General features: G+C 44.1%; 14 protein-coding genes and 1 pseudogene across 34 annotated transcripts in view; 9 read left to right on the top strand and 6 right to left on the bottom strand.

Moving 5' to 3' along the window:
• Positions 1–9,571: 9,571 nt before the first annotated feature.
• apom (apolipoprotein M) lies at positions 9,572–12,640 on the bottom strand. Of its 2 annotated transcripts, XR_008952262.1 has the most exons (7): positions 12,373–12,640; positions 11,962–12,101; positions 11,181–11,251; positions 10,741–10,875; positions 10,571–10,669; positions 10,234–10,499; positions 9,572–10,191 (listed from the first exon to the last, which is right to left on the bottom strand). XR_008952262.1 is itself a non-coding variant. In XM_057044453.1 (6 exons), the coding sequence occupies exons 1-6, from the start codon at positions 12,484–12,486 to the stop codon at positions 10,486–10,488; spliced, it is 573 nt and encodes a 190-aa protein (XP_056900433.1). In that variant the 5' UTR covers positions 12,487–12,640; the 3' UTR covers positions 9,572–10,485. The 2 variants fall into 2 exon arrangements, 1 of the variants encoding a protein (XP_056900433.1); XM_057044453.1 differs by having other exon boundaries at positions 9,572–10,499.
• A 561-nt stretch (positions 12,641–13,201) lies between these two features.
• On the bottom strand, positions 13,202–14,628 carry glrx3 (glutaredoxin 3). The gene has a single exon (XM_057044447.1). The coding sequence runs from the start codon at positions 14,563–14,565 to the stop codon at positions 13,588–13,590; it is 978 nt and encodes a 325-aa protein (XP_056900427.1). The 5' UTR covers positions 14,566–14,628; the 3' UTR covers positions 13,202–13,587.
• A 148-nt stretch (positions 14,629–14,776) lies between these two features.
• Positions 14,777–25,149, top strand: bag6 (BCL2 associated athanogene 6). 5 transcript variants are annotated; one of them, XR_008952261.1, is made up of 25 exons: positions 14,777–14,932; positions 15,498–15,591; positions 15,673–15,790; positions 16,346–16,560; positions 17,636–17,707; positions 17,782–17,904; positions 17,995–18,188; positions 18,276–18,408; positions 18,738–18,938; positions 19,062–19,275; positions 19,524–19,574; positions 19,801–20,156; positions 20,260–20,338; positions 20,664–21,019; positions 21,575–21,830; positions 22,180–22,349; positions 22,456–22,509; positions 22,677–22,785; positions 22,869–22,993; positions 23,449–23,583; positions 23,736–23,792; positions 23,866–24,075; positions 24,192–24,327; positions 24,407–24,553; positions 24,686–24,853. XR_008952261.1 is itself a non-coding variant. In XM_057044445.1 (25 exons), the coding sequence occupies exons 2-25, from the start codon at positions 15,511–15,513 to the stop codon at positions 24,779–24,781; spliced, it is 3,528 nt and encodes a 1,175-aa protein (XP_056900425.1). In that variant the 5' UTR covers positions 14,777–14,932; positions 15,498–15,510; the 3' UTR covers positions 24,782–25,149. The 5 variants fall into 5 exon arrangements, 4 of the variants coding, with proteins under 4 accessions (XP_056900425.1, XP_056900423.1, XP_056900426.1 ...); XM_057044445.1 differs by having other exon boundaries at positions 19,062–19,143; positions 24,220–24,327; positions 24,686–25,149; XM_057044443.1 differs by having other exon boundaries at positions 24,220–24,327; positions 24,686–25,149.
• Positions 25,150–25,736: 587 nt separating this feature from the next.
• tspan13a (tetraspanin 13a) lies at positions 25,737–28,071 on the bottom strand. Its single transcript, XM_057044452.1, has 6 exons — positions 27,866–28,071; positions 27,033–27,200; positions 26,758–26,838; positions 26,564–26,677; positions 26,284–26,409; positions 25,737–26,215 (listed from the first exon to the last, which is right to left on the bottom strand). The coding sequence occupies exons 1-6, from the start codon at positions 27,926–27,928 to the stop codon at positions 26,141–26,143; spliced, it is 627 nt and encodes a 208-aa protein (XP_056900432.1). The 5' UTR covers positions 27,929–28,071; the 3' UTR covers positions 25,737–26,140.
• A 435-nt stretch (positions 28,072–28,506) lies between these two features.
• On the top strand, positions 28,507–32,223 carry LOC130532117 (C-type lectin domain family 4 member M-like). Its single transcript, XM_057044451.1, has 7 exons — positions 28,507–28,683; positions 29,071–29,139; positions 29,210–29,329; positions 29,404–29,577; positions 30,149–30,309; positions 30,479–30,600; positions 31,058–32,223. The coding sequence occupies exons 1-7, from the start codon at positions 28,623–28,625 to the stop codon at positions 31,203–31,205; spliced, it is 855 nt and encodes a 284-aa protein (XP_056900431.1). The 5' UTR covers positions 28,507–28,622; the 3' UTR covers positions 31,206–32,223.
• Positions 32,224–34,304: 2,081 nt separating this feature from the next.
• Positions 34,305–38,716, top strand: LOC130532116 (regenerating islet-derived protein 4-like). 3 transcript variants are annotated; one of them, XM_057044450.1, is made up of 7 exons: positions 34,305–34,464; positions 35,578–35,646; positions 35,718–35,837; positions 35,912–36,085; positions 36,635–36,795; positions 36,965–37,086; positions 37,829–38,716. In XM_057044450.1, the coding sequence occupies exons 1-7, from the start codon at positions 34,404–34,406 to the stop codon at positions 37,875–37,877; spliced, it is 756 nt and encodes a 251-aa protein (XP_056900430.1). In that variant the 5' UTR covers positions 34,305–34,403; the 3' UTR covers positions 37,878–38,716. The 3 variants fall into 3 exon arrangements, with proteins under 3 accessions (XP_056900430.1, XP_056900428.1, XP_056900429.1); XM_057044448.1 differs by having other exon boundaries at positions 34,307–34,464; positions 37,544–38,716; XM_057044449.1 differs by lacking the exon at positions 34,305–34,464 and adding an exon at positions 35,061–35,144 and having other exon boundaries at positions 37,544–38,716.
• A 1-nt stretch (position 38,717) lies between these two features.
• LOC130532120 (pituitary tumor-transforming gene 1 protein-interacting protein-like) lies at positions 38,718–41,052 on the bottom strand. Its single transcript, XM_057044454.1, has 6 exons — positions 40,855–41,052; positions 40,631–40,677; positions 39,899–40,007; positions 39,717–39,828; positions 39,591–39,625; positions 38,718–39,488 (listed from the first exon to the last, which is right to left on the bottom strand). The coding sequence occupies exons 1-6, from the start codon at positions 40,958–40,960 to the stop codon at positions 39,439–39,441; spliced, it is 459 nt and encodes a 152-aa protein (XP_056900434.1). The 5' UTR covers positions 40,961–41,052; the 3' UTR covers positions 38,718–39,438.
• Positions 41,053–41,745: 693 nt separating this feature from the next.
• On the bottom strand, positions 41,746–48,308 carry tap1 (transporter 1, ATP-binding cassette, sub-family B (MDR/TAP)). Its single transcript, XM_057045195.1, has 13 exons — positions 48,170–48,308; positions 47,454–47,783; positions 47,008–47,236; positions 46,411–46,525; positions 46,030–46,160; positions 45,638–45,843; positions 45,350–45,547; positions 44,949–45,077; positions 43,993–44,181; positions 43,723–43,896; positions 43,173–43,332; positions 42,777–42,913; positions 41,746–42,701 (listed from the first exon to the last, which is right to left on the bottom strand). The coding sequence occupies exons 2-13, from the start codon at positions 47,778–47,780 to the stop codon at positions 42,486–42,488; spliced, it is 2,211 nt and encodes a 736-aa protein (XP_056901175.1). The 5' UTR covers positions 47,781–47,783; positions 48,170–48,308; the 3' UTR covers positions 41,746–42,485.
• A 498-nt stretch (positions 48,309–48,806) lies between these two features.
• notchl (notch receptor, like) lies at positions 48,807–56,602 on the top strand. Of its 4 annotated transcripts, none has more exons than XM_057045192.1 (11): positions 48,807–49,090; positions 49,757–49,898; positions 50,127–50,459; positions 50,566–50,786; positions 52,057–52,384; positions 52,732–52,898; positions 53,125–53,186; positions 53,907–54,110; positions 54,188–54,240; positions 54,854–54,951; positions 55,157–55,444. In XM_057045192.1, the coding sequence occupies exons 1-11, from the start codon at positions 49,039–49,041 to the stop codon at positions 55,159–55,161; spliced, it is 1,665 nt and encodes a 554-aa protein (XP_056901172.1). In that variant the 5' UTR covers positions 48,807–49,038; the 3' UTR covers positions 55,162–55,444. The 4 variants fall into 4 exon arrangements, with proteins under 4 accessions (XP_056901172.1, XP_056901173.1, XP_056901174.1 ...); XM_057045191.1 differs by lacking the exon at positions 54,188–54,240 and adding an exon at positions 55,721–56,602 and having other exon boundaries at positions 48,813–49,090; positions 53,907–54,030; positions 55,157–55,488; XM_057045193.1 differs by lacking the exons at positions 54,854–54,951; positions 55,157–55,444 and adding an exon at positions 54,562–54,834 and having other exon boundaries at positions 48,808–49,090.
• A 1,166-nt stretch (positions 56,603–57,768) lies between these two features.
• On the top strand, positions 57,769–60,288 carry LOC130532535 (transcription factor HES-2-like). Of its 2 annotated transcripts, XR_008952356.1 has the most exons (4): positions 57,769–58,888; positions 59,027–59,113; positions 59,203–59,949; positions 60,071–60,288. XR_008952356.1 is itself a non-coding variant. In XM_057045222.1 (3 exons), the coding sequence occupies exons 1-3, from the start codon at positions 58,844–58,846 to the stop codon at positions 59,704–59,706; spliced, it is 636 nt and encodes a 211-aa protein (XP_056901202.1). In that variant the 5' UTR covers positions 57,769–58,843; the 3' UTR covers positions 59,707–60,288. The 2 variants fall into 2 exon arrangements, 1 of the variants encoding a protein (XP_056901202.1); XM_057045222.1 differs by having other exon boundaries at positions 59,203–60,288.
• Positions 60,289–65,991: 5,703 nt separating this feature from the next.
• LOC130532561 (transcription factor HES-2-like) lies at positions 65,992–67,658 on the bottom strand (annotated as a pseudogene).
• A 2,422-nt stretch (positions 67,659–70,080) lies between these two features.
• On the top strand, positions 70,081–74,164 carry ankmy2a (ankyrin repeat and MYND domain containing 2a). The gene is made up of 10 exons (XM_057045407.1): positions 70,081–70,296; positions 70,593–70,657; positions 70,989–71,127; positions 71,230–71,328; positions 71,688–71,848; positions 72,069–72,283; positions 72,535–72,670; positions 72,750–72,878; positions 72,982–73,111; positions 73,847–74,164. The coding sequence occupies exons 1-10, from the start codon at positions 70,236–70,238 to the stop codon at positions 73,969–73,971; spliced, it is 1,260 nt and encodes a 419-aa protein (XP_056901387.1). The 5' UTR covers positions 70,081–70,235; the 3' UTR covers positions 73,972–74,164.
• Positions 74,165–75,019: 855 nt separating this feature from the next.
• Positions 75,020–82,291, top strand: crppa (CDP-L-ribitol pyrophosphorylase A). 2 transcript variants are annotated; one of them, XM_057045408.1, is made up of 10 exons: positions 75,020–75,261; positions 77,120–77,375; positions 78,507–78,656; positions 79,104–79,208; positions 79,756–79,801; positions 79,952–80,040; positions 80,507–80,584; positions 80,744–80,836; positions 81,574–81,705; positions 81,885–82,291. In XM_057045408.1, exons 1-10 carry the CDS (start codon positions 75,059–75,061, stop codon positions 81,987–81,989), a joined length of 1,257 nt encoding a protein of 418 aa, XP_056901388.1. In that variant the 5' UTR covers positions 75,020–75,058; the 3' UTR covers positions 81,990–82,291. The 2 variants fall into 2 exon arrangements, with proteins under 2 accessions (XP_056901388.1, XP_056901389.1); XM_057045409.1 differs by having other exon boundaries at positions 81,845–82,291.
• A 653-nt stretch (positions 82,292–82,944) lies between these two features.
• On the top strand, positions 82,945–95,331 carry agmo (alkylglycerol monooxygenase). The gene is made up of 13 exons (XM_057045750.1): positions 82,945–83,344; positions 85,088–85,218; positions 85,374–85,525; positions 87,316–87,419; positions 87,608–87,703; positions 88,125–88,191; positions 89,012–89,077; positions 91,423–91,502; positions 91,670–91,804; positions 92,091–92,207; positions 92,442–92,524; positions 92,826–92,934; positions 94,383–95,331. The coding sequence occupies exons 1-13, from the start codon at positions 83,231–83,233 to the stop codon at positions 94,461–94,463; spliced, it is 1,335 nt and encodes a 444-aa protein (XP_056901730.1). The 5' UTR covers positions 82,945–83,230; the 3' UTR covers positions 94,464–95,331.
• A 27,386-nt stretch (positions 95,332–122,717) lies between these two features.
• The window catches only part of etv1 (ETS variant transcription factor 1), a 13,162-nt gene continuing 6,892 nt past the window's right edge, over positions 122,718–128,987 (top strand). The window contains exons 1-5 of one of the 9 annotated variants that reach the window (XM_057045636.1): positions 122,720–123,180; positions 123,322–123,391; positions 123,645–123,726; positions 123,938–123,985; positions 126,992–127,045. In XM_057045636.1, coding sequence (XP_056901616.1) covers positions 123,347–123,391; positions 123,645–123,726; positions 123,938–123,985; positions 126,992–127,045 — 229 coding nt within the window. In that variant the 5' untranslated portion in view covers positions 122,720–123,180; positions 123,322–123,346. Of the gene's footprint in view, positions 123,181–123,321; positions 123,392–123,644; positions 123,727–123,937; positions 123,986–124,029; positions 124,613–126,991; positions 127,046–128,987 lie in introns of those variants that run through there. The other 8 variants (XM_057045635.1, XM_057045637.1, XM_057045640.1 and 5 more) reach the window with 8 other exon arrangements.

Here is a 128,987-nt window from a genome sequence, read left to right as displayed (position 1 = left end):
TAATAATAATAATAATAAGCCGGCGGGACTCAGTCATGATGATGATGATACTACTACTACTAATAATAATAGTAATAATAATAATAATAATGATGATGATGATGATGATACTACTACTACTAATAATAATAGTAATAATAATAATAATAATGATGATGATGATGATGATACTACTACTACTGCTACTACTACTACTAATAATAATAATAATGATAATAATAATAATAATAATAATAAGCCGACGGGACTCAGTCATGATGATGATGATAATAATAATAATGATGATGATGAGGATGATGATGATGATGTTGAAAATAATCATGATGATAATGATAAGAAGAAGAATAACTGGTTGTAGTAGTAGTAGTAGTATTAGTATTCGTAGAAGTACTGTGGTTGTTGTTAGCAGTAGTAGTATTAATATTATTAGTAGTATTAGTATTATTGTCATCATTATTATTAGTAGAAGTGTTGTTGTTGCTTTAACTTGGTTTATGTGACCGTATTTAAAGATAATTACATTACTGCAGTGGTCTTGTACCTGTTTTTTGTTCCTCTTTTATCAGCCTTACTCTTTTGTGGTAACCCTGTGTTATTTCTGTTCAATAAAAATAAATCTAAAGACAAACAAAAACTCCTGCGTGAAATCAACACATTTTGGTTTGAGCCAACAGTGGGAAGTTGTGAAGTGATGTGAATTTCCACTGGTGGCAACTGGAAGGAAGTGAAAGGTAGATATGCTCGTCCAGGGTAAGAGCATCTCTCTTTCACTCTCCCAGAGCATGTGAAGAGGTGACTGGCTCAGTTATTCCTCACTCACCTCCATTCCGACAGAAAGTGAAAGTTTCAACGGTATAAATGTTCCTTTTAATCTCTTAAAACATAAAAATCGGCATGTTTGTAAAGCCAAAGAAATGGAACCCTTGAGTCATCTGCCTTGTGTGAAACTCAAAATGAAGCTGCTGTTGTGAGTTTGAATGATCAGTCCAACAGGGCTTGTTCAGACCTGTTGTGTGTGTGTGTGTGTGTGTGTGTATTGTTGAAACTAGAAAAGCAAGTGCTACACAACCTTTGCACAGCAGAATAAAATGGGAGAAAACCATCACCCACGCTGGAAAGAGTGGAGACACGATATTAGCACGTGGCTAAACATTTGGAACGCAGTCCTGCTCTTTTATTCCGGCTGTCTCTCATCTGCTGTGGACTTTTGAGAGTGTATGAGAGTGCTGAAGGATGTGAGGAAAAGACATGTCCTTCCATGTCCTTCCATGTCCTTCCATGTCCTTCCAGACTGAGGTCATGGTCAACACCTGACTCCCACAATCCTCCTGGGTTCTCAGGCCTCCATTTATGGAGGCAGAACCTAAACCTCCTCAGATCAAACCTTCATGTCTCAGCAGCCTTCGCCTTCCTGGTACAGCCCAATCATTATCAGTCTTCTCATCTTTCCCACATGCAACTCCCCTCAGCCAGGTTTGCGTCATGAAATAAAGTGTTATCAGGCTAAGAGAGGTGATCTCATGGCAGGAAGGAAAGGAAGTTTGGCAGGAGGCCAAGATAAGAGGAAATGACAAAAGGAAGCTGCTCAGGGTACTAAATGCGTTTATGCCATGACATTAGAGAAAAGAGAGAGAGAGAGAGACGTGTCTAACGGAGGAAATTTGGACCAAAAAAAATTGGCCACTCACACAACTCTGTCATCTGATGGCTTAAAGGATTATAAATCTGCACTTGGTCAAAATCCAAAATTCATAACATCTAATTAAGAAGGATGATGTATAACATACTTTTTACGACTTAGAATGTATAACTTACTGGAATAATTGCTGGACAAAAAATTAAACTCGCATTTTGAGCATATTTTTTAGGCTGTCAAAGCAATTAACATATTCAAATAAACGGGAGAAACATGATACTATAAATTTCTAAATAATCGGGGTGGGATTTTTCTCTATCTTTCTATAGTCCCCATTTGAAAATGTGGTAGAAACTAATTTAAAGTAGTTTGAATATAAGGTGACAACGTGACGCTTGACTGGTTTTCTGTGCAGTGTTTGTGGAGTGATGATGACACAAGATGAATAATCTCCTGATCTTACACCCGAAACCAAGGAAACAAAAATGACAAACACGAAAGGGCAACAAATCATTAACGTGTTATTAATATTGCTTCCTGTTATAGACATCATCTCTTCTTAATCTCTAGCTCTAACCGAACAACCTCACACCCTTTCGTTCTTTTGTTGCTGTCAACTGCTTTCACTTTTCCAGGCAGCTAGCCACTAATGCTTCCCAAGGAAGGTTTCCCGATTTTCCCAACTTGCTTTTATGAATGATAAAACTTTTAATAACAGTGACCTCACACTCCAGGGGTCACAAAACCTTTCAAACCAGCCGTAACCTGTCAATCAGCAGCTGGAAACTCATCAGTTTTTCTGCTGATGCAACTAAAGGTAGCGTGTTAGACACAGTCATGAAGGTTTGGGTGTGGAGCTGAAACAGTCCGTCCCGGGAGCTTTAATGAAGGCTGGACGGACTCGATCAATGTCTCAGCAAATTCTCCTAAAATAACCAGAGCTTACATTTCAGAGACGCAGCTGCTCTCTGTGTTTGCAGGCAGAACAGGCTGTTTGTTTTTGTGAGCGGGACAATGAAGGTCCACTTACCTTAGCCAAGCAGAAAGTTTAACCAAACCACAATGTTTCTCTGAACCCAACAACTTGTTTTCCTGTGAATCCTAACAGATGCCAGCCGTCAACTTTATTAACAGGTCGGCACACATCTCAGAGGAAGGTTAATTATCAGCTTAGGATCATTTCTAATAATCAGGAGAGCTGTGACGTTCCCCTCTACTGGTGCTTCTGCAGCCTCCACAATTCTTCTTTCAAGGTGACAGAAGCTAAATGTCTTCATACATCTGGTAGATATGAATCAGTCCCAGATTACTTCTCTAATGGCTGCGGTGCTGGTTCCTCTTCAGCAGTTGCCTCCCACACATGTGTTGCCTTGTTTGTGTGTTGTGGTTTTACAGTTTGTTGCAGCAAAGCAACTAAAGTCACGAACTTTGCTTCTGCAAATGATGGAGCTGTTGAGACTTTATGCATCTCTCTTTTATCCCTCAACTAACTCCCGTGTCATCAGGTCTAAGCAAAACCAAGAAAGCGTCGGCTTTATGTTCCCAGGAGGCTGCGCGCCTGTGTTCTTGTATTTATATAGACGTGACAAAATCTGTAAAATGTCTAAAATGCTCTCAGCAAACATTAGAAAACGGGCCCTCGGCAGCGGCTGCTGTTCTGCTCCAACTGTAGAAGAACCACGGCTGGTTCCTTTCAGCGCCGTGGCAGATATTCATGCGGATGCTGGAGATGACGGTTTAGGGATTTCATGTTTTATTTTGGAGGGGGTCACAGTTTTAATGTCAGCCTTGTTCTGGGCTTAATATGGGCTGGAAGCTGAACCAGTCCCCTCAGGAACTCTCTTTAATCAGGATTCAGTTTACAGTTATAGATTTTTTTTGACATACAGAGAACAGTGTTATTATAGCCGCTCTCTGTCAGAAAATGCTAGATTACAGCGATTCCTTTATCATGTACAGACACTCACAGAAACCGCCATCACCGCCACTTTGCTTAATTCATAGATTAGGACCCACAAATTGAAGGTTGGAAGGAAGTGGTTTTCTTACTCAATAAAAGGTTTCCATCTATGCTGGAAGGACAGTCTGACAGCACACAGCGAATTACGTCTTTTCTGTTGAACTCTTACAAGTCTGTGAGCAGTGAATCAGGACAGACCACATGTCTCAGGCCCTCACCAGGATGCCGCCCCACCCCGCCCATCTAGATAGATAGATAGATAGATAGATAGATAGATAGATAGATAGATATAGATAGATAGATAGATAGATAGATAGGTGGGTGGGTGGAGGGAGGGAGGGAGGGATGGGTGGGTGGGTGGGTGGGTGGATGGACAGATGGACGGACGGATGAAAGGATCTACCTGGTAGGTCAGAAAACCCGGCTGGATCAGGGCCAACACTTATCTAATTTGCGGGGTCTTTCGCTCACAACAGAAGACGTTTTCTTCTTTCCATTACTTTGATCACTAAATTTCAACAGTCTGTGAAATACCTGCTGACAGAGGAGCTGACAGGAACTTCGTGGTTGGCCAACAACCTCGTCAAAGTGCAAAGGCTCAAGAGAACAAAGGCGTGAGTGTTGTGTGGGGGGAATTATCAGACTGCCATACCTGTCGGGGTTGATGTCACACTGCCTGCTTTCTCTGTATCCTCGTCCTACACAGGCCGCAAACGTTGAGGCGAGTGCAGACTTGACACAAAGGGATGTTTTTTTCTATGTCACCATTAATAAATCTGTGCTATTAATAACGTCTCCTATGAAACCTGTTTAAAACATTGACAGTCCTGTCCTGGGAATTCACTAAGGTTTGGACAAGGTTGGCCAGAGATGTTCCATGAAATGTTTTAAATAGGTAGGTTTTACTTAGCTGTTACTGCTTTATTATTTAGATGTTGGTTAAAAAAAACCATCAGGAAATGCTCTCATATTTCAATATTAAATATATTTTCGGGCAACACAAACATGCACCACATTTAACACAATACCTTGCAGTGGTCAAATCAAGTCTGATCTTTACCTTGATAACTTCCCAGTACCTGATGGATATGACATTTTATATATATAACATATAATGATGATGATGACAGCAAAGAGAAGCAGACACAAGGGGTCAGGAAACAGTTTCGCCTTGTTGGTTGAGGAAAGTCAGAATGCTGCCGAGGACTTCTTCCGAAGATCAACAGAGATCACGTGGGTGCGAACATTACGGGGGGGAAGGGGGGGGGGGGGGGGGGGGGGGGACCAGAACGACTGATCCCACCACATGTGTGGCTTCCTGTTTTTCACCTGTCACTGCAACCTGTTTCAGTTTCAGCCTGTAGAGTCACAGTGTTATTGGGGTCAGACAAACAGGCCTGCTGAATCCACCTCCGGTAACACGGAACAGACACCCAGCGACCTTTACAACATCTTTGCACAACATATTTTATAACGAGGTTGTAAACCGTGATGTCATGTGGACAACATTGGTGACATCAACGTTTGATTCTTATCCGGATGGAGGTGGCGCCACCGTGTGGCTGCAGAACACATCTCACTCTAGAAAACATCACAAGTCACTGCTGACTCCTTAAAATGAATATAATAGTAAACTGCATAAATTACACAAACCTGACTCATTTAGAAAATTGTACCATCTTTAAGAGTGATTATTATATTTGTCTGAAGTTACTAAAGTGTACACTTTAGGACATCACTATTGCTTTGGTTTTGGTCCGTAAATAGACACTTTCTGTCTGAAAATAGAATATATTAGTGTTGCCTATGTAGAAAACAACAAAAAAATAAAAAATCATTTGAACATTTTTGTCCTACATGTAATTTTGGCATAAAATTTCATCTTTTCCTGTAAAAATATGCTCAACCAAATCAGTGATAAATGGGAAATGCAACCCTCCGTACAGGCCTGCTGCTATATTAAGTCCTCCTGGAGGCTTTTCAGCATGATTGAAGTTCAAAAGCTCCCCAGAGGGTGATGTCTGACAGAACTTCACCGGTGATGTTGATGCTGATTATGTCATCCTCTTTCAGTCTCACCACATTGGCCACCCACACGGAGCCTTCTGTTGTGGGTGGGAAGGTTCCCTCAGCCAGTTTCCTCAGACTCTTGTCATCTGCAGCGTTTCTTATGAGAATAACGGATTTGCTCCGAGTTTGGCTGGCGTGCTTTGTGAAGGCGACCTGGGCGTAGAGGAAGTAGAGACTGTTCTTCCGGCAGTGAATGGAGCCTTTGAGGAGGTGGACGAAGGAACAGGAGCCACCACTGTGGAACTCCTGCCATGAGAGGTTGTCTGGAGCTGTGGGCGCATTCAAACAGCCATGAACTGATCAGTGATTCAAGCAGTTTCACCTCATCTAAAGTTAAACACAACAATTAAACACACGCAGAAACATCCCAGGTTTATTTAGGTGTCCTGTTCAGCTCTGAATTGGGTGTGTTGGATCAGGGACCTTCTTCACGGAGGAAAACAGCAGAACGGTACGAGGAAGAGTGAAAACATGCTGTCTGTCTGTCTGTCTGCCTGTCTGTCTGTCTGTCTGTCTGTCTGTCTGTCTGTTTGCCTGCCTGCCTGCCTGCCTGCCTGCCTGTCTGTCTGCCTGCCTGCCTGCCTGCCTGTCTGTCTGCCTGTCTGTCTGTCTGTCTGCCTGCCTGTCTGTCTGCCTGTCTGCCTGCTGCCTGCCTGCCTGCCTGCCTGCCTGTCTGCCTGCCTGCCTGCCTGCCTGCCTGTCTGTCTGTCTGTCTGTCTGTCTGTCTGTTTGCCTGCCTGCCTGTCTGCCTGTCTGCTGCCTGTCTGTCTGTCTGTCTGTCTGTTTGCCTGCCTGCCTGCCTGCCTGTCTGTCTGTCTGCCTGCCTGTCTGTCTGTTTGCCTGCCTGCCTGTCTGTCTGTCTGTCTGCCTGCCTGCCTGCCTGCCTGCCTGCCTGTCTGTCTGTCTGTCTGTCTGTCTGTCTGTCTGCCTGTCTGCCTGCCTTCCTGCCTGCCTGTCTGTCTGTCTGTCTGCCTGTCTGTCTGTCTGTCCTGTCTGTCTGTCTGTCTGTCTGCCTGCCTGTCTGTCTGTCTGTCTGTCTGCCTGCCTGCCTGTCTGTCTGTCTGTCTGCCTGCCTGTCTGTCTGCCTGCCTGTCTGTCTGCCTGTCTGCCTGCCTGCCTGTCTGTCTGTCTGCCTGCCTGTCTGCCTGTCTGCCTGCCTGTCTGTCTGCCTGCCTGCCTGTCTGCCTGCCTGCCTGTCTGTCTGTCTGTCTGTCTGCCTGCCTGCCTGCCTGTCTGTCTGTGCTTTCACCTGACCTAAAGAAAATACAAAGCTGTAACTTACACTTCATTAGCTGAATGTATGAAAGAGATGAGCCTGAAAACAAAGACAAATAAGTTTTAACTTTTTTTTGAATGTATAAGAAATTATTTTTTAAAAACCAACAAACCCTTACCTGTTGATTTTAATGTGGCAGTAATAGCGTTGACTGGAAGAAGAAAGTTAAGTTGTCAAATATCATGCTAAATTTTAGCTCCAGTCATGTTTGTATTGTCAGTGGCCAAGATAAATGAGTGGATTTCCTTAGTGTTCACTAAATACTGTACCTGTTGGACTGATGCTTGGTCTCAGAGAAGAGACATCCTCCTTTGTAAATAGAAAAGAAAACATTATCAGCACCATCATGGTTGTTGTTGCTGCTCAGACTTCATGTTTCCTGTTAAACCTCTGCCATCAAGAGGCAGATCGGGGGAAACAGGGCCATTGACCTATAAACCTCACTTTATGGTCACTACAATTCAATGCTACAAAGATTTTTGCATGCAACAGCTAATTTTAGACTCCTCAAGTGGGATTTTAAAACACTCAAAAGGTTCCAGGCTCAAAATTAGCATGCAGGCCTGATCAATATTAGCCCACCCCCACATTAACAGGGAGCCTGGGCAGCTCATCTGTCTGCTGGAGAGTCGTCACAATTGTGTTTGACTGTGGGCATTGACTAACCTCTGTTGACTTGGATTTGATGGAAATCAGAAGAGCAGCCATAACCAGCATGGCCACAGTCAGGAGGCCACACCACACGTGCAACAGGAGGTGCTTGTGAGAGGACGTCAAATTGCATTCCATTCTGCAAAGACAGATCACAGTAAGCCGGAGGATCAAAACACCTGAGATCCTCCAAACCCCAAAATGAAATTTCAAGCAAGATAAAATGTAATATTAGTATTCGCGTGGCAAAAAGACGGTGCTGGAGTTCAGAATCCTTTCCAACTCCATCACAGTGGGTACACGGGCCCACCATATTTCTGCTTCTTCGGAATTTCACCCCGGGGGCGTTTCTTTCCGCAAATATCAGCATCTAAGTGTATAGTTGTGTGGTTTGCTTGTTTGTTTGTGATGAGTTAAAGTGAAACCTGACTCCTAAAATAGCATTTATGGTTGACTCAATCAGTCACTAATGATGATGCCGGCCAGGTCAATGTGGGAACCGGCATCTTGAACACAATTAACTCTTTATTACATATCTTATAACACAGACTGGGTGAAACGTCCACTGATATGTGACAGAGTCTGAACACACCATTAGTGATTTCATCAATCAGTGCAACATCCAGCACGCCGCCCGTTAACTGTTGACACCATTTTGGTAATTCAAGACTATTTTTATGAGTGGACTAGTCAGTGCCCACAATAAATTCTTCATAGATAACAAGCTGAGAGCAAAGAGTTTTTATAAACATGAGGAAAAGAGTGAAAGTGTGAACTCACCCAGTGTGTGTTGTTCTCTCTGTGTCCAACCTCATCTGCTGGTCTGTCTGAGGGACCTGAAAAGGCAGGCAGGGGTTTTCCTTGCTCGTGAGCTCATAGCAAAGATGTGATTGAGTTGTTGTTTTTTTTAGGGCCGTTCTATAGAAAGAGCTGTGGTTTGACTGAGATGAGGAAGGAGCCTCTGGTGTGTGTGGTGCTACCGGTGCAGCCTGTCAATTAAAAACGTATTGATTTACTGATTTACATTTATATTCGGGGCTGATTTTAGTGTTACTCCACCAGCGTAGCATCTTTCACACTATGATTTCGTTGTGTATCTATAAAGGGTGGATAGATGGCATGGCAATGCTTCCTGTGGTTTTAAATGTAAATAATGGTGGAATTGGAGTGTTTTGGTGGTCTGGTGTGGAGTGCTGAATACGAGTGTGCCCAGCGGATCAACCGCATCAGTTCCAGGGTTTAGTTTTCAGCCATGAGGTTCTCTGTTTTTTTTATTTTAAATTAAACACACCAGTAGAGAAGCTAGCAGGAACTATCAGGAGTTGTTTGGTATGTGTTTGGTTTTTTGTGGTGCTGCGTTGTAAAAAAAAAAAAAAAGGTGGTGGTGGTGGGGGGGGGCTATTTGATGCTGATTCAATGTCTTTTCATGTTGTGGGAAAATGGCATGATTCTGCCCCAGCTGCTCTCACTCACTGGTGTAGATTCCAAAAAGGAAGAGGCACAAAAGGACCACCTAAAACCACCATATCAATGTATGAGCCAAAAACTGAAGGACAAAAAAATGTTAAAACACATGATGTGTTGAATATGGTGGTGAATAAGAGGCAGACTTTACAAATGTGGCTGAGGAAACGTGTTTTTGCAGTAACACATTTATGTTTGTAAAAGTAGACAAATGATGAGATGAGGGGCATTTTCATTTCTCTATTGTGCTCAATTTATGGCCCTTGGGACAGCCCCAACCAAACAGTTTATGTTCTCCACAATCGCATAAATGTCATAAACCTTTTCCCATTTTGTTCCTTCACACACACGCGCACACACACACACACACACCCACACACACACACCCACACACACATTAGTGGGCAGAACATGAGGTTTCAGGTGCTGCCCCTTTAAAGCAAGAGCAACCCACAACTTACATCCTCTTATCGATGTGATTTCTTAGAATATTTAAATCTTGTCTCATACCAAGTGGTTGTTGACGACAGAAGCCTTTTATTACCTTTGCTACAGAGTTCAGATAAAAAACGTCGTTTGTTTGTTAGTTTGTGTTTTAGTCCAATAACAAGTTATGACCACAGTTTAGTGAACTTTTCAGGGGATGTTGATAACCGGCCGTGGAAGAATCCATTACATTTTGGTGATGTTCTGGATTCCAGAGGGACTTTGTTCATCTTAGATCAAACCAAGGGTCTTTGATCATAAAGCAGCAAACTTGGGTTCAGTATACCAAATAGTCTCATAAGAACTGGTTCCACAAAGCGTAATATGAAAATGAAAGTGTGGATTTAAAAAAAGAAAGAAAGAAAATCAAAATTACCAGACAAATGTCAAGTCAGTAGGTGTTAAAACTGCTACACAAGCTGGTTCTGAAAAGGTTCATCTTGAGTCAACAAGTAGAGTTTCACCGCAGCAAGGAGTATGCTGGACCACATACAGCCACTTAAGAGTTTTCCAGAATGTTTATGTGGGTCTCTGTTGAAGATCGGCCATAAAGGAGCCTTTGTTATCAGAAGTTTCATAGAGGAAGTACTTTCTATCAACTTGAACTTTGCACTTTAACAGACTAAGAACAGGAATCGGCTTAAATGACTCAGTAGCAGAGATGCACTCAGCCCCCAAATACAGCCCCACAGTTTGAACGGGATTGATGAAACAGAAGGAAACACTGGCAACTATCACTATCACCCCAACGTCCCAGAAATGTCCATGGTTAAAAGCTTGCAGCTGTGGTAATTCAATTAGAATTCAACAGCAAAAGCCTGAACAGTTTTTATTCCAACCCAGGCTGCAGCAACATTCTGTAAAATGAGCACAGTCCTGTCATGACGTTGGGGTCAGTACTGAATTTATACATAATAGCTGCTCCCTCCTGGTCCTTGATCTTCAGTCACAAAATTCTGCAATTGGAAAAATAAACATTAGGCTTGTTCTTGTGCTGACAGGTAGTGTGAGCGAGCTGGCACCAAACCTTTTTCCTGAGGCAGTGTGACGCTGGCCAACATGTCGTTACAAGCTGTCCGTTTCAGAAAGGCCGCCACCACACCGGGATCCACGTCGCTGCGGCGCGCTGCAACAGTGCACGGACATTAACGGAGGATGCGGCTGATGGGCAGGCTGTCGAAAGCAGCCGTGTCTCACCGTAGAGCAGGAATCTGTTGAGGGAATCCTCCGAGTCTGATGGACTCAGAGGTGGCTCGATCTCCTGGAGGATGATGCACTCGCCGCAGTCGGCCCAGCGGCCGCTCCACAGCAGGCTCCTGCGACTCGGCTTTCCTGAAACGGGCCGACAGGCAAACATCTCAGGAGCAGCAACGTCGGATTTCACAGTTAAACGCTGCTCATAATATCCCATAATCAGGAGAGAGGTTTGAGAGTGTGCCAAATGGCAATAGCAAACAGCTGCTTGCTTATAATTGGGTTTATTAATCATGAATGTCCAACAGTAGGCTGTTATCCATTAAATTGGTAGATAGAAACCCCTTTATTTTGACCTCTACTGTGTGTGTGTGTGTGTGTGTGTGTGTGTGTGTGTGTGTGTGTGTGTGTGTGTGCTGACTGATTGCAGATTCTGTATTTACCTTCCTGTTCCAAATCATGCCTGTCCGTATGTATACGATAGGTCCAGGTCTCTTCTATACAGATTCCTTTCCTGGAAATATGTATTTCATGTCATTTTATAAAATTCAATTTCAGCTTTCAACTGTTTTGTATTCCCCTGAAAAATGACATAAGAAAAGTACGAGATGGACACTTTCATTTTTGAATCCAGACTTCCTGATGTGATTTCCTGTTCCTGATATAACTGCCTACTTGAGACCTACGGTTTCATTTGTGCTTTTGTGCACCTACACACATGAAACATGTGACGCTGCCTTTTATTTTAGCCAGAACTTGAACATGTTCTTCTCTCCTAAAGTAATCATTGACTGGGGTCTTATCTCATGACCTAAACTTGTTTATTAACCTAAATTGACATACAAGCTGACTCAGTCTTTACACATTTCTCCTTCATAGCATTGCCTCATCTGTTTTCTCTGTTTTGTTGGGCACTAGGTGGAACTTTCTGCTTACCTCCTTCCTTAGTTTTATTAAAGTAGAGTAATACAAGAGCCCATTTCCATGAATGAGCCCATTTCCATGAATGAGCCCCACATGTACTTTTAGCCTGAATTATACTATAATCCGTACTCAACTTCGACTGTTTCACTGATTGTTTTCATTAATCAAGCTATTATTGAAAAGTGGATTACTGTGCTTTCCCACTTTCACAGGAAATATTCATTGCAGATGAGTAATCACTGTATTTGAAAGTGAAGCACACTCCCAGAGATTAAATTCCCAGTAATGTGTGTGTCTCACATGTGCGCATGTCCTGTCAGCAGCAGCGTGCCATTGCCACTTCTCTCCATATTGAACCAAAGGCTGTCCAGCGGCTGGAACTTTGCAATCTGGGCCTCATAGCGACTGACGGCTGCTCTGAAGTACCATTTCCCGAGGTACTAAGAGGCAGAGACAGACGGCAGTGAGGGGAGGCTGCAGGCTCGGCCCACAAGAGTGGTTTCTTATGGAAAATACAGCGCAGTGCCATATTTCCATCTCTGTACTACTTGGCATAACAGCGACAACCACGGGTCAAACGGTACAACGTCACCTCACAAGTGTCTTCCATCTTATTTGAGAATCACATGTGACTTTTAATTATTTGGCTGGTTTATTATCCAGTATTTTTTGCATTTTGGCACCAAAAGACACCAAATTTTCATTTCTTACCTGCTGGTGATCAATAGTATTAGCAGGCAGCAACTCAGGAAATGGACAGGGAACAATGGCCTGATAGAAAAAACTAAGCAATGACAGAAGATAAGACACTACTCTGTTCCACATCGTTGCGGTCTGCCAGGAGACACTCCAACACGCACACAAAGGCTGCCTTTCTGGTGGTCAAGTGTCCAAAAAGCTGATATAAAGTAGCGGGTGAAGATTAATAAATAACCAGACCTGAAAACCAACTAAATGACCCCCTTCTTTTATGTAAACAATTCACAAGTCTCATGTTCCAAAATCGCTCTGTAGCCTTGGCCTGAAAAATGACAAGTTCACCTTTTTGAGAGGGGAAAAACCACTGAATCATAAGGGTTTTTTTAAAATTATATTTTATGCTGTTGTTACAGTTATTTTAATGAAGCTAGCAAAACACATTTCTACTCAGTGACATGCAAAAATAGACACGACACAAGAGGGAGGTTGCCCGCAGATAGTGTTTTCCCTAAGAGACTTGACAAAACTTTTGGTAAAACAACCACAGTTGAGCTGCAAGGTGCCAGGATGGGAAAGAAAGCGAGCTGGTGGCCCCCACGCAGCTTTAAAGTCAGAACACGACCTGTCAGAGACACCCACTGGAGACTGATGATTGAAGCGGGAGAGAGGTCACACACACACACACACACCCACACCCACACCCCCACACACACCCACACCCCCCTCCCCACACACAGTGTGTTTATTTAAACGTATTGCTGCTTTGTTTAGAATTTAAGGTTTGGTCTTCCTCAATGCAACAGCGTGACATATTAGACAATTAAAAGTGGCACAGAAAAGATGTTTTTTAAATCCTTTTATTTCTTTAACAAATTAGGTCCCAGACTAGGGGTTTGAAGCAGACTTGGTCACAGGCGTCGTTATATTAAGTCATTCACGAGATGAACAGGAGTGGTCGAGGGACGAGTGCTGCCCTCCCAAATAGCTGCTAAGTGTCCTCAAAAGCAAAGCAAAAATCTCAGAATGAATCTAAAAGCATTAACTGTCCTTTACACAGAAGATGAGACTTGGCTTGGTTTCTATGCTAAAGTGGTTTGTCCAAAATGACTCTGTGTCCAATTCCTGCCCATAAATGGTTCTTTTCACAACTCTGTTTTAGAATTGTAAGTGGATCTTTTCGGGAATCAGGAGCTTCTTTGTGTCTTTGGAACAGCTGAAGGAGGACACCTACGACTCTGCCTTCAGCGTCGACACCAGCTCTCCGTTCTCTTCCAGCTCCTTGATGATGTCAAGACCACCAACCAACTCTCCTTTAACGTACAGCTGGGGGTAGGTTGGCCAGTTAGAAAATGTCTTGAGCCCCTGTCGTACTTCTTCATCCTGCAGGATATCAAAAGTGTCATAAGCCACACCCGTGTTGTTGAGGATACTCAGGGTCTGCCTGCTGAAGCCACATTTGGCAGCCTCCTTATTGCCCTTCATGAACAACATCACCGGGCTCTGGTTGATCAAGGTCTTCAGGCGGTGCTCCAAGCTCTGGGCCTTTGGGCAGGTATTCGCGAGCTCTCCAGACTCCGCCAGCTCTTTAACAATGTCCAATCCTCCCACCAACTCGCCATTCACGTACAGCTGAGGGTAGGTGGGCCAGTTGGAGAAGGTCTTCAGCCCCTGTCGGACCTCCTCGTCAGATAAGATGTCAAAGCTGCTGAACTGAATGTTGTGTTGAGACAGAATGGCAATGATCTGCCGGCTAAAGCCACAGCGGGGTTCCTGAGATGACCCCTTCATGAACAGCATGCAGGGGGCCGCGTTTATCAGCTTTTTCAGTCGCTGGTTCAAGTCCACAACGGGGCTTTCTGCGCCTCCACTTGGACTCCCGCTGGCTGCCAAGCGCTTTACCTTCTTCGTAAGCTCCGGAGCATTGGCGCCGTCCAGGCGGTCCACCTGCTCCTTTCCTCTAAAGAAGAGGAAAGTCGGGACTGACGTAATCTCATGCTTCTCTGACACCTCGGGAACCGCTTCGGCCTCTAGCTTGACAAACGTTGCGTGCGTGTGCTCCTTAGCCAGCTCCGCCATTACTTCGTTCATTTGCCCGCACTGATGAGCCCATGTCGCTTGGAAATGCACTACGGTCAGATTTCTTCCAGCTTTGCTTAGGAAATCGTCAAACTGGTGTTGAGAAGTCGCTTCCACGAAATTCGCCATGTTTAAGTTGCTGCGCCGCGATTCCGCCGATAGCGAGTCGTCACATCCGCTCAAAACTACACCCCTACGAAAACTGGTTGACTTGAGGAAGTCCAAGATGGGACTGCGGAGCCTCCAAATCACGCCTCTACAGACTGCCACCCTATCACGTTCGAGAGGGAGGGCGTTAAAATAAATTTATGGGCGTGTTTTGCTGTAATCGTCGCTTGTAGGGGGCGCGGTTAACCGGCATGCATTGCGCGGTGTTCGCAGGCGATTGAACCTGCGCAGGATCGTCTGGTCTTATACACCATCTTTGCATGTTATTTGACGTAAAGCTTAAAACGCACACACTGGATATTTTGGGAAAATTAGTGTCAATTTGAAGGTAACGGACAGTCGGTAGCCTTGAGTGGATATAAAAACGATATGCTGCTTTGTCAGTGATGTAATAGCCATATTTGTAACGCTAGTTTTATTAGGACTTAGCTTAGCCTTCATAGCACATACGTTCGCTGCCTTTCAGGATTTAAGCTAAGCTAACTATAGCTAAAAGCTATTTTTCATAATGGTACCTCGTTGACTTTAGCATTGCATGTCACTTTTTTAATTGTTAAAGTAATGACAATGTACGATGGTGACTTGGCACCATGATTGAGATTATGTCAGTTATCTTAATGTAACGCTTTTAACGCGGTATAGCAACAGATATAATGCTAACGTTGCATTGCAGGTAAACAGTTCGCTTAATCTTGTAGAACGATTACGCATTTAAGTCCAAAAACAGATGATTAAATCACATTTTTTCATCATGTCATAATAGTTAAAACCAGCTCTTAAAAAATGACATTTAATTCACCTATGAGTTTGTCCCTTGTCCTCGGTTGTTTTCATATTGCCTCATATATTTCTGTTACTTCCTATGTCAATAATATTGGCCTCAACCCACACAGATACAGAAGCACAATGGAGGAACAAGCTGCAGACGTAGAGGTGACGGTTAAAACTTTAGACTCCCAAAGCAGAACCTATACTGTTGCACCTCAGGTAATTTTAACAAATACTACAAGAACATTTTCAGTCACTCCGTGATTGTTTTAAATGTATATATTCCATCTTTTTTGGCAGTTGACTGTGAAAGAGTTCAAGGAACATATTGCTCCTTCAGTGGGTATCCCTGTGGACAAACAGAGACTGATCTACCAAGGAAGAGTCTTGCAGGATGACAGGACTCTGGCTGACTACAGTACGTCGTCACACACTCTATATGCCAATATGTTTTGGCATATAATGTTTTAGCCATTTTTTCTTCTCCAGAGCTAGAAATTCAGTGTAAAACTGTAAAGGAAAGGCAAATTTAAGGGTAGAGTAGGACCTGTTTAAGTTAGAAAAACAAACATTAAAATTGCAGTGTTTACAAAATCTTGCACACAGCCTTACTGATACCTAACAATGAGGAGCACAGGTTGAGCACAACATGTTTCTTGCTGTTTACAGTTGGGTTAACTGTCAACACCAAAAGCACCATTAACCTCTCAAAGCATATTTGCTTTGTTTTGGTCACTACTGTATATAGAACGTCACCTAAAACAATCTGGGGGAAAGATGTAGCTGTTCGTACTTCTGTATTAATGAATGTAGTAACATCAAAATGATTAAAAATATGAAGATGTATAAAAAGAACCACATCTTTTAGATGCAACAGGGAGGCTTTAAACCTGCCATCAGCTGCTTTAAAATGAGAGTGAGTTATTTAAATCTGAGGTCGTTATATACTACCGTAAGTATTTTTCTGTTCAAGATGTGGGTGGCAAGGTGATTCACCTCGTAGAACGGGCACCTCCACCACCATCCCAGTCCAACTCGGGAACAGGAGGCTCTACAACAGACAGTGGGGCCGCCTCAAGCTCCCAGGGGCCATCTACAATGCCCCCACACGATCGCAATGCTAACAGCTATGTAATGCTCGGCACCTTCAATCTACCTGTTAACATCATGGACCCTCAGCAGATACAGGTATGTTACTGAGGTCACAGACACTCTGTCGAATTTAGTGCTGGAAATTGAGTTATATTATGTTACAAATGCAGGATTATGGTTATGTTAGAAATCCCTCTGGTACCGATGCGTTATTAATCAGGAAATCCGCTGATGTGAATTAGTTGGCTTGAGTTTAGGACTGCAGCTATCGAATATTTTGGTAATCGAGTATTCTATCAGATATGCCACCGATTAATCGAGTAATTGGATAAAGCATACTTTTGCTTAATTAAAGCCGATTATAAATATAAAATAGAAAACGAGACAGATTACTTAATAACAACCAATTAGTTTCCTTTTTATTTTATTTAGAGGCATAGCATGCAAAGTAGTAAACCAACACAAAATTAAATTAAAATATATAAAATGATTTCTCAATTATTTTTTTAAGTATCAAAGATAAAAAATGAGAGAACTCGAGATATTTTTTACATGGACAGAACGCAGGCTCATTCACCATGTTTTGTTCTTTTATTCCACAAATTCTGAAAATTCTGAACTATGCTGCTCTTTTCTCTTCATTGCTGAATGCAGGATGAACATCTGGAATACTGCAGTTAGCATTAGACATTAAGGTCATATTGAATATTAACACTATAAGGCTTTTTACTCTGTCAGCATCACATCCCACTCTCTTGGATTTGCTAATGGGCTCATCCATCCATCAAATCAATCAATCTTTATTTATACACCGTCTGTTACAATCAAAATTGTTTCTAGACCCTCTACAGAATCCCAGGGCCTGATCGCCAACAAACAACAGTAGCAGGAAAAACTCCCCTTTAACAGGAAGAAACCTTGAGCAGGACCAGGCTCATGTAGGGGGACCCTCCTGCTGATGGGGGGCTGGGTAGAGAGGGAGGAGAAGAGGGGGAGAAGAGAATAGGCAGAGATCATGCAAGTACATTAATTATAACAAACTGCTGGTATAAGAGTTGGTCTGCGCGGCTTGCTGTTAATCGATGAATATTTGGAAAACCAAATTGCCAATTTGCTTCCGAAATGTTGGTTGATCCATCCCGTCAGTTTTTTTTTTGTGATTTGTGTTTAGAGTGCCGTCCAGCAGATGGTATCTGGGATGGGAGAGAATGCCAGGAATCTCAGAGTCACGACAAGTGCAGGGGTAAGATTCATATCTATTAACTGCATGTAAGCATTCAAAACACAATTCACTGACTGTTGCTTTACATTATTCAGAACAACGGGTCAGTAAATGTGCACATTGACTTGGACCAACATGTGCAGAGTGAACCAAGGTTAAGGCTGGTACTGGCTGAGAACCTGCTGAGAGATATCAGTAATGTTGTCCAAAGAATGGAGGTAAAACTTCATAGAATTCCTAGAACAAAGATTTAAAGAAAACCTGCTTCATTGGGAACAAAGCTTCATGGTTCTGTGTGTCTCTTTCAGGGTCAGTCAGGTGACTCTTCCACTCAGTTAGATTCAAGTCCTGCTTCTGCTGCTGCTCCTCCTTCATCTTCATCAACCACCTCCACACCATCTCCTTCTCAGCCTATGGACACCTCCCCACCTCCAACAACCCCCCCACCTCCACCTACCTCTTCCACACAGTCAGATGCACCAACACCCCAACCTGGACCTAAGTAAGACAAGCCAATAACTTTTGTGTGGATGATCTCCCACAGCACCAGTTGTGTTACTAATACTGGCATTGGCCATTCTTTTTTTAGTCATCCCAGCCCAGCTGAACTGGCAGAGATGTTGTCTGAACTGCAGAGGATGGAGGAAAGACTTCAGCCTTTCATTCAGAGAGCTCACGCAATCCTGGAAACTGCGACCAACGCAGAATACAACAACCACGCTGTAGGATTCACATCATTCAAATCCAATTTTGTGAAATGCTTTTGGCTGTTGTCATAACTTGGTGTTATTATGTGTGAGTTCTTGTACTTAGTGTGGTCTAAAATACAACTAACCTCCAATGTTAGGACATTTTGGCTAGTCCTCACTTCAAAAGTGTTTCTATGTCCAGTGTCATGGCCTTGTGTGCTTGGCCTTAGATATCTTGATAGTCAATTTTTGCATATTTTGCAACGCCCTTGTCTCAGGCGTTCCTAGTCATTTCATCTCATTTTCATGTTGCTGCTGTTGGTTCAGATTTGCATTTGTCTGTTACTCTCTTTTTGCCACAGGAAAGGGAGGAGGACCAACGTATTCTCGTCCTAACATTCGAGGCTCTTCGCCTTCTTGGAAATGCCATTGTGGCTCTCAGTGATCTGCGGCTGAACCTTTTGGGCCCCGCGCCCCGGCACCTTCATGTGCTCAGGCCCTTCTCTCACTATGCTCCTTCAGTCGCTCTGCCTGGAGCTGTGCACCACCACATCCCAGTGCAAGTCAGTAAACGCAAGCACATATTTACGCTTGAAAATCTGAGCTATTGTTTAATGAATAACGTTGGGTCGTCTACATGGCTACTACTGTAAAACCTCTGTACCATGCCTGTGCCCGTGTTTTAGATGAACCTGGGTGCCACGATGACGAGCAACATGGAGGGACAAGCTTCAACCCCACCATCATCCAACCAGACGGAGCAGGCAGGTCAGGGACAGACCTACCCCCCACAGACTGCCCCGTCCAATCAACAGACTGGACAGGGACAGGCTGGTCCCCGGGTTATCAGGATCAGCCACCAGGCTGTCCCTGTGGTCATGATGCAGATGAACACGGACGGTGTGTTGTCCCATACCCACCACAGATGAAATGCTTTACTGTGTATGACACCCTGCAGGCCAGCAGTGCAGCCCTTCATAGAATCTGACAGCATATTCTCTGCACTGCTGCCTCACCAGTTTTTAAGTAGTGAGGTTTTGCATTCCATATCTTTGAATTAGCTTTTCCCCCTTTTTCAGCAAACACTTCTGTAGTTCAGAATTTGCTGGCTTTTAAGTCAAACTCCATGTCTGTTTTTGTATATGCAGGCCCAGGTACAAATCTTGCAGCACTTGGACTACAAATACCTGGACAACCAGGTAAATGACAGGCAAATTTACTGGCAACCTCCATTTTGCATTGCCTAGTCAATTCTTTCCCTTTTTTCCAAGACATTCAGACAATTAAACCTTTATGTAGGATTTGAATCTCTGGCCTTTAGTTGTTTTTTTTGTTTGTTTTTGTTTTTGTCCGAAAATCCTTCATATTTTCTCCTGCTAAAAAAAAAGACATTTTGTTAATTATTTCTTTTCCCCATCATTGTAGGTGCTCTTCCACCTGACTTTATGCGGAATCTTATGCAGCAAATCAGTCAGTATGCAGCTGCTGTAGCTACCAATGCCGCTACGTCTGCCACTGCTGCGACAGGCCAGCCAGTCCCACCTCAGCCCACCCCTCCTGGCCACAGCTTCACAGCCAACTCTTCCACAACCACTACAGGCCCGAACACACCCACTACGACCCCCACTGCTCCCCCGCCACCTCCTAATAGCGGTCAGCCCCACGCCAGAGTTGTATTTACTCGACCCTCATTCACACCCAACATTCCTCCTTCAGCCTTCGGCACCCGTGGCACCACAATCAATGTGAGGGCCACCATGCCAGGCCAGCAGCCGGGACAGGTGAGAATGGTTTTATGATGTTAAATCTAGCACTGGTTTTGTGGGCCGCGTGTCCCCATGATTAGCAGTTTTGACTAAGCTGACTAGTTGATGTTCTCCACAGGCATTTAACCCTGCTGCTCTCAACCAGATGATCAGTGGGTTGGTAGGACAGCTCCTGCTTCCGGGACAAATGGGGCCAAGTATGTTGGTTTTCGTACCACCTCATTAGTGTAGTTCTTGGGCTCGGTGGTAATATTGATATTGTATCATGAGACCATTTATCTCAGAGTGGCCAGTAGATGAACATAAATCAGAAAGAAAAAGAAAATTCATGTGAAAATCCTGTTATAGCATCACTCATTAATCTGTGTATAGTCGTGAAGGTCAGCATATACACAAACTGTACACAGTGTGACCTTTTAAGTTTTGTTTAGTGCAGGTGAAGTAACTGTAATTGGATATTTCACTGTAACATTTATAAATGGAGCTATTGTTGGTAATAATCACATTTTCTATATTTTTCAGCTGCTCAAACTGCCACATCCTCCCCTTCCTCCACTTCCACTTCCTCCTCATCCTTATTTTCCTCTTCATCATCGTCGTCGTCCTCCTCCTCTTCTTCTCAAGCCTCTTCCTCCTCCTTTTCTTTTTCCACCATGGGTCCGTCTCCTTCACCTGATGCAAATGCTGGCAGCAATAGTGAAGCCAACTCCGCTGAGTCCCTACCCCAGGAGATGCCCCCAGACCTCCGGCAGCTGCTGGGTTCTGTCTTCGGAGTAGCCGGTGGAGCTGGCGCAACCTCTGTGGGGGCTCCTACGATCACTGTCACCACAACAGGGGTCCCAGGATTCATTCAGGGAGTGAGTGAGTTCATGCAGCAGGTCAGTGTTGGACAGCTCTACCTAACTACTAAAACTACTGACAACAGTCCTGGAGGTGACAGTCCTGAAAAGATTGTGTGGTCTCCATCTTAAAAAGCTATTTCAGAAGGTTGTAATGTAAACATCAAGTTAAAAAGCAGCAGGACTCTGTCCGTTAAAATAACATTAGGTTAAACTAAAAATTGTTGAGTCGTTGCTCTGCTTTTGCTTGTCAGACAGTGAATAAAGCAGCACATTTTCAGTAGCTGCATTCATACTTTTCACTTCAACAGGAGTCTGTCAGTGTGGTGATGTGATGACGGTACACATGTAACACACCTGCAGTTTTATTTTGCTGCATGACATGTTGCCATTGTAATATTGACATTGAGCAGAGCGTTTGCCCTTGTAACATGTAATATCATGTCTGTGAGCTCAAGCACATGTCTATCATGTTGAACAGCTGTGTTTTTTTACTTATTGTGTTGATCTTTATAACCTGGGCTCGGGGATATTTATACCTATGTGTCTGGTGCCATTCTTAGTGTAAAGACATCCCTTGTCCTTGACTTTTAGGCCTCCCAGCCCATCTTTTCTCCGCCTCCACCTCCATCCGGTGCCAGTCGTGCTGCAGGACCAAACCCTACACCTAATCCTCCTGGTGCAGCTGAATCGCTCAACCCAGAACTCTTCACAGAAATCGTCCGTGGGGTCCTGAGTACCATGATGGGCTCTTTGGGTCAGGCTCAGAATGATACAGAAAGCATCGCCCAGTTCATGCAAAGGCTCTCCCAGGCAACTAACATCTTCATTAGTCCCGAGGACCCTACTGGTAAATCTCAACCTCACATGTGAATCATGCTGATTATGCCTCTCGTATCAATAAATCGTTACCTTCCAGTAGGGCTGGACATTTCCAGGAACCTCACACTTCAGTACATTTGGGTGAAATGGGATCTATGAAGAAGTCTGTTATCATGATTTCTCTCCTTGTGTCCATGGGTCACTATTTTTTTCCCACTATAAGCATTTAAGCAGCCCAACATGAATCCAAAACGTCCAACCATCTGTTTTTTACTGGTCTTTAAAACCTCTGAGTCTTTTTAGGAATTGATATGGAACTCCCAAGACTGCATTAACTGGTTGAATCAATGTCTGGCCTTTGCTTTTCCTGTGCTCAGGATTTTTTGGAGAGCTGCTGATGTTGGTGTGCCAGACTTTCACCATGTCAGACCTGGTGATGCTGCTTCACGGGCAGCATCAGCCGCTCGGCCGCATCCAGCCACAGCTGTTCCAGTTCTTCACCCAGAACTACCTTAATGGCAGAGAGCCGTCTGATGAGAACATCTCCGTCAGTACCTCAGATTCAGTCCTCACAAACGTGTAGATGAAGCTCACAGTTTAACTTTTCGTATTTCAAAGACATCTTCTGCTTTCTTGCTTGTGCTTCCTTCCAGGCTGCTGCCAACAGCCTGGTCAATGAGCTGGAGGAATACATCACTGAGAGCTTTGTAAGTTCTTCATCTCCACTTTCAACCGAGAGTAATCATCATTTTATGGTGGTCGATAAACGTCTGTAATCCACTTGCATAAATCACAGCGAGGAACCAGAAGCACAGGCCACCATATATGTCGATAGTTGTGTTGTAGCCTTTCAGAACCGTTGCTCTCTCCTCAGAGAGAGTCTTCAGTCACAGTTCTGGAGGGTGTTGATGCCACTCAGACCAACATGTCCTTCTTCAGACAGCAGCTGCAGCTCTTTGCCACACACATTCTGCGTTGCACTGGTACAGTTTCCAGTTTTTTTGACGCAAAAATCATTTGCCTTTATGTGTGTATGTAACATGCTCGGGACATTCTCCTCATTCAGATGAGTCCTTTGGGCCCCGGCTCCTACAGATGTGTAACCAGGCCCTCTTTGAGTGTCTGGCTCTCAATTTGCATTGTTTGAGAGGAGACCAGAGAGCTCTTACTGCCGTCATCAACCACCGAATAGTGAGTTTATGTTCCCTCACAAGCTTTTCCTCTGTCTTGTCATAATCCATTAATATTTGGATTGTTATTGTAGTGCCGCTGAGCAAGTAGCAGAGCTAGAAACTGTGCTAAATCACCCAGCATTTAAGGAGAAAGACCAGTAAACGAGGTGATGGGAAATGCTAATGAATAGAGACCCTAACGTCTAAAGTAGATGCCACACACTCACATATATAGTGAATTATCAAATAAAGAAACAAAATTACATTAATTATATTGGTAATAAAAGACTCGCAAAAGTACATTTGGAAGCAGCGAGACCAGGACTGTCTTTAAACGTAAACATTGTTGTGGGTTTCCCTCAAGGACATGACTTTCAGACAAAAAAAACCCCAAATCTACCAAAAAAATATGAGCAAAGCTGGTAAAAGCTATATTTACTGTATCTAAAGGCTTCTCTTCCTTTGTTTCCCCAGCGGAGGATGTCAAGCGACATCAGCCCCAGTCTGGTCAACTGGATGACCAGTATGATGACCATGAGGCTGCAAGTCATTCTGGAGCACATGCCCATCACGCAGGAGCAGATCCAGGCCTACATCGTCCACACGAAGGTGACGGACCTGTGGCTGCCAGCCTGGAGCTCTTTGGCTCCTGTAGACGCAATGTTGCACCTTTTCAGAGATGCTTCTGATGTCTGTTACATATCCTGTTACTTCAGGAGTCTAACATGGCTGGTAAATAATGGATGGCATTCTTTTGACAGAGAGATCAGTCGCCCGCAACTGGTGCACAAGAGCCCGACGCAGCACAAAGTGCAACAGTAAGTGTGGCGTGGCCCCAAGATCTTGGAAGTGCCGCGGCCCTTGGCTTCACTGCTGTCCTTTCTTCTAAAGAATGGTGAAGGCCTCTCCCCAGCCGCAGCCACCACAGCGGAGGAGGCCATGTCGGTGTCACCTGAGCCGAGGGCGTCGTCACGGGACGTCAGAGTGGTGCCAGGTGACCTGGGAGGAACCGCAGCGTTAGGCAGCGAAGCAGCAGGAGCGGAGGGAGGAAGTGAGGAGTCTGCTCAGGAGTCGGAGGCTTGGGCAGCAGCCGTCCCCCCTGTGAGAGCCCCACGACTCACACACACACACACACACACCCATTACAGCTACTTGGTATCCAAAATAATCGACCGGCAGCGTTTTAAATCATTCATCTCCCATTAACAAACAATGAGGTTTGCCCTGACCTGGATGTTGTCGTAGGAATGGGTTCCCATCATCAGACATGACATCATGACCCAGAGGAAGATGAAGGCTCAGCCTCCGCTGTCCGACGCCTATTTGCACGGCATGCCAGCTAAACGCAGAAAGGTAACGAGCAGCTTGGACCTGGCTTCTTCACAGGCGTGCTGTGGTCCCTCCCTCCTGTAAGACCGGTGTTTGCCTTCAGACAGGGCAGAGTGGTGAGAACCTGCTGTCCCTCTCTGACGCTGTGAGCCAGGCAGCGAGGACGGCGGGGGTGAAGCCCATTACCTCACCCGAACAACTGCAGGAAGACCTGGAAACCCAGGAGCTGAAGGAAGCATATTCAGACCAGGTAACCGAACCCTGACGGCGCCCTCACGTCCACGCTGGTCTAATCTAATCGCGCCACCTCGGCCTGAAGAGCGCGCTGATTACCATCTGTCATCAACCACCACGTGACCATGTTATTCTTTTTCCCCCTCAGGTCAAAGCAGATATTAAGAGACGAGTGCGAGAAGACTCTGACTTCAACTCTCAGCAGTTCCCCAACGCAGACAGAGCGTTCTCCTCAGACTCTTAACTCGGCTCTTCAGCGCCCCTCCTCTTCAGAAAGTACCGCGTAATCGTGTCGCCTGCAGCCTGTAGACCCCATCATAACCAGTAGCCTGTTGTTGATGCAACTTCTCCCCCCAGTGCCTATTTATTTGTTTAATACGCTCCAGTCTTTATTGCACCGGATTTTATTCTTTTTTCCCTCCCCCTCAATAGATGTCTATATCTGTTTTTCTTGGCTCTCTTCTCCCCTCGTTGCTTCTCCAGGATCAAATGTGGACTCTGATCACATCAGTAGAGTGCTTCCTTGCTTATTCAGTCTAGAGTAAACTTTTACGTGATGACCATGCTGTTTGGTAAAAATAAACTTAATAAAAGTCTTATACAATAAGAGTATCACTGATTTGATGGAATGTTTGTAGGAAGACTCCTTAGCTAATAAACCTGAGGAATTATGTTGTATCAACCTGAATATTACAAATTCCGCACATCAAAACTCCTTTTTTGAGTTATTTTGCCATGTTTAACAGGTGCTTGTCAACATCTGCTCCACAAAAAGATGGATAAATAACAAACTATTGAGACAAGGTTCTTCTTCCTTTTAAATACTTCGACTGTTTCTAGCTTGTTTTTCCCTCTGTGGCATCAGAGATGCCAGGGAAAGTGGAACGAAGTGTCCTGCCACCTTAGTGCTGACTTCAGGTTGGGGAACAGGTCAGACGGCCCGGCGGGAGCATTGTTGGCTCCTTCAGTGGAATCTGAGCTGCAGTTCCTGCTCAGCGTCCTGTTTGGCATGAGGAAGCGTTCAGTCACGTTGAAATGGACATCAGCTGACACCGTTCCCACCAACGAACACCAGCTGTGACAATCGGGAGGTGTTTTCACACTAAAAAGTTCAGGAAGTCAGACTCCTGTGTGTGTGTGTGTGTGTGTGTGTGTGTTTTCAGTCTCTAACGGTGTTGAACACACTCACCCTGCTATCATTGTGCTAACATGCTCTTTATTTGCATAAGGTGTGTGACCGGCGAGCACAGCTGGAGCTGACTTACACCAGAGGGATGAATAAGAACAATCACGTTGGTGGGCTAAATAAACAAAACTGTCCTTTACAACCAGACAAAACAAGATTAGGTCGGTTCCGACACATCGTGTTTATTCTGTTTCAGCCTTCAGGTGATCATTTCCTTCGATGTCGATAGAATAAGCGAAATATTGAACAGTTAGAATCAGGCAGGAGTCCCGACGCTCTTCTACTCCATGTTTAAATACAGATTTGAGGCACTACAACCACCACAGCACTAACGGCAGCTAAAAGGGGCAGTTAGAGGCTGCAGAAGTGGGATCTACGGTTGAGGAACATCAGTCCTTCAATGCTTTTCACAGACAGCTAGAGAAAGGCTCCGGGATTGGACCGAGGATCCTTGGTGTTCCTGTACTTGTGGGCCAGCCACACTCCAAAGATCTGCAGGGAGAACCAACCCTTTAAGATCCCACATTTGTAAAAACTTGAATCTGCATCCTTTTACGGACCTCCGTGAAACTGAAGAAGAGTCCGACGCCACCCACGAACCGCAGAACCTTGCCTGCGTGTTCCTGCATGATGCTGGAACACGTCTGACAAGACGGAGACGGAGACGGAGAGCTGCGAAAGCAGGACTTGAGAGAAGAAGACAGACGCGTCATAAAAATCCACAATAGCATCGATCAGTGGTTCAACTCATGAAGGAGTGAATCTAGCGATGAGGGAAGGACAGAGGAGACGAGATTGAACTGGTTTGGAAGGGCGAAAGAATCCCCCAAATTCACTCACAGCAGCACAGGTGCTGTTGGAGTCAAAGCTGGAGAAGCCGCAACAGTTGAGGGTTTTCTCCACGTCCCTCTGAGTGGCCTCCGATTTGTTCCACCCAACCTCCAGCAGGTGATTCTAGGGAAGGAAAAGGTCGCTGGCGTGATGTTTGGTTAAAAAACCGAATTTGAGAAAAGGGAGTAAAGGTGAAGACCCACCTGCTGCTCTTTATTCAGGGCCAAACAAGCACAGGACACAGAAAACTGGAGCACAAACACTAGGAACAGAATGATCATGTACTGGAACAGGTTTAGGAAAGAACCGCTGCAGGGCTGATTTATGGAGGACAGCAAATTCAGTTATAGTCAAGATTCTGTTACTCTTCCATCCCAAACTGGGAAATTTGACACTTCAGACCCTTTCCCTCAGAATTAAAACAAAAGAAATCATCTTTACAACCTTCAAATAGCCATTAAGCGGACGTGAAGGATACGAAGAACAGCAGAACCTGGTGATGCTTCAGGGCGCCGCAAAGACCCACCAGGGCCACCAAGAGCAGGAAGATCCCCACGCCCATGACCGCGGCCACCACTCTGATGCTGGAGACCATCCCCAGCCACTTACCCCAGGCCACCGCGCCGATCATCAGCAGGCTCACCATCTGAGCGGCAACACACACACACACACACACACACACCACACACACACACACACACACAGGTCAGCAGGTGTCACGTCCCTGCTGGGCTGGACAAAGTTTCATCACGACCATCATAGTGTCTCTCATTATAATCCAGAACACACACACACCTGTGTGTTTGGCCTAATTACACAGGTGAGGATTAATCAGCACATTTTCCAGGAGTTTAACTCCCAACATTTATGTGTTTTATCTGCGACAGTATTGTGAAAATACCCTAAATTAACTCGGGCAGTATTTCAGGAACTCGAACTTTGAGAGTTGGATTCATTCTACTGTATTTTTAAACGTCTTTTTGGATGTCGGAACAGAATCGGCCAAATAAATGGCGGCGGAGTGAAAGCAGCAGATATTTTCCATCATTTTAACGCGCGTTAGTGAACTTGGCTCTTCCGTCCCAGCGACCTTTACCTGGCAGCACAATGTTCACGGAGCACCTGCTGCTTCTCCAACAAGGAAAAACGGGAAATAAACTCCTCCTTTGCTGTCGGAGCGGGTCTAAATTCCAAAAACAACGCCCGAGTTTTTAAATATGTCCCTTTCATTTTGCTCCGTGTGTCAATTAACGCAACGCAAAAGAAAAGGGCTTTTTTTTCTTTTTTTTTTAAAAAAGATGTTTTACTCACGCAATAAAGAATATTGAGCGCGCAGAGGGTGTTCTTGGAGCAAACGTATCCCCCGCAAACCATCGTGTCCCCTGGGACGATCCTCAACCTTAATATCGGGAGCTGATCGAGAGCAGCGCAGCAGGGATCAGAATAATCGATCCGATCTGCAACAACCGGAAAAGACGTCGGCGTTTCCTGAACAGCGCCACCTGCAGGACGATCAACAAAATCGCACTTTTACGCCTTTTTTTGGGTCCATATGACTTTTTATTTTTATCGAGTCCTCTAAGAAAGAGACCTTTCTGCGGATGAAAACCAAGCGTTAATCCATTTTTTATTTTCATTTTTGCTTGACTGAGCTCTTGGTCTCTCCCTTGTGGCCACACCCGTGAAGTGCGTGGTCAGCCTGTCAGTTAACGCATTTATATTTATTTTGCTCAAAACTCCACTATTCGCAGAAAATATTAATAAATGTACTTACCTTTACTGACATGTTTAATGCCTGTAAAGTATTTGAAGGATTTTAATCAATTCTAACGTGGCTGTAGAAACCTCTGAAGAATTAACTGAAGCATGAATAAGCATGCACACACACACACACACACACACACACACCACACACACACACACCACACACACACACACACACACACACACAGGAAGCAGAAGTGAATGGTGAATTTGTGTCTTTGTCACAACCTCATTTGGGTGAAAAGGCCCCATTTTAAATCTAGTTCAGACTGTGGTCGGAGGGTTAACCAGGACTGACCAGATAATGGAGGAAGAACTGAATTATGTGACGCCAACTTTCAAGAGGGATGGTGCTCCTGCACGTGGTGAGTTTTACATTCATGGTATTGTCACAACTCTGGAAGTTTATGCTAATCCAACTAATGAGGATTTGATCCCAGCCTGAGCTGTAATGTAGCTCTAAACCACAGTAAGATAGTAAAACACAAAAATCAGGGTCTGTTCTGCTCCACATGAAGTCAAATGAGATTTCGTGAGCAGCGTTTTCATCTTTTTGGTCTTTTTAGTTGGTGGCTTTTTTGTGGTATTTTGATGTGATAATAAAAGTGAATGTTTTAGAATTAGTGCATTTTTAAAGGTTTTTGATGCACTTAATTAATAGATTTTGAACATTAGATCAGAGTCATGCTGGTGAACTAAGGGAAAGGAAAATCATACATTTAATTTCAGCTAAAATTATTTTTGTTTTGCAGAGGAAGCCTCGTCTGTAATCTACGATCAGGTGTTGGTCAATATTGGTCGTGAAAACACCATCACACCAGGTAAATATATCACTAAATGACAGGTTTTTTTTCCTTTACCTCTATTACAAAACCCCATTTGTGCACTTAGAAAATCCTTCTGAAAAGAGGGAAGGAGGTTACCTCCAACCTCTGCTCTGTGTGCTGGCAGCAGCTCTGGGAATCGTCTGTGTTATTCTGGTATCTGTCATCATTATGCTGAGCAACCGCAGTAAGTCAGCCAGCTCTGAAGGGCCCGACCATAAGGAGGAAGCGAGAAACGTAACAGCTTCTGTCTCGTTTCAGTCTCTGCAGTGAAATCTGAACAGGAAAGAGAAATCAAGAACTTTACAACACAGGTTCTGCAGCTGGGGAGGAAGACAGAGGAGATCGCCAGAGACAGAGACCAGCTCAACTGGACCCTCGGAGTCATCCTCCAGTACGACGTCTTTTCAGTCAATGTGCACTGCCCACAGAGAGGTGAGAGCACCTCACACTCATCTGCTCATCCCCCCCACCCCACCACCACCGAACCTGGTGCACATGTTAGTAGAGCAAGAGGGTGTGAAAGTGTGTGTCTGCGGCTCCCCAGACCTAGTAGATGATGACACAGGAGGCTCTGAACCTTCAGCATCACCTCAAACACCAGGAACACGTAAAAAGAAAAGGCAAAGAAAAGCTTTAAAGCTGTTATGATATATATAATCTATATATTTACATACCTGCCAAAACTGGGCTGCCAAAGAGGGAGGTGTTCTGGGGGCTGGTCGGAAACCACAAACTATTTACAAGTTGTCAACAAAATGATGTTTAATGAGCTTTAAATCCGTAACCACACTGAAATGCACCTCACTGCAGAATTAACCTCCCTAAATATGTGTGTGTGTGTGTGTGTGTGTGTGTGTGTGTGTGTGTGTGTGTGTGTGTGTCCATGATTGCAGTCTTCCTGGTTCAATAGGGAACTGTTTTAATGTTTTCCCCCACGATGGAAAATTGTAAACCTCAAACATAGTCGAGATGAAATGGATTTTAATTCTCTTGTTCTCTACAGTGTGCAAACCTTGTGAAGACGGCTGGATTCGATTTAAGTCAAACTGTTACCTGTTTCAAGAATCTTCATATTACTACCACTGGAGGAGTTGGGAAGGGAGCCGCAAGAAATGCAACGAGATGATGGCAGATCTGGTGATGATTGAAAGCCTGGAGGAGCAGGTGAGATCCCTTTCAGCTGGTTCATTCACAAAAATGGAGGAAAAATGGACAAAAATACCTCTTCACCATGTTGGAAAATGTGCCCCTTTACCGCTGTAAGGGTTTATCTTTGCTCTGGTTTCTGCTTTGCTGTATAATACCCATCATCAATGTTGTGTCACAAATGTAGGAATTCATCAATAACTACACAGAGGGATATAATGATGACGCTCACGGCTACTGGATCGGGCTGAGCAACAATAACATAAACGGAACGTGGATGTGGATCAACGGTAGCAATTTCACTGTGGAGTAAGTACAAAAAGATGCCATCAGGCTCCTGCTATCACCTCTGATGGGATCCCCTGAGATAAAATGGTATGATCAGATGAACAGATTTGATATGAGTGATCCCCGTTTTACTGTATGAGGTCAGTCAAATTGAATTTACCAGCCTCTTGGTGCAAAATGATACCTGCTGATTAGCCTCACAGACATTAGCTCAGCTTTAACAGCTCAGGAGATCCACTTTGAGATCCTGCGTCCACTTTCTAATGAAACAAGACCTGACCCGTCCAAAGTTTTTAGCTGAAAGGAAACACAATTTATTACATGGTTTTGAGATATTTATTCCACTTAAACACATGAACCAAGTTAAAGAGGGTGTTGTGTATAGTCTTTATTGAGTAATACAGGAAAAACTGAAAACTTCAGTGACAGCCGTAGCTTGTTTTCTCAGATTATTCATTCATTCATTCATTGTCTGCAGGTACTGGCAGACACAACAACCTCGCTATAAAGTTTCCTGTGCACTAACTCTGCCAAAAGCAAAGCCATTGGCCAACTGGGGGAAAGCAGCCTGTGACATGAGGAACCGCTGGATTTGTAAAAAAAAGGCCTTAATCAAATTCGACTAGGTCTAGTAGAGTAGAAATGTCTTTATTATAGTTAATAAGATCGCCATGTTTACATGCCTGCGTAGAGCGTTTTGCCTGTACACGGGAGTGGACTCTACCTGCTGTTGAAATGTTGCCTCCGCTCCGACAGGTGGCGATGTGAGCGCTTTCGGCCTGCAGGTCATTTCCGGTGGTTTGATGACGTCACACGGGAGCAGCAACAATTTAGTAATTGGAAACCACCATCGATATATACACGTATACGTGTGTATATATCGGTATGCAGGGCGATGGTCAATGCTACAAATCTGTCGATATCGCGCTTTCTGCCCCAGAAGAGATGTTTTCGCCATGTTCGCCCAGTTTCTGTCAAGAGTTGATCTGTTTACCTTTTTAGACTTCCGGGTCAGCTTTGGAGCGGCGCTTCAGCGGCCGTGTCTCAGTGTTTGCTGAAACTTTTCAGAGCAGCAAACACGTTAACATGTATTTATAAGTCCGGTTTTAGTTGGACTCAGTCAGGGATTCGGGTTTCTAGATGGCAAGTGAAGAGCCTTAAAGGTTTTTGGGTCATTTATCGTGGACCCATGACCGAGGTCGAAGTTTTTTGGTCTTATCTTTTGGTGATGAATCGCCGTTCACACACTTTCACCTCTTATCCAAGATGCTTCTTCAGTTCTGAATTAACTGGGGGAGGAGTCGTTTTCAGGACTTTCCAGGGATCCCTCTTCACACCCAACATCACACGATAACTGGGATGATCTTACCTTTAATAATGCAAATTACCGCCAATGACTGCTTTCAGTCAGCCAGCAGCATTTATTACCGGTAATGCGGGACTCTCACCATCTAATTTAAAAAGGAAACTTTTGAAGGAATTCCAGTTGCATTTTTGACCTGGATGACTGAGAACATTCATCAGCATCATCTTTGCTTTTGGAAAACGTAAACTTTCTAGTAAAGTGAGAAATCACTAAAATTTGCTCAGCACCAATGCACGTGTGTTAATTACTTGAAAAATAATTAAAACCTGACAACTGAAGTTGATGTTTACAGCTTTAATCTCATAACGATGTCCAGTGAAAGATGATAGGAATAACAAAAAAACATTAAAAACAATCACTTTATTTCAAATATCGATTGGTCACAATGCTACGTCTCATGATTAGATGATGGGATAAACAAAACCAAGAAATAAAGATTTGGGCCACTTTCATCTGCAGTGTGAACAAAGTCGGAACCAGACAGCTGCTACATGCCAGGATTTTATCCAGTAGTTGTAAAAGCTATTCTGATCTACTCTGGTACATTAACATTCCATTGTGTTCATGGACCTGTCCAGTGTCTCTTATCGTTCTGATTTTAAAAAGCCTACAGGAAGTTTCATTCATCCACTCTCAATTTCAGTTGGTCTATTAAAGAAGAAAAACACAATTAATGTGCAGGAATAGGGTACAGTCTTAAACAATGTGCATAAATCACCAAAGGACATTTATTCTGCAGGGGCTCAGAGGAAACCCAGGACGTCTCTGGGGTAACCAGTCTGCCCACTGAGCTCCAGCCCCCCCAGGCGAAGAATCATATCGTTAAAAGCGACATCTAATTCTCAAAGCACAGTTTTCAAACTTCAACTGACCGCTAACTCAAAAGAGTCCTATTTTTATTTTTTTAGAAAAAAGCATCGTTTATCAGGTCAGTGTGAAACTAAAACAGAAGGCCGACTGTGAGGAAGCACCAACGGCTGCTTCACTCATTCTCAAACCTGCTGTACAGGTGATCACCGTCACGTTTCAAACCTACACAGGAAACAGAAAAAACAGTAACCTCAATACATACATACCATACCATACCATTACACACACACACACACACACACACACAGGTCAGCAGGTGTCACATCCCTGCTGGGCTGGACAAAGTTTCATCACGACCATCATAGTGTCTCTCATTATAATCCAGAACACACACACACACACACTGTGTGTTTTGGCCTAATTACACAGGTGAGGATTAATCAGCACATTTTCCAGGAGTTTAACTCCCAACATTCATGTGTTTTATCTGCGACAGTATTGTGAAAATACCCTAAATTAACTCGGGCAGTATTTCAGGAACTCGAACTTTGAGAGTTGGATTCATTCTACTGTATTTTTCAACGTCTTTTTGGATGTCGGAACAGAATCGGCCAAATAAATGGCGGCGGAGTCAAAGCAGCAGATATTTTCCATCATTTTAACGCGCGTTAGTGAACTTGGCTCTTCCGTCCCAGCGACCTTTACCTGGCAGCACAATGTTCACGGAGCACCTGCTGCTTCTCCAACAAGGAAAAACGGGAAATAAACTCCTCCTTTGCTGTCGGAGCGGGTCTAAATTCCAAAAACAACGCCCGAGTTTTTAAATATGTCCCTTTCATTTTGCTCCGTGTGTCAATTAACGCAACGCAAAACAAGAAAAAGGCTTTTTTTTTTTTTTTTTTTTTTAAAAAAAGAAGATGTTTTACTCACACAATAAAGAATATTGAGCGCGCAGAGGGTGTTCTTGGAGCAAACGTGTCCCCCGCAAACCATCGTGTCCCCTGGGACGATCCTCAACCTTAAATATCGGGAGCTGATCGAGAGCAGCGCAGCAGGGATCAGAATAATCGATCCGATCTGCAACAACCGGAAAAGACGTCGGCGTTTCCTGAACAGCGCCACCTGCAGGACGATCAACAAAATCGCACTTTTACGCCTTTTTTGGTCCATATGACTTTTTATTTTTATCGAGTCCTCTAAGAAAGAGACCTTTCTGCGGATGAAAACCAAGCGTTAATCCATTTTTTATTTTCATTTTTGCTTGACTGAGCTCTTGGTCTCTCCCTTGTGGCCACACCCGTGAAGTGCGTGGTCAGCCTGTCAGTTAACGCATTTATATTTATTTTGCTCAAAACTCCACTATTCGCAGAAGATATTAATAAATGTACTTACCTTTACTGACATGTTTAATGCCTGTAAAGTATTTGAAGGATTTTAATAAATTCTAATGTGGCTGTAGAAACTTCTGAAGAATTAACTGAAGCATGAATAAGCGTGCGCGGGCGCACACACACACACACACACACACACAGGAAGCAGAAGTGAATGGTGAATTTGTGTCTTTGTCACAACCTCATTTGGGTGAAAAGGCCCCATTTTAAATCTAGTTCAGACTGTGGTCGGAGGGTTAACCAGGACTGACCAGATAATGGAGGAAGAACTGAATTATGTGATGCCAACTTTCAAGAGGGATGGTGCTCGTGCACGTGGTGAGTTTTACATTCATGGTATTGTCACAACTCTGGAAGTTTATGCTAATCCAACTAATGAGGATTTGATTCAAGATTCAAGATTCAAGAGTACTTTATTGATCCCTTTAGGGGGTGTCCACCAGGGAAATTAGCATCTCCAAAGATCTACAAGCATCTACAAAATTTCCCACCACCATTTCACCCCATCAAACCTATTAAAGATAATAAAAATATAATAAAATAAGAAATAAAATAGAATAAATTAAAAATAGAATATGAATATAAATATAGAACTATAATGATTCCAGCCTGAGATGTAATGTAGCTCTAAACCACAGTAAGATAGTAAAACACAAAAATCAGGGTCTGTTCTGCTCCACATGAAGTCAAATGAGATTTTGTGAGCAGCGTTTTCATCTTTTTGGTCTTTTTAGTTGGTGGCTTTTTTGTGGTATTTTGATGTGATAATAAAAGTGAATGTTTTAGAATTAGTGCATTAGTGCCTCTTAATTCCCCGCGTCCACATATGTGGACATCACATTTTGGGCTAGATTTCCCACAGTAATTAATTCTGCTTAACTGGGTCCTGATGGCCACATATGTGGACACTTACACCGAGTACTACACCATACTGTGAAAAATGGCGAAGAACACGTTCGAAAATTCTGGTAGCCACTCCAAACAAAAATATCGACCAGGTAAGAAGTCCAGTCAAATTTAATGGCTTATTCTTGTTTAGATTTGCATATAAGCATTGTAAGTTTGCTATGGCATGCAAATTTGACAAACTTTAGTAAAAGTAACGATGTAATATGCTGCTAAACACGATGTACACATATGTGTACAGTGGGACCGAACCCCTATTTTTTTCACTTGTGAAAAAAAAAAGTGAAGCCTCACGAAGCACTGAGGCTTCACCACTTCACCACTTTCCTAACAATTGTGTCGAAAAAGATTCAAAGCTTCGAGACTTCAGTGATGGGGACATCTGGTGGACAACTGGTGCATTTTTAAAGGTTTTTGATGCACTTAATTAATAGATTTTGAACATTAGATCAGAGTCATGCTGGTGAACTAAGGGAAAGGAAAATCATACATTTAATTTCAGCTAAAATTATTTTTGTTTTGCAGAGGAAGCCTCCTTTGTAATCTACGATCAGGTGTTGGTCAATATTGGTCGTGAAAACACCATCACACCAGGTAAATATATCACTAAATGACAGGTTTTTTTTTCCTTTACCTCTATTACAAAACCCCATTTGTGCACTTAGAAAATCCTTCTGAAAAGAGGGAAGGAGGTCACCTCCAACCTCTGCTCTGTGTGCTGGCAGCAGCTCTGGGAATCGTCTGTGTTATTCTGGTATCTGTCATCATTATGCTGAGCAACCGCAGTAAGTCAGCCAGCTCTGAAGGGCCCGACCATAAGGAGGAAGCGGGAAACGTAACAGCTTCTGTCTCGTCTCAGTCGGTGCAGTGAAATCTGAACAGGAAAGAGAAATCAAGAACTTTACAACACAGGTTCTGCAGCTGGGGAGGAAGACAGAGGAGATCGCCAGAGACAGAGACCTGCTCAACTGGACCCTCGGAGTCATCCTCCAGTACGACGTCTTTTCAGTCAATGTGCACTGCCCACAGAGAGGTGAGAGCACCTCACACTCATCTGCTCATCCCCCCCACCCCACCACCACCGAACCTGGTGCACATGTTAGTAGAGCAAGAGGGTGTGAAAGTGTGTGTCTGCGGCTCCCCAGACCTAGTAGATGATGACACAGGAGGCTCTGAACCTTCAGCATCACCTCAAACACCAGGAACACGTAAAAAGAAAAGGCAAAGAAAAGCTTTAAAGCTGTTATGATATATATAATCTATATATTTACATACCTGCCAAAACTGGGCTGCCAAAGAGGGAGGTGTTCTGGGGGCTGGTCGGAAACCACAAACTATTTACAAGTTGTCAACAAAATGATGTTTAATGAGCTTTAAATCCGTAACCACACTGAAATGCACCTCACTGCAGAATTAACCTCCCTAAATATGTGTGTGTGTGTGTGTGTGTGTGTGTGTGTCCATGATTGCAGTCTTCCTGGTTCAATAGGGAACTGTTTTAATGTTTTCCCCCACGATGGAAAATTGTAAACCTCAAACATAGTCGAGATAAAATGGATTTTAATTCTCTTGTTCTCTACAGTGTGCAAACCTTGTGAAGACGGCTGGATTCGATTTAAGTCAAACTGTTACCTGTTTCAAGAATCTTCATATTACTACCACTGGAGGAGTTGGGAAGGGAGCCGCAAGAAATGCAACGAGATGATGGCAGATCTGGTGATGATTGAAAGCCTGGAGGAGCAGGTGAGATCCCTTTCAGCTGGTTCATTCACAAAAATGGAGGAAAAATGGACAAAAATACCTCTTCACCATATTGGAAAATGTGCCCCTTTACCGCTGTAAGGGTTTATCTTTGCTCTGGTTTCTGCTTTGCTGTATAATACCCATCATCAATGTTGTGTCACAAATGTAGGAATTCATCAATAACTACACAAAGGGATATAATGATGACGCTCACGGCTACTGGATCGGGCTGAGCAACAATAACATAAACGGAACGTGGATGTGGATCAACGGTAGCAATTTCACTGTGGAGTAAGTACAAAAAGATGCCATCAAGCTCCTGCTATCACCTCTGATGGGATCCCCTGAGATAAAATGGTATGATCAGATGAACAGATTTGATATGAGTGATCCCCGTTTTACTGTATGAGGTCAGTCAAATTGAATTTACCAGCCTCTTGGTGCAAAATGATACCTGCTGATTAGCCTCACAGACATTAGCTCAGCTTTAACAGCTCAGGAGATCCACTTTGAGATCCTGCAGTCCACTTTCTAATGAAACAAGACCTGACCCGTCCAAAGTTTTTAGCTGAAAGGAAACACAATTTATTACATGGTTTTGAGATATTATTCCACTTAAACACATGAACCAAGTTAAAGAGGGTGTTGTGTATAGTCTTTATTGAGTAATACAGGAAAAACTGAAAACTTCAGTGACAGCCGTAGCTTGTTTTCTCAGATTATTCATTCATTCATTCATTGTCTGCAGGTACTGGCAGACACAACAACCTCGCTATAAAGTTTCCTGTGCACTAACTCTGCCAAAAGCAAAGCCATTGGCCAACTGGGGGAAAGCAGCCTGTGACATGAAGAACCGCTGGATTTGTAAAAAAAAGGCCTTAATCAAATTCGACTAGGTCTAGTAGAGTAGAAATGTCTTTATTATAGTTAATAAGATATATAATCGCCATGTTTACATGCCTGCGTAGAGCGTTTTGCCTGTACACGGGAGTGGACTCTACCTGCTGTTGAAATGTTGCCTCCGCTCCGACAGGTGGCGATGTGAGCGCTTTCGGCCTGGCAGGTCATTTCCGGTGGTCTGATGACGTCACACGGGAGCAGCAACAATTTAGTAATTGGAAACCACCATCGATATATACACGTATACGTGTGTATATATCGGTATGCAGGGCGATGGTCAATGCTACAAATCTGTCGATATCGCGCTTTCTGCCCCAGAAGAGATGTTTTCGCCATGTTCGCCCAGTTTCTGTCAAAAGTTGATCTGTTTACCTTTTTAGACTTCCGGGTCAGCTTTGGAGCGGCGCTTCAGCGGCCGTGTCTCAGTGTTTGCTGAAACTTTTCAGAGCAGCAAACACGTTAACATGTATTTATAAGTCCGGTTTTAGTTGGACTCAGTCAGGGATTCGGGTTTCTAGATGGCAAGTGAAGAGTCTTAAAGGTTTTTGGGTCATTTATCGTGGACCCATGACCGAGGTCGAAGTTTTTTGGTCTTATCTTTTGGTGATGAATCGCCGTTCACACCTTTCACCTCTTATCCAAGATGCTTCTTCAGTTCTGAATTAACTGGGGGAGGAGTCGTTTTCAGGACTTTCCTGGGATCCCTCTTCACACCCAACATCACACGATAACTGGGATGATCTTACCTTTAATAATGCAAATTACCGCCAATGACTGCTTTCAGTCAGCCAGCAGCATTTATTACCGGTAATGCGGGACTCCCACCATCTAATTTAAAAAGGAAACTTTTGAAGGAATTCCAGTTGCATTTTTGACCTGGATGACTGAGAACATTCATCAGCATCATCTTTGCTTTTGGAAAACGTAAACTTTCTAGTAAAGTGAGAAATCACTAAAATTTGCTCAGCACCAATGCACGTGTGTTAATTACTTGAAAAATAATTAAAACCTGACAACTGAAGTTGATGTTTACAGCTTTAATCTCATAACAATGTCCAGTGAAAGATGATAGGAATAACAAAAAAACATTAAAAACAATCACTTTATTTCAAATATCGATTGGTCACAATGCTACGTCTCATGATTAGATGATGGGATAAACAAAACCAAGAAATAAAGATTTGGGCCACTTTCATCTGCAGTGTGAACAAAGCCGGAACCAGACAGCTGCTACATGCCAGGATTTTATCCAGTAGTTGTAAAAGCTATTCTGATCTACTCTGGTACATTAACATTCCATTGTGTTCATGGACCTGTCCAGTGTCTCCTATCGTTCTGATTTTAAAAAGCCTACAGGAAGTTTCATTCATCCACTCTCAATCCTTGTTCATTTCAATTTCAGTTGGTCTATTAAAGAAGAAAAACACGATTTAATGTGCAGGAATAGGGTACAGTCTTAAACAATGTGCATAAATCACCAAAGGACATTTATTCTGCAGGGGCTCAGAGGAAACCCAGGACGTCTCTGGGGTAACCAGTCTGCCCACTGAGCTCCAGCCCCCCAGGCGAAGAATCATATCGTTAAAAGCGACATCTAATTCTCAAAGCACAGTTTCCAAACTTCAACTGACCGCTGACTCAAAAGAGTCCTATTTTTATTTTTTTTTAGAAAAAAGCGTCGTTTATCAGGTCAGTGTGAAACTAAAACAGAAGGCCGACTGTGAGGAAGCACCAACGGCTGCTTCACTCATTCTCAAACCTGCTGTACAGGTGATCACCGTCACGTTTCAAACCTACACAGGAAACAGAAAAAACAGAAACCTCAATACATACATACCATACCACACACACACACACACACACACACACACACACACACACACGTAGATAGATACCTTTCGTGTCATTAAATGGTATTCGGCGCAATCTCCTGCAAGAGAACATCAACAGTCGGTTTAATAGAGATGTATATACACACAGATATGGATACATGTATACGTATACGTTCTGAGGAAGCCCACCTGGAGCGCCGTCTCATGCAACAGCAGCAGCAGTAGCAACAGCATATGGTGACAGCCAGGACGATGATGCCAGCCACGACCCCCAGAGTGATGACCAGCGCTTCAAAGTTGACTGGATAATTAAAGAGTAATTAGATAGGAATCACGTTCTCAGGTGATGTTCTAAGTGAGTCAAAACTCACTCCAACACATCCCCCATCTGGCCTGGGATAGCGGGCACAGCGAGGACGGAGGTATTAACCAGCTGACTGGGTAATATGTGCAGTTGTTGGTGCTGAAGCACCAGAAACACTGTGAAGAAGAAACATTTTCAGATCGATGGGTTTTAAATTGCAGTTATTCAGATTTAAAAAAACCCAAAACAAAACAGGAAGTGAATGTTATTAAGGAAAGTTTATCAAAGAAACTAATGGTCTGTCCTGTTTGTTTTAAAAACACATTAAAAAGAGACTAATATACGTCATTTAACTGCAACAACAAAATATGTAAATTATATTTTTTTTAAAGACTTTTGTAAACAAAGAAGAGAGTCAACCATGTGCAAATAGCTACTCTACACCACAAAATACTTGTTTTACGGAGGAAAAAGTGTACAAAGTTATGCAAAAGCAGGTTTGTAGCAAAGTGTTGGGTCAGTGTTGTAGTCGAGGGATTAAATTTAACGTCCAAATCTTGTTCAAACCCGAGTCAACACCTTTTGAACTGAATCAGAGACCAAATTCCCCAAAACACTTCCCAGAATAAAACACCACCAACAATACTCTGCAGCAACCTGTCTGTCTCGACATGTTTTGCAAGACGGGGACTGTTTGCTTTCTTAGTTATTGATGGCGAAACTGAATAAAAGCTTGTGAACCCTGCAGTGTGATCAGGATCAGAGGTGGATCAGAGGTGGTTCGGAGGTGCTGCCGTACCCTGGTGTACTGCAGACAGTCGTCACAGCTTGTGAAGGCAGAACAAGCTGAAAAGCAAGAGGCAGAAATGAAACTAAGAATGGAAGCGCCCCGACTGGGCTGTCAGCTGTTTGTCAGCCAGCAAAACTGTTTTTCTGTTCAGAGATTTCAGCACATAACGCCTCAAACGAGTTGTAGCGAGAAATACGCAAACCTACTGAGAATAAACACATTTGGCAACTTACGCGTTGGTGGCGGCGAAAGAGTCTGACTTTGTCCGAGACCAACAAGCAGCACAGCGATGATAAAAACTGTCTGCAGACTCAGGCCGTCAGCTTTTAAACACCCCATGGTTGGAAATGTAGGAAAGCGGAGCAAACGCGCACAGCTGCTGTCGTTCGGCTTCCTGCTTTGCGCATGCGCAGCTGCGTCCTGCGGTCATCGGGGCGCGGAGCTGCTCTCTGAGTTAAACGGTTGCTCAGCAAATCTAATCTAATATCTTTCTTCCTTGTTCATAAACAGCCTCTTCATTTTTATTGCGTGTATCAAATTCCAAAACAAGTCCAAAACAATCCCAGAAACAGTTCTAAAAGTTGTTGCGGAGCTAATAATGGACGGTAAAAGACTGGCGTCGTTTCAGGAAAAGTCTCATTTAAAAAAGGGACTGGGAATGAGTTTTCGTAATCTACCCTTTGTTGAAAGTGAATCCATAGCAAGTTTAAACATACGATGGTGAGAAGTGTCTCTCCTGTTCCATGTTGGAATTTACTGGGCATATTTACCTGTGCAAATACTTCACTCTTACTTGGATGAAATGATTGTAAAATGAATCCAAAAATCTGTAGGCAGCCAATAAAGGGAAGCTCAAATGGGGAAATGTGTGTCCTAGTTTAAAGCCTTTGGCATCATTTTGATGATGATGCAGAAGAGGGTTTCAGCCAAGTGGTGAGACAACAAAACATTCTTACCTTAGTACAAACTCTCTATTAGTCTCTATTTGCACATGGAAATGCACCACTTTCAATTCCAAAAGCTGTGTTTCCAGTTTAAAGTAAACAAATCCCCGACAGAAGCGCTGAACCCGATATTTATTTCTTTTTGTCAGAAACATTTGAACTAAAAAAACACAAACAGCGTTTTTATTTTGCACACTTTATTTAGGCTTATCTTGGACAGGCTTCACCAGTGATTTTATACTGGAATTGACATGATAAAAAAAAAAGTTAGACTGGCAGGACACGTGTGCCACATGTAGCACAGGTCGGTATCTGCAGCACCCACAAGTTGCTCATATGACAGGATCGATTCCATATTATAATGATAGTGGGAACTGGTGGGACCACAGCTTCCATCCCAGTTAGAGTAAAAGCAGAGAGATTCACATGAGGTCAGCAAACCCCCCTCTCAAGTCTGATCAACCCCTCCAACATTAAATGGTGTCAGGTCTCTGTTCAAATATTGACTTTGTGGTTTCACACAAACTGGCATGTAGGGGCAAATCAAACAGGACCCCGCCCCCCCAAAAAATGCTCCCCGTTGGTCGTCCGCCTTTATCATGATACAGACCATTTGGGGCAGTACCCATCTTTCTGTTTATGAACTCAGAAACTGACAGAAAATAAAGCACACATACAAAAATAGGCTAGTTTTGAATTTTAAAAAAGCAAAAAATCTTATTAAAACAAACAAACAAGCAAACACAGTGTGCACTAGAATGTTTATTACAGGACTAAACATCTGATTGTAAAGACACATAAAGTTAATTTATCTTGTGTGAAACATCCAAATCTGTCCTTAAACTACTCTGCTACCAGTGCTACCAATATTCTGGAGTGGACGAAGACAGTCGGGCAACAGGCTCACGTGCACGTGCTCATCATTCTTGCTCTTCCTGGCGGTGAAAGCTCTTGTTCTCTGTTCTCACCAGTTCAGTGTAAAAGCTGCCTTTGGCCATCAGCTCAGTATGGCTTCCCTCCTCCTTCACCGTCCCATCGCCGAGGACAACGATATGATCAGCCTTCTCCACCACGCTCATATTCCTGGATATCAACAGGACGGTGCAGTGGATCTGCTGGAACAGAGCTTGGGTCACCTGTGGAGAACAGGTCTTGTGTTACACATTGGAAACAACAACTTCTGAATGTGACGCGATGACAAATAAACAAACCAGGTATTCGGTCTGTGAGTCCAGGTCACTGGTGGCGCTGTCCAGGATCAAGATTTTGGGGCGTCGGATTAAAGCTCTGGCAATGGCGATTCTCTGCTTTTGGCCCCCAGACACCTGGCCTCCACGTTCTCCAGCATCTGCCCCAGAAGGGAAACACTCTGTTTACTGGAATGTAGGTATATACTGCTGTTCTAAACACCCCACCCTGACAACATAACATCGTGCACAATTTAGCAAAGCGAAGCTCTTCTGACTGTGACCCTCAGGAGGGCATTCATCAACAGCAAGTGAGCCATCGTAAGACCGGATATGGATAAAATTACCCTTTTTTAGAGGGAAACTTCCTACATCTGATAGACTGAAACGAGGATTCATTTAAAAGAGGCTGATTGACACCTGTGTCGTATCCATTCATCAGTTTTGTGATGAACTCGTGGGCGCCGGCCAACCTGGCAGCTGCGTACATCTCTTCATCAGAGGCGTCCTCGTATCCGTATTTAATGTTTTCCCGTATGGGCCGAGCAAAGAGCACACAGTCCTGGCTCACCACAGCAATCTGGGGGAACAACGGCAGTGCGGTCAGCAATTCAAATAAATGGTTTCAACTAAAGAGCCAGTATGATCAAAAAATGACATCACATAATATATGCAACTTGAATTAGAAGCTGCGGTGCTGAAATTGCTCAAGAAATGACTTTATAGCATGGTGATTTTGAGATTTAGCCTCTTGTTTTGTTGTAACATCCACTTTAAGGACAGGACCCAGATATTCCAGCAGGACGCAGTCTGAAGCATCAGACGGCCTCAGAACCAGCTAGTGTCCGGATGTTTGCATGTGGTGATGATATATAACAATTAAAAGTATGTATTTACAACACACAAATAAACCTTTAGATGGCTTTAAGTTTGAGACACGAAAGGTGTGGAGCGTTCCGTGCCCGCTCACCTTCTCATGCAGATACTGGTCTCTGTAGTGGTGCAGCGGTTTTCCGTCCAGCAGGATCTCTCCTGCCTGAGGCTGGTAAAATCTCTCCAACAGTTTGACACAGGTGGATTTCCCAGTGCTGTTGCTGCCCACCAGGGCAGTTATTCTGCCTGGTTTTAGCTTAAATGACACGTCCTGGAAGTCAAGATGACGGGAGGAAATAAGCGTCTCTCGTGCAGCAAATGCAAAAATCACTGGAAACCTACAGGAAAAGGAAGACGCTGCCTATACCTTCAGCACCAAATTATCACTTTTTCCAGAGTAGGAAAATGTGACGTTCTTAAATTCAATGCAACCGTCCAGATGCTGCGGATTCAAATGTCCATCGGGTGGCAAATCGGGTTTACGGTCCAAATATTCAAAGCTCTTCTCAGACGCACCGATGGCCTCCCTCACCTTGGGATAAGACGTCATAACAGACTGGAAGACAAACGGCAGAGACGTGCATTTGTAAATCTGATCCACCAACACGCATCTTCACTAAAACAATCAGCCCCTGTGAGAGGAAACAGGATCGAAAACTATTTACAGTGGGACCTCTACTCCAGAAGTTGCTTCGTAACCTGAAAATTATGTAAGTAGAGACGCGTTTTCCATGTAAATGCCCTAATCCGTTCCAAGCCCCCAAAAATTCAGACATAATTTTTTTATAAATCATAAAAATGCATCAAAACATGTAACAGATACATGTTACAATTAGATTAACGCACAATAAATGTAGGAATTCAGTGCAAGGCTTCTCCAGGAACAAATGAACATTTTTTATTACAGGCTAATCTTACATTAGCCTCATTACTAGCAACGAACGTTAACACTTGTGGTAACACCGCCATCTAATGGACAAACGTACAAACACCCACAATAAATCCCAAAGATGACGAAGAAGACGCTGGGATACACACAAACTTGTACATATTGACGTCCCTCCTAGCCAATGGGATGACAGGAAAATGCTAGGCGATAGCCAATGGCAGAGCAGCTACAAGCATGTTTATGTTCGCTAAACTCCGCGAGCTGCGAGTAGCAGCGGTAGTGTATTATTGACCTTCGTATTCTGAAATTTCCTTTGTAACGAGAGGAAATATTTTCCCGTTGAGACGCTTCGTAACCTGAAAAATTCGCATGTAGAGACGTTGGTAAGTAGAGGTCCCACTGTATTCTGTTCACACCAGATCTTTGTTCCTCACCTCGACAGCAGAGGAAAACTGGAGCTCATAGAGAATGAAAGACACCAAGTCTCCACTGCTAATGCCGCCCCTGGTGACCAGAATCCCTCCATAGTACAAAACACAAACCTTCATGGCCAAAGAGGACAACTGGAGGAAGAGAGTGCACGTATATTTATACAGAAGGAAAAGGCATCGTCAAAGGCGACAAAACCAATTAAGGTACTAACAATTTGTTTGTGGGTGATAAATGACTTGTCCATAAATAGTTCTGAACGGCACTCTTAGCAATAATCCGGTTGCAATATGAATATTACCTTTATCACATGATAATCATTATCATGATTATTATTATCATGGTAATGATAATTATTATCAGAGTCAGCGTTCTTATTCTTGGTGCAAAAGGTTTGTGCACTCACGGTGCTGGACCACATGCTGAATGCGTAGGCCCCCGACTCCATTTTGTTGAGCCTGTAGATGTCATCCAGGCGGCATCGGTACTTCTCTGTCTCGCCATCTTCATTGGCGAAACTCTTCACCGTCTTGATGTGGGAGAAAGTCTCTGTGGCCACCTGGTTGGCTTCACCCAGTGCATTTTGGAGTTCTCTAGAAATGCTCTGAAGCACAGAATAGAGATAGAAATGAGTGATTCTGGTCATTTTGGGTCAGAACGAATACAGAATGGGAAATGTATGGAAAAGCGCTACCTGCTGGAAGTTTCCAGTGAACTCCGCAATAACCCAGCAGATGGGAAGCCCCATCCAAGTGAGCAGCAGCATTTTCCAGGACTGGTTTACCATGAAGAACATGAGGAAGGCGAAACGTGAGATGTACCACATCAGATAACTTAGCTCCTGACTCAGGATCTCACTCATTTTGTTGGTGCTGGTGGTGATGTGGGACACCAGCTCACCTACAGAAGGAAGAATTCTCCATTACTCCTTTCAATCTCTACAAACTAACACCATTTCTGTCAGTCGCTCACTATAGTTAAGTCTGACTGGTGTTGCTAAAGATAAGCTGTGTATCAAAAAAGTTTATCTGGAGATGATAAGAGTGGACATGTGTGGACCCTGTGGACCACATGCACATGGATTACCGGGTTTTCTGCTGTCAAAGAAAGCCAGCTCCTGTTTGAGCACAGCCTCAAAGACCAGCTCCTGGACGGTGCTGTGTATGCTGGTGGTCGTGATGTTATAGATGAGGTCGCACAGGAACTCAAACAAAGCACTGAAACCAGAGAGGACTCGTGAGTGGCAGGTAAACACAAAGCCAACACAACGTGTAAACAGCATCTGATGTGTTTGTGATGGGAAACAAAACCATGTTTTGGCGTTTGCTAGGCTGAAATGCTCCTCTCTGCTGGGTACCAACTTTTTATTTTGTCATAACCTTCAAAATGAATCCCTTGTCAATGATTACCTATTGATCTACTCACATAATAAAACGCATTTCCATTGGAAATGTGAAATAAACTAACCCGGCAATAGTCAATATTGCCATGACTGTGATGGCATTAGTGAAGGCCTCGGGTGCTTCTTCCTTCGCGATCCAGTCGGTCACACGGCCAGTGTACTGAGGCAAGGCCATCTCACCTGAGGCGCACAGCACGACACATTTTAAACAGGGCAACACAAAATGATCAATCAGATGCAGTATTAGTCCGGACCTACACAGGAAGTGATCACTGCTTCTACAAGCAACAAATTTAAAAAGTTTTTAGTAAAAACCACTGCAGAATAATATCATAACAAATCAGAGGATGCAAGAATGACTGGAAAACCTGCAGAGCTTTAGTTATTGTCGTTGCAGCCATCCATCAGGTCCATACATGTGATGATAGAGTTTATTGAGGTAAAGATGGGGTAAATAGATAAATAAATAATCAATAAAAAAAGTGTTTTCAGTTAATTGCATCAATTGTGAATTGACAAATTCAAAACATTTTTTTTTGTTTTTCAAAGCTGCACATATTTACTCATGCAGAGAACATTGAATAAAGCCAACATGACCTTTAACCCACGGCAGAAGGTCAGAATCAAACAGCTGACAAACTGTTAAGTGCGGTCCGTCTTACCGTAAGAGGAAAGAATAACCAGAAGCAGCACAGCAGCAAAGCGCCAGAGGTAAGGCCTTGTGAAGGTGTACAGTCTCCTCAGGGGGGCAATTGTGTCCACTTTGGGCTCTTCGGAGGTCGTCCTGCTCAGTAAAGTTGAGACGCACTTGCAGCAGGAGAGCAAAAGTGATGACACGTAATGACTCCAGTAGAGCCAGGCCAAGAGCGTTATGACGTAGCCATAAAGCACCTACGAGGGAACATAGGCTGTGAGTTTGAGAAGCTAGAAAAGGAAGCAACCATCATTAATAATTCAAGTGAGTTCAGCAAATTAAAAGCAATGAAACTAAAATAAAAGGCCACGCATTCATCGGGTTCTACAATAAAATACAATACAATGCTCCTCATTTATTAATTTTCTTCAAGAGTAAAGATATTTAAGGTAAAAAAAGACAAAAGCCGCCCACCCTTTCCCAGCTGTGCCACCCCCAAAGCTGCTCCAGGTTGGGCTGCCCCAGCACAGAGAGGAGAGCGGTGTAGACTGGGAAGTGGAAACAAAGAACCAGTATAGAGTGGAGCCGCTCAGAGCTGCTCATCTGTGACAGCCCGCTCGGACATTTGAGGGCGAGTGCAGCGAGGAGACACGCTCTGGCCACGCTGGCTCCCAACAGGCCCGCGAGGGAATGGGACATGTTGAAAAGCGACTCCTGAGCCAGGTGGATGACCTGCACCGCACATACGTCCAAGCAGACGAAGAAGAGGGGGAAGAGGCTCGTTGTCGTCATCTTCCACATCTCCTGAAAATACAGGAAAAATCAATCCATCATAGGAAATATATAGTATAGTTTATATACATATGTGTGGTGCTTTTATACAGAAATTGTATAACTCATTTCAAATGTTATTCCCTAGTAGTTTTGAAGCTTTCACTTTTATTTGTGTGACTTGTAGCCGACAGCAGTCTGCTTTACTTTCAATTTTGGCTACGCTCCTTAATTCTTTGAAACGACTTTGTCAAAAGAGAAAGAGCAGATAAACACGAAGAAAACAAAGTGTCAGTTATACTTGGTTACAAAAATCACCCATCGCCATCACAATTATGCGGATGGAGAAAACATTCATCACCAAATACGATCAAACCACGAAACCACAACCATTAAACCACTGTTTAAAAGATACTCACGATAACACGGGAGATGCTGGTCGAAAATGCCAAAATAACTAACTGTGTGACTGTGTGTAAAATGTTTCTTGTTTAGAAATGCTCCCCAGAACTCATAACGCGGCGAGCTCAAATAAGCAACTGAAGTGAAAGTAAAACTTACCGGTATTACCGTGCAGCAATGGACGGTGCGTAAGAACACAGCTGCATGAGGGTGAAGTGGGAGGATTCTATCCCCAATCCTACAATTATGCACAAGATTTTTAAAAAAGAGATAGAAAAATACATCAAACACATATTACAATGTTAATACAGAAGGTTTATGGCTATCTAATCAAATTTGGAATGCACGTTCGCGAATATTTACGGTAAAGTCAACTAACACGATGACGTGCTGAAATCACGCGAGACTTAAAAAAACCGCGGACAAAAAGTGTCGCAGTTTTAAAGCCTTTAAATAATCACAAGTTATCATTCTACAACAAAGTCAAGTGCAATAATTAATCAATGTGCAGATCAAGGAAAGTCAGTCAGCCAAATAATCCTCCCCTTTAAATGAAATCATCTTTGGTGATCAGACATTAAATGTATCTTTCTTTTTAATACTTGCTTTTTTGTGATTTTAACAATTCACACACACACACACACACACACACACACAATCTCTCTCCTATTCTTCTCCACACAGTCGCAGGAAATTGTCCAGATATCCGCAGGGCCTCTAAAAAAAAGGAAATGGAGAGGGTGGCTGCATTCGGAGGGTTTCAACAGCAGTATGGTGAAACTGGGAAACTTAACTCGACGTTGACCGGCGTGAGTGTGTAGTGATCACCTTTTCAGTACCGCTCAGCTGTGTTAAAAAGGGGAACCACGGCTGGAAGTGTCTGAAGATGTTGACTCTCAGGATGTGTGTGGTGCTGGGGCTGAGCTGGACTTGTGGAGGTGAGATAAGACTTTAGTTCTGTACAGATTTATAATCTCACACCTGCCCAAAGCAGCAGAATGCTCCTCCAATAGTTACAGAAAAGTAATAGTTGAATTTTAAAAAGGGGGTTTTGTGGTTTATAACAGATTTGATCTCCAAAGGAAACAGTATAGAAATTTGTCTAAATTCTTTGATCTTTCAACATTGTTTATGCATAAATGTAAGATTCCTGTTTATTTTGTTGGATATTATACACTGATTTGATATTTAACTCTCAGTTTGCTTCACTCAGTTAATCACGAGAGGAACGGGTAAACGGCATGACATAGTTGTAGCTCTATTGTTGCGGTTCCTTCGATACACACCTGCCAAGCCCCATTGTCCAACTCCATCATATTCCTGGTTGCTATGGGGATGACCTTCCACCTTCAGTCAGACCCGGCCCACTCCATTTCCTGTTGCTATTAATTTCTCCTGGAAACTTCCTGTTTGTGCCAGGACTGTTTCCTGCTCCCCTGTCGTTCCATATTTGGGCCCGTCGGTCATGACTTGAGCTCGCCTTGTTACGAATAGTGGTTAAAATTCTCCAAAGCCGTTGTAAATATATATGAGTGAGCTGCTTACAGAAAACTATCAATACAAAAAAGTTGAAGTGTAGAAAACTTTTTTTTTCTTCCACCCAGCATCTGAAAATCCATGGGGGCAGTGTCCAGGTAACAGGAAGTGTAAGGACAAGTTTGGAGATGGCTCCTGCGACAGAGAGTGCATGGCCCCCGAGTGTCTCAGAGACGGGCTCGACTGCCTGAAGGAAAGAGGACACTGCAAGTAAAGATTATTACCTTCTTCTCAATCCGAAGACTAACATATTCACCGTATCACCTTTTATTATTGAAAAATTGACCACATTGTTCGAAATAGAATTCCAAATAAACAGCATTCAGCTGTTTATTTTTAAACACTTTTCTTCAATATATACAGTGTCTTGTCTTAAAAGTTCACATGACAGCATAGATGAAGTTAAACTAATCTTCCGCACGTCATCATGGTTCACAGCCCAGGACACATCCAGTACTGCCGCGACCACTATGCCAACTATCACTGTGAGCAAGGCTGTGACAGCGCCCCCTGTGGTTGGGATGGCAGCGACTGCTTCACCAAACAAACGCCACAGTGGGCTAAAGGCACCCTGGTCCTTCACACCAAAATCCCCCATCAGCGTGGCGCCTTCTCCAACGTTTCTCTGTTCTGGGCTCTCAGCGTCCTCCTCCAAACACCAGTCAAACTGAGAGGTTCTGCTCCCATGACCACCAACAGGAACCTGTTTGATTTCGACCCTTTGCAGCTGGCCAGCATGCTGACCCAGACATCGCCAGCTGATTCCGATGGGTATCTGAACAGATAAAAATACATAACAACATTATCGGGAACCGTATGAAATGTGTTTCAGTATTAATTTGTCATGCTTCATTGTTTTTCTTCCTGTCTCTTGCAGCTCACTCCTTTTCCTCCAAGTGGACAACAGACCATGTACACGCCTGCAGACTACGTGTTTCCCCTACGCCACAGAGGCAGCCAGCTTCCTGCGGGCCATAACAATGCTCAGACGGCCCTCCTTTCCCACCCTGCCGGAGCTGACGGCCATCATCACTGTTCGAGGCGTTCGAGAAGAAATAGGAGACAGAGATGAGGAAACCGATACAAAGAAAATCAAGGGTAAGCTTGCAAACATGTTTGTAGTCAGACTGGTTTGTTCTTTCTGGCTATTGAGGCTATTAAACTCGAGGTGAAACACAGTTGCCCCACCTGATTAGTGGGGAGAATTTTCTTTCCTTTTTCAAGCGGAGCTATTTCATCTGTCCTGGCTCATTACTGTAGCGAAACTACACCCATCCGGTAGAACAATACGAGCACTGACAGGTGAAGTGAGAAACACTGATTATCTCTACATTACAACACATAAAGAAACATTTTAGTCAATGTTGATGCGTTGGTTAGAAGCAAGAAAAATCGGGGCAAAACTCTGACTGGGTCAGAGCATTTCCAAAACTGCAGCTGTTGAGGGGTGTTGCCAGTCTGCACTGGTCAGATTGGATCAGAATCCGTCCAGTGGAACAGAGGTGAAGTGGTGACATGCTCATGGACACTCTCGACTCACCGAATGGAGCTACTGTTGCTCCAATCGCTAAAGTAGTTTCTGATCCTAAGAGAAAGTTGTCAGAATCCATAATACATCACATTAGCTTGCATTTGGAGCTGCATAACCAGAGAAGAGTTGCTGCCACATCACCACTATAGCACCAGCGATGGACTTCATGTTTAATGGCTGAAACGTGTGCGTCTCTTACCTGGGGAGCACCTGGCACCAGAAGTTGCCAAGATGGTGGAGGCACAGCGATGCTTTGGAAAACCTTGGGTCCAAACATCCTCAGGACTTCTGCAGACCATGTTCAGCCTTAATGGAAACTATATTCCCGGATGGCCTCTTTGGGCAGGATGAGGGTACCCGTCACAAAGCACCAATGGTTCAGGAATCAGGTTTGAGGAGCACAACAACAGTTTGGGGTGTTGATTCTCCAGATCTCAATCCAACCAGCATCTGTGTGAGGAATGTGCTGACAGGACTGAAGATCTGCACCATGCTGGTGTCAGATACCCCAGCAGACCTTCAGGGGTCTCCAGGAGTCCATGACTCAAAGGGTCCAGGCTGTTCAGACAGCAAAAGGGGGACCAACACAATATTCGGCTGCTGGTTATAATGTTTGACCAATGTTAAGATTAATATGTGACACAATCTGAAAATGCGTAGTGATGATTATAAACGGGTACAAATACATATTCCACCAACACGCACCGATTGGAACCGTGTGCTCGGATCTGTCAGCCCCGCTGCTGCCTGGTCTCACTCTGGATTTGCACATCATTTAAAACAGGTGCAAATAGTCATTTAGACTCCAACCCCATTTGTTTCCATTGTTCTCAACAGAGCTGACCCCTTCGTGGCTGTGGGCTGTGATCACCATAGCGATTGCCTTCCTGCTGCTGTTGGCCCTGGTGGTGCTTGTGGTGATGCGGAGAGCGAGGCAGCAACAGCATGCCGGGGGAGAGGAGGGCGGCAGGACCAGGCATCGGTTCACAGCGTCAGACGGCGAGCTCCAATCGAAGGCACCGGTGTCGCTCGCAGTCCATCAGGTGCAGAGAATGAGAACCAGCAGAGAAAAAGAGAAGGTCGGCTTGAAGAAAAAGAAGAAAGCAAAGGAATCAGAAAAGAAGAGGAGGAGGGAACCACTGGGGGAGGATGCCAATCGGATGCGGTGAGAATAACTGCTGTTTAAGACCATTTTTAACATTCTTTGTTGAAAGGATATTTCAAACATGAGCACTTCCACAAGTAAGGCAACATGTCTCCCTTTGTCCATGTTTCATTGCAAACACATCTTTTTAAAATCTGTTTCTTTCATCCCTGTTATTAACACCTTGTCATGACCCCATGAAACCACTACAGAAACATGTCCAACCCTGCTATATTCAGCTGGTTCCCTGAAGAACTGCAACTAAATCTTCAACCTTGCACAGTAGCCACTAGAAAGCAGATCGGACAATGTTACAGTACTTTGATTCTCTTTCACTATAAAGGAAAAGGCTCATTCTGTTTTTTAAGCTCTCTGAAACGGGATCAGGAGATCGGAAGTGACACCGATTTTATTCAAAGTTCAATGGAAGATGTCAATGAGAGCTGCTTGAGGAACGCCGCCATCTGCAGTCAAAGGAACCAGGAGCAGAAACAGTTTTCAGCTGCAGCATCACCACAGCATCGATCTGTGCAACGTAAGAGTCAAACGCTTTGTTAGCCACACCTTTAAGCAATTCTCTTCTGGAATTTTAAATCATGAACCTACATTTTTCTTCTGTTGGAACAAAAACCCATATTTCTTTTTTTACGCTCTACACATACATTTCCATTATTTAAAGTAACCAAAACACAGATATAGTGCAACAATAATTCTATTCCTGTAGCATGTTGATGTTCAATGTTTTTCTTGTTGTCCGACAGCTCTACCAAGAGGATGGGAGAGGAACGCCATTCCTCCTCCTCTGCTGAGCCCCCTTCAGCAGGTCTGACTAGTTGTCAAATGATTTTTACTGAGGAGGGAGAGGAGGAGAGGAGGAGAGGAGAGGAGGAGAGGCGAGGAGAGGAGAGGAGAGGAGAGGAGAGGAGAGGAGAGGAGAGAGGAGGAGAGGAGAGGAGAGGAGAGGAGAGAGGAGAGGAGAGGAGAGGAGGGGAGGGGAGGGGAGGGGAGGGGAGAGGAGAGGAGAGGAGAGGAGAGAGGAGAGGAGAGGAGAGGAGAGGAGAGGAGAGGAGAGGAGAGGAGAGGAGAGGAGGAGAGGAGAGGAGGGGAGGGGAGGGGAGGGGAGGGGAGAGGAGAGGAGGAGAGGAGGAGAGGAGAGGAGAGGAGAGAGAGGAGAGGAGAGGAGAGGAGAGGAGAGGAGAGGAGAGGAGAGGAGGAGAGGAGAGGGGAGGGGAGGGGAGGGGAGGAGAGGAGAGGAGAGGAAGAGGAGAGGAGAGGAGAGGAGAGGAGAGGAGAGGAGAGGAGAGGAGAGGAGAGGAGAGGAGGAGAGGAGGAGAGGCGAGGAGAGGCGAGGAGAGGAGAGGAGAGGAGAGGAGAGGAGAGGAGAGGAGAGGAGAGGAGAACTGAAGGCTTTAGGGGTTAGACGATCTCTTTTAGTTTTTATTGTTCCTTTGTGAATTCAACCAAAAAAAATGTAATGGATAATGGAGGAAGTAAAGCACAAACATATTTATTCATATAAATTATGTGAATGTGTGTGTGTCAGTCAGCAGAGTGGTGCGGACCAGACGGCTCTGTGGTCCTGATCCGAGCTGTGCGAAGCGGGCTGGACAGAGTGGTTCTGGAGCTGCTGCGAGCAGGTGTTCCTGTCAACAACACCGACCATACAGGTGATTATTATAGAACCAACCATACAGGTGATTATTATAGAACCGACCATACAGGTGATTATTATACACCGACCATACAGGTGATTATTATACGACCATACAGGTGATTATTATTTGACCGACCATACAGGTGATTATTATAGAACCAACCATACAGGTGATTATTATAGAACCGACCATACAGGTGATTATTATACACCGACCATACAGGTGATTATTATACACCCGACCATACAGGTGATTATTATATAATACAGAGAAAAGAGGATTTCTGTGTGACGTTGTTGGTCACACATCATTAATGTTGTTGGTCATTATTAAAACAACATGTAGAAAAAAGACGTTATTTAAAGTCTTCTCATGTATAAATGATGATTATGTGAGAGTTCTAGGAAGCAAATCATGAAAGTGTCTCAGACTGCTTGAATAAATGTATTTAGTTCCATCACTAAACTTAATTTTCTCTCTCACATCCTCCTTTTGTGTCCCTCATGCTCACCGGTCTGTACTCCTCATTCCTTCCTCCTCCAGCTCCCTTGCTGCCCTCCTCTGACTCTGAATAGAGTTAACATCCTCAAAAGGGGTTGATGGACATCATGATTTTGTAGCTCATCTTCTGTCTTTGCTTTTTGGCCTCATCCTTTCTCCTGCCTGATTTCACCTCTTCCATATCTCCTGTCACTGGCGGAAAGAATTCCAGCGTCCCGTCTTGCTTTTTTCCCTCTTGTTCATCCAGGCTTGACTCTGTTGTGTAATAATTGGGCATTGGCTGACCTGCTCCCCACCCCCACCCCCTCTCCTCCATTCATACTGTCTCTCCCAGGGAAGTCCGCCCTCCACTGGGCATCCACAGTGAACAACCTCTCCCTGGCGAGGACTCTCATTTGTTATGGAGCTGCTGTGGATCTGCAAGACAACAAGGTAAGTCCAAACTGATGAGTCCGCGTTCAAGACATTTAGAAGATGATCAAATACAACTATGCTTCTTTGTATGTGTGTGTGTGTGTGTGTGTGTGTGTGTGTGTGTGTGGTGTGTGTGTGTGTGTGTGTGAGAGATAGAGAGAGAGGAGCTTTGCTGAGCCCCTGAAAGCCCTTTTGTGTTACTCTCTAATTGTCTCTTTGACAGGGTGAGACAGCTCTCTTCCTCTCAGCCGTCTACGGTTGCTATGACACTGCCAGACTCCTCCTGCTTCACGGTGCAAACCCTGAGCTGCATGATCGGAGGGGGCGGACACCGACGGACATGGCGAGAGAGGGCATGCATCACCAGGTACTGGAGCTCCTCCTGACTCACCGGATGCAGAGAGGACCGGTTCCCCTCGACTCGACCAGTGATATGCTGTGGGATGATCACGGTCTGATGTACTCACCTTGGGTGGGTTCACAAGGACTGCCTGGAAGAAGCGCCTCCTTCTCTGGGATCGTTGGGCATCGGGACATGACCCCACCTCCACAGAAGTAAGCTTCCCTCAACGTGTCTCAATTGCTTGTGACTGTGATTTTTATAGTGTATCATGAAAGCTGCAGCCTTGTGGGTCCTTTTCAGTGTGTAAACACAGGTGAAACTATTCATAGTCCCTTCATTGTTGTGTCATGTTGAAAAAGGAAATACATTTGTGTTTGCAAGTTTAAGGTAGTAGTAAAACCACCATTACCTTTAATGATTATTCTGTTTATTCTGTCTCGGCAGTGATTGGCTGATGACCAGACTGCAGCACCTCTCACACCAAAATTGGCGACCACAGCTGAATCAGTCAGCAACGGCTCTGGTGCCTCCGAGAATCATGGGTTGTTCTCCCCGGCCGATCAGCACTCTGCAGGAAGTGACCTCAGAAGACGAGGATCGTGACCGGCACCAGGAAATTCCCAGAGCAGTGACCCCTCACTGCCTGTCCCCCCAGCCTGCCCCTCGCCAGCGGTCATTCTCTTGCACCCAGCATGCTTTGCAGCGCCGCTCAAACGTCCATCAGCCAGAGCCTAATTATGTGATTGTGACAGACACAACAGCCGCCGCACCAACAGAAAGAGCGGTTATTTCATCTTCCACTCACCAGCCGGCTAATAGGGATGGTTCCAGTAGAGCTCAACAAGCCCCTGCAAGTTCGAAAATCCTGGATCAGAGATCCAGGATTGAGAGATCAAGCAACAGCGCTGACTCTACACAAACAGCTCTGTAGTGATTTTCCACAGCTGTTGAAATTTAGCCTGAGAAGGTGAACAAAATCCTGGATGTTGCTTCTTTCAGTTAATTTGTTGCTTTCCTGCTGAAGTAGTTCTTTAAATCACCATTATTATTATTATTATTATTATTATTATTATTATTATTATTGTTATTATTAATATTAATATTATTATTATTCCTGTTGTTCATGAGGATTGTTCCTTTCTAATTTGTCTGCAGAAGTTCCATTAAATGCCAGTCACTTGTTCTCATTTTGTCAATATGTATATACAATATGTAGTTTAACATATAGTTGGTTGGAAAGTCAAGAAAAGCAGTTTTTAATGTGCATTTTGCACAAAAGTGTCTCTGGTCAATAAAGTGAAACCCAACCATGGTTGGTTTTAAGGAGCCTCTCAGATGAGGTGAACTTTCTCCCAAAGAGATACCAAATGCCAGTTGCCTGGCAATAAATCATCTACATGGATGTTTGAAAACATCAACAACTCTTATGTGCAACCTTTTTAGATATTTCGCTGTATTGTAAGGAAGTCAGTGGAGACAGCGTCAGCATGCAGAACTGACATTCAAGGTCTTTAAAGCATGAAGGTCATCAGGTTAACTGGGATCAGTGGGGTTTAAACTCCAGAAAACACAGATTTCCACTGTGTTGGTGGATATTCTGTTCAGCTGATGTCAATGTTGTTTTCATTTTGAGGAATCTTGCACTCCATATCTCAATCACCTTATTTGTAAAGCAGAAATGGATGATGGTAACATGGGAAGCTCTCTGGAAAGTTCAGGAACTGCAGCAGCCAGCTTAGGAAGGACAGTATGAAGATGGTGCAGTAGAGGGCTTCTAAAGTGTTTTTTGAAGGTCAATAATGCTGCAATTTTCTCTGATTTGCTGTTAATAATTAGTGTTTTTTTTAAAAGAAAATATATAGATACATATAAAATTTTGCAATCAAAAAGATTTTCAGAAGCTGTTTTCTGTCAACGGCTTTTCCTCAAACTCAGTCTAATTTACATTTTATTTATATGTGTTGGGTTTTTTTTAGAACAGCATTCTCTTATTTATGATGTGATAAAATAGGACACTGAAAATTACTGGTGTAAAGGTTTTTGGCTCCAAATATGTCCAAATTATGTTTAATATGAATGTTCAATATAAAGGTTTAGAAACACTTTTAATACCAAAAAATATTACAAATTAAACAGAAGTATTATAATAACATGAAGAATGACAGGGCTGAAAGGAAGGATGTCTGAATATGTCATTACTGTACAATAAAAAATAAAAGTGTGGTCTCCTCATCTAAAGAAAGATAAAATGATTTAATCTAAATCAAGATCAATATTGAGTAGAAAGATGTAAATAGTATAAGACTACAGTAACCTATGGTATATTTATAAAATACACGACATGTGGACATCATTCTCTAAGCAGAACTTCTGTTGGAGTTTTTAACAATATTTTCCGATTTTCAGTCATTTTTAATTCTAAAAGAAGTATCTGTCAGGTTGGTAGTTGTATTCTGAGCTATGGGTGTGGACAGACCTGCCTCCTCCACACTCTCAAAGTGTGAAAGCACATGGAACAAGAGTCATTTCCACGGCAACAAATGTCCACGTGTTCTCGCCCCAAAGCGCCGGAAAACTCTTAAATGAACAGATGCTGGTCACCGGTAAAGGTGAGAGAGCTTCATCCTGCTGTGTCATCGTGGGAACGTGGAGCAGGAGACGCCATTCTGTCTTTTATTACCCGCGAACAGCGACACTTAATCCCGATTGCGAGCTTTCAGGGAGACCCTCCCTGGTTGTCAGGATGTGGAAAACAGGAATAATATTGGATGGTTTTGTTTTCACGACACCAGAAGCACCGTGCGTGAATGAAAGAATCGTGTTTTTCCTCAAATGATGACGGCAACTCGTTTGATTTGATTATATTCTTTGGACTAATGACAGAATCCGCGAGGATGTTGTTGCACGTCTTTATAGAAGTTCTCACATGCGTGTTCCTGTATCATGCGTGTTCCTGTATCATGCGTGTGTTCCTGTATCATGCGTGTTCCTGTATCATGCGTGTGTTTCTGTGCTCGGGGCTCCTCTTGTTCTGCCCACCAACAAATTCACATTCTTCTCTCCCACTTTTGCTGCTTTCATGTCTTCTCACATGGAAATGTTGCACGCGCTGCCTTTCTCATGCGCGTGCCGTTCACACTTGGCACGTGGCGCGTCTTTCCGTCTCCCGAGAATCTCTTCAAAGAGATTAAAAGCAAATAGGAATAAAACACGTACTTTAATTATATCACCAAAGACCCGATTTATTACACTTTACACCAAGAAAACTGTAAGCATCAAGGGAAATTTTAAAATGTAGGAAACAAACTGAGAAAATTATTTTTATATAAAAAAAAAAGATTTTGTAGGTGGCGCGATCTATAGACGTAAAGGACGCAGAGTAAAGTTTAGTTTTGCAGCTTGAACACGAACGAAGGGAAGATTTAAAAGAAAATTCTGATTGGTTGTGGGTGTGGCATGAGACCACGCCCACCGAGAATAAAAATGGTCGGTGAAGCCTGAGGGGTCACTTTCAACTCGGAGCAGCCAGGTCCTCACAGGGTTGCAGCTTGTTGGGGGATTGAAATCATGAAGCCTTTTGAAGATTCAAAGGGTTCATCATCCAGAAAGAGGGTACGTGCTTTAATCAACATGTGGCCGTCTGAGTGGGACCGCTGGGGTCCATAGTTGCTCCTGTGGGACTTTTATCTGCATTCTGTTTGATTCACAATCTCTTCATTCATCTGAATCTGTGGATATTTTACTTCACAGCCTCTCAAACATCATGTAGAGAGACGTCGAAGAGAGAGAATAAACCGCAGCTTGGACAACCTAAAGAGTCTCTTGTTGCTGCCGCAGGTAAAGGAGTCAACGTGCTGCGATCAACCCACCATCCCATAATTCAGCCGTGGGCTAAGAAGCTGTTTTTATTGTTCTTTCTCTTGTAGGAAGCCACTCAGCGCAGAGTGGAGAAAGCAGAGATCCTGGAACACACTGTTCTCTTTCTACAGAAAACAAGAGACAAGAATAGATCTGAAGCTGGTGGAGGATCCCAGAAAGACTCTTTCCAAGAGGGCTTCTCAGACTGCATGGAGAGAGCTGTTCGCTTCCTGGGACCTATGGGGAAAGGCCTGTGCCTCAGAGCAGTGCTGGATCCATCGACCTCTGCGCGGTCTTCCAGTTCAGACTTTGGTTCTGCAAACTGGAAAAACAGAAGTGAGGTCCACCCCTCCTCCAGCTCACAGCTGCTCAGGAGGTCCTGCAAGTCTCTTCTTCACCTGTGGTTACATAAGCCAGGGTCCGTGCCCGGCCCCGTGGCGTTCCGCTGCGTTCAGAACCCTGGACAGTCTCAACGTCCTCTCCCCTCACAGCAAATGAGGAACGGAGCGAACAAACAGAACCACCTCCAGAGTCACCCAGCCAGCCGTTCTCTGTGGAGGCCTTGGCCCTGAGCACCAGACAATGTCTTCAAAAACCTACTGTTCTTCACTTTTGCATGCTGGTTCCATTTGTCCACTTCAGCAGAGGTTAATTGTGATGTGTGTTGCTAATCTACCACCAAGAGCCTGTGAATAATGTAAGAAAGACATGTGAGTTGTAGATGTAGTTGTTGTGTGATCCAGCTCTCGGTTGTGAACTTTGTGCTGACGACCACAGGGACACAGACTGGGACGGCCGCTCTGACCGCCGTAAAGGTGAGTTATACCGGGATGAAGACTCTCTGTTCTGTGCCGAGGAAAACTCGGGTCCATCGTCTCCCATGATTAAGAGTTCCATATGAGTGAGATGTGCTGTGATAGAATATCCATCCATCAGATTTTCAGGTGGGGGATCAGTGAAGCTCCTACAGCACCTGTGAGTGATCTCTGATCACACCTATGATCTTCAGCGGGTGCAACCATGACAACCACAACCCACAGTCTGCTGCCATCCATATCTTTTCTATTTGCACATTTAACTTATTTAGAATGTCTCCCTATGGTGAGGAATACTTCTGTAAATAACTATTAAAACTTTTATTCAAATAAACAAAACCTGCTGTTGATTTATTCTTCTTGGTGCTGACAGTTAAAAGTGTGTAAGTCTCCTGCACAACTGAACTACCCAGACTAGAAGTCTGGTCCTGAGTCAACAGCTACATAGAAGCGTTTGTCGTTGTCATGACGATACATGAAGCCTTTATCAGTCATTGTAAATTCCTTCCGGGCAGAGAAATCCTCTGAAATCTCCTCCTTTCTAAAATAAATGAATTGGTCTGAAGACAATAGCTTGACAAACCTCCACATCTGTTGGTGGAGCTCCAGGATCCATCTGCATGAGTTCAGCTGTCTCATTATTTCAGTCTGCTCATCCAAATTACTGGAGCATCACACAAATGTTCAGCACAAGCCCACACAGTTATACAAGTGACAAGCTGGTAGTTTATAAGGTCACAGTTGGATTAATATGAACCTTTTTCTGAGCCAGTCGTCCTCTCACTGAAAATGAGGAAGGTTTCTGCATGTGAAGGTATTCATGAGGCTGCGCTGTGTCATTTGCATGTGAGTGAGTAGTGTGTGTGTGTGTGTGTGTGTGTGTGTGTGTGTGTGTGTGTGTGTGTGTGACTGCTCAGAGATCCTTCACACTTGTCCGCTAATGACCTTCAAATTCTGGCAGATCATAAAATCAAATCCAGGAGGTTTCTTCTCCCACGAGAAAGACCAAGAAACGTCTTTCCCATGTCAGACATCACGTCACTTTATTTCACAGACAAAACCATTAAACTCTTCACACATAAGACACATTGTGTCCACACATTTTCAGGTTTTAAGCTTCTGAAGAATTTTAGATAACAACATTCAGAACATCCCATCTGTGTCAGCAGGTTTTTATGCTCATAATATGTGGGATTTTAGTTCAGCGTTTAAGAGCAACAACGCCCACAACTCAAACACACAATGGGAACCTTGAGACTTGTAACCTCAGTAATAGACAGTAATGGTGATAGACTTTTATCATGATGGCCGAGAAATGTACGAACGATACGATATTTTAATCTTCAATTGTTCTTTTTGTAGTCAGATTAATTGTTGTATAAAATGTGTCTTTTAAGATTGCATTTTTTCTCACTACCCCCCCCCCCACACACACACACACACACACACACACACGCGCGCACACACACACACACTCCTTTTTAATTTTAAATAAGAACTATCTGGAAGGGTTTTGAATCAAGGGTCTGGCCAGGACCTCCTCCGCGCTCAGGGCGTGAAAGTAGTGTGAAAGCGTAGAACAGGAGTCATTTCCATGACAACAAACGACCACGTGTTCACACCCCAAAGCTCCGGAAAACAGTTAAATCCACCATCGTTTTGATTGACTAACAAATGCTGGTCATCTGTAAAGGTGAGAGAGTTTCATCCTGCTGTGTCATCGTGGGAACGTGGAGCAGGAGACGCCATTCTGTCTTTTATTACCCGCGACACTTAATTCCCCCCAAACGATATCTGTTACTGGAATCTTACTTGATTGTAATCGGTGTTTTTTCACATAATATGTGAGAATCATTGGTTATTCTTATGAATCATGGATATCAGCGAGCAACTGATGATCATTTATTCCAGATGTTCCTGTATCATGCGTGTGTTTCTGTGCTCGGGGCTCCTCTTGTTCTGCCCACCAACAAATTCACATTCTTCTCTTCCACTTTTGCTGCTTTCATGTCTTTTCACATGGAAATGTTGCACGAGCTGCCTTTCTCATGCGCGTGCCGTTCACACTTGGCACGTGGCGCGTCTTTCCGTCTCCCGAGAATCTCTTCAAAGAGATTAAGAGCAAAATAGGAATAAAATACAGTTTAGTGATTTAAAGTTGATTTCAAAATTGATATTGCTCTCACAAAATAGGAGTTTTTTCCCCTTCATAGCTATTTCAACATTTTTGACAATGATTCGCTGTTTACAAGCACGTTTAAAGCCCAGTAGGTAGGTTTAGGCCACGTACACATTCAATCAACCATCAATCTTCTTTTCTTAACTTCAAATCTAATCTGTAGATTGTAATTTTTTTCAAACTAAAAATACAGTACAATTTAAAAATGTATTTTATGCGATTTATTTCTCCTGTAAATAATAAACAACACTTCGTTTTGGTGTTGACCGAAACTGTAATAAATCGGGTCTTTGGTGATATAATTAAAGTACGTGTTTTATTCCTATTTGCTTTTAATCTCTTTGAAGAGATTCTCGGGAGACGGAAAGACGCGCCACGTGCCAAGTGTGAACGGCACGCGCATGAGAAAGGCAGCTCGTGCAACATTTCCATGTGAGAAGACATGAAAGCAACAAAAGTGGGAGAGAAGAATGTGAGGCTGAGGCTGATGAATGAGAAGGACTAGTCGGGTATTTGTTGGTGGGCAGAACAAGAGGATCCCCGAGCACAGAAACACACGCATGATACAGAAACACGCATGATACAGAAACACACGCATGATACAGAAACACGCATGATACAGGAACACACGCATGATACAGGAACACGCATGATACAGGAACACGCATGTGAGAACTTCTATAAAGACGTGCACCAACATCCTCGCGGATTCTGTCATTAGTCCAAAGAATATAATCAAATAAAACGAGTTGCCGTCATCATTTGAGGAAAAACACGATTCTTTCATTCACGCACGGTGCTTCTGGTGTCGTGAAAACAAAACCATCCAATATTATTCCTGTTTTCCACATCCTGACAACCAGGGAGGGTCTCCCTGAAAGCTCGCAATCGGGATTAAGTGTCGCTTTTGGCGGGTAATAAAAGACAGAATGGCGTCTCCTGCTCCACGTTCCCACGATGACACAGCAGGATGAAGCTCTCTCACCTTTACCGGTGACCAGCATCTGTTCATTTAAGAGTTTTCCGGCGCTTTGGGGCGAGAACACGTGGACATTTGTTGCCGTGGAAATGACTCTTGTTCCATGTGCTTTCACACTTTGAGAGTGTGGAGGAGGCAGGTCTGTCCACACCCATAGCTCAGAATACAACTACCAACCTGACAGATACTTCTTTTAGAATTAAAAATGACTGAAAATCGGAAAATATTGTTAAAAACTCCAACAGAAGTTCAGTTTAGAGAATGATGTCCACATGTAAATTTTGTAAATATACCATAGGTTACTGTAGTCTTATACTATTTACATCAGGCATGTCCAAAGTCCGGCCCGGGGGCCAATCACGGCCCGCGGTAAGATTTCATATGGCCGCAACTTCAGTCTTACAATGTATTATTTATGGCCCGCTGGCACTAACAGAATAAATAAATCACTAAAATGTAATTCCTCCTTTCTTGTAGATCTTGTAAAAGACAAGAGCAAAATTTACTTGTTTTAAACTTGAATGATAACAGACAACTTTGCATTACATTTATCAAACTCATGGAAATTTAAGGTATTCCATACAGTTCAGTGTTCAATGTTATCTGACTCTCCAGATATGAATTAAAGGCAGAATTGTGTTTTTAGAGTTGTTCACGTCTGCCTGAGTGGCTTATATTTGGTTACACTGCCATTTGAAAAATAAAGAGAATTATGACAATGAAAATTGTTTTATAATAGTGTACATTTGCATGTAACTTTTCTGGTTAAAAAAACATCAGAAGGATCTACTGGCCCCCGGGCATCTTCACGTTATCAAATCTGGCCCTCTTTGCAAAAAGTTTGGACACCCCTGATTTACATCTTTCTACTCAATATTGATCTTGATTTAGATTAAATCATTTTATCTTTCTGTAGATGAGGAGACCACACTTTTATTTTTTACTGTACAGTAATGACATATTCAGACATCCTTCCTTTCAGCCCTGTCATTCTTCATGTTCGTGTCTGGATGTAACTAGTGTTTGAATTATTTTTAATTTTTTTTGTAATAAACGTTTACCTTTTTACAGCTCACTTTCTCTGAAATTGTCCAGTTTCACAACTTCCCTACTTAACTCCACGTCCCATCACACCGAAACTCAGTGCACGATCATGCACAAACAGGTCCCAAGTCAATCTCTCTCTCTTTTTTTGTTGTACAGGGAAACGCTATGGGGCTACTTCCAATATCAGTGTCATAGTTCGTGCCACGGAGTTCATCCTGGACAGAAGAGCCGTTACAGCCTTCACAGCAAAAGCTGTTTCGAAGGGAAATAAATACAAACTCTCAACAAATAGCGAGCAAATCACATAATTTATATTTTAGTTAAAAACGAACGTTTTTTAAAAAAACTAATTTGGAAGTCATTTTAGACTAATGTAAATATTTCTGTTATAATTTAAGAAGCGTTTGTGGGGGGAAAAAACTCTTTATTTATGTTTTTTCGATTTTTTCTTTTTTGTTTTGTTTTCCCACCTTTATTTTGTTTTGTTGTTTGGTCCAGTTCTGTTTTCATCCATAGGCTATTTTTGTATTTATATTTTAAAAACAAAATAAACTATTGATAAAAACAAAATAAGGCATTTCTTGATACACTTACGGCTCTCTATTTTGTAGCTTTTATTTTGATGAATGTAAAAGCTAAGTTGAGTAATATTCACAACGAGAGTGGGGGGGATGGAATCAAAAAGTTTACAGATAATTCTTATTTTCTGAAATTATTCTTAAAATTGGCTAAATTAAATTCAGGGAAAATGTAACATCATGCAGAATAATTTATACAAGAAAAGAACAACTGCAACCAGAATGAGAATATAAGTATAGTTAATATAAGGATGACGAGACTGCAAAAACAAATTAAATTAATGAACTAAGAACATTTAGATTGCTTTGACAAGTGGAATGGGTAAACACCAAAAATGATAACAAAAGGAGAGTAGTTATTATATGCAGTTATTATGGTAGTGATTATTAAAGATATACTCAAAGAATATCATGAAAACATAGCTTAAGTTATTTTTTGAGGAAATTTTCTTGGGTTAAACATTGTTGACACAAATGGGATGTTCTGAATGTTGTTATCTAAAATTCTTCAGAAGCTTAAAACCTGAAAATGTGTGGACACAATGTGTCTTATGTGTGAAGAGTTTAATGGTTTTGTCTGTAAAATAAAAGTGACGTGATGTCTGACATGGGAAAGACGTTTCTTGGTCGTTCTCGTGGGAGAAGAAACCTCCTGGATTTGATTTTATGATCTGCCAGAATTTGAAGGTCATTAGCGGACAAGTGTGAAGTATCTCTGAGCAGTCACACACACACACACACTACTCACTCACATGCAAATGACACAGCACAGCCTCATGAATACCTTCACATGCAGAAACCTTCCTCATTTTCAGTGAGAGGACGACTGGCTCAGAAAAAGGTTCATATTAATCCAACTGTGACCTTATAAACTACCAGCTTGTCACTTGTATAACTGTGTGGGCTTGTGCTCAACATTTGTGTGATGCTCCAGTAATTTGGATGAGCAGACTGAAATAATGAGACAGCTGAACTCATGCAGATGGATCCTGGAGCTCCACCAACAGATGTGGAGGTTTGTCAAGCTATTGTCTTCAGACCAATTCATTTATTTTAGAAAGGAGGAGATTTCAGAGGATTTCTCTGCCCGGAAGGAATTTACAATGACTGATAAAGGCTTCATGTATCGTCATGACAACGACAAACGCTTCTATGTAGCTGTTGACTCAGGACCAGACTTCTAGTCTGGGTAGTTCAGTTGTGCAGGAGACTTACACACTTTTAACTGTCAGCACCAAGAAGAATGAATCAACAGCAGGTTTTGTTTATTTGAATAAAAGTTTTAATAGTTATTTACAGAAGTATTCCTCACCATAGGGAGACATTCTAAATAAGTTAAATGTGCAAATAGAAAAGATATGGATGGCAGCAGACTGTGGGTTGTGGTTGTCATGGTTGCACCCGCTGAAGATCATAGGTGTGATCAGAGATCACTCACAGGTGCTGTAGGAGCTTCACTGATCCCCCACCTGAAAATCTGATGGATGGATATTCTATCACAGCACATCTCACTCATATGGAACTCTTAATCATGGGAGACGATGGACCCGAGTTTTCCTCGGCACAGAACAGAGAGTCTTCATCCCGGTATAACTCACCTTTACGGCGGTCAGAGCGGCCGTCCCAGTCTGTGTCCCTGTGGTCGTCAGCACAAAGTTCACAACCGAGAGCTGGATCACACAACAACTACATCTACAACTCACATGTCTTTCTTACATTATTCACAGGCTCTTGGTGGTAGATTAGCAACACACATCACAATTAACCTCTGCTGAAGCGGACAAATGGAACCAGCATGCAAAAGTGAAGAACAGTAGGTTTTTGAAGACATTGTCTGGTGCTCAGGGCCAAGGCCTCCACAGAGAACGGCTGGCTGGGTGACTCTGGAGGTGGTTCTGTTTGTTCGCTCCGTTCCTCATTTGCTGTGAGGGGAGAGGACGTTGAGACTGTCCAGGGTTCTGAACGCAGCGGAACGCCACGGGGCCGGGCACGGACCTGGCTTATGTAACCACAGGTGAAGAAGAGACTTGCAGGACCTCCTGAGCAGCTGTGAGCTGGAGGAGGGGTGGACCTCACTTCTGTTTTTCCAGTTTGCAGAACCAAAGTCTGAACTGGAAGACCGCGCAGAGGCCGATGGATCCAGCACTGCTCTGAGGCACAGGCCTTTCCCCATAGGTCCCAGGAAGCGAACAGCTCTCTCCATGCAGTCTGAGAAGCCCTCTTGGAAAGAGTCTTTCTGGGATCCTCCACCAGCTTCAGATCTATTCTTGTCTCTTGTTTTCTGTAGAAAGAGAACAGTGTGTTCCAGGATCTCTGCTTTCTCCACTCTGCGCTGAGTGGCTTCCTACAAGAGAAAGAACAATAAAAACAGCTTCTTAGCCCACGGCTGAATTATGGGATGGTGGGTTGATCGCAGCACGTTGACTCCTTTACCTGCGGCAGCAACAAGAGACTCTTTAGGTTGTCCAAGCTGCGGTTTATTCTCTCTCTTCGACGTCTCTCTACATGATGTTTGAGAGGCTGTGAAGTAAAATATCCACAGATTCAGATGAATGAAGAGATTGTGAATCAAACAGAATGCAGATAAAAGTCCCACAGGAGCAACTATGGACCCCAGCGGTCCCACTCAGACGGCCACATGTTGATTAAAGCACGTACCCTCTTTCTGGATGATGAACCCTTTGAATCTTCAAAAGGCTTCATGATTTCAATCCCCCAACAAGCTGCAACCCTGTGAGGACCTGGCTGCTCCGAGTTGAAAGTGACCCCTCAGGCTTCACCGACCATTTTTATTCTCGGTGGGCGTGGTCTCATGCCACACCCACAACCAATCAGAATTTTCTTTTAAATCTTCCCTTCGTTCGTGTTCAAGCTGCAAAACTAAACTTTACTCTGCGTCCTTTACGTCTATAGATCGCGCCACCTACAAAATCTTTTTTATATATAAACAGAATTTTCTCAGTTTGTTTCCTACATTTTAAAATTTCCCTTGATGCTTACAGTTTTCTTGGTGTAAAGTGTAATAAATCGGGTCTTTGGTGATATAATTAAAGTACGTGTTTTATTCCTATTTGCTTTTAATCTCTTTGAAGAGATTCTCGGGAGACGGAAAGACGCGCCACGTGCCAAGTGTGAACGGCACGCGCATGAGAAAGCAGCGCGCGTGCAACATTTCCATGTGAGAAGACATGAAAGCAGCAAAAGTGGGAGGAAGAATGTGAATTGTGTGGTGTGGCAGAAACAGAGGAGCCCCGAGCACAGAAACACACGCATGATACAGGAACACGCATGATACAGAAACACACGCATGATACAGGAACACGCATGTGAGAACTTCTATAAAGACGTGCAACAACATCCTCGCGGATTCTGTCATTAGTCCAAAGAATATAATCAAATCAAACGAGTTGCCGTCATCATTTGAGGAAAAACACGATTCTTTCATTCACGCACGGTGCTTCTGGTGTCGTGAAAACAAAACCATCCAATATTATTCCTGTTTTCCACATCCTGACAACCAGGGAGGGTCTCCCTGAAAGCTCGCAATCGGGATTAAGTGTCGCTGTTCGCGGGTAATAAAAGACAGAATGGCGTCTCCTGCTCCACGTTCCCACGATGACACAGCAGGATGAAGCTCTCTCACCTTTACCGGTGACCAGCATCTGTTCATTTAAGAGTTTTCCGGCGCTTTGGGGCGAGAACACGTGGACATTTGTTGGAAAATATTGTCATTAGAATTACAGAGAAACTCTGATGAAAATAATAATATTGAGTTGAGTAAATCTCCCAGATAAAGAACTATACTGTGGAGATCGATGTCAACTGATTGTTTCTTTCTTTCTAATTTATATTGATCATAAGTAAGATGAGATCAAACCTTTATCTAGACAAACTGATCAAGGTTACTAAATAAGAGCAGCAGAATATTGTAGTTTTGGGTCTGTGAGGGGTTCCACATGGTGCATGATGGAAACCAGGTTCTGCGGGACAGTATGGGTCAGGAGTGAAGCTGATTCATGTGTACTACTTGACATTCTCACCATATTAAGATGTTCCATGTTTGGTACTATTCAAATCTCTTGGGAGTCGCAGCTTTTCTGTCACAAAGTGTGACAAAGGTCACAAGGTCTATGTTTCAAGTCTAAACTGTGTGCTGAAGCCTTCGACGAAACTTGAGTCTTTCTCATGCTCGACGCTTCTGATGCTGTATGTCATTACAACTTGAAGCCAACAGAGGGCACCTCTATTAAAGCTGTCTTTGCATCCCTTTACATTAAAACCAACGACAAAATATCCACAGTTTTTAAATTTGTTTATTTGGCGACATAATAATGTTGCTGTACAAACTGTAGATTAAAATGAGGTTTTGGGGAATTACTGGAGGAAGGCAAAAGAAAGGCAAAAAAAAGACCTAAAGCGTTAATCTTTTTCCTAATTTTTCAGTTTTCACTTCATTTTTTAATGAAATGAAAATAAAAACATTCAGCTTTACAGGAAGGAGAAACCTTAACATGGAGAGAATTTGCTGGCCAGACTAAAACGTTTTAAAGATAGTTGTTACCATGGGAGAAAACACTAATGGACATCTAAACAAAGCACATTTTGCTGTTAATGCTGCGAAAACAATGTTTTGCACAAGGAAACAAATGTTAAAATGATCACTAATTGTAAATCACTGAATAAAGATGTGCTCGATGGGTGTGGATAAAAATTCACTGTTATTTATGGAGTGAACGATGGGCAATGAAAACATGGTGTGTATTTAATATAATAGTTAAGCACTAAGAATATGTAGTGGAAGTTTCAAAAGTCAGATGATAAATGAAGGAGTGTCACAGGAAATCGTTGGTGTTTGTAACAGCGGTAAAAGGAGCGCAGTGGGCGGAAGAAAGGATACCACTGAAAGCAGCTTTAATCACTTTCAAATTTACTCGTTAGGAAAGCGGAACCGAACATATCAGCATCAAAGGGAAAGAAGTAGCTCACAAGAAAGCAAATGAAGCAACAAAATAGCGCAACAACACGAGTTTACAGTCGAAAACAACAGTGAAGCCTGTTCAATTTTAAAAATTAGTGCAATTGAATGCTCATGATCTATTTTGAGGGAGAATTAAAATGAGCCTGGGCAAAGTGAGAACGCCTACAATGATTTTAGGGAATAAGTATTAATCCAACGTTATTTCCATTTGATAACAGTTTAGTTTGGCTTGTTTTTCCTCTGGGAGCGGAGGTTTACGGGAACAAATCCATCCAGACGCCCTCCACGCTTGTAGGTGGCGGTAGTGCAAACAGTCCTTGTGGCGACGTGACAATCTTAACAAGAGAAGAAGAAAAGAAAAACAGGCGAAGAAGAACCAGGTGGTGACGTCATCAATACTGAATCGCATTGAATCCGCTTTCAAGTCGTAGCACGAGCCAACTACCGACAGAAGGCGAACATAAAACAAAATATATATAAACCGGTATATATTTTACTATTCTGAGGGTGGAACAAAACGGAAATATGTCTGTCAAAGGAGACTTGTCTTCAAGCGAAAAGCAGTTGTTTAATGTCATTTCTACGGGTAAGCCTCTTCCAGTAATGCCTGAGAACTTGCAGACAGGATCTGGTTCTTGATATCATCGCCCAGATTACAATCGCTGTGAAGCAGATACCTAAAATCCTAGTTAGAGGCTTGAACTAGCTCATAACTAGCTGTTATGCGGTTGGTCAGCGAGGCTGGGAAGAGCTGCCAGTCAGTGCACGAGTGGCTGAAGACAGTTCAAAACATTGATTTTCATGTCAAAGGAGGTGTGCAATGCTGAATGATCCGCGTGGTTGTGTTTTCTTTTGCAATAACCTTGAATTTGATTCACCCAGGAAATGTCCAAGAAGCCTCTCGGCTGCTGGGCTGTAAAGATGTTCGGGTCAACTGTTTGGATGAGGTAAGGAAGCCATAATGTTTAACGTTTGCCCATCTAAACACTGATAATAATGCTTTTATACTGTGTACAGTTTGTGCCCCGTATTTGTATTTTTCATCTAATAATGAATGCAGCGTGGACACAGTTAGAAATAATGAAAGTCGTTTGGCTATTCTGTGACATCTGTTCATGATAGGTCGAGAAGGACCTTCTCTAAGGTCCTCTTGGTTTTGTAGTGGATTTTGTCAGAATCAGGGGTAGCTTTAAATGGATGTTGTGTGCAGTATAATCTAAACACAATGCTGAGACCTTTTCTGATGTATATGTGTGTATGTATATGTGTCCTCTGCAGTATGGAATGACCCCCCTTATGCACGCTGCTTACAAAGGAAAAACAGACATGTGCAAATTGTTGCTACAGCATGGAGCAGATGTCAATTGCAATGAACATGAGCACGGATACACGGCACTCATGTTTGCTGGCCTGTCAGGTATGCCGTCAGTTCCACCATCTCAAGTTTTCAGCCCCATCAGGACACATCTGACCCTGTTATTTTAGAAAGCTTCTCCCTGTATCTGTTATTCCTCTGCAGGTAAGACTGAAATCACCTGGTTGATGCTGGACGCCGGTGCAGAAACAGATGTGGTCAACTCGGTGGGAAGGACCGCTGCACAGATGGCTGCCTTTGTGGGTATGTCTGAGTGTGACATGTGCTCTTTCACATGAGAGTCAAGTGTTTTAAGGACTCACAAGGACAAAGAGCCACACACATTTTTGGCAGTGGAGAACATTCAGCCTGTAAATGGGATCCTCAACAGATGGTCCCATCACTTGCATTATCCACGGAAGACGAGTGTAGGAAATATTAGGATAAATGTCACTGTCAGTATTTGGTGTAGCCAATGTACACATGTATGTATGTAGAATACTGCTTATATTTCCGTCTTTTCCTGAAACTTTTCTGTCACGTATTTGTAGAAAATACCTATCAAGTTGACTTGAACTCTGTCCTACAGCTTGGGAATGACTCTTCCTCTCTGTCTTATTCAGGCCAACACGACTGTGTCACCGTTATCAACAACTACTTCTCTCGTGCAAGACTGGATTATTATACCAAGCCACAGGGTCTGGAGAAGGAGCCCAAGCTGCCACCCAAACTAGCTGGACCCCTCCACAAGATCATCATGGGCACCAACCTGAACCCAGTAAAAGTAGGAGACAACCTCACTGATTTTATATCCATCCTGCAGGACCGTTGTACCTTTAAAGTGCTTAGAGATTGATGTGGATGATCTCTGCCACAATTTACTCCCCCAGTTTCAACATTTACAACATCCTGGTGGAAGGACATGTTTTGTTTTTGAAAAATTAAAGCATCCATTCATGCTGAGGATGATGAGCAGTTCAGGAAAGCTGTGTGCTCTTTCCTAGATGGTGATGCTGGTCGAGGAGAACCCTCTGCTGCTGGAGGCAGAGGCTCTCGATAAATGTCGGCGGGTGATGGAGCTGATCTGTGAGAAATGCATCAAGCAGCAGGAAATGAACGAGGTTCTGGCCATGAAGATGCACTACATCAGCTGCGTCCTGGGAAAGTGCGCCTCCTTCCTGAAAGACCGTGACGACAAGTTGGATGGCCTCACCAAGAGGTGAGCTTGACAAGATACATGAGGAAACACCTGACTGCATCCGTCTTCCTATTTCTCTATTTTTAACCCTTTTATGTTGATTTGGTTCTATTTAAATTACTTTTACTCCTTAACTGACGGCCCCTTGTTTACTTTGTAATGTCCCTGATTGATTATAAGAAGATATTCACAGGTTTCATAATAAGTTGTGATTTTTCACTCTGAACACTGAAACCGGAACTGTTTGGTTCTCCTTGTTCGGCGTCTTGCAGTTTGCTGAAGGGTCGCGACAGCGACGGCTTCCCGGTGTATCAGGAGAAGTTTATTAGGGAGTGCATCCGCAAGTTTCCCTACTGTGACGTTACCTTGCTGCAACAGCTGGTGCGAAGTATCGCCCCTGTCGAGATTGTGAGTCAAACCCACCTTATAGATGCTGTAGCGCCAGTTGTGCTGGAGGTTTTGTGCAAATCTTTGTTTATGATTCCAGGGCAACGATCCCACAGCTCTTTCTGTGCTGACTCAAGCCATCACTGGGCAGGTGGGCTTCATAGATGCAGAGTTCTGTACGTCATGTGGAGAGAAGGGAGCCCAGAAGAGATGCTCAGCGTGTAAGATGGTAATAACCTGACTGTAGGCTTCTCAGCCACAAAATCCTGTTTCATTTCTAGTTTTCTATAATCAGTTACGCAATCAACTAAAGTGTCTTTCTTTGGCACCAGGTGGTCTACTGTGACAAAGCCTGCCAGAAACTGCACTGGTTCACCCACAAGAAAGTCTGCAAGAAGCTCCAGGAGCAGCGAGAGAAACAAGAGGCGGAAGCAGCCAAACTCAGGATGCAGCAGAGCAATGGTACCTTTACATCAGAACCTCGCATGTACACAAGCACTGTGTCAGCATTGTTTTGAAAAGTTGAGGTCTGAATGGACTCTGCTGCCTGTCTGAGCCTGAGCCTGAGCCTGTGAATGCACAGTTCTGGATAGTCTTGTGGCAGAACTTGTGGTGCCCAGTGGGACTGTAGGGAAGAGAACAACAAGACATCACTCTCAGCAGGACAGAGTCCAGGACCCGCTCTACCAGCGTATGGTCTGTCACTCTAAGGGTTTCCTTACCAAGGAATTTTCTTTGCTGTTGATGCATTAAAATGAAAAACCAGCAGAATAATAAGAGCAAGTCACACAATATCCTCAGTTATCCAGGTCAAAGAACTCTTGTCTTCAGCTGAACGTCTCTGTGGTTCCTGGACGATGTCTCTCCTCTCATCTGAGGTTTCTTCAGTTCCATTACCTCTTAATATTTTTTGCTTTGTCACCTGGACGACAGCGTTACTTCCTGCATGGGCTGATGATCGATGCGCTCTGCTGCTTAGTAAATGACTGCTTGTGTAATCTGCAGCTGTGAGTCCAATCAGAACAAGTTGTGGTTAACAGAACACACTTGCTTGGATTGTTGTATGGGGGAGATGGGGGTCTGATGTTTTGAGTGTGAAGCACACTTCATTTCTTTTTCTCCAGACTCTTGAAGTTTAGCTGCCTGAACATCTTTTGCCAGTTGGTCCCGATCGTGACAACTTTGTCTTCGTTTCAGAGGAGGATAAAGAGGCGAATGAGGCTGCAGACGCCACACAGAAGCTCAAACTGGAGACCAACAGCAACGGAAACTCTGCAGCAGAAACAGCAAAACCAGTTTCCAGCGAAGACGCTGACAACTGAGGGGGATAAAGTCTTTCTGGCTATGTTCATCCCAAAGCATCTGCTGACCAACGACGGAGAAAGGAATTGCGCCCAGTTTGCAAGGACTGATCCAGGAGGAGGACAATGACCGTCTTTGAACATTTATTTTTCTGTTGTCAGATGTCTTTGTCATAGGGGACAGATGTGTTAATAAATTATCGAAAGCTTTTAATCAGTGATGGAAAGATATTTTTCCTGAGAACGGGTGATTTTCCACCCACCTTGTGCTGGTGGCGAGCGGGTTAATTAGGCCTTTATTTGCTCTGGGAGGTTCACGTTGTTTCATCTGTAGAGCAACATAAACATTTAAAAGATGCTGAGAAGCATAAGTGCATTCTAACTTATATCACAGTATCATACAGTTCAGCTTCATTCAATGTGTTTTGCACCAGTGAACAAAACTAATGTTGCTAGAGTCAATGTGAAGAATTTTAGCAGGCAGACTCCATCTCGAGGCCAACAGGGGGCGAGGAGACGGGTACAGCACCTGGATGGCACTGTAAATAAAAAAACAAAGCTTTAACATTTGTTCTGTAGGTGGGCTTTAATGGAGAGAACTTAGGTCTGAGCCGTCTCTGTCGCTGGCTAGTTAGGTTAGATATTTGCTGAAGGCATCCATCCCAGAGACAGAAGGTTCAAAAGTGAAATAATAATAATGAAAATTATTCAGGAGTGAGAAACCTCCATGAGTATTGGAGGAAGGACACTGCCTGTCTACATACATCAAAGGTTGTAAAACCTACATTTCCACATTATCAGGAAATTTGTTGTAAGATTAGACATTAATTAAAACATGCAAATATATATCAAATAGTGATGATTTAAAAAGTGAAAGATGAATTTGTTTAGGTACAACAGATGAGATGGGGTTGAGCTAATTTTCATCACTATACTTATAAAACAATCATATTTTAAAAAAGGAAAAAAAATATACATAAGATTCGTGCACTGATATATTTTATTGGGCTTTTATAAGGTAAGCAGCTCATTGGAAGCTGTGTTTAAAAACCCTGACCGGACGTACGTCACGACTTTAGCCGAGTGTCAACATCCGGTAGAGAGCAGCATGCTCGACGGTGAGTGTAACCCGGACAGGCCCCCTCTACCCCGGGACGCCGGGACCCACCGAGCGACCAGCGTCGACTTCCCGGTGTGTGTGGTTCTGCCTGCCGGGGGAACCGGAGAGAGAACCGGGTTACAGACCCCGAAGCAGTTCTGGTCGTTTTTGGAGCGACCCCTCATTAGCTACACTATCGATGCTTTCGAAAGGTAAACGGGCTGATACTAAAGCTCTGCGGGACCCCAGCTTAAGACCCCCAGCACCAGTTATTTAAAGTTCCACATTATTACCAAGGAAATTAGCCTGTGTGTGTGAGACCTTTTGTGTTTTATGCTGTGTTTTAGGTATAGACTTAACTCAGACCCACCAGTTAGTCCCCCTAGTTCTGTTTCCGTGAAGGTTTTGCCCTAGTCTGGAGGCAGAACTTCTGACCTGTCACAGACAGGTTAGCTGTTAGCTTCAGCCTCCTCACACACCTCCTTCTCCCCCTCGTTTAGCTGCAGTTTAATGATGCAGTTGAATGAGTTTGCAAAGATCTCCCAGAAGAAGCATTTCTTTCTTCTGATGCTGTGGGGCAGTTCCTCCTCTGTATTTGGTTTAAATCCACCAGGTCCTCTGTTCTGGTGTCCAAGTGATCCAATTTTAGACTAATCTAACTAAAAAGAACGTGGCTGCCTCCTTAATTCCTGGACTGATGCAACTGTCTGGTGGAGGAACATCTTGACTGTGGCCAGTTTCTGGATGAGGGGGATCAAGCAGCTACTGACGTGTCCCAACAGGATGTTTTGTGTGTTACTATTTGAGGACATTATACTTTTCAATACTCTTGACTTGGATAAAGAACAGATCACATTTTATCACAAATGAATGCAGAAAAGCATGAATACCCAAAAGGCTCACCTACTTTTCCCTTCCCTTTATGGTGATTCGATATGGCTAGTTTGACTTTAACATCCTCCTGAGGGTAAACACGTCCATCCAGTAGATCCCAGTAGATGTCATGAGCCAGAATCCACTTGATGAGGGTAGTTTTGTTTCACAAGTGTCTCCATTCACCGATGTTCCCTCCCGGATCGATAGTGATCAGTTAGGCTCCCCACTTAGCTGCAGTTAAGACTGCTAGCATTGTAGGAAGTGGAGAGGTGGGAGGGACACGAGTCGTCTGAAGGTTCTGGTCCACCTGCTCCTCGGGTATTGATGGCAGTTATGTGAACCCGATAAGAGCTGGGAGGTTCCCACCCATCAACTAACAACTGAACAGCACGATAAAAAAAACTGATCGCTCCCTGTTTTAGTGTAACAGTTGTCGATAGTTTGGATTTAAAATGTGGAGGTTGTTTCAGCAGCGATCAGGGAACCCGGTTGTTTTTTGGGACACGCCACACATGCGCCTCTCATGTGACCCGATTTCCAGAGTCCAAAACAAATATTTGTTTGTGTCACTTGATACTATCTCAGAATGTTCTGGAAATTCATTTTCTGTAGCCGGGAAGCTTGTTTCCGGAGTTTGGATGCAAACCACTGGGGTTGGAAAGAACGATGGTTCTAATGAACCTAATGAATTTGTGCTCTAGAGAGCTGCTTTCTCTTGGCTCATAGTTGCTCTAGTGCATTTTTACTCGTACTTGCAGCCTGCTCTTGGCTCTGGAAGGGAATTTAAATTGGTTTAAATAGACCAAGTCAGGCTAACGGGAAGATTCCTCAGTCATCTTTTCATTATTTGGGAGCTTTTCATGCGTATTCATGACGTCAGCATGCTTAGATTTAAGGGAATCATATTATTGAGTGTAGCTTTTGTTCATTTTGACCACGCCTGTGCCAATAGGCCTCGGAGCTAAGGACGTTCATGCTTCTCGCAGCCTCCTCCACCAACCATCGGCCCTCTCCTCAGGCTCTTGGGCTCTGTCCAATGAGGAGTTTGTCCTCCAGCTTTTGCTGAAGCAGCTCCAGTTTGATCCATGAGAGGGTGGTTTTGACAGGAACTGGGTCTAAACTGCTAATATTTCTGTGTTTTCCAATTGTCTGATATTTGTGAAACCATTCATGTTGCTTGGTGTCTCCTGGCAGGGTGTCATGGATCCAGGACGTCGTGGTTGTGGTTGCAAAAGAAAACCTGGACCAGATGAGCGGCATCGTCCAGCGTTTTGGACACAGGAAGGTGCGAGTGGTGACGGGGGGCTCCACCCGCCACAGGTCCATATATAACGGCGTCCAGGCTCTGGCAGAGGACAGACCAGAGGTCGTCATCATTCACGATGCCGTGCGACCTTTTGTGGAAGAGGACTTTCTGTCCAAAATCACCCTCGCTGCTAAGGAACACGGGGTCGGTATACCGAGAGACGCACCTGTCCACACTTTTACTGTAGAGTTTTAGTATCTCGGCATCTAACCTGACCTCAGGTAGATAAATTCCAGCCCAGTTTTCTCTGCAACAACCCTGTTTTTAAAATATACTTTATAAATGTCCCTTTTTCAATGTGTCAAGCAGCCTCAAGTCATTAGTTTAGTCGTGACCCAGGAGATATTTTCTACTCTTCTAAAGAGTTAACAAAGAAATGATTGTTCTTTTTCATCTTTCTTCCTTCTCCACAGAACATTGGAGGCCACAGAAACATCTGCGGCTGCGCTCATTCATTAATGTTCCAGTCTCAGTCGGGTCGTCTTTGACCCGGTTGGGTTCTGTGTAGCGACATAAGGTCATCCAGTGCTCCCTTCTGATCAATTCCTAAAACTTAAAGGGTTTGTTTCCGCATCCAATGATACCAGGAAGACCAGTGGTGTTTGCTGCTTTCCACTGAAACCGATTTTAGCCTGATCAGACTTGATCAAAACCAAAGTGCTCAACATACAAACTAAATGAACACGTAGAGGACAAACAGCAACAATCAAAGGCTAATGGGTATTAAAAGATGTTCCACATAAATGAGTCTTGAGATGTGATTTAAAATGTGATGCTGAAATTTGATGATAAAATCACAACAACTGTGGCACGCAGCTGTTATCAGAGGCTCCCGATCCAAGTGGAGGGAAGAGATAATGTCTTGATGGGTCAGACCTCATGTGGCAGCAGTTATATCAGGCGTGACGGAATAGAACGATTAAGCCTGATTAAAGTGTTGCAGCACACAGAAGCATTAAGGGCTGAAGCTGCAGCAGCTTGGACGACAGAGTCAATCCGCTCCTCAAACATCGTGAACATGACTGCAGGTTGGAAAACGGAGCAAAAACACTCAAACGTGTGAAAACCTCCCTCCCAGAGAAGCCAGTTTTAGGCTTTAAGCCTCTTTCAATGCAGAAAGAAAATGACATAGTTCCATCTTTTAGAGTTCAATGCACACGAGTTATTTTGTGTAAGAGAATATCTGCTTTAACAATGGCTGACTGTTATTCACGTTGTCATGACAACAACATAACTGCAGCCTTTTTCTTCTTTGTGTTTGTGTTGTTGATGCAGGCAGCAGGAGCCATCCGGCCTCTTGTTTCCACGGTGATCGCCACCACGTCCGAGGGCTTCCTGGATCATTCTCTTGAACGGGCCAAGTACAGAGCCAGTGAAACGCCTCAGGGGTTCACGTATGAGGTCATCTCTCAGGCCTATCAGAGGGTACATTTAGAGCTGTTCAATCCCAGCTTGGTGCTTTTTTAAAAATGGCTATAAATGTATTCAACCACAAGTAAAACCAACTTATCCTGATGATGAGCAGGTCTCCAGAGCTAGACCAAGTCCTCATTTGATCTAGACCAGGGATGGGAAAATCCACTACTCCAGAGCCGGATTCAAACCGGGTTTTCTATCCTACAGGTGGACAAGGGTTGCTCCTGGGGTTCCAGCACTTTCTACCTGATAGGACACAAAACCCAGCTTGAATCTGACCCAGGAGGACTGGATTTGCACAATCTAGACCGTAGAGTTGCTTCAGCTAGGAGGACTCTTAAAACTTGCCTCTGAAGCAAGAATGGCTTAACGTGCTGACACAGCCTCGTGTACGGAACCATCGCTCGCTCCCTTAAACGCTGTTGCTGTCTGACTTTTTCTGACTTGTTTTTGCAGAGCAGCGAGTCAGATCTGGAGTTTGGCACCGAGTGTCTTCACCTGGCTCTGCAGCACTGCCACATCAATGCCAAACTCATCCCGGGGCCACCAACACTGTGGAAGGTCAGCCTTATTGATCTAATGTCTAGTATAGAGAGAAATACTCCTCAACAGAGTCCCAGTTAGCAAAGCTAACTGAAGGATGCTGGGTTTGGGCACCAGTGTGGTCATTTACATACAATCTGCTGTGATGTCACAGCCTGGAGTGGAAAGGCTGAGACCCATTACCCATAAATCAAAGGGAACTGAGTAGTAGAGATTTTCCCCACTGAAGGGAGGGAGTATAAAAGCAAAATGTCAGATATTCAGAATTAAATTTAAATCTGAGAGGTAAACACACACGTAACCTCCAACACCCGACCACCGAGCCAACGTCACCACAGCAGGTCTGAAGCTGGGGTGCCCCTGAGCAAGGCACCTGACCCCCATTGAACTATAACCTTTGGTCCTATCAGCCAGCTGATGTGGCCTGCGAATATTAATAAATGGCTCCATCATCTGAAAAGGTTGGAGCCCTGTCGATACAATGGAAGATTATTCTATTTTGAAGCTATTTTTCTTTGGTATTCAGGCACCTCTGTAGATTAAAGCTTTTGCTTTTCTTCTCCAGGTAACTTACAGATGGGATTTGGCCGCTGCAGGTTCGATTATCAAAGGTGGGTCACTGTTTTGTACGTTTGTACAATAGTATGTGTGTGATGGGACTATTTTGGCACATTCAAAGCAGAGGTAAGGACAAAAAGGGGACATCAGGTCAAATCCTGGTGACCCCGGCAGGAATCAGACGGTTGCTCTTTGTTTTTCAGAGCCGATGTTGCAGTCGGCCTGTGTGGTCTCAGGTGACTCTGTGCACGCCGCCACACTCATCACTGCCCTTCAGAAGGCTCTGCACATGGTAAGAAGGACCCACCTCTGCTCTGTGGACCACTTCTGATGCCCTTGTCCTCATTAGGGCTTATTGGTGATGGACAAACTTTGTATTCTGACACATTTCTATCAGAACCAGCTTTAATTTAGCTGGTAGTTGGAGCTACAGTGAGCTGCAAAAGTACCTAGTAGAACTTTAGATGGGTTCAAACAAGAGAAGAGAGCTTAAGACATGTGGACACACTGGTGGGACTAAATGTAGAGCACCAAATGTGAAGAAGCAAGCTGCAGTCGGTCTGACTGTTACGCCGCCACCACCTGTCGTCATCAGCCTGGTTTTCAGCAAACACCCAGTTTACTAGATATTATTTTAACCGGCTAAATACATACCTGGTAATAATTGTTCCTGGCCATGTTGGTGGAAAAGGGACTAAGATCCTCAACCCATCCGTCCCCTTCTGAGCAAACTGCTCTGGATCACCTTTGTCTTACAGAAGCTGCATGTCGTCACAGATTTATCGGCAGAAAAACACACGTTTCTGTTGAAAGAGTGGAACTACATTCAAGTTTCTGTGAGTCACTGTCCTAGATCCTTCATTGTATTCTAGAATGAGATCACATGATTACATATTTTAGTCCGCTGCCTCATGATTAGTTATGTTCCATTGGCTGTTTGAGTTACAGGTCTGAACACACAGTGACTCTTTCACTGGTCTTTTGATCGTTTTCAGGTCGATGTTTGCTGTCGGTCTGATATTGAGGCCCTGGTGACACAGTTGGAGGTGGAAAAGCGAGTGCTTCAATACCCTCTGGTCATCATTTGGGTGAGTTCCTGCTGCCGAAGTACAAAGTTACCATGTCGCTCAGAGGTGCTGTATGCTAACTGTCATGTTAACCTGAACACGTTAGCATCATTGGTTGTTATCCAGAACACAGTAGGCTGATAGGAATGAAGTCAGAGTTTGTTCTGACAACATACTGCCGTCCTTATTTTGCTTCTATTCAAATGGACTAAAATGTTGTTGATCTCACTGCTGTTTATTTAATGCAACCCTTTTCCTCTGTCGCCTGTAAAACATCATCTTTATGTCCAACAGACCATTAAAACTCACTTAAATGCTCCAATGTCTTCACATAGACTAAATTTGAGTCATAGTCAGACAACTTGAGACTCGGCTGTTGATTTCAATCTGGTCAGCTGATATCGTCCATGCCGTGGAGGCCTGAGGAGCACGTTACATCCTGCTCCAGGACTGGAACATGGCTCTTCATAGGTGCTACATAATAATCAATAATTATCACTCAATAAGCACAGAAACAACACGAGGAAGCAGATCCATAATTACCAGTGTCAGATGGTCTGTAAGTTAGTTAGTTAGTTACCACAGTTAGTTACTTCTTCTTCAGTCCTAAGTGGTGAGTTATACCCAGTTCCTCCACACATCCATGTCACCAAATGAGCTGCAGCCTCTCCAACAAACACCGATGGTGTCTCTGGTCATCCTGAAGATCTCTGCAGTTGCCCAACGTGCGCTGAGGTGAAGCGTTTTTGTTTTGACAGCTGTGCTTGAACACTTCCAATGGAAAATCCTGCAGTACAACAGAGGGGAAGAAACCAGCCATCACGGACTTGGCCTCATCTTTAGAGCATAAAAAGATTCTCCTCTATGGTATCCAGCTACCAACACCGCAGGTAAGGATCTTCTCTGTGCCACTTTCATGCCTTCGACAGAGGTGTGCCACTCGAGGGCTTCTCTTTAGTCAGGGAATCTGAGGAGATTTAGTTCTCCTTAGCAGCAACAGAAGATTTAATATTTGACTTTTACCATCAGAGTTGGGAGCTCAAACGCATCATTTCCGTCCCTCCTGCAGGACTCAGATTGCTGGGAGACGTCGGTGTTGAAGGTATCTGATCTCATATCCGTCCTGGTCAAAGAGAGGAGCCCAGCTCTTGTGGGTCAGCTTCTACAGGCCTGAAGGGACGTTTCCCCTCACAGTTTTATTCTTCCTCGCTGTGTCCCTCTGTTACGGAGTCACAGGACGGCCTCCCATCTGCATAACAATGATACTAAAGCATTATTTTCTTGCTCGGCACAACCCGTTCCGAGCTTTGAGAAAATCACGGAAATACGGAATTGTTGTTGTTTTGATATATTAAAGGCCAGCAGTGGTATTTTTAACACAACATTTTTGTACTCTGTAAGATATGTAACATTCTGACTGATAATAAACAACTGCTACTGTAATACACGACCAATAAAGAGTAACTAAAAGCTCAATGTGTGTGAAATTCCTCCTTCAGAAACTCAATAAAATCAGTGCGTTTTTACCACATTTAGAGTCTCTGAAGATCTTAAAGGTCCTAAAACTGTACAAAATGTGCAGTGGAAGACTGGAGGACTCTTCTGAGAGGTTGGACACAAAAGACAAGTGTTGTGTCAGGTGCTCCATGGTGAAACCCAGGAAAGATGCAGGTCCTGTCGGTAGCCATGAAAAGGTGCTGCAGGGATGCACTGACTGGCTGAGTCTTAACAAACTAAATGCAATTAAGGGAAAATATTTCCTGGCTTTCACTTCCATATTTTGCTTGATCTCACATCTGCAGCAGGAAAACTGCTAAACTGAACAAGTAACTATGCAAATACTGATGCTTCTTCTCTGGTTAACTGCCTATATTCAGTACAATCCTCAAAGGTTTCATATATTTAAAAGATGACCGAGCTTCATGATAACGAAGGGTCTTAAGACTTTAAAAACAAAATCAAACTTTAAGTCTTAGTGAAAACTGTCAAGTAGAAAATCCATCTAGTTTGTGGGACTATCAGGACCTTTGCCGGGTGTTTCAAGGTGAAAAGCCTCCGCAATGACGGCGCCACCTAGCGGCCAGTTACCGTCACTGGAAGTTAACCAGCACGGAGGGCGTGCACGGGCTGCGTTTGGTCATTATCTCAACCCGGAGCAAAGCATTCGATGGCTGAACTGAGTTGGGCGCAGTTTGCATTTATCAGGGTTTTATCTTAAAAGCGTGCGCGTCAGCTGACTGTGCACGTTGCTCTTTCGTAAGTGACCCAGTTAAACGGACCAAGTGTCAAACAGATCAACTGACTGAAGTTCAGCAGTCGGATCCTAGTGCAGTTAGGACGAGTCCGCCGTCCTGTCCTGTCCTGTCCTGTCCTGTCCTGTCGTGTCCTGTCCTGTCCTGGCAGAGGAACCAGCTCATGGCTGAGGTTGCTTCTGAGGAGTCCGGGGGGTTCCACAACATGTCCTCTCTGTTCTCACTGAAGTTGTCATATTTTGAGAGGGTCGAGGATGTTCCTGAGTATGTGCAACAGGTGAGTTTCTGCACTTCTCCACACTGTCTGTAGACGCACAATCGTGTCACTAATGTAGAAACGCGTCCTCCTGCTGAGATCTGATGTTGACGGAGTTGCTGTTTTATCATCAGCATTCAGAGTTGTGGTTATTAACAGCACCAAACATTAGCAGCTAAACACATTCCACTTATTCCTGCATTCATCATTTTAAGAACATTTTCCCAGAATGACCTTCGGAGGAAATCGCTCCTTCTTTCTGTTCCTCTGAGTCTTAATATTTGTCTCCCGCCTGGTTTCTTTCCTCTGTGGAGATTCAGCGATCCGCTCTGATGAAGCATCCAAACTCACTATTATGCATCACATCATAATAAAAGCCCTGTAACACACTATCCATCACAAAAACCCCGTCAGGCCATAGTGTTTGCCCTCTTTCATTAATCCTCTGGATGTTCTGGACTTTAGCTGCTCTCAGGTTCTGGTCTGCTCTGACCTCTCAGGATAGTTCATCAGGTCAGTGGGAGAATCCTGATTTCTCTTTCTTGCGCAAAAGCCAAACAATGAATGAGTTACAACATCCATCACTGTTACACAGCAGCAACTTTGATGAAGCCGTCAGTGCCAGAGAGTCCCGGGCCTCCTCCTCAGTCCACTCCTCCTTGTTTTCAGTGTCCACAGTACTTTTCTTTTCAGAGGAGGCGACCTGCTGGTTGTAGTTTTAAAAATGGTGTCTCCAAGCTTTCGCGGTTCCTGTTTTGGCATGTAACCCCCCCCCCCCCCCCCCCCCCCCCCCCCCCACCCACATAATCGTTCCTCTGGCTCTGGCTCTGGCTCCGAACCAGACCTGGAACCTCTTTGGTGAAACAGGTCTAGTTGTGTTACTTTTCCTGAGCTTCACACTGTTTCCAGGTTCCCCATTGTTCCGAGTGCTGTTCTGTGCTCTAGTGTTCCGTCCGCTTCCTATTTCTGGTTTGCTGCTGCGCAAAAAAGGAAATAAGTGATGGAAATGTTTTCATTTGCATGGTGGTTTAATCTAATTGAAGATTTCTGTATGTGTTTAATCTTTACCATTAAATCATTTCATTGATTTGAAATGAGTTAAACGACAACTATGCTAATGCAAATCTTGCTTCAAAATAGCTCTTTAGTTGTTTCAGATTTTAATATTTGGTTTTGAATGTCTGCTGGAATATGGTGACAAAGTTCAGTGTCCACTTTTCCTAATATAGATTTTAGTTGGTTTCTGTCACAGACATAAAAATAAATCACATTTCAGTTGCTAAATTTATGCAAAATAGACGGTTCATTATTTCGGCTCTCATCCAAATGTCTTTATATTTTTACACAAGTTATTTATTTACTCTTCGGTATCCCGGTGAATAACATTTGCGCTATGGGTCCTAATTATTTCTTGTAGAAAAACTGTTTTTACATTGCTCTTCTTTTTGCTGCTTTCATATATTACATTTACAGATTATTTTCACATATTCCTAATTCCGGAAGTATGAATTGGCCGAGGCCACGCCTACAAGCCACGCCCCCTAACCCTAACCCTCCATGTATTAATAGGCTGAAAATTGTCACTGTTATTCTAATCGCTGCTTATACTCTATGAGTTTGAAAACATCAAACACACATATAATTGTGTGCCAAGACAAATATTGAAACATCAGAGCAATGCTGCAAGCAAAACAGGGCTTGGAATGGACATATCTGAAGAGCTTGAACGAAGCGACCTGAGGATGACGTATTGTGTGGCTCCAGGCCACTCCTTTTTTTATAGGACTGATGGTGCTGGAGCTGCTGGTTGGTGTGCTGAAAACTGGAGCCACACTTGTGACCATTAGTGATGGTATTACCTCCATATCAGCTGGAATGATCTCCAGACTCCCAATGTGAGTGTGTGGGCACAGCATATTAGAAGGCATGAATATTCTAGTCTGTCTTTCTGTGGGTTGGTGTGGGTTTTAGGGATTTGTGTGTTTCATTATAAACAACACAAATTATTAACACATTGTATAACAGTCTGTGTGTGTGTGTGTGTCCTCAGGTTGGTAATGAGAAGCTGTGAACTGAGCGCTTACATTTACGTCTGGGAGCATTACCGGCAGATAGAGCTGCCCTGGGACTCTGCATGGACTTGGTGGTTTTCCTTCCTTGGGGTGGACTTCTGCTACTATTGGGTCCACAGATTCTCTCATGGTATCAAGAACAACACCCATGTGCACACGCTTTACCTGTTGTTTGCAAGGGTTATGACACCTTACTGTCAAATCTTGAGGGTTGGTTTGCGTAGAACTTGCTCTCTAGGTCAGGGGTGCCAGACATTGATTGGGTGATACCTTATGATGACTCTGGTTGGGCTTTCACTCTTCCATCATCTCCAGCCTCTCTGTTGCCATCATGTTTTACCAGATGACCTAAGAAAAGACTATGGTTCAAATGATCTAGCATCTCTCTGACCCCAATGCTCTCAGTGCTTCTTGTTCTCTTGTGACTTGAGTTACTCCTGGGCCATCCACCTATCGGCCTTGAAGGGCTCTGTGCTCCAGCCACTGGCCATTAGGCCAAGGGCCTTGGATTTTTCTGTGGTCATCCCCTGGGGATGCCGACCTAGGACCTTTGCTCTCTTCTGCCATTTGTTTGAAGGCTTTGGACTCCCATTTCTTCTGAAAATTCTGTTGTACATTCAAATTTAAATTGTCTTTATTTGTCGTACATAGTACAATGGCCAGTAAAATGGTTTGTGCGCTTGCTGCAGAAAAATAAATACAGTCTGTATAAATATAAATATTTACAAATGGTGTATGTGCAACAGTTCGGTGGACATTGAGAATGGGATGGCCTGTGAAAAGCAGCTCCTCCTCATCTAACATCTCCTTAAAGGCAGCAGTGTAGGCAGTGTAAGGGTGGGTGGGTTGGAGCTGCTCACCATCCAGGTGAGGATGCTCCCCTTGAGGAGCCTCTTTCCCATGGAGGCATAGAAGTTCCTGGAGTCTGAAGTCCCTCAGTCATCGCAGGTGGTAAAGACGCTGAAAGAGTCTTCTTCGCCATGGCGTTGATGTGAGTGGTCCATGTCAGATCCTCCGAGATGTTGTCCGCAAAGTGTCTGAAGTCGACCCTTTCTACATGTAGCCTGCTAATGGGGAGCGGTGGTGTATCTCTGCTGCTTCCAGCCTAAGTCCACAGTCAGCTTTTTGGTTTGGTGAACATTCAGCGGGATGTTGTTGTTAGCGCCAGTTATCCAGGGGGTGGATCTCTCTCATGTGCACCATCGTTGGAGATGAGACACACTACAGCTGTGTCCTCAGCAAACATGTCCTCTGATGTGATCATGCAGGCATGGGTATAGAGTGTGTTCAGCAGGGGGCTGAGCACAGACCCTTGAGGAGCACTTGTGTTCTGCCAGCCAGGAAACAGAGGAACCATTTGCACAGAGAAGAGGTCACTCACTCCTAGGTCGCTCCCCTCTAGGTGGCCATCCTAGAGGGGACTATGGTGTTGAACACATTTGAAATGCAGGTTTTCACACACCACAAATCTAAATGCAACTGAATAACACTAATATTCACACCACAGTGGGTTCAGTTGGTGCATCTCAATATATTCTAATACAGTTAGAGCTTTAAGAGCCCACACAGATCAAATCAACCAGGACACGGTCTTCGAATGTTAACGACACTGTTGAACCAGGAACAACGCCAGAGGCCTCTTACCTGGACTGAGGACAGAAAGGTTGACAGCACTATTGCTCAGTGGCTTTCCCAACTCCTCAGCAGCCACACGCAAAACCCTTCTGTCTAAGAGCATCAATGCAGAACTGAGGAACATGAACTGGACCCAGAAACCACACTAGCTTACTGGTCTAACTGGAAATACAAGTATTTTATGTGGTGTAGATGAAGGTGACCGATGCTGGTCGCAGTTAAACACTCACACCCGGAAATTATTTTACATTTCTAAGAGCTATTTTTGTTGTTATTTTTCTGTAGAGGTGTCCTTCCTGTGGGCTTCTCACCAGGTTCACCACAGTTCAGAGTACTACAACCTTACCACTGCTCTGAGACAATCTCTGACTCAGCAGTTCACTTCATGGGTAAGCAGATATTCAATTTTTATTCTCAGCTTAATATTTAAACTTATTTTTAATGCACATTTATCCATTTTCCTTTCTCTCTACAGTAAAATTGATTTGGAATTAGATTAGACTGCACGTCCACGGTGATGTGCTGCGCAGTCTGTTTTTAACAGCTGTGATCTGTCAGTTTCCTCTTCTCTCTCTAGATTTTCTACATTCCGATGGCCCTCATCATTCCTCCCGCAATCTTTGCGGTTCACATACAGTTTAACCTCTTGTATCAGTTCTGGATCCACACAGAGGTAAATATTGGAATCCACACTATGAAACACTTGAGAAGTGTGCTCCTCAGGGCGGATGTTAGAGGACAATGACCTCTGAGGGGTTCTAAGGTTGGAGCAGGTCTGTGAAGGGGGCTTTGTGATGGTTTTTTTTTGAGAGTCAATGTTATGACGATGGCACGTCAACAGAACGTCCCTGGTGGGGTAACCGAGACATAACGGGGTTTTCTCCCCACTGTTCCCAGTCCAGGACCTCACAAAAAAACAGGTTTATTTCTGTCCAAAGCTGAACAATGACAGAACATACGAGCTTCTTATGTGAAATAAAAACAAAACAAAACACAGGTTTCTAACGTGTTCTTCTGACTAGTGAACAAAAAAATAATTGGCATTGATTTCAAACCTCCATGCAAATTTCAATTTGTTTGTATTTACCTGAAAGCTGATCAGAGATCTTGGTCCTCTGGAGTGGGTCTTCAACACTCCCAAGCATCATAGAGTCCATCATGGTGAGTATAGTTTCTTTTTAAAGCCATCTTGAACTGATGTAAAGTTTTCTATGGAATAAATTGGAAGCTCCATATAATTTAATAAAAAGACCCATGAACTCAGGTTTATAAAGGAGGTATAATCTCTATTAGAATTTGACTTCCTCAAAAAGAGAAAAGATACTTTTCTTAATATAAAAGCATCCTTCAGTCCACCTGGAAACATATACTAACTTCCTGCTCAGTTTCCGATCCAGAATGACAGTTTTCCATTAATCAGATGATTCACAAAAGAGGGAGAATTGGGCCCAAATGCAGCAAAAGGTTTATTTTATTCACACATCAGTATCACACAAACAATCGAGGAAAAGGGTTAATGACCAAATATTAAAAAGAATTGACTCAAAGCACAGAGGAACTAAACCAAATGTGGAAAGAACCTTAAATCCAAGCTGGAGGCCAAAACAGTCACAAGCTCAGACCTGAAAGTGAAGCCAAAATTGAAGGCGAGATGAAGAATGCAGACAAGAGATACAACTTAACATTTAAAGATGGTTTTACTAACACAGGAAGAGTTGGGCCTCATGCTGCCACTGAACTCTTAGTAGCTGCCCTGTGCTGAACTGTGTGGCTTGTGTTCTAGATTTTAGTTTTCTTGGTTCTTTTCAGGTTTCTTCATCTCCATGACGTGACGTTCAGTGATTTCATTATAGACTAATGATGCAGATACTATTGTTTTATTGTCCACCTTTTTGGTCAATAGGGGTTCATTTTAAAAAGGCTGCTAAAATAAATCTGATATGAGAGATGGGTTTACCTGTCAATTCAATTTTCTCTACAGGAAGGAACAGTTACTGCATTGACAAAAACTACGCAGGGACTCTGATCATATGGGACCGGATGTTTGGTAAGTAAAACAAAATTTAGGCCTTGAGGTTGTTCTCACTATCTTTTCCTTAATGTCTGACAATACGTTTCACATGGAGCTGATTCCGTGAGAGATCAGCTGTTGTAGGAGGAGCACCTCCTCCCAGTCCTTGTGTCTGATTGGTGGAGCTGCAGGGTTGGTCCGTCTCTGCACCTGCATTAGGTCAGACGGTTGGCAGCGGCAGCAGCATTACGACACACACACAACTCTCGCCCCTCCCCGTGGTAAATTCCTTCAGGCCCTTCCTTTAGATACGTTATCTCCTGTGTTCATGATTAACGCTCAAGTGGAAGTCCTTGGAAGCTGTGTGGAGTCTTGAGTCCCAGAGGAGGACCGCTCTCCTTCCCAATATATCCAAGCATCAAACTGTGGTTTACTGCTGGATCCAGGGAAAACCATAAAGAACTTCATGGAGCCATTTGTCCGCCACAGACTCAGACACAGGCGTTGACGCTCACATCCAGCCAAGTGTAACGTGACAGATCAGATTGAACTTTATTGTTATATCCCATCACAGGTACAAGGTAACAAAAGGAAGATTGCATCCAACCAAGGATAAGGATAAGGATAAAAGACTTTATTGCTCCCACATCGGGGAAATTGCACGTTACAGCGGTAGCCCGTGGTGTACAATACAGAAAAGTACTAAAAGAAAAAATCAAAATAAAATACTCTTATGTTATGTACATTGCTATGTACATTGTACAGTATATACAGAAATTCAAAATTATGTACAGGAGGAGTGTCGGACAGTGTGAAGAAAAATTAAGGTGCAAATGAGATGTGCAAATAAGGCATTCCAGAGGTAGGATGATTAGTTAGTGCAAATATGCCAACCCTGTTGTGCATGTTTAACAATCTGACGGCAGTTGGGATGAATGACCTGCGGTAACGTTCCCTTTTACACCGTGGGTGTAACAGTCTGCTGCTGAAGGAGCTGCTTAAGGCCCCCACAGTCTCATGTCGGGGGTGAGAGGGGGTGTCCATAATTGATGTCAGCTTGGCCAACATCCTCCGCTAACCCACCTCGTCAATGGAGTCCAGAGAGCAGTCCAGGACAGAGCCAGCCCTTCTGACCAGCTTGTTGAGTCTCTTCCTGTCCCTCTCTGAGCTTCCACAGCTCCAGCAGACCACAGCGTAGAAGATCACACTGCACACTCCAAAGGACCAAAGGAAGAAGTTCTTAGTAGTTATATACTATGAGTTATAAACAGGAAATGGTATATTGATATATGCTAAAAAAAGTGCAGAATGTGCAAATTACTAATGTCCAAAACTGATAGTTTTGGTTTTCAGGCACCCGTAGAGCCTCCTAGCGGGCAGGAGGGCAAACACTTGAAGACTGGCAGATGTTATTTGGTCTCCTGAGGCTGCACTTCCTGTAGATGTCCTCAAAAACAGCAAAGGACGCTCCAGCAATGAGCTGAGGAGTTTTCTTCACCCACTGTCGTCCCTTCCACTGTGATAACGGTGGTGATGGTCTTGAGGGTACTGTGATAGAAGTTCACCAGAATGTCCGAAGACAGGTGTTTTTTCTTTCTCGGTCCTCAGGAAAAATAGGTGCAGGTGAAGCTACTTATGAAGGTGGGAGCATTTAGGCGACCAGGTGAGGTCCTGCAAGCTGTGGATCCCCAGGAATTTAAAGCTTCTCACCCATTCAACCACCACTTGATGTGGATGCTTGTGTGTTGGCCTTCTTTCTAAAGTCTAGGATGAGTTCCTTGGTCTTGTTGGTGTTGAGCTGCAGGTCGGTCTCATTGCACCATATGGCCAGGTGGTCCACTTCCTCTCTATAGGCTGACTGTCTGTTGCGCTTGATGAGGCCAATCAATGTGGAGTCATCAGCAAACTCGATGATGGTGCTAGATCCCCGTAGAAGAGTAGAGAAACGGAGTAATCACACCACCCTGTGGAACGACCTCAAAGAACTGATGGCTGCATGTGTGGATCTGCAGGATGGCCGACCTCCTTGCAGCATCTCCACCTCCCTTGGAGCAGCATAAGGTCGTGCAGGCCCTTGGCTCCTCACATGTTATCCTCTATTCAGGTTTAACTCTCCACTAAAGGACCCTGGAACCTGTTTCAGTACCTAAGTCATGACCCCACCAGTGGACTGTGGTACCTAGATCCACTCCTGCTCCCTCCTCTCTGCACAGCAACACACCCCCACCCCCACCCCCAGTCTTTGTGTGAACCTGCTGCCATGTCTTGATTGTCCATGTCTTGAGTCCAGCGTTAATTTTAAAGACTATAACAGCTGTTTTCGTGGTTTTCACTAGCATCCATATTGTGTAACTTGACCTTTTTGCTCCTGCTCTTCACAGGTACCTTTGCTTTAGAATCAGACAAAGTGGTTTACGGCCTGGTGTTCCCCATCAGAACCTTTGATATACTTTATGTGCAGGTAAATCCCATCACCTGAGAAAGAGAAGACTGAATATCTTAACGTCTAAAGACATGAAGACTGTAGCTTATTGCTACCCAATAAAATGTTTCAACCCAGAACAAATTTAATGCAGTGATGGCTGGTTCATGTTTACCTCACGTCTTGGTGTGCTTTTTTCCTTTCAGCTTTACTACTATCTGGGATTGTGGAAGAAGTCCAGCAGATACAAGTCAATCAGTTACAAACTCTTAACCTTTTTTAACGGACCAAGTTGGAGACCTGGCAAACCTCGGCTGGGTGACCATTCTAAAAATCCTCAGGTCAGTATGGGGGATGTAAGGAAACAAAACCCTTTGGCCCGCACAACAAACTGTTCCCTGCAGTGATCTTGAGATCTTTTAAATTCTGTTTAAGCTCCTTTTACTTTTTTAAGAAGGTAAATACGCAATAAAAACTCCAAACTATAAAAGCTAAACACACAGAACACAGAGTCTTCCCCCTGCTCAGCACATTTATTTCTTACCTGAATTTTTCAGGAGTCTCTCAGTAGTTGGTGTTTGTGCATGCGTGCGTGAACGCAACATTTTAGTTTTGTCTGTATTTCAGATCACTGGAAAGGAAGAGCCTCACGTTCCCAGCCTGTCGTTGACAGTAAAATGTTATGTGGTCACACATTTCCTGCTGGTCGTCTGGATCTACCACTATTTATTTCAATACAAGATGGTGAGTATTTCTCAAATCTGGAAAGCTTCATTTGTGAAGCATCTGTGATGCCGTGACGGTCAGAGTTTATTGCCATGTAGGGTTAGGTGTTAGAGGTTAGGGGTTAGAGGTCAGGGTTAGATTAACCCCTAACCCTGGTTCAGATGGAAGCCACCAGTCCGATGTCGTGGTCACCTGCTGTTGTAGTGTGGTCAGCATATCATTCATTCATGTTAATCTGTTGTTTCTCACTAGATGATGTCCCAGTTAGCCCTTCTTGGAATGACCAGCTATGTTCTGTTCACTCTCACCACCCTGGGCTACATCATGGATCAGAGGTACGACGCAAAGTTTTGATCTGCAGGATCATCAATAGGGTGCAGACGGGAAGCTAAAAGAGCAGCGCTAAACATGACGATGTTCAACAATCCGAGATTTAAAAAATAAAGGAACTGTTCCTGTTCCTGTTCCTGTTCCTGTCCTGTTCCTGTTCCTGTTCCTCTTCCTCTTCCTCTTCCTCTTCCTCTTCCTCTTCCTGTTCCTGTTCCTCTTCCTGTTCCTGTTCCTCTTCCTGTTCCTCTTCCTGTTCCTCTTCCTGTTCCTCTTCCTCTTCCTCTTCCTCTTCCTCTTCCTCTTCAGGCCAGCAGCAAGAGTGTTGGAGTTGCTTCGCTGTGCAGTCTTCATGACCATGAAGCGATACGGTGTCATACAGACCCTGATGCCTCCTCCAGGAGCTGAGCTCACAGAGGTGAGTTGACTTAAAGACCCACGGCGTCGTCCATTCTCAGGATCGTTTTGAGGCACGTTTCCCATCATATTTATTCTGGGGTGGAGTTTATTACTTTATTATTGGCATATTTCTAAAACAGCACTAACCAAAATTGTAGGCCTCCTGCTTTTTGTGTTAATCTGGCGCCTGTTGCTACTTAATCAGCTTATCTTAGTTATCAGTTTTCCCTGCAAACTCGTTCAAATCCCCTGACAAGGCCGTTCGTCCATGAAAAACAAATGTAGCAGAGGACAGCCGGTCGTTACTGGAACCGCTCACCCGTTGACTGACTGGGTCAACCGATGCCCTTTATGTTGTCCTCCAATGCCAGTCGTACCCGGGGCTTTTCACAGCTACGTAGCAGCATGAGTGTAAGTGTTTATCATGCAGGACGGGTTCCCCAAGAAGTTCTTAGTAGTTAACGGGTTGACGGTGAATTATAGAGTCCTAAACCCAAACCAGTAGAAAAACCTTCATAAAACTCTCAGTGGCCAAGTTAAGGTGAAGAGACGAGCAATGTCCTGAGGACACTGGGAGCCTGGACACCCCCATGAACTTCCAGACAGCTTCGCTGTCCTCCTCAGGGCTACAGCCGTTGCTGCCCTTTAAGCCCCCATCGTTGTCTTTTCTGCAGGTTTTTCTTGAACATTTTAAACAGTGAAGACTACAGCAGGTATTTCTGATAAAAATCAAGTGTCCATTCATCGTTCCCAACTCTGTGGTTTAATTCAAGTAATTGGTGTGTGTGGGGGGTAAACCGAGACTTTTACACAGAAGACTCCTTAGAATGTAACTAGGATGACAAATATGCTCACGATAAGAAACGTCCAGTTCTGACTGGGCATATCTTCATTTTTAGGTGTATCCAACATTAGCATGTTCCTTCGTGTCCTACATGTTGCCTGATGGACATCGAGTCTCAAAGCAGCAACAGGAACAGAGACACAACCTCAGGCATTCATTTCTTTGCGCCTCCGTCAGGCTGTCGACGTCTTCAATCTTAATCTCAATCTCAATCTTTATTTATATAGGGTCTTTTACAATCAAGATTGTTTCAAGGCGCTTTCCAGAATCCCAGGGCCTGACCCCAGACAAGCAACAGTGGCAAGGAAAAACTCCCCTTTAACAGGAAGAAACCTTAAGCAGGACCAGGCTCATGTAGGGGGACCCTCCTGCTGATGAGGGGGGGGTAGAGAGAGAGAGAGGAGAGGGGAGGAGAGGGGAGGGGAGGAGAGGAGAGGAGAGGAGAGGAGAGAGGAGAGGAGAGGAGAGGAGAGGAGAGGAGAGGAGAGGAGAGGAGAGGAGAGGAGAGGCACAGAGCACAGAAACACATACAAAAATACACCTTTGGGACTTGTTGAATTCTTTGCCGCCTGTATCTGCTCGGTTCTGCTGCGCTAACGGCCGTCTCTGTCTTCGACTCGCAGGTCCTCGTCTTCTCCTCTCTGCTTTACTGGGCCCTGCAGTGCGTCACTCAGCTGCTCCCCATCAAGAAGAAAATCAACTGAGACGCGACACGAGGCCTAAGCAAGACGGCTGTAACCTTCTCACGTTGTTTGTTTACAGTCTCGTCCATATTAACCACTCGGCCGTCGACTCTTATCAACCAAAGCAAACATTCAACGGGATGGTCTTCCTCCTCTAATCTCTCAGTTTACCAAACCTGTAACTAACATTCTCACTTATTAATCAGGGTTTTATCCCCTTTCGGCCTCCTTCTCACTGGAGCGACCGGGTCTCTCCCAGTCTGTCCCCTGTGGTGGCTGAGGCTGCTGTCCTGGTGTGTGTTGGCCCAGAGCTCAGCCAAATGTTTCAAACTCAACTGTAGTTTATTGGGTCCTGCAGATCGCCCAGAGACAGCTCATGTAAATGGGGGAACAAGCATAAAGACTCCACGTTGGATGTTGCCCTGGACTGAGCTTTAGCTGTAGTACAGACGTGACCTGAAAATTATACAATACCTATGATGACCCCAACAGCAGTTTTATAAACATACAAACTGGATTTTAACCGTCAGATTAAACTCTGAAGTGCGTTTTTGTTTGTCTCTGTAAGTGCATTGAAATGTTGGTTAAGTTGGGGTCAAACATGGCCCAATCAAGCTTCATCTGTGTCTCCAGACCCCCGCCCCCCACCCTTCTGCCTGTTATTTTGTGACTATACAAACTCATCTGAACTCATCCCTTCCCAGTATCAATATCAATATCAATCTTTATTTATATGGCACTTTTCATACGCTAGGTAGCACAAAGTGCCTCACAAAGTAGGTGGATACTTTAGCTTAAACACATACAAACACACTCTGTCAGCAACACTCTCCTTCATATTTGTGTTTAATTGAATGTTCTGTTGAATATAATAAAGTTGTCTTTTTGGGGAAAAAAAGTTTACAGTATTTGTTCACTGTGAGTCAATTTAGACCTGAAACAACAGAACTATAATAATATAAAGTGTACTCTAAAAAATGTATTCTTATATTAGTTTGTAATAATCAAATGATAAATTTATCCAGTTTTATTGTGGGGACTTTAATTAGAGACTTTGATCAAGTTTGCAACATGGTGTATAGAGGGTTTCAGAGATACAAAATAGAATGTTAAGATTGAAAGGTATTGAAGGCCTAACTTAGTTATGATGTTGCAAAAATGGGGAGATTGTGTTTTTGAACACAAAATAAGGTTTAGATGTTTTTTTTCCTCCCATTTGCTTCTTCTAGAACTGCAAGAAGCTGAGTGGACTCAACATTTACCAAGTACCGAGAATAGAGAAACGCGTAATGTTCTTTGACATATGGACAAAATGGCGCCATCATCACGAGGGTGAATGATGGACCTAACCATTTATGTCAGAACTCAATAACATCTGTAGAACTGCTGATGCGATGCAGTTTTTTGCTTTTTAGTAGTGGGAAAACATTTATTGTCTAATGATCTCTTGAATTCTCTGTGCTACAGTCTCAGAACACGTCAGTAATACCATATCGTTCAAGGGAAATGTATTTTATTTTCTCTTTTCTTTTCGTCCTTCATAGTGACGAACGCGATCTTTACAGCGGGAGCGCGTCAGTTCATCATTTGTCCACTAGGTGGTGCTGATCAGTCAGCTTTAACAGGAAACAGTCACCAGCGTTGTAAATATCAATAAACACAAACTGAAAGGCTAAAACGACAACAAAAAAATAATGATTTGTTAGCTCTGCATGTAAGTACACACATCACACACTGACACGTGCACACGCACGTATGTGCAGCAGCTGCATGTCTTGTTTTTCTGTTTTTCTCACTTGTCTTCCTCCCTGTGTGCAGTCTCCCTGCTGCTCCACAGGTAAGCCATCATTTGGAGAGGGAGCAGAACTGCCTCACCAAGTGTCACAAAACCATTAAGTCTTACCAGCATCTGAGTGGGTTTTAGTGTTGTTGGTGTCAGATCCCAGTCAGCACCGCCTGAAGAGAAGCAACCGCTTTCTCGTTATATCCCCACAGCCTCTTGCCTCAATTCAATCTACCAATTTACACCCAGATAGCACATGGTTGCGGCTTCAAGCTGACTGAAGAGGGGAAAAAGACAGAGCAATACATGCAAATCAATTTTGAGCAGTGCTCGTAAGGTCGACTGTTGGGATCCAAACCGAAGCTCCTCCAGATCCATAAGTGGCCCCTCGGTATGAAACAAGTGCAGCTCTGTGAAAGATCTCCTGTCCTCCCATTGTCAACAGGCCTGAGCCCAGATTATGTTTGTCAGTTTAATCTGAAATTACAGTTTCCCCTCCAAGACTCACATGCAACGTTTCATGTGCATTGGCATTAAACTGCATTTTAACCTGGACGCTTACAGATTTCATCCCAGAAACTTGTTCGTTCAACTAGTTAGAAAGTCCTTTTTGCCTTTCCAAGTGCATCTCTGCACCGTTGCTGTTGCACTCTAATCTGGTCAGGTTATCTGGCGGCAACGGAAGCTCAAAAAAAGATATTTTTATGTTTCTATTTTTATTCTCACAACTTGTATATATTGTTTTAAAGGTGAATTAACATGGCTGGATCAAAGAAGAGATTAGAAACACTCATCCAAGACTTTATATACTTTATTGGGTCCACAAACTCATGCCCGATAGATTATGTTCAACGACTCCGGCAGCAACCTTAAACAACCTGGCCTGACCTTTGTCATCTCACCAACTTTCAGTGTATTCAGTTTGTACAAACAAAAACACTGGGGACACTGGGGTCACCGGGGTCAACAACACTGTCCATAGGTCCGTTACGGCCTCCAGGACTTAATTAAAACCCAAGTCGTTTATTGTTATTATAATAATTAATTATATTGTTTCTATGTGCTGTCCCATAGGAATAGATCCTGGACAACTGATCGTATTAATAATTTTAGTAGTATTCTGGTATGCCAGAAAGACTTTTAGGGATTAGGTCATCACATCTAGGTTAATACATATTACAGATTCTTTTTGTTGTTACATTCACCTTTTCTCCAGATCAGTTTAAAAAGGCAGACACCAGAGCAGGGGAGACACCTTACACCTGGGGGGGGGGGAGAGGGGACCTGGGTAAAGGTATGTAATGGTGCACAAACAGGAAACACAGCTTGGACTTTTCGCACATGGAAGTTGATAATTATTTAATTCTTGCCTAAACCTTTACTAACAACCTTTAATATCTGTATCTCTGTACGAGTCAACAAGGCACTGGGAAGAATGAAGAATGTCGCCCCCATGTGGTCAATCCCGGTACCTCCCTTCTCCTGAAAGGTGCCCAGCAGTAATGTGGGTCCTCTCAGGAGGTTCAGATTGATTATACAGCCACAGTGCGTGTGCGATTATGAGATGTAGACATGTCCAAAAACAAGCAGCCACAACAATATGATCACCTTCTCGTCTGTCTTGTTGGTTTTTGTTTGTTAAGCAGAAAATTTGTCAATGACGTTGCAAAGTACAATTCAAACAGACTCTCACGCACGCGCGTTTGTGACACACACTGTAAACAGAACTATTTTAAATTGAATTTGAACCTCATAATATTGACTTAACCAAAATGAAATCCAGTGTATCCCACAAAAAAGCTCCATTTTTCTAAATAACAAATTTGGGTTCAGGTTTGTTCGTGTAACTTTAACTTATTTTAAACAGGTTTAAATTCCATTTTGAGACAGTGGCAGCAGCCTGTTTGTGTCGGTTAACACATAACTACACCCATACATCACATGGCTGCTGTACTACTACTTATAATAGAAGTGCGCTGGTCATCAATATTCCTGGGGGGAGCCTGGTGCAGCCTGATCGGCCTCTAATATCTGAAACCATCGGCCAGTGTCTGTGGCGACTGTCTCCGTCTCTGGGCCTGGGAGAGAAATATGATAAATGATATCACAGGCACATCAATCGCTGCCTCTTGCCAGCTAACCAGCATAATAATCAAGATTATTATTTATAATTACAGGAAGTAATGGATCACTCTGGAATGGATGGGGAGCTCATTAATTCAGCCCTGGCTTGCTGTGATGGCAGACAGGGGGAGTTAAGCACTCCATCTGTGTCAGGCAGAGCAACCTGGGGTGAGTTGTAACAGTCCGAACACAGAAAAGCCTCAGAATGAGAGCCACAGGTGACATCTGTGCCAGGCCAACTGCCCCGCCAATTAAAAGTTGACAGCAATAATTCCCCCGAAGATGCAGTCCGATGACACCACAACTGTAAAGAGGCATCACGACCTCGATGAATACCTTCCAACAGCGACCTCTGACCTGTTTAGGGTTTATGGAGTGAGTGAGACAGTAGCAAGGGCCACATGGAGCATCCTCAGAGCCCACTCACACCCTCCACTCTGTCACGTCCCTGACCAGCCTCCCTTCTTTATCCCAGCCCTAATTGGGTTATTACTGAAACACATTCATTCACTCCTTATTATGTTGGTCCTCATTTGTTGAAATCATGTGATCAAAATATGACCTTAGTCAGTTAATATAATGAAACTGAAATTAAAATGAATTAGTCTTTCTAATGGTTTCCCATCCAGTGGACACTGGCCCAGTACACCCAGCTGCCCATGTTCACAAGCATGTCCAATAGATACATGGTTAATATATGATCCACAAGGTATTCAGCACCACTATAACACCAGTAAAGACAGTTATGATACTGGTTCAGCACCACTATAACTCCAGTGAAGGCAGTTATGATACTGGTTCAGCACCATTATAACACCAGTAAAGGCAGTTATGATACTGGTTCAGCACCACTATAACACCAGTAAAGACAGTTATGATACTGGTTCAGCACCATATAACACCAGTAAAGGCAGTTATGATACTGGTTCAGCACCATTATAACCCCAGTGAAGGCTCCTCTGATACTGGTTCAGCACCATTATAACCCCAGTGAAGGCTCCTCTGATACTGGTTCCGCACCATTATAACCCCAGTGAAGGCTCCTCTGATACTGGTTCCTGGTTCCGCACCATTATAACCCCAGTGAAGGCTCCTCTGATACTGGTTCAGCACCATTATAACCCCAGTGAAGGCTCCTCTGATACTGGTTCCGCACCATTATAACCCCAGTGAAGGCTCCTCTGATACTGGTTCAGCACCATTATAACCCCAGTGAAGGCTCCTCTGATACTGGTTCCGCACCACTATAACACCAGTGAAGGCTCCTCTGATACTGGTTCAGCACCATTATAACCCCAGTAAGGCTCCTCTGATACTGGTTCCGCACCATTATAACCCCAGTGAAGGCTCCTCTGATACTGGTTCAGCACCATTATAACCCCAGTGAAGGCTCCTCTGATACTGGTTCAGCACCATTATAACCCCAGTGAAGGCTCCTCTGATACTGGTTCAGCACCACTATAACCCAGTGAAGGCTCCTCTGATACTGGTTCCGCACCACTATAACACCAGTGAAGGCTCCTCTGATACTGGTTCCGCACCACTATAACACCAGTGAAGGCTCCTCTGATACTGGTTCAGCACCATTATAACCCCAGTGAAGGCTCCTCTGATACTGGTTCAGCACCATTATAACCCCTGAAGGCTCCTTTGATACTGGTCCGCACCATTATAACCCCAGTGAAGGCTCCTCTGATACTGGTTCTGCACCATTATAACCCCAGTGAAGGCTCCTCTGATACTGGTTCAGCACCATTATAACCCCAGTGAAGGCTCCTCTGATACTGGTTCTGCCCCATTATAACCCAGTGAAGGCTCCTCTGATACTGGTTCAGCACCATTCTAACCCAGTGAAGGCTCCTCTGATACTGGTTCCGCACCATTATAACCCTGAAGGCTCCTCTGACTGGTTCAGCACACTATAACACCAGTGAAGGCTCCTCTGATACTGGTTCAGCACCACCACTATACCTCAGCACTATAACCCCAGTGAAGGCTCCTCTGATACTGGTTCCGCACCATTCTAACCCCAGTGAAGGCTCCTCTGATACTGGTTCAGCACCATTATAACCCCAGTGAAGGCTCCTCTGATACTGGTTCCGCACCATTATAACCCCAGTGAGCCCACTCAGAGCATTCATGAGCAGCTCCCAGTGGTCCAGCCATATCTCCCTCCTCCTCAGGCAGAATGATCCCTGCTCCTCCCTGAGCTTCTCCATCAGCGATGCAGGCGGCGACAGGCGGCGGCGGCCGCTGCACGAGCCGTGCATACGAGCGGCGCATTGGTGAGAGGGAGGGGGTGAAACGGTCACCATACCACATGTGATCGTGCATTGCTGACAGGAATCTGTGCGACCGGTTTGCATCCGCCATCAGGAGGTTGAGTAGAACATTTCCATGCAGCAGGTTCCTCACATTAAAACTTACAGAAGCGCGTTGCCACGTGATACGCTGCCATGGCGCCCAGCTAATAATAATAATAATAACAGCAATAATCCCACTGGCACATGCAGCTATAGAAACCTCAGCAGCACCTCTGGCGTCTGTGGTCGTAACTTCTCCTCTTCTGTTTATCGTCTTCATTATTCAGCATTAATCAGCGTTATTGTCCACAGCAGCCGCTCTCCCACACAAGGACCCGCTGCTCTTGTTTACCCTGGCTCGCTGTAACCTTGACGATATTTTGCCGGCTGTATGCATCACAACGCGCATTAGCCAACTGGCCAGTCCCGGTCAGATGCCGCAGTCTGACACAGCCGCACTCATCGCTGTCAATTAGCAGCCTTGCTTACACAATTACAGTAAATTAAGTGTTTGTTTCTTGGTATTTAAATATTGTCAGAGTTGACTTTCATGGTTGCGGCTGTCTGTTTTGTGTCTAATGTCATTTGTGGTCCCAGTTGCAGAGTAATTGAGCAAATAATTTACCCACCACACACGGCCTCGGAGGCCGCTTCATTCAGTTAGGGCTTTGTTATTGTGAAGGAACGGAAGAAGTTGACCTGAACATTGCCTGTCATGATCCAATTAGTTCTCAGAACAGGCAGACTAGCTCTTTGAATGAGTGATTGTCGGCGTGACATGTTATTTCTTTTGTTGGGTTACAGTTGGGCTGGTGGGAGAAGCTTCAGCAGTGTGTCTGAGGTATTTTACACAGCATCTCATGGGTTGGAGTGTTTCTGGAGCACAGGGCGAGACTGAGGAACCGAATTGTTGGGAGAGTCAACATTTTGGTGCCACTCCTCCAAGCCGTCATCGCTGGGGCAGAAATCTCCAAACCTCTCTGTGCGTTTTGCTTTTTTCTTTGTGATTATTTGAACTAAACAGTAGTGCGGGCCTATTTCATGGGAAATGCTAATACTGCGGAAGACATTAGAGGCCGGCTGTCTCCCACTTCAGAGGTTGTTGACACATCGGTCCATATCAAAGCACCATGCAGGTGAAGACTGTGATCCTATTCACCACCCCCCCCCCCCCCCCCCCCCACAGTTCCTGACAGTGCTCCTGAGAAGGTGTGTTCAGGCCATCTGAGGGTCACCAGGTAGAATCCTAAAACATTGTTTAAGGCTTGGTTTGACTGAATATGTGGCACAAAGCTGTGCTTGCATCCCATAACGACCATCATAGAACCCCGTTGAGAGTGCGGACCGTTACTCTGAACGAAGACAGGGAACCGGTTCTTGTTGTGCTGGTTCTGTGCGTTCTGGGTGCGTTCAGGGTGCTTTCAGCTGGAGTAGTTCAGGAATCAGTCAGCATCCAGAGTGGTGAGGAGAACAATCATCTGTTGCCAGAGCAACCGCGGAACTCTGGCAGGAACACAGTTGATCATAAAGAGATAAAGTAGTCCCCCAGGGACGCTGCACTGGCTGAGGACAGGACCAGTCCCCTGAAGCGGATCAGTTTCTGACATTACTACAATGCATTTGGACACATTTGTTTTAAAAAGGAGTAACGTGACCAGGCTGCTGTGTTCAGAACCAGCTCCTCCTCCTCCTCCTCCTCCTCCGCACAGCCCAGTGGGGGCACCACCAACGCAACACATGAGGTCCAACATGTGTCCCAAACCACTTGAAACCCAAAATGTTAAAGCTGAGAAGAAAACACCGTACCAGTGTTAGTATTGACTATATATTTAAATCACATCATTATACATTGAGCATGTGTGAGCCACAAAATAACTGGGACATTAAATCTAAGGCCCAGGATGAGTTATAACTCAAAAGAAGACAGCAACAGTTGCAGGAAATACTGTTATTGTTGAGTGCTGCTAGGGAGGAACAAGGCTGATGGATGTGTCAAACCCCAGGTAGGATGGTTGGGTGTGGCTGGGTGAAGCCCCACTGCTGCCAGGGCTCAGTAGGGCAAAATAAATCACATTTCAGATCATAGATGACAGCTCCCATGTTGGATCCTGACTGAAAGGCTGCTTAGATCATGTTTGGTGTAGACAGCGCAGCCATCCACAGGACATCCAACGAATCGACTTTGGAGTAAATGTACCAACCGAATGCTCCCCCGTGGCCCAGCACAACCAGAACCAAGGATGGTTTCCACAGATGGTCAGGGTTGCCCATGACAATCCTAATCAATTATGGAAAAATGTCAATATTCTTTTAATCCATCCCAGTGCCACAATCTCATGTTGAGTCCCTAAATATGTTGGGTGATATGCAACAGTACAACCTACCATTTAGCACGTGATAACCTACCTCTTTGAAAAAGCTTATTGTCATTAATTCTGTAGTCCCAGTTACTATCACAGACAGACAAATTATCATACTTAAGGGGCCGTCTAATTATTAGGTCACATCTTAGTTATGCTGCTATAGGCCGAGGCTGCCGGGGCCCAGAAACATGATCACCTGACATTTCTCTGTCACCCCACTCCTCTCCTCTCCTCCTCTCCTCTCCTCTCCTCTCCTCTCCTCTCCTCTCCTCTCCCCTCCCCTCCCCTCCCCCCCCCCCCCCCGTCCCCTCCTCTCCTCTCCTCTCCTCTCCTCTCCTCTCCTCTCCTCTCCCCTCCCCTCCCCTCCCCTCTCCTCTCCTCTCCCTCTCCTCTCCTCTCCCTCTCCTCTCCTCTCCTCCTCTCCTCTCCTCTCCTCTCCTCTCCTCTCCTCTCCTCTCCTCTCTCTCTACCCAGCCCCCCCCCCATCAGCAGGAGGGTCTCCCTACATGAGCCTGGTCCTGCTCAAGGTTTCTTCCTGTTAAAGGGGAGTTTTTCCTGCCACTGTTGCTTGTCTGGGGTTAGGTGCTGGGATTCTGGAAAGCGCCTTGAAATAATTTTGATTGTAAAAGACGCTATATAAATAAAGATTGATTAATTGATTGATTGATAGATCAGAAGGCCTCCAACTACCCTTCTTTAAAAAGCCTTATGAGGACAGATGAGGGGTGTATAAAATGAGCTCCTCTTGAGTTAGAGTTGCCAGGAAGAGCAGTTCAAACAGCAAAGAGAACCTTAAAGATAGCCATGCAGGCCATGGAAGCAGGAGCAGCAGCACTCCATCAGACATCCATCACTGGTACCGGTTCTCGGGGGAGGGAGCAGGACTAGGAAGCTAAGGAAGCTTCACAAAACTTCACATCTAGCTCAGCACAATGAAGCTGGAAATGATCGACTCTGGAAGGGAATCTTCTTCATGTGTCCGTCCTGTGGACGTCCCAGGCTGTGGACACTCTCCAGGGCATCAACCTCAGTAACAACCTCAACTGGGCAAATGCAATGCTGACCTGCCCCCCTGTAGAGGCTGAGGTGCTTTTAGGGCCCAGCTCAGGGCCCCCAGCTCCAGCTGCGCCTCAAAGAATGGTATAGTATACATCCATGAAATATCCAAAATAAAAACAGAAAATAATTAAGGTGCCCAAACGTACGAGATGTACAGTGTAAAATAGTGAGAATGATAATGGCAGAATAAGGGAAAAAGCAAGTACAAAAAGCAGTCCAGTGCACGGCTCATGATGTATGTGTGTGTGTGTGTGTGTGTGTGTGTGTGTGTGTGTGTGGTGTGTGTGTGTGTGTGTGTGTGTGTGTGTGTGTGTGTGTGTGTGTGGGAAGGGGCAGCATGTCCCGGCTCCTTTGTTGAGCCTTCTTTATCAGATGAGCTGCATTCAGGGACCAGCTCAGGACAAATGTGATGTTGATTCCCAGGAGCGTGATGTTACGCACACACTTGAGGAGAGGAGCATGGTCCGTCCTCTTAGACCTCTTAACTCTGATCTCCTTGGTCTTACTGGTACTCAGAACAAAATTGTCATCTTAGCACCAGATGGTGTTGGACATCCTGTCTGCTGTTTGTCTCATCATTGTCCATCGTCTCCAAACTCCACGAGGGTTTGAGGAGTGGAGGACAGAGCATTCATGGGTGGAGAGAGCAAAGAGGGCTGGGCTGAGCACACAGCCCTGTGGTGCACCTGTGGTGTTGTAGGACGTGTTGTCTCTCCAATTCCTCACACACGCATTCATGCGTAAGCGTCTATATACGTACATGCACACACACAAACACTTGGGGACATATCCTTTACTATTTTTTAAGTTGTATTAAGATGCGTTTTATTCTGAGCTGCTGCTCTTGAAAACAAGCAAAAAAAAGAAGAAAAAACAACCCGCACCACGCAACAATTCCAACTAAAACACACCGAAGGCGTCTTAGTGGAATCACTGTCACCATGTCAGGAGAGTAGAAAATGTGCCGTCAGTTCTGCCGACTGTATGGCGTTTGCCCTGGTTACAGCAGTCGCGTATCACGTGTCGACCGCTCAGGATGCTGGGAGTTTTACGTTAGCCCGCAGAACGTATGTTGAGGGTGCCTCATGTTGGAGCTATAATAAAGTACCATCGTTCCATACCGAGACTCTTTATTGGTCACGCACACCTACAAGTTCCAACACAGACAAGAGGAAAAGAAATGTCGCTCCTCATACTGGAACTAAAACTGCCCATTAATTTTTCTCCCGTTTTTTATTGACGTTGGAAAACGTGCAAAATATATAGTGTAATCAGTCCATTTCTCCTTCCCGGCTGGGTCTTTATTGAGATGTGCCCGCACCAAAGCCATCTCTCATTGATGAGCAGACCTTGTTGTCGCTCCATGATGACAGTCGTCAGGCATCAGCACCATAATGACACTTATTCCACATAGCTCATGTTGCCATTACTGATAAATGTCAGGGGGAAATATGGTAATTGACATTTGCAGGTGGCAGTGGCACCATTCATGCAACCTGTGGACGCAGCATAAGTGATGCATGGCCCTATAAATGTTAGTTGAATAACAGGTCCAGCCTGTGCTTCTAATGATGCCACCCAGGTTACCGGAGGAGGGGCCGTGTTAACGCTGTGATACAACACCGGCTGTCCAAGGTACGCAGATGTGAAGCTGTTACAGTCTGGCATTCATCTCTGAGCAGTCGTGCAAGACTTTAAATGTCACAGTGTGTTTGTCTCAATACATAAATAACTGCGCGCACACACACGCATACATCATATGTACATACATATGTATGTACAGTATTTGTTTTTAAGGGAGAAGATGATTTCCTGATCTGGTTCATAAAGCCGGCTCATCTTGCCTTTTCTCTTTAAGCAGGATTATCAAGCCCAAATTAAGATATTGATGTGATTAGATACACTTTAAACTCCGCGGATTTGACTGTTATATAATATTTAGTGACACGTTTTTCATTACGCTTCTTTTTTTTAGCGTTCATTTGAATAAAAGAAAATTACAATAAAGATTGTGTGGCAAGTAGAGCTAATAATTACCTCAGAGATTATGCAGATGAAGAATAGTTTCTATAATGACATTGTTGAAAGCAAAAGATCAGCAGTAACTACCAAAAAAAAAAAAAGACGCAGTGATGTGGATCCTCTAAAGTGGCTTAAGTTCGTGTTTGTCCTTCATTAATGTCAACAGCGTGTGAACAAACTGATAGATTCAAGGCACAATTTCAATTTGCAGGATTTCTTTTTTTCTTCCCCCAGAACTCAGGTGATTCTTTCACAAAAGATAGCTTTGTTAGGTAATTTCTTTCCGCCTAAATGATTACTACAGTCTGGTTAGATTGAGAATTAATGGTGTGGTCCCATTGGGAGGATGTGGAAGTGACGTGAAGTGTAATGATCTCAATCAGGGCCAGGGGTGAGAGACAGAACTAATCACTGTGCTCTGCTACCATAATGCAGTCAGTCACCCTAATGACCCGGCTGCTTCTGTCAAAGTCATTACTCTCCTTCATAGTGAGAGGCACATCAAACTGCTGGGCCCACTCATAATTGGACTAAACTTTGAGATATGAGAGGACATTACATGTGTCTGTATTAATTCGGGTTCAAGATTTTTACACTGGTAATTATTTCAGAGCCTGTATGTGGCAGGTGGGGGAGGGGCCAGCTGCCCATCCACCATGTCAGTCCTGCCACTGTGTTATTTTTCATCATGGTCCTCGGCAGATGGCACCTTTTGTTAGCGTGAAGTGGTTGAGTCCTGCTGGGCGAATGCTGGCTTCACGTGGAACTGGTTTTTAACTGGTGTTGCTGTGCTGCGGCCACTGGCTGCTGCTTGTGTGCTCAGCATGCTGTGATGCTGGGCTGCATAGATAGTCCAGTTCTGATTCACACGCTCCGCACCAGGGTTGTGTCTGTGATAACGGCGATGACGCCATCGCCTCCCGACAAAGGGCCGAACCACAAAACCCTAAAATTAGTTATTTTTGTCACTTTCAAAGGTTGCTACATTTCTACACAATTTAGAATCTACACAATCGATAGCACGCCGCTACAATTGATCAGAATAATTAAGGGAACAAAGTGTTCCCTTTCACCCTTTCGAGCACCGCGTCTCTACTTAGTGGCCGATGTTAAACTGAAAATGTAGTTTATTTTTTCTTTTCCTTTAGTTTTTTCAAAGGTGGCTACCGGAGCACAAACAAAGCTGAATCAGAGCAGGCCGACAAAGGCCTTTGTCCATTTGAAATCTGACTCTACTGTTGCAAAAGCCACAGCTTGACTTGTACAGATCTCAGGCTATAGACTCCAAACCAAAGGGGAGAGAACCTGTCCTGGTTTTTGGTCTCTGGTTGGCAGCTATTGTCCTGTTTGAAAGACAATCAGGTTGTTGCCTTAGATACATCCATCATCGCCCCTCTGGCTCATGATGGAAGTGTGAGGCGAGTCTGCGGGGATCTTGAAGAATTCTTTTGGTCTTCTATTACAGCGTCTTGAAGAGACATCAAGAGAAATCTTCATTGATTTTTTTTTTTGGCATCTCCTAAATTTCTGTCCAGGACCGGCAGGGGGTCCTCCCTGTCAATGTGGTTTCCATAGTGATGCTGTAAATGCAGGGAGTGGAAACAGATTGCTTTAGTTGGAAAGAGGAAGAAGAAGTTCAGAAAGTTTGCATCAACTTCCCTGCTTTTTTTCTGCTTCAGCTCTGTACTGAGATGTTTTCAGAGTAAGTTTGCAGTGTTTGTCTGGACTCTGCTTCTGTTCCTCAAGGCCTTGCCAGCGTTTCTGTACTGACGCCTTCTCAGAAGTGTAAATTAAAGGAAATCTCAGAGTGTTTAGTTCTTGCAACGTAGATTTTTAGCCTTTATTAGTTGGTGGGGTTCTGTAATTCTTTGACACACCCCATCCAACACTGTAAACACTTAAGAAAACAAATACATTCACTTGGCTGCCATCCTGTTAGCCACAGCAGCTCATTTATGTCCAACAGGATGAGCATGAAAGCCATTCAAGACTCGATAATCAAACAACGCGATGTTGATATTAACTACAACGCTCCGAATTTTCCTCTTGTTTACTGTGAATTTCTTCCTACACATTATTGGGGGTCTTTATTAAAGCCTTCCCCGGGGGTCCATGTGGCCGTAAATTAGTGGAAAAGGAACCAAGATTGTTTGATTGTTTATGGCCAAGAACACAGCGCGTTGGCAAAAACAGGCCACGGCAACGCTCGACGCCTGAAAGGTGTGAGGCGTATAGAACAGATGCACCACTATAACTCCCCCAACATAAAGAGCAAACCGTCTGCTACGTGCAGACGCTGGCAGCATCGCCTTGTTATTCACTATCACACCGTGTTTCACACACCTGAACAGCACAAAGAGGAAGCTGGAGGCCTGTTTTTGAAGGCTGGTTCCATATGTCGATGCACGTGTGTCGGATGTGAAAATGAACTTTAGTGCTTCAGCAACTGGTGGACTTAAATATCTGTCATTATTGGTGAAACATTTGATCCTTGTGGCCATTATTTCATGTGAACTAAAAGCATTTCACTCTGTAATTGAGTATCTTTATTATCCATTTCAATGAAATTGTTTTTAAATAATCAAATTGTTAAATAAAAAGATGCAATACAGCAAGTAGAATTTGAATTAATTTAATTCATCTCTACATTTAAATAATTAAATTTCCACCGCAGCCTCATGTTAAATCCTCAGCTCAAACTTAATGAGCTGAATAGCGACGCTAAATTCACCAGTATGGTTTCATCTTTGTTCTGAGCAGCAACAGCTCATCGCTGAGGGTTAAAGTAGGTTCAAACGAATGTCTTTGCTCTGATTTTATTGTTTCTGCTCAGGCTAAATATGCAAACAGTCCAACAGATGGAATTTCACCCTCCAAATAACTTTTTGAAATTAGTTTTTCTGTCTTGTTTGTGGCACCATTTAGTCAAATCACCAAATCATTTTGTTTAAACATAATATCAAATTGTGTTTAAAAGGCTTTTGTTTGGGTGTGCACAAGAATTCATTTGTCTTTGTTTTTATTGAAAATATTACAGTTTAAATTTAAAAGGTAAAAGACAAAATAAACCTTAACATGTTTTACTTTCATTATTCAGGTAATGTTATTGTCATGCAAACACAGATGAGATGGTGCAAAATGAATCCAAATTAAGAACCAATAAATTACACAAGCAATATATAAAATAATGTATAAAATATAAATAGATCCTATAATGTAAGACACAAACAATATAAACAAGGTTTCACTGGCAGCTTTTCCCCCTCACAGTGATGAACAGAGAAAATGGATTTTTTTTAATTGTGATTAATCATCTACAGCTTCCATGTGATTAATCTGATTATAATTTCCAATCATTTGACAGTCCTAATCAAAGCAGCTCATAGATTAAATGTGGGAGCAAAGTTTAAAATAAAAATACCAGTCAAACCACACAAATGTAAAGAGGCTTTGAGTTTATCCACAGATTTATCTCTCCTGATGGAGAAAATCGGAATTAGTTTGTGTTGTATTAATGTATTATTGCAGATTTATTAGATGTCTATATGATCTAATATAGATGTATTGCTTCTATTCTGTGCTCACATTCAATCTGGGCAGAAGTTCTGTAGTATCACTGTGGGCAGCAGCAGCAGCTTCAGTTGCAGCAGCAACAACAACAGCAGCAGCAGCAGCAACAACAACAACAGCAGCAGCAACAGTAGTAGCAGCAGCAGCAGCAACAGCAGCAACAGCAACAGCAACATCAGCAGCAACAGCAGCAACATCATCATCAGCAAAAGCAGCAACATCTGCAGCAGCAACATCAGCAGCAACAGCAGCAACATCATCATCAGCAAAAGCAGCAACATCTGCAGCAGCAACATCAGCAGCAACAGCAGCAACATCATCATCAGCAAAAGCAGCAACATCTGCAGCAGCAACATCAGCAACATCATCATCAGCAAAAGCAGCAACATCTGCAGCAGCAGCAACAGCAGCAGCAACAGCAGCAACATCATCATCAGCAAAAGCAGCAACATCTGCAGCAGCAGCAACAGCAACAGCAGCAACAGCAACAGCAACATCAGCAGCAACAACAGCAACAACAGCAACAGCAGCAACATCATCATCAGCAAAGGCAGCAACATCAGCAGCAGCAGCAGCAACAGCAGCAACATCTGCAACAGCAGCAGCAGCAGCAACATCTGCAGCAGCAACATCTGCAGCAGCAACATCTGCAGCAGCAGCAACATCTGCTGCAGCAACATCTGCAGCAGCACATCTGCAGCAGCAACATCTGCAGCAGCAGCTACAGCAGCATTTCCATCGTTTCCCATATTTCCACCACAGATCCTAAAGGAATCAGACATTTTGCCCAGACTGATGTGGAGAGGAAGTGAGGGAGGCCACGTACCTGTTGTTTCAGCATATTTTAGGTCTTTGTGAAAAATGATTGAGGTATTTTAAGAAATTTATCCTATCTGTTATTTGAATTCAATGAATAATTGAGTAGGGAGAATGGGTTTAGGATCTCTTTATTACACACTATCCTTTCCACTTCAATAATGCATGATTACACTTTTTCAAGGTTTGGTTGGAATTTTCCCAAAGATCGGTGCCCATTGAGCTTCCTGTCGTCGGTATCAGATCTGGGCCGACTGGGCTTTCTGAGGAAGGCACGGCAGATTCACTGTAATAGAAGCTGAAGGAGATTTTATTTTCCAAACTACTACAGTCTTATCAAGCTGCATCAGAAAACATAATAACGCAGGACCCCTAGTAATCTGCCCAGCAACACCTGCTCATTGGTCTCCGTCCACTTCCTCCTCCACATTAATTAATTCTGATTATTTGGCCTAAATTGGTTGATTGATTGATAAGAACAGATGATATTTGTCATGGATGCAAAAGGAGTTAAATAAACAAGATAAAAGATTTGATCTCAAAATTGCTTTTTCCCTGTTAAAAGAAGGGAAAATCCATTAATATTTATCATTTTGTCCCAGGTTTTTGCATTTCACATGAGAAAACAAAGAAAAACTGTCCCATTTCTTCACATTTCAACCCGTATTTTTAGAATAAATGTGTGTGTGTTAGACACGACCAGGTTATTTTGTAGAAATGCTGTGATTCTTCACCATATTGTTGAGCAGCATATATCTGCTACAGCTGCACACAGAGCATAATACCCACAATAATTACAGGAACATTATATAATTAGATATAATTATGAGATAATTAGGTTTTACACTTTGCTCAGAAGACGGAAGAACTCTGCTTGGTAGGAGAAAGATGTTTATTGAGTGTTCTGACCTTAAAAAGGGAATATTTATCCAGTTGTGATCATCATACAAACCCGTCTGCTTCTCTGTTAATGACAGATGAAGAGCTTTGGAGAGCAGCACTAGTGTGTTTTCATTTCTCTGCTTCTCTCCAGCTTCACATTTTCACCTTGGGGTGATTACCAGGGCGAAGGTGTGAAGATTTGATGCTCAGCAGATAGATTCATTTACTGTCACTGCCGGACACGGAGGTGATAATGAGGTTGAGGATTAAAAAGAGACAATCAGTTGGCCTGTGACAAGGACTACACCTCCTCCTCCTCCTCCTCCTCCTCCTCCTCCTCCTGCTCTTTGTTAAAACATTGTGCTGCAATTTGACATTTCCCAGACTCAAAGACATTTGAGAGGCGTTTCAACTTCCCCAAACCATCTGATCTGCTTCAGAACTGAAACAGCTGACCCGTCCACACCTGAGAGCAGGTTCACCTGGAGACGCTCTTCTGCTGCCTGCAACGTCTTCCAGGAACCGGAAGGGGGGCTTCGTGAAGTTCGGGGCTGCAGAGCAGGAAGAGTTCACCTTTAAAGTGTCTGTCTGTTGCAGCTCCTGGCTTTCTTCCAGGTTTCTCCTGTATTTAGGACCATTATCTTTCCTTCTCCCTTCTAATTCCAGGATTACGTCCAGGAGAACCCTCCAGAAGGTTCTCCACAGCATGGTGCTGTGAGCAGGGACGGAACGCTGTGTTGGGAGTCAGTGTTTGGAGACGACCACACAAGGTTTAAGTCAATCATCTCAGCATCTCTGGAGTTTTTAACTCTGTTTGAGCACATTTATCCAGGTGGCCTCCCTCAAATGACAAGAAACAAAGACCGTTTTTTTTTTTTTTTTGCGTTTCTGAAGCGTCACGTCCAACATTACTGATGCAGTTCTGGTTTCTATGGTGGCTGAGGAGTGCAACACAATAAAACAGTCCTGAAACACTTTTACAAAGGTTGAAACAAATTCACAGTTTTTACATTTTATCACAGAACTCTTTTTACAGAAGGTTCTGGTTGTCTTTTAATCCTCATCCTGGCCCTGAGGGTGACCTTTGACCCAAAATATCATCAGACTTTCTGACATCGGTACCATGACACACCCCTCCTCATCAGTTCTGGTTGCACTCTGTTCATCACACTTAACTCCCACAGTTCCCAACCCTTCCCACTCACTACCGGTGTCCCCCAGGGCTCTGTCCTGGGGCCTCCTTCCCTCCTAAACCCAACCCTCTCTCTGACCGTCCTAAACAACTATCTGGTCTCCTCAGTTTCTCCCACCCCCCCAGGTCAAGGACATGTTGTCCTTGACTCCGCCCCCCACTTCCTTCCACCTTCCACACATCACCCGTCTGCACCCCCCTCGCACCCAACACCAGAGCCGTCCTAATTCGCTCTATGCTCAGATCACTCCTCGACAATTACAGCTCCCTGTTCTCTGGTCGCCCCCCTCAAATCTCTCCAGCCAGTCCAGAAGGCTGCAGTCAGAATCACCTTCAGAAGCTCCTCTGGGTGCCCGTCCACCATCGCCACCATCGCCACCATCGCCACCTGTCTTCTGCATTTATGGTTACGATTATGGTTGATCGGATGTTCTGATTCTGTTCTGATTTTACACTGTCTACATTTATATTACTGTATTATTGCATATTATTGTCAGCTCTATTTTATTTATTCTATTTTTACCCTTGTAAAGTGACCTAGAGGGATTTAAAATTGTTATATTATAATAACGTCACAATTATTCCCTCATTAAAGGGATTCACGCTTTACCAGGTTTTGTCAGATTTACCTACATTATATTATAATATTTGAATATTTGAACTGTATAATCCTTTTATTTCATTTCTGTGAGCCAGAGTGGGGCCTTCCTTGCCGCGGTGAATAAAAACAAACCATGCGTTGAAGAAATGCACAGTTATTCATGTCAGGCTGATGCTCCTCACCTCTGGACGACATTAGAGTGGAATCAGATCGTGCATCACTGTGGGTTACATTAGCTCATTAGCTGGCAGGGAGAAACAATCGATAGCAGCGGCTCTTAGCTTCATCCTGGGGAGAAGAGGACCAGGCTCCTGGTCCAGAAGGCTCCTGGCTACTGCAATCTATCATCTCTGACTCTTAAATGGCAGAAACCTCTGAGCAGGAACCTGTTGTTCACTTTCTTTGGAGGTTCACTTCGACATCAGCAGCAGTTTAGTCAAGTGCAGTTTATTATAGTTGATCACAACAATTTCTGAGTCATTACCTAGGATGGAACCCTTCAAAGTTGGAACCACGCGGCTCCGGCGGAAATCATATTTATATGAAAGCAAAGCCAAATGAAGACAGCTGGGCAGTGTGGTCGGATCACTACAGGTACCACCGTTCCCAAACCAGGAAGGTCTGCAGCAAAAGTAGGAAAACTGCGCAGTGGAATAAAATATAGAGGACCGAAATAACCTGCTGGCAGGAGGAAATGAGGGAATAAAGAGCTGATTTCACTGTTTGGAGCTCCAGATATTTGCTCAAATCATTAAACAGAAGTGGCTTAAAGGATAAAAAACAAGCACCAGGCCAGAGTTTTGAATATTCTGCCACAGACGCTCCATTTTTTGGGTTTGTTTTATTTGTGCTCAACAGTTTGCTGGTGGTGGTAATGATGGTGATGATTCCCATTACGAGCTCATCCTTCTAGTATTGACCATTTTGACCATTATAAATCAACTGGGTTGGCCCCGTTCAGACCCCCTGACAAAGGTCCTAATGAGGAAATCAATAACTAACTTATATAAACACAGTCCGCTTACAGAAATCTGATTCGGTGATTTTCTACATGATTCATTTCTGCCTGTCAGCATCGTTTTTCTGCCCTTGAAGCTTTTTGATCAATTGTTTGTTGGTGAGCTGCTGCTTGTGTAAAGTTCTCAGTGAGTTCCTGGGACTGATGTCAAATCAGCAGTTTTACAGGATTCATGGAAGTCTTGGTGAGGGTGGAGGGAGAACTGAGGAGGAACTGAGCAGAACTGAGGAGGAACTGAGCAGGAAATGAGGAGGAACTGAGTGGGAACTGAGCAGGAACTGAGGAGGAACTGAGCAGGAACTGAGGAGGAACTGTGTGGGAACTGAGCGGGAACTCAGGGGGACAGTGGAGAAAAGAGCACAGCTCTCAGGATCCACTGGCCACAGGGTGACTCAAGGGACCTGGACCGAGAAAGCTCTTGGCTGGAAAATACAATAAGAGACAATAATCTCTTTAGAGGGTCAAGGGCCAGAACAACTTCACCGCAGAGCCGCCCTGCATCAATGCTTGAAGACGCCTGATGGATGATGACAGATGTAATTTCTGGGAAAAGAGATCATTGTTCTCATTATTAAAACTAGTACAATAATCGATCTAATTAGTATTTTATATATAAATACTAATATTTTCTTAAGTAATTCACAATTGTTTGTTATTGTTGACCACTGAGATGACTTTCATATTAAAGATCTAAGGTTGAGTTCTATTCAATTCAATATTTGATTACGCAATTTCGTTGGGAGGAAATCTTATCAAAGGCGGATAAAATTCAAGAACCAATTAGAACTGACATGATGTATCTCCAGGAAGAGGGGCAAGTTAATGTCCAAGGATGGTTTAAAATGGGAGGATCACAGAGGAATGAGGTGGTTCATCTCCTGTCACTGACCGTGAAGACGAGCACTGAATCAACCAAACACTCTTCATCTCACTCCAGAATCGGGAGGATGTGGGAGACGATTTCATGTCTGGCAGTTTCAGATGGCAGTTTCCATCCGGTCAGCAGAACTCTGGGGTTCCTCACCGAGCTCCTGCCTGATGTCCTGACATCATCTCCTGTGTTCCAGAGTCCAGGATTACGGACCAGCTCACGGTAAAAGCCACCAGGCAGACCAGATGACTGACCCACTTGTGCCGGAAGCTCATGCACACTGATACTCAAATGCACAGGCTGTAAGGATCACGTGCACGCTCTTGCTGAGGCGCAGCTGATAAACATGTATTTACATGTATTTTACATACACTCTGCTTGGGAGACCACGTGTCCCAGTAAGAGTCCCTCCCAGTCCACTGAGCCCTCTTTGAGGCGGTGAAGCTTTCACTCGTGGATTCCAAACGTCAGCAGGAGCAACCTTCATAAATATAAGGACATATCTCCCATCTACCGTATGCTTCAGTTTACATTCACTTGTCAACCTGTGGTTTGCCGAATGTCCTCACAAGGGTGGAGATTTAAACAACCACACCGCTGATGTTCTGATGTTTATGTGAAGAGGTGCAGCGGGATTATTTATCGACGCCTCTCACATGTTTTAAACATCAGCCGCAGACCCAGAAAACCTCGGCGCCGCTGAGTGATGAAACAATCACCAGGTCTTTGTAATCCAACATCAAATGAACCAGCACCGTTGTTGTACGTCCCCTAATTAATGTCATCTCCTGATTATGAGCGGGATCTCATACAGCGTGTTTATGGAATCACTGGTGTCCATTAGAACACCCCCCCCCCCCCCACACACACACACACACACACACACACACACATACACACACACACACACTGCTATTCCATTAATTCAGTGACTTCTGGAGCAGGCAGAATTTATTTATGACTTTTGAAGTTGTTGTTTTTCTCTGTTTACATACCTGCATTTTTCAGGTTTAATGACTGAGAAACAGCAGCCATGTGAAGAAACCATCAATGAACCATCACAAGCAACACACGTCAGAAGGCAGAATTACCAAAATAAGATGGGATAAATCGCTTTTCGCAGTCTTTTTTGTGCTTTTTTTATGCCTCAGTGCTTGTTTCAATGCTGGTAATTTCATGTGTTTCCCAATGACACTTTTTAACGTCGGTGTCTTTCCCCTCTATGATTTTCTATACTCTCCAAAATTAGTGGTACTGTTCTGATCCATATTTACACGGAAGAATTAACGAACCTAAATAAAGATTTGGATCCTGGGAGCAGAGATTTGAGGTCTTGGCCTCTGCCAGCGTTGGGACGTGACTTTCAGAGCGACAACAGACAGCCGTGATCAACTGACTCCAGAGCCGAGCGAGGTGAACACTCCATTAATTCCTTTATGAAAATCAATCACTGGTGTTTGTGGCTGAACCCTGGAGCACTTAGGCTGCGTGTGTCTTTGTTGACAGTGTTTGTGGCCGTCCTTCTGGAAGGTGCATTCAAGGAGAGCAGCCTAGCTGGGATGGAGCAAACAGCTGCAAAAATGATTGTGTGTGTGTGGGGGGGGGCATGGAACAGCTGCAGTGAAACGTGGGAAATCAGGTTGAGTGTTTTCGAGAGCCCCAGCGCAGGGATTCACCTCCTGTGCAGAGTTTAAAACTATCCTTGTAGATATCAGGTTAGCATTAGCATTTTTAGCGTTTCTAATAGTGTGTACAAATAATTATGGCTGCAAGAGCACCGCAAAGGTAGCTCCTCCTGTGTGTGTAGTGATGGTGGGAGGGGGGTGGGGGATTGACCTTTCGGAAGCTGTTAAATTGTCCCACTGGTGACGCCAGGAGACAAGCCCCTCAGGTGGAAGCTAATGGCTGCATGCTGAATTATTTAGAGTGGGACAGAATATTTTGCAAAAGGTGGGTTCACTGTGTGGGTGGAGGGGTCAGACTGGGACTGATGCTCTGTGACAAGCCCCATGAAGCTTTCATTGGAGGATCAGCCTCTTCAATATTTCAGCTTTACTCTCTGGCACCAGGTGAGTTAAACACAGGCGCATCAACTCAACAACCGTCCGTAAGGACAAACTTTACGTCTTTTGGTCTTCGTCCCTTTTCCACAGGTTCCACCAGCAGACGGAGGCAGAAAATGGAGCCCAGCTACAATCACGTAAAAAACAAAAAACAAAAACAACGCGTTTCATTTAGAAATGATCTCCGCCAACAATCAAGAAGCTCGTTTCAAAAATTCCCCTAAACTCAGCTTTGATCTGGAACATCGTCACCGTTTCATTTGGCCTTGTTGTAATTGATTGTTTGATTAATTGGAGCCATTTCTGTCCTGGGGGATGCCGTCTGGCTGTGTTTCAGCAGTGTCTGTCAGCTCTGTGTGTCACAGTCAACTCCTATTTTCCACAGACGGAGGCACTTAATGCTGATTACAGGTTGGTTTAGGGGAGAGTCTGGTTATATTCAGCTGCAGATTGCTTATCAGGACAACTAATAAGTCAGCCACCTTATGTAAACATGCAGCTCTGTTTTCCTCCCAGTGTATCTTTAGGAAGTCATCACGATGGCCGTTCTACATCGGTAAAGTTCAATTTTGATTCCACTTCCAGGTAATTCATTTTCAAACCTCAAATAACAGTTGATGATGCATTTTCCCCCCGTTTTCTTTTTAAATGATGTTTACAAACAGGTATTTTTTTGTAGTTCAGACGTCACATCTGGAGGAACAAATATTATTAATAATAATAGTAACAAATATTATTATTAGCAATTCTTATTACCACCTATAGCGTTGTCTCAGTAAAGATCATTTGGGGTGATTTTTTAAAATTATTATTATTATTAATATTGCTATATTTGTCTTGGATTAAAAGGAGATGGTAGCGTAAAGACTTAGCTTCATATATGTTGTATATGTGACCCAACGTGTATCTAACCGAGACCAGACAGGCTTTTGTTTCGTTGCTTTCTGACGCTTCCAACACACAATCCCTCCACAATGGTGACGCGTATCAGGAGTGTCAGCGTGGGCTTGTGAGAGCTTTTTGTGTGAACACGAGGAGCCGTGAAGGGGAGAGCAACTCTAAAGGCCAGGATCAGCAGGTCAACATGCTGAGTCTCCACACACAGTCTTCTGCTGTGACCCTGGAAAGCTCTGCACTCACAGCCCAGCACTGAGATCAGGGGAGACGCGTGTCCATCACCATGGTGACAGCCGAACACCCCAGCTCGGCAGTGGCAACGACACCTCGTGATACCGACAACATTAGCGCGACACCCCTGACACTCCGTCAGGAAACCAACACAACTTGAATCAAGGTGGATGGAGCAGCTGCAGCGGCCGCAGGTTAACACGCTAACACGCTAACATGTAAGTTAGCTCAAACGAAACAAAAAGGGGCGCTTGTGCGTGCACGGACGGCAGCGAGGTCTTCATTTGTGCCGGTGGGTGAGCAGAGGTGAAACGGGTGCTGCAACAGATTGGCTCTGCTTGACGCTCAGCTTCCAGCGGGGGCAGAAATCAATGTTCCTAATTGCTAGACAGAAAAGAACTTAATAATTACACAATAGCAAAAGGTGAAAAGAAATGATAAGCATCTCTTTCACCAGCGTGTTGGCCTTGTTGCCTTTCAGGTGTGCGTTTTTGCTCAGCTGTGCCTGGATGAAGCGGGAGAGTCAGAAACAGCTGCTTTCTGACGGCCGCATCATTTTGAATGGGTAGAATATCATTTAAATTTGTCTTGTCTAAAACTGTGGTCGCCGCTTGGTTCAAGGTGATTACTCAGGAGACGACAGGATTCAATCATCTCGTAGTTGTCGACTCGGCAACACCCCCAACCAGGAAAAGCCTGGAAGGAGCCGAAGATGTCCCCATAACCAAGCAGACAGCTGGTTTAACCGCCAAAGGAAAATGACACATCTTCTTTCTTCCTTTCACCAGGCTGGAGAGGCTTCTCTATCTGTAGCACCTCCGCCGACACCCATCCTCCAGGTTGTGCTGTCATACGTGTGATCTGTTGCGCCTGAAGGATTCAGGATCACCGCACAACTCTGCCTACCGCAACGTGACAAACCCAAACACCAGCCAATTAATGACCGACATGGTTATTACAGGGTTATTACATATGTAGCTAGGACAAAGGGAAAGCAAACGGAAACATTCCCCTCAGAAAGCTCAAATGAGCAGGTTCACATCCTCTTCTGTCCCCCTGGAGGAGGTGAAGAGAGCACCCGTGGCTCTAAATCGCAGACACAGGAGCATCTTCAGAGGAGAAAAACAAAACAGTATTTAAAGATTTCTCTATGAATCTGAAGATGATTTAAGCCCACAGGGGTCTCCAGGGTACAACGGTAATCCACCGGCACCGGAGGGGGAGGAGCCGCTAATCTCCTATTTCTAATTTTGTTCAAACCCTTCTGTAGTTTGTTGTTTTTTTTGTGTGTTTCCTGTTTTATTTTGATAGTTGAGTTTCCTGTGTGTGTGTGTCTCTTTACCATCCCGTGCTTGAGCCTATTTAAGCCACGCCCCTTTGGCGTCTACACTGCATTGAGGAACCTTTTTACTCTGATATTTACCTGCTTCCTGCCTGATCCTGACTCCCTGATCCTGTGTAGTTGATCCTGTGTACTTGACCCTGCCCTCCTCCTTTATGACCTTTTGCTTCCACCTGGATCCAAGGTCTCCTTCCCTGGATGCAGGAGCATCATGGATTCCTTTACAACGACCCACTTTTCACTCACATTCTGTTTAAATTGATCAGAACCAGCCAAATTCTTCTCCTTGGACTTTCATCCTTTAGTAGATTTCAGTGGTGCTGCTCTGGCGTCACAAGCCCAGAAACGCCACACGGTTCCAACGCTCCCCCTCAATGGATGAGTGGATAAATGATCTTTCATGCACTCACGGCTCGAGACCTTCGGGTCTTTACATAAAGCTTGAATGCAGCATGAACACAAACAGCGACTTGGGCCCTAATGAGCCACAGCTGGACTAAATGGTTCTGGAACTAATTGGAAGTGGGTATTGATTCTGCTGCTGCTCCAAAAGTACTGAAGCTATTTCAGGAAGTCTAATTTTACCAAAAGCCAGAAATTATTTTTGGTGCCCATGTGGAAAAAAATGCCTTTTTTATGAAAGTATAATTTTCAAATATTGTGGCTATTTATGCTTTTTAAAAATCTTGAATCCTCTCTGCTTCTGACGTGTGATGGATGAAATATCTGCTGCTAAAGTGACTATTTGTAGCTGATCTTTGCCCAAGTGTTTAGGGAGAAGAGAGGTTTCTTTCTTCAGCTCTTCTTTGGTGCTTCACTGAAGATCATCTTTTAGTCGTCCCACAATGGGGAAATTTGCATTTAAAAATGCTAAAAATTTGCATTTAAAAGGAGCAGAGATTTGAGGAACTTTGCTGTCTGATAATGGCTCCTGAAGTCCACCCTCGACTGATTATTGATCCGTCTAAAAAGGACTTTAAAGTCCTGAAGGCGTTAAAGACATTTTGTAGAAAAATATAAAAAATGTGTGTATAGGCCGGTTTACAGTCACCTGTTTATCCCCCAAACTCAAGTCTTTGGACTGTGGGAGGAAGTGGGAGCTTCAGGAGAGAAGGCGGGCAGAAGTCTGAAAGGCCCCGGGCCCCCAGGGGGACTTGAATCCCTCTAGATGTGAGATGACAGCGTTAAACTGCGCCGCTGTGATGCTAGGCTACATTTACTTTTATCTTTATAGCTTCAACACATTCATCTCTTGAAGGACATAAAAATAAAACCTAAAAAAAACCCTGAGAGCACCTGGAGACAGGAGTGTAGCAGATGTTGTGTCAATGAAGCGGAGCCGCCTTGAATCAGACACATCTACAGTAGATGAGCTGCTCCTGTCAGACCCTTCTGGAATAATGGATTATTATGGATTATTCAGCACGCAGTGAATCCTTTATTACAGCACATGTCTGTCAGATGAAGCTCCAGCTATATTTAAGTCAATTTGAGGCTGATTCTCACCAGGGTTGCCGGTTCAAATCCCAGGATGGGTCATGGGCTGCTGCCATAGCTGGATTAAACACACAGGTCAGATTCCCCATCAGTGACTGGTGTGTGTGTGTGTGTGTGTTTAAAGAGTTCTCCTTCTTTCTTCCTTCCCTAAGATCCATAAATCCAAATCAAAGCCATCCCACTGATGAACTTTTCCCTTTGGCTCAGATCTTCCGCCAGCAGCTGCAGATTTTGAAGCGTCAGAGCGGTGCTCGACCTCCGCGTTCACATCATCGCTTTAAAAGGTCTCTTGCTGAGATCTGGGATCCACTTTCTCCTCCAGATCTGAGCAGTCCAGAGGTAACTGAATTTATTCACTGGTCCTTCAGTCCTGGTGCAGGATTTCCCGTCTCCCAGAGCCACCAGCGATGCATATCATCGGGGGCAGGGTGTCGCACACGCCGGGTCTATTTCACCATGTTTTGATCACATGGTGAATCTATTCAGAATTTAAGCCCACGTGACCTTTAAAGTGACACCACAGCGACATTTGGGGCCTGTTCTGAAGAAATGTTCCGCGTCCCGCAGCGGCAGAACTGTTGAATTCCATCTATTTGATTGTCAATGAGTAAAGATCATAAATCTGTTTTTATTTTAGCTCCGCTCTTTGTTCTCCATTGTTCCTTTCAAGAACTTTACGTATCAGATCAGGACTACTTCAGAACTGAAAATGAAACAAACTTTTCTAATTAAATTTGATTACACTAATGGTCTTTTCTAAATCCAATTCCAAGAATCCGCAGGGACTTGTCAGGGGCAACTTTCATGAATTTCTGCCTGTTTACTTCTGGAGCCCTGCCTGGTTTCTTGTGCGTCACCAAGGGGAACACGAGCACTTGAACTGCATTTCTTTATCCTTGGGGGTTTCAGCAGAGGCGACATGGCGCTTCACTTCACATCGACTTCACCTGCCGGCTCCTGGAATCGTGCAGAGATCTAACGTGGCATCAGGATGACCACTGCTGCCTCCTAATACGTCCATCTTCCAGTCAAGTGTAACGCAGAGGTAAAGTTGCCTGATCTGCCCCGCTTCAGGGCAAAACTTTACCTGTTCACAGTTTCTTTTCATGTAAAAAAAAATAAGTTTGATCCAAGAACCCCCGTTTTATATTTCTTATATTTTTGATTATATAATATGTTTTTAAGAAAAAGTAGTTCTGATCCCTGATTGCCACCCAGGCCTACCGGGCATTAAACTACCCACAAGTAAAAGGATAAATTTCACCAGCTGGGGAAGAAAACAACCAATGCATTCAATCATGGAGGTTCTCTTTATGTAAATTTACAATTATATACCTTTAAAAGATTCCTAAATAGTACATTTTGAGTAAATGTCACTATTTAGTGCGGCCTATGGTTTTTGCTACTGTTGTAAGTTCACATGGATCCCTCATCAAATAGAACTTCTGTGGACAATATGAGCTTTGTCTTCCTGGACAAGTTGTGTCCTTGAATGTCTCACGAGGGGGAAAAAACCGTCAAGACAAGATCATCACGATTATCTTTGCATCTATCGCCAGATGAACGGCGGCAGCCGTCGGGAGGAGCGCGGGAACACGGATTCTTGGAGAAAAAGCACGACTTTTCCAACCTCTTCCCTTCCGAGAGACACAGACGCAGAACTGAGCGGGACTTTGAAGAGGCTGCGTGATGGTGCGTTGAAACCGTCGGGAAATCAGGGCGAAGTGCGTGCGTGAGACCTGATTAGCAGGTGTTGCTTTTCACGCGTTTACCCACGTTTAACTACCAAGTAGAATAAAGGTATCGGTGGTTTGGACGGAGAGAAAGAGAAAAGAGGTTCCTCCGGCACGACGCGGGCACGCTGGTTATTTGGTGAGCAGGCAGCCGTGACTGACTTGCTTTGCATCAATCGGATCTAGTGAAAGAGGTCGTCAACCAATAGGAAGCGGAGTGTTTCCAGGGGAGGCCCCTAAAGGCGATGCCAAACCCTGAGAAAACTCCCTGAGCCGGGGAAGAGCGCCGACAGGCAGGCAGCAGCCGCGCCGTGGAGCTCCTGTGGCCACCCTGTGGCAGCCTGCTGCGGACTACAGAGCCAGAACGCCCGGTAAGGATGCGCGTAACGCCGCTTCATCACTGCTCTCTGCGTAAAAACGCTGCGCTTTGCGCGCTGAACGAACAACTTTTCAGCGGCGCGATTGCCAGCTCGCTGAGACGATAAAGCGTGACCTCTTTTCTTCTGCTGAAGGTTTACCGGACTGGAAACTTTGCAAATGGGTGGATTTCAGGACCAGCAAGTCCCTCTGTGTAACTCCAGAGTGAGTGAACAACGTTAGCAAAGCGCTGTAAACCACCGTCCGTCCGGTTCACAGAGCAGATTCATTCACTTCTAGTTGTCATGTTGCTTCTGCTGATGACCACGACCCACTGACCATTCACACCATTTAAGCCTCAAACCTTATGTCAGTTGATTTTAATTCTGAGAACAAAAACAAAACAACAACAACAACAACAAAATAACAGCCAACAGCAGAATCATTTCATCAGTGTTTCTCTTCTTTTGTGTTTTAGAACCTACAGATAAGCTGCAGGAGGCCAGCAGATGAGAGCAAAAGAAAATTAACCAAGTCAGGACTGGCTCTGGACACTGAAGGTAGTTTCCAAACACTTTTATTTCACACATCCCGAACATTGACATTGAAACTGACTAATTCTGCAGCCCTCTCCTGATAGCCACCCCCCCTCACCTTAACCCCTCACCCTAACTACTAACACTAACCACTAACCCTAACCACTAACTCTAACCACTAACCCTGACTCTAGCTGATTCTGTGTGTGTGTGTGTTGTTCTCTCCTGACTCCAGATCTCTTCCAGGACCTGAGACAACTTCAGGAAACTTGGCTGGCAGCAGGTGAGTGTTAAAAGGAAGACTGTTTAGAAGTGAAGGTGTGTGCGTGTGTGCGTGTGTGTGCGAGGTTAGGTGGCAGCGCTGCCTGGAGTTACTTGCCTGGCGTTGCAGTCCAATTAAAAGCCTCTGTTAAGAGACACCTTGTGTGTCATGCATACATTAGAGGTTGTGAGTGAGCGAGGGGGCTCGAAGGAGACCAAGGAGGCTCCACAAAGAGTGTCATCACAAATTACCAGGAGGAACCTCGGTGACGCTCACTGTCTCTTCTGCTTTTGGCAGCAGCTAACAGGCTGCATGCCAAGTGCAACCAGAGCTCTGCTCTCTCTCTTTCTTTGCCTCCTCTCGGCACACTTCTCCTCTCCAGCTACACCACCATCGTCTGCTTCAGCCTCACTTCTTGGAGACAACAAAAAGAAATAATGGATCTAGCAGCTTTTTAATTGGGAAAATTCTGTATTTAAGAATTTCTCCAAGCAAAAACCTTTTTCTGTAGCCTATATTACTGTTTTTTTAAATCAGTTTTTTCCTGTAATGGCAAGAGATGCTGTTTGTGGTCTAACTGAGACGTGATGCTTCAGGAGTTAAGCGCCAGTGTCCTCTTTCCACCGTGTCTGCAGCACAGAAGTTTTGGTTAGTGGTAAATCTCTTCATTTCCTCTCTCCACCAATGCATGCTCCTCTTTCTTATTTCCTTTATAACAACAACTTTACACTCTTAAAGTGTTAGTTTGAAAATTGCTGAAAGTGGATTTAACTGAAAAATCAAGAATTAAAAAAAAGAAATCATCTTTAAATCCACACAAATGTATTGCTATTATTAAATTATCAGATAAAAATACATGTCTAAAAGGCCTCGAGAAGAAATATTTACGCCCGTTGAGTTCAGAAAATAGTTTATGGTTTTAGTAAAGATAAAGGAAATTTATTATTTTTATATTTTATATTATTTGGGTTTGTTTTTAGCATCGACCAAGAAAAATATGTAAACGCTGTATATATACTTACAGGGTGAATTTATTCAAATTCATATTTAAAGGAAAAAAAACCTTTTTATAGAACCACTCATCTCAAGTATGAATGTTAATGAAACCTAATTTTTAAAAGTTACTGTTGGATAAATTTGACCTTATTTTCTGTCATGTGTATGAAAATATTTAACATTCCCAAATTAACCAAAAAAAAAAGAATCGATCCCAGCTGTGCTCGGAGTGTAAAAATCAAAGTTCTACATTTAGTACAAACTGTTTCCGTCAGTTTATGAAGGCGTTTTGCTGCTCTGGCTGGTGTGAGAGGTCCGACTGTCTCTCTTTTATATGTGAAAACGTCGCCGAGTGACAATAAAGAATCACGTCCAATTAAAAGTGTCGCCTTCGCTGAGCCGACGCTGCAAATGTTCGCAGCTGCTTCGTTTCAGAGGCGTCGGTGGAAATAAGAAACTATTTTAATATTTGAAGGATCCGAGGTGTCAGGAAGCGACGGCGGGTTTTAGTCTTAAAGGTGTTGTACCCGCGATGACCTCGGTCCTGAAATCAACGACTTCCTGTCGGTCGGGACTAGAAGGAAAACCTGCTCGTTCCCCACGTTTACCGAAAGGAGATGAAAGAATTAAAAGTGAGTTTCCAACAGCTGAGCTGACGGGCGCCTCACACTGCAATTGTGCCACATTCAAAATGTGTGTTTCCGCGCCGGCACGTTCAGGCGGCCTTTCCCAGTTCTGGAATGGTGGCACTTTTCCAACTGCTGGGAATTTGCTGCACAGATCAGCTGGTTTGAGAGCGCCGAGCGGGCGGGCGGCGGCCCACCCATCCAGGAGACGAGGCGCTTGTGTTTCACTAATCCCTAAAAGCTGCAGATCAGCGAGCGCCTTCCTCTTACTTGTTTCAATGTAAAGATGCAAAAAACCCCAAGCAGAAAGAAACAGGAGTAAATTACTACTAAACGTATATATAAAACAGTAATAACAGCAGTAATAACCATTATTATGATGGCAGCCGGGTTGCTGCTGCGCGTGTTCCATGTCTTTGTTTGCTCTTCACTTCTCTTGACATCATTAGAAAATGTGTTCTTTATTTACACTTTTCAATTCACACCTCTGAAAAAAAGGATCCCCGATCACCCAGAAGGACAGAAATGGAAAAGTTGTGATGTTTAAAACAGCTTTAAGACTTGTCAAGACATATAACACACCCCGTGATAATGAAGATCCACCCATTGTGTGAAGAAATAGACGTGTTAATAACACATCTCCAGGTTTTAGGAGTCAAATTTGAGGGACAAAAAAAAAGGAAAAGCCCAAAACCTGCGCAGGTGTTAATCTGTGCAGGACCACAAGGTTGAGCGGAGGGAAGGAGTCCTTATTTTAGCCCGGATGATTGAAAATGCAGCTGAGGCGGAAGCTTCAAACTCAGCAGGTAGATGTGGACGGACTTAATGGAGGCAGTCAATTAGATACTGGGAACACTGGGCATGTGGTGCTGCTGAGGAGGGAGCGGAGCGGCTGCAGGGCGTCCGCGGAGCGGCTGCGGAGCGCTCGCCTCGCTCAGGAAGTCACTATTGATTCTCCGCTCCTGCAGCCGGAGTTTGTTGTTATTACAGCTCAAGTTAGTCTGTAATTAACGTGGAAAATGTTGACGGCGGCCGTCAGTTGGTGAAGCGGATGAAACGGCGCATGATTGGTTGTCATTTCGCTTGTTGTCGCGCGCGCGTGTACGTTGGCGTTCACGTGGGAAGGCTAAATTACAGGGCAGGATTTTAGGTAAGACCATTTAAAAAATGAAAGTTCTACAGCAAAATCCAGCACAAGTGCACCTTTAGAAGATGAAAATAAGCAAATCTGAAGACTTTTTTTCCACAAAATCCTCATTCCCTTTTTTTTATGAATAAATATGCTCCTGATTTCCTTTTTTTATTTTACAGTAGCGCCCTTCTAGCCCGCTGCGTCCCACCCCAGATCCAGATCCGATCAGAAATCGCTCACGTTCCACCTTTTTCTTCTTTGCTTGTCGTTCAGCTCAAGTTCCCGACAATGATGAGCAGTTTGTTCCAGACTTCCAGACTGAAAACTGTGAGTAAGAGACTCCTCATTGCCTCTTTTCCCTGTGCGTGTGTGCGTGTGGTGGTGAGCGCGTGGCTGCCTGGCGCCTTTTACACGCTTCCGTGTGCTTTCCCGGGCGTCTTGGTGCAGCCGGCGTCGCGGCTCTGGGGGAACCCCACCGTGGGCAGTCCGGGTCTGTGTGCGCCCCAGTTTATTGGCATTTGTGGCTTGAACTGGTGTCCCTTGTCTCCGTCACCATGAGTGAATGAATGCAGGCCTGGAAGAGGCAGAAAGACCCATACCGGTCCTCCCCGATGCCTTGAAACCGAAAACCTCACCGGGTAAATCTGGTTCCAGAATCCTGAATGTGAACGCAAACACCTCTGATTGGACGCGTCCACAGATCGTCCCACTGAATTAAACTACAAGGCCTATAGATGTGAAGAGTGTTTGGGAGGGACAGAGGTCAGAGAGACTGTCCCCTCGTCCTTCAGAGGGAGCGAGGGTGGGTGGCCGCGGTGAAAGGAGACTGCTGACCATCTGAATTGTCCTGTTGGCAAAGCTGCAGCAGACTGGGGAGCTATTAACAGATGGTGGGAGGGTGAGGACACTGTGGATGGGCACTCAAACAGGCTTCCCAGGCGGCAGCGCTCCCATATGGGTTTCAGGAACTCATGATGGGGGATGGACGAGAGGGACAAATGGAAATAGATACAGATAAACGTTAAAGGATGCGCTGGGATAGGTGATGTCCTCAGCGTAGCATTTCCTGCGTATTATCACCAAATAAACAACAACAGCGTCATATTCCTTCCTTCCTTGGAGTTTATTACACAGCCGACTGTTTGAGCATCGCCTTCAGCCTTTAGTCTTCGTAGATTTAATGACACGTTTAATAAGACATTGACCAACACACATGTATTGGAATATTTCTGTAGGTTTTCACAATAAAAATAAAAGCAGATACTCATCCTGCTATATTTTATTCATTTTTATATTTAATATGTCATTGATTATTTTTTTCCAGTCCAAAATATTAAATGTAATTTACTTTATTACATGGCAACATTAAGATTTAATTTTTTTGTCTGCACATCATCCGTATGGACTGAACATAAAGCTGATTAAATGTGACCCGATCCATGATTGATCTCCATTACAATAGCGTTGTTAGCATTAGCTGGATCAAGGCGATGCAAATCAGATGTGCTAATATAAAACCTGCATGGAGTAAAATAATTGTAAAGTCTTTTTAGCGTGATATGTTCTAAATGTGTTGCTTTCCATGTCTAATTTGAGATGTATCACCTCCTGTAGCATTGTGCCTTAACGTCAGCTTCACACGCTCCAGCCGGGCTGCACGCGGGCGCCGCCTGAGCAGTTGCTGAGCTCCAGTCGCCGAGTGTCCTCGGGCCGCTGGAGGAGACGGAGGATTTTCTTTGTCTTCTCCAACACAGATGATTAGCATTAGCATAACTTAGCAGAGAACGGAGCCGAGAATGTGTAAAATAACCACACCTTAGCAAGAAAGCAGAGGCGTCGCTAGTTAGCAGCAAAACAGACAAACGACAAGAAAAGACTTGTTGTGAAGGTGTAACCCAAACACCAGAGCAGGCTCGATGCCACTGGACCGGTGAATTGATCCCCTATTGATTAATCAGTGTGGAGATAATAACCGTCCGGCAGTGATGGCCGTGGCATTCTGGACTAGAATAAGTCTCTATTGTAGTCGGAGCCAATAACCTGGATATTGATTAGTGTACCACGGCGCCCCGCTGACTAATCTATTGTGACCTTTCCATTTCTAATTGTGGACCCTCCGCTGCATCACATGCCATGCTACTCTTGATAGCTCGCTTATGGTGATTACTGACGGTTCCGTGTAGTTAAAGGGAATGAAGGTGACGCGCCGTGTCGCTAATTTGACTGTAGTTGTGTAACAACAAGTCACCTGAAGTGCTGAAGGAACCCC

Source organism: Takifugu flavidus, chromosome 10 (assembly GCF_003711565.1).
Source record: "Takifugu flavidus isolate HTHZ2018 chromosome 10, ASM371156v2, whole genome shotgun sequence".
Classification (NCBI taxonomy): Eukaryota; Metazoa; Chordata; class Actinopteri; order Tetraodontiformes; family Tetraodontidae; genus Takifugu; species Takifugu flavidus.
This window is presented reverse-complemented; position numbering and strand designations above follow the sequence as displayed.

What these genes read in the sequence shown, in the direction of transcription:
- crppa (XM_057045408.1), top strand. Translation starts at nt 75,059, where the DNA reads ATGCTCGACGGTGAGTGTAACCCGGACAGGCCCCCTCTACCCCGGGAC. An exon ending in TTCAGAAGGCTCTGCACATG is followed by an intron (nt 80,041 to 80,506) that starts GTAAGAAGGACC and finishes TTTGTCTTACAG; the next exon opens with AAGCTGCATGTCGTCACAGA. An exon ending in TCCAGCTACCAACACCGCAG is followed by an intron (nt 81,706 to 81,884) that starts GTAAGGATCTTC and finishes TCCCTCCTGCAG; the next exon opens with GACTCAGATTGCTGGGAGAC.
- LOC130532120 (XM_057044454.1), bottom strand. Translation starts at nt 40,960, where the DNA reads ATGGGGTGTTTAAAAGCTGACGGCCTGAGTCTGCAGACAGTTTTTATC. An exon ending in TCTTTCGCCGCCACCAACGC is followed by an intron (nt 40,678 to 40,854) that starts GTAAGTTGCCAA and finishes CTTGCTTTTCAG; the next exon opens with CTTGTTCTGCCTTCACAAGC. An exon ending in CAGATGGGGGATGTGTTGGA is followed by an intron (nt 39,829 to 39,898) that starts GTGAGTTTTGAC and finishes TTAATTATCCAG; the next exon opens with TCAACTTTGAAGCGCTGGTC.
- bag6 (XM_057044443.1), top strand. Translation starts at nt 15,511, where the DNA reads ATGGAGGAACAAGCTGCAGACGTAGAGGTGACGGTTAAAACTTTAGAC. An exon ending in GATGCAGATGAACACGGACG is followed by an intron (nt 19,276 to 19,523) that starts GTGTGTTGTCCC and finishes TTGTATATGCAG; the next exon opens with GCCCAGGTACAAATCTTGCA. An exon ending in CGTCTGATGAGAACATCTCC is followed by an intron (nt 22,350 to 22,455) that starts GTCAGTACCTCA and finishes GCTTCCTTCCAG; the next exon opens with GCTGCTGCCAACAGCCTGGT.
- agmo (XM_057045750.1), top strand. Translation starts at nt 83,231, where the DNA reads ATGGCTGAGGTTGCTTCTGAGGAGTCCGGGGGGTTCCACAACATGTCC. An exon ending in ATGATCTCCAGACTCCCAAT is followed by an intron (nt 85,219 to 85,373) that starts GTGAGTGTGTGG and finishes GTGTGTCCTCAG; the next exon opens with GTTGGTAATGAGAAGCTGTG. An exon ending in GCATCATAGAGTCCATCATG is followed by an intron (nt 88,192 to 89,011) that starts GTGAGTATAGTT and finishes TTTTCTCTACAG; the next exon opens with GAAGGAACAGTTACTGCATT.
- tap1 (XM_057045195.1), bottom strand. Translation starts at nt 47,780, where the DNA reads ATGTGGAAGATGACGACAACGAGCCTCTTCCCCCTCTTCTTCGTCTGC. An exon ending in GATGAATGGATACGACACAG is followed by an intron (nt 42,914 to 43,172) that starts GTGTCAATCAGC and finishes CTTCTGGGGCAG; the next exon opens with ATGCTGGAGAACGTGGAGGC. An exon ending in ACTCACAGACCGAATACCTG is followed by an intron (nt 42,702 to 42,776) that starts GTTTGTTTATTT and finishes TGTTCTCCACAG; the next exon opens with GTGACCCAAGCTCTGTTCCA.
- LOC130532117 (XM_057044451.1), top strand. Translation starts at nt 28,623, where the DNA reads ATGGAGGAAGAACTGAATTATGTGACGCCAACTTTCAAGAGGGATGGT. An exon ending in TTGAAAGCCTGGAGGAGCAG is followed by an intron (nt 30,310 to 30,478) that starts GTGAGATCCCTT and finishes TCACAAATGTAG; the next exon opens with GAATTCATCAATAACTACAC. An exon ending in GGTAGCAATTTCACTGTGGA is followed by an intron (nt 30,601 to 31,057) that starts GTAAGTACAAAA and finishes CATTGTCTGCAG; the next exon opens with GTACTGGCAGACACAACAAC.
- tspan13a (XM_057044452.1), bottom strand. Translation starts at nt 27,928, where the DNA reads ATGGTTTGCGGGGGATACGTTTGCTCCAAGAACACCCTCTGCGCGCTC. An exon ending in CGCTCAATATTCTTTATTGC is followed by an intron (nt 27,201 to 27,865) that starts GTGAGTAAAACA and finishes GTTGCCGCTCAG; the next exon opens with ATGGTGAGCCTGCTGATGAT. An exon ending in ACCAGGTTCTGCTGTTCTTC is followed by an intron (nt 26,839 to 27,032) that starts GTATCCTTCACG and finishes AACCTGTTCCAG; the next exon opens with TACATGATCATTCTGTTCCT.
- notchl (XM_057045191.1), top strand. Translation starts at nt 49,039, where the DNA reads ATGTTGACTCTCAGGATGTGTGTGGTGCTGGGGCTGAGCTGGACTTGT. An exon ending in CAACAACACCGACCATACAG is followed by an intron (nt 54,031 to 54,853) that starts GTGATTATTATA and finishes TGTCTCTCCCAG; the next exon opens with GGAAGTCCGCCCTCCACTGG. An exon ending in ATGACCCCACCTCCACAGAA is followed by an intron (nt 55,489 to 55,720) that starts GTAAGCTTCCCT and finishes CTGTCTCGGCAG; the next exon opens with TGATTGGCTGATGACCAGAC.
- glrx3 (XM_057044447.1), bottom strand. Translation starts at nt 14,565, where the DNA reads ATGGCGAATTTCGTGGAAGCGACTTCTCAACACCAGTTTGACGATTTC.
- ankmy2a (XM_057045407.1), top strand. Translation starts at nt 70,236, where the DNA reads ATGTCTGTCAAAGGAGACTTGTCTTCAAGCGAAAAGCAGTTGTTTAAT. An exon ending in GTTTAATGTCATTTCTACGG is followed by an intron (nt 70,297 to 70,592) that starts GTAAGCCTCTTC and finishes TGATTCACCCAG; the next exon opens with GAAATGTCCAAGAAGCCTCT. An exon ending in CAGGATGCAGCAGAGCAATG is followed by an intron (nt 73,112 to 73,846) that starts GTACCTTTACAT and finishes TCTTCGTTTCAG; the next exon opens with AGGAGGATAAAGAGGCGAAT.
- LOC130532116 (XM_057044448.1), top strand. Translation starts at nt 34,404, where the DNA reads ATGGAGGAAGAACTGAATTATGTGATGCCAACTTTCAAGAGGGATGGT. An exon ending in GGATGGTGCTCGTGCACGTG is followed by an intron (nt 34,465 to 35,577) that starts GTGAGTTTTACA and finishes TTTGTTTTGCAG; the next exon opens with AGGAAGCCTCCTTTGTAATC. An exon ending in GGTAGCAATTTCACTGTGGA is followed by an intron (nt 37,087 to 37,543) that starts GTAAGTACAAAA and finishes CATTGTCTGCAG; the next exon opens with GTACTGGCAGACACAACAAC.
- LOC130532535 (XM_057045222.1), top strand. Translation starts at nt 58,844, where the DNA reads ATGAAGCCTTTTGAAGATTCAAAGGGTTCATCATCCAGAAAGAGG. An exon ending in GTTCATCATCCAGAAAGAGG is followed by an intron (nt 58,889 to 59,026) that starts GTACGTGCTTTA and finishes TTTACTTCACAG; the next exon opens with CCTCTCAAACATCATGTAGA. An exon ending in GTCTCTTGTTGCTGCCGCAG is followed by an intron (nt 59,114 to 59,202) that starts GTAAAGGAGTCA and finishes TTTCTCTTGTAG; the next exon opens with GAAGCCACTCAGCGCAGAGT.
- apom (XM_057044453.1), bottom strand. Translation starts at nt 12,486, where the DNA reads ATGTGGAACAGAGTAGTGTCTTATCTTCTGTCATTGCTTAGTTTTTTC. An exon ending in CTGACAGGACATGCGCACAT is followed by an intron (nt 11,252 to 11,961) that starts GTGAGACACACA and finishes ACATATTTCCAG; the next exon opens with GAAAGGAATCTGTATAGAAG. An exon ending in CAACAGATTCCTGCTCTACG is followed by an intron (nt 10,670 to 10,740) that starts GTGAGACACGGC and finishes GCACTGTTGCAG; the next exon opens with CGCGCCGCAGCGACGTGGAT.